Source organism: Myxocyprinus asiaticus, chromosome 11 (assembly GCF_019703515.2).
Source record: "Myxocyprinus asiaticus isolate MX2 ecotype Aquarium Trade chromosome 11, UBuf_Myxa_2, whole genome shotgun sequence".
Taxonomy (NCBI): Eukaryota; Metazoa; Chordata; class Actinopteri; order Cypriniformes; family Catostomidae; genus Myxocyprinus; species Myxocyprinus asiaticus.
In genome coordinates, this window is record NC_059354.1 from 21,751,494 (window position 1) to 21,895,672 (window position 144,179).

At 38.3% G+C, this 144,179-nt stretch overlaps 3 protein-coding genes across 7 annotated transcripts; 2 read left to right on the top strand and 1 right to left on the bottom strand.

The window, feature by feature from the left end:
• Positions 1-241: 241 nt before the first annotated feature.
• LOC127447873 (ganglioside-induced differentiation-associated protein 2-like) lies at positions 242-30,268 on the bottom strand. 4 transcript variants are annotated; one of them, XM_051710031.1, is made up of 14 exons: positions 30,068-30,268; positions 28,919-29,119; positions 26,542-26,681; positions 26,205-26,358; positions 25,108-25,196; positions 24,907-24,983; positions 24,407-24,566; positions 19,453-19,603; positions 18,784-18,860; positions 17,665-17,741; positions 16,673-16,812; positions 13,391-13,445; positions 12,637-12,780; positions 242-1,825 (listed from the first exon to the last, which is right to left on the bottom strand). In XM_051710031.1, exons 2-14 carry the CDS (start codon positions 29,110-29,112, stop codon positions 1,784-1,786), a joined length of 1,500 nt encoding a protein of 499 aa, XP_051565991.1. In that variant the 5' UTR covers positions 29,113-29,119; positions 30,068-30,268; the 3' UTR covers positions 242-1,783. The 4 variants fall into 4 exon arrangements, with proteins under 4 accessions (XP_051565991.1, XP_051565992.1, XP_051565993.1 ...); XM_051710032.1 differs by having other exon boundaries at positions 30,064-30,268; XM_051710033.1 differs by lacking the exon at positions 242-1,825 and adding an exon at positions 7,853-7,917.
• A 1,617-nt stretch (positions 30,269-31,885) lies between these two features.
• Positions 31,886-51,788, top strand: LOC127448299 (WD repeat-containing protein 3-like). The gene is made up of 27 exons (XM_051710721.1): positions 31,886-32,002; positions 32,264-32,459; positions 32,659-32,868; positions 33,514-33,632; positions 34,612-34,690; positions 34,961-35,056; positions 35,205-35,297; positions 36,439-36,540; positions 36,715-36,812; positions 36,905-37,006; positions 37,113-37,343; positions 37,474-37,567; positions 42,949-43,050; positions 43,202-43,287; positions 43,417-43,555; positions 45,440-45,496; positions 45,581-45,681; positions 45,968-46,079; positions 46,682-46,816; positions 48,065-48,115; positions 48,200-48,265; positions 48,352-48,444; positions 49,160-49,210; positions 50,507-50,550; positions 50,668-50,796; positions 51,276-51,369; positions 51,470-51,788. The coding sequence occupies exons 2-27, from the start codon at positions 32,286-32,288 to the stop codon at positions 51,623-51,625; spliced, it is 2,814 nt and encodes a 937-aa protein (XP_051566681.1). The 5' UTR covers positions 31,886-32,002; positions 32,264-32,285; the 3' UTR covers positions 51,626-51,788.
• Positions 51,789-55,480: 3,692 nt separating this feature from the next.
• LOC127448171 (uncharacterized) lies at positions 55,481-58,959 on the top strand. 2 transcript variants are annotated; one of them, XR_007898473.1, is made up of 4 exons: positions 55,481-56,364; positions 56,648-56,763; positions 57,361-57,598; positions 57,793-58,959. XR_007898473.1 is itself a non-coding variant. In XM_051710508.1 (3 exons), exons 1-2 carry the CDS (start codon positions 55,680-55,682, stop codon positions 56,761-56,763), a joined length of 801 nt encoding a protein of 266 aa, XP_051566468.1. In that variant the 5' UTR covers positions 55,481-55,679; the 3' UTR covers positions 57,361-58,959. The 2 variants fall into 2 exon arrangements, 1 of the variants encoding a protein (XP_051566468.1); XM_051710508.1 differs by having other exon boundaries at positions 57,361-58,959.
• Positions 58,960-144,179: the final 85,220 nt, after the last annotated feature.

The window sequence follows — 144,179 nt, forward strand, 5'->3', positions numbered from 1 at the left end:
GTAACAGTGAGTATTTTAACGTTTTCGAAGTGGCCCCATTCACTTCGTAAGGGTAACCTCATTCCCATTGTAAGTGCATCACTATAACCCAGATTTTCACCTTTTTAAAGAGGGGCAAGTCAATGTTAATTTTTGTGGTAATCAATATTATGCCACAAATGCTGTAGATTACACTTAACTTGTATTGAACCCGGAATATTCCTTTTAACAAAATAATTTAATAATGACACCCAAACAATGATTAAGGGTAACATCCCACAATAAGATTTCTTTTATTGAAATAACACACTCTCCATCATCATGATTCATACATCATACTTCATTTAAAATGGTACAAAACATAGCATGTGATCACTGCACGGATGCAGTAAGGGCTGACTAAAACAAACCAGAATTAATAGTAACAGACAGTATTTGTTGTATCTACAGTTACACCATTTACTTCACTTAGAAAACAACTCTCGGTCTATGTGATTCCTTTGGCCATGCATGCAAATCTGCTTAACTTTTTAAGAGAGTAAAAACAAAACTGAAGTTCTACACGATTTTTAGTGTACATTGGGTGAAACAGCCAGTATTTAAAGAGCTACCCAAAAAAGAAAAAAACAACAACAACAACACTGACATATTGACAAAGACAGAAAAAAAGTACAAATGAAGTACCCTCCAGCTTTGAAACATATTATATGCTATGGTATTACTGATGCTGAGGATGAGAGACATTAGAATCACATAACTGTGTAATCATGGAACTAACAAAATGCTATGCCAGAGATCCTTCAAATGTAATATTATTAATTGGGTAAATTAAATCTAGATAGGGTTTTGTTGTCAAAGCACAAGAATCTGCAGTGATATTTTTGTTTAATGCCTTATATAAAAACGTAAATGTAGTAAAGGAATAGTTCACCCAAAAATGAAACTGACCTTAATGTCATTGGAGATATATTACAGAATGTCCAAGCTGCTCCTTCCCTGGTCACTATTCACTTTCATTGTAATTATTTTTCATACTATCAAAGTGAATAGTGACCAGCTACAGAGCAGCTTGGACATTCTGCTAGATAAATAATTCTGTGTTCCACAGTAGTCGGTCAGTCATACGGGTTTGGAATAACACGGGAGATGAAATGAATGAATTTGTATTTTTTGGGTTAACTATCCATTTAAGATAAAACCAAAGCTGGTGACCGCACAGACGTGGAATGAAATAAAACTACAGAACAGTGTAGACTTGAACGTTGTGTAGACGTTTCAACGAAGAGTAGGCTGTCAAATAATTGGACTGACAAGGCCAGGAGAAATTAAAAACAGCAGAAACCATAATGATTCCAGCCATTCACACAGATACAAAAGACGCTGGTACAAATGATTGGTTTAGCATGTTTGTTATGCATATTTCAAATTAATCTCTTTATCTACAAACACACACAGACACACACACACACATACCTTTTCCAATAAATCTTGGGTCAGATCAGCGGTTCCTTTTATGATGTTTTGGTTTCATCTAGGTCTCTGATATGTTCAGCAGATTTCAGCAGGTTGTGTTTAGACAGCATAATTTAATAGAGAATGTAGAGAATATCGACAGTCTCTTGAGTGTCATAGAGAAAACTCAGCTGCCCAGGAACAGCAGAGACACACCTTTGACTATGTCCACTTAAGCACCATGTCAGTCATGTCATCAGGGTGTGTGTCTGCCCAGTGCAGGGCTGTGTTGGGTTCAGCATACAGTGGCAGGTCCAATTAAACTCCTCTGGACTGGGTTTATCTGATACCATCATAAGCCTGAGGAGTGAGCCGTGTAATAGGGGTTGCTAACCTGAGAGAGGAGAGTGGACATTTATGAGTACAGTTGAATAAAGTCAAATAAACTGTAGAAGGGGTTGCATCTGAACATGAACTGAATGACAGGCACTAAAACACTTCAAAAAGCTGGAGGGGAATTGTCAAGGAGCCACAGTCACCACATCATTAGCCTAGGACATACCTCTATCCTAGAGACTTTCTAGACAATATGAATATATATATATATATATTTTTTTTTTTAAATCTCACAAGAGGTGAGATGCAAATATTTAGTAAAGATTGTGGTTTGTAGGATTTACTCGAGAAGAATGTGCAGTTTGCAAGGAATCCAAGAAACAAATCAGTACTTATGATCTGCAGGGAATTAACATGTGTCTGCTCTGATGACATGACTGATAATTCACTTTCAGAAGCTGAGGACAATCCAACTGGAAGCAACAGAGTTTCATACCTTCAGGTCAAATGAAAGCAAAAGGAGATTTAACTCATTCCAAGACTAGATTGTAGAAAACAAAACAGAACAAAATAAAACTCAAAACCCCCAAAATGACAAAACCTATCTACTATCAGTGAAAAGTTTGGACACGCTCGACTGAATTTGTTTTAATGGCTTTACTATTATTCTAAACTATGGATAAATAGTAATAATAATAAAGAACGAGTAGGTGTCCAAACTCTTTACTGGTAGTTTACCTGCAATGAGGTAAAAGTCAAAAGTAAAAACCCTTTAAGGGCCTTTTAAATGCTTTATGGAAAATTGACTGGGTTATCTGAGGTGACTGCAGCTGGACTTTCCATGGCAGTGCATCTGTTCATATGGGTTGAAAAAGAAGGCCAAGTGAAATTGCCATTAAAAGCTTACTCATACTGCTATTTCCCCTCCTGCCCATTAACTGACTGGGTAATCAAAGAATGACAGGAAATACTTGAGTAAGGTAGTCCAGGAGTGAATCCAAGTCTAAGGCATGGAGACCAAAAACACACGCTATATTGACATAATATATGAGGGTGATACGCTAACTGAAAAATGTTTTTTATCCATGCAAGTCACTTTCACATTCCAACAACTGAATATTCCTAAAAGATAACAATCTCTAGAAAGATTTCAAAGTCACAGTTTAAAGAAATAAGAGACAAAAGGAGAGTCCCAATGAGTTAAGCAGAACTAAAGAAAGGATTAAAGCCAATGGTTACAATAGAAATATCACAAGGGATATTCCATGTTGGCATACGTATAGTATCTAATGGCTGTTATGCTTTGACAATGCAAGATAGTTATTATAGTTTTAAATTTCTCAGAGTTTTTATTTCTAATTTTAATTTTCTATTGGCCCTTTTAAATAAGTTTAATTTTAGTTTCACCCTATGACTGTTAGTTTAATTGGTAACACCTTACAATAAGGTTCTATTCTTTAACATTACTTAACAGTATATTTTAAACAGCATATATAAGGTTAAAGTTCATTTATAAAAGGACTATTGTTCGTTAATGTTTGTTAATGGTGCATTAACTAATGTTAAATATACATCTTAATGTAAAAATATATTAATATATGTAGAAATTCACATTAACCCAGATTAATAAATGCTATAAAAGTATTGTTCATTGTTAGATCATGTAATTTGTGTTAACTGATGTTGATAAATACAACCTTATTGTAAAGTTTTACAGTTCCATTTTAGTTTTTATCAGTGTTTCTTAGTTTCAGTTTAGGATTTTCAGTATATAGAGGTTTTTATTTTTCATATTTAATGGCTGTCGAAGTTGATGCTTTTACGAATATCTTTATATGTTTAAAAGGAATATTCTGGGTTCAATACAAGTTAAGCTCAATCGACAGCATTTGTGACATACTGATTCCCATAAAAATTCATTTTGACTTGCCCCTCCTTTTCTTTTTTTAAAAAAACAAAAAAAAAGAAAAAATCTATTGCATTGAGGCACTTATAATGGAAGTGAATGGGGGCAATTTTTTAATGTTATAATACTCACTTTTTCAAAAGTGTAGCCACAAGACAAACAATATGCATGTAAACATGATTTTAGTGTGATAAATTCACTTACGAAGCTTTTCTGTGTAAAGTTATAACCAATTTTACAACTTTGTAGCCATGACAATGTAGTGTCAACAAACCCTAAAATGACTGTAAAAATGACAATTTAAACAACTTTACGGCTCAAATAATACATGATTTTTAACAGAAAATTTAATGTAAGTGCTTTATTAAAATTATAAGCTTCACGCTTCTGTGTTTAAACCCTCCAAAAATTGTCCCCATTAACTTCCATTGTAAGTGCCTCACTGTAACCTCGATTTTTGCTGTAAGGAAAAGGAGGGACGAGTCGAAATAAAAAATTTTGCATTATTTTTGATTGAGCTTAACTTGTATTGCACCCGGAATATAATTTCTCATGGTCGTCTACAATTATTGCTATCTACCTATTTTCAAATTTAGTGAAGTTGAGTAGTAAAGCTTTTTGATTTTACAATATACAGTGAATCAAAAACAAAACTTAATTTGTGGTCATTTATTTTAGTTTTGGAGTCATAAAAATGTCAAGTCAGCCAAGTCAAGTCATCTTTTTTGCATACACAATTTTAAAGCAGCTTTACAGAAAATTATGCTGTAATGTCTTAGAGTCCTTAATGAGCAGTTTCATTGAAACATCACTGTAAGTTCACTGAAAGCCTTTACAAAATTTGTCATTAGGCCCCCAGAGAGCAAGCCAGAGGCGAATGTGATAAGGAACTCCAAACTAAAAATGTTAAGAGGAAAAAAAAAAAAAAAGAAAAACAATTCTGGGACAAACCAGATTCAGCTGGGGAGCCAATTTTCCTCTGGCTTTACAGCATGAATATTATGCCAATATTAGTCAGCTATGTGTAGTGCAAATCATGTATTAACTGAGTAAACGGCGTACATTTTTGGTGGGAAATGTGTAAAACTTAAGGATAGTGATTGAACTGTAAGATTAATGATTAAGTTTCTTAAGTCCATCCCGAATTGACTGCGGAAATGCACATACAGTAGATGCAGTGTCCTTAGTTATTTGGATGATAAAGGCTTAATTTGGCAGTAATTTATTTTCTATGTATTTCATTTTAAGACAAATGATGCAAGCAGTGTTCAGAGAAGTGTTACTTGCTGTTCGATTAGATTGAAGTTGATAGCTGTTCATTTGCTATGTGTAGTCCATCCTAATTTTGCAAAAATGTATTTTAATTTGCAGTAGATTATACTTTCTTGTTAGTTTTAATATAGGTTAACAAAAATGTTTTCATTTAGCTTTTGTTAACAATAATAACACTGCAACACAGATCCTTTACAGTGAAAACTCCACCTGAAGACAATCAGCCTACATTTACACATCAACATAATTTTGTCACTCCAACAATGATTTGAAATGTCAGAGTTTGCTTATTATGTATTCAGTAGATTACAGCATAAGTACAAAGTGTCTTTCATGCAAATCAAATGCACACACCCAAACAATCTTTGGATAAAATTTGTTTCTAATTAAAGTCGATGCAATTCTGTGTACTCTGGTTCAGTGTACACATAAATACACACAAAATGCACCTGGTGCAGAGAAAAAGATCATCCATTTAACGCATTAGTGGGCAGATCGATTATTCACAGCTGCTTCACCTTTGTGTCTTCCATCCTCATTTCATTTAGAGGGATCAAAATGTGCAGCTGTAATTCTGTGCACTTTAAGTGTGATGTTCCCAGTCAAAGATGAACGGGGGAGATAAAAAAAAAATAAGAGAAAAATCGAGTGTTCAGGAGCATGTTCATGTTCACATATGTGCATGTGTGCTTGCAAATATAAAGGCCTCGGACCTGTGCACGCACACATACACACACACACGCACACGTAAACATACACATGCTCACGTACACGCACAAACTCTTTTAAGTATTACATACTTTTTCCACAGAGATTAACTTTATCTTACGCTGAACTGCATCCAACATCCATTCATCCATCCAACATTACCACACACGCGCGCACGTACACACACAAACTCTTTGAGTATTACATGCTTTCTTACATGTGCATGTTCACATATGTGCATGTGTGCTTGCAAACATAAAGGCCTCGGATCTGTGCACGTGCACATACACACACACGCACACGTACACACAAACACACACATGCTCATGTACAAGCACAAACTCTTTGAGTATTACATGCTTTCTTACATGTTTGTGTTCACATACACCGATCAGCCACAACATTAAAACCACCTGCCTAATATTGGGTAGATCCACCTCGTGCTGCCAAAACAGTGCCAACCTGCATGTCACAATAGCATTCTGAGATGCTATTCTTCTCACCATAATTGTACAGAGCGGTTATCTGAGTTACTGTAGACTTTTTTCAGGTCGAACCAGTCTGGCCATTCTCTGCTGACCTCTCTCATTAAGAAGGCATTTCCATCCACAGAACTGCCACTCACTGGATGTTTTTTGTTTTTGGCACCATTCTGAATAAATTCTAGAGATTGTAGCTAATTGAAAGAAAACAAGTTGGCAAAAAGATCTAATCCAATATTTGGTGATAATATAGCATAATGAGAGATTTATAAGCAATTTTTATAGGCCGGTCATTTTTGACCAGGAACACCACAAGTGTGACGTTGTGCCATTTTGTACTAAATAAAAGCATTTTAAAAAACCTTCATGGTTAAACATTAAAGCACACTAGTGTGATAAATAGTACAGAATATTTTCATATTTTATTTAATATTTCTAAAATTATCCACAAGTAATGCTTTTTTTCACTCAAAAACGGAGGTGCATAAGCTCAGGTTAATGAGGCCTATGATCAATAAGCTCCAAAAAGAAATACTAATTGAAAGAAAACAAGTTGACAAAAAGATCTAATCCAATATTTGGTGATAATATAGCATAACGAGAGATTTATAAGCAATTTTTAATAGGCCGGTCATTTATAACCAGGAACACCAAATTAGGAGAAAAAAAAAAAAATGTAACAGCACAAAGGGTTAAGATGAGGTCTGTGTGTGGGAACGCTGTGCTAACTGTAAAAAAAAAAAAAAAAAAAAATGGAATGGAATGTACATTATATGGCCAAAAGTCTGTGAACACCTTCTTTTAATTAACATGATTGGCTATTCCATTTATTCCAAAGAAAGCAAATCCTAATGCTACAGTATACAGTGTGATTTTATAGAATTGTGCACTTCCAAGTGTGTGGTAACAGTTTTGAGAGAGCACTTTTCTGTTTTGTTTTTTCTAAATCATGTACCAAGTCTGGTGTAGAAGAACTTAACTTGCCTGCACAAAGCCCAGACCTGAACCCCACTGAACACCTTTGGGATGAAGGGTCCATCACCCAACACCAGTGTCTGACCTCACTGATGCTCTTGGGTACGAAAGGGAGCAAATTCAAATTCATGCAGCTATATTCCAACAGCAAGTAGAAAGCCTTTTCAAAAGAGTGGAAGATGCTACAGCAGCAAAGAGTGAAATTAAATTTTATGTATAGGAATTTTGGTGTTCAGGTGTCCACAAAGTTTTGGCCATATAGTGTATTTCAATTTGTACATTTCCTAAAACTTGTATTATTATTTTTTTCATTTTAGGATATCAGCGCTTCAGCTATCAAAGTTAGGGTCTTAGACACTGAGCATCCACATTCAAGACAAGGCCTCCTTTAAAACATGCAGACATTTTGCAGATATTATTACAGGAAAATTAAGTAAATATTAAGAGATAAAGTAAATGTCAAAAAGCACTTTGTTGATTTTTGACATTAATTTAAATATCATGACTCTGGTTCCACTCTTCCTCAGGAGTTATTCATCAACATAAATCATCACATTTTAGATGTTGAAACTGTTCACCGTGATGATGATCAATACATTTCAAACACAGCAGACAAAGTCTGCAACTTGTCGTGTGTGGGGGAAAATCCTATCAGACCGAATGTACTTACTATTTGTTTTACTAAATTAAATCTGCAATGTAAGGTCTGCTAGAGACATGCACATGTTCAGATGTAAAGATTCTTATCTTGTACCTGAATTGCTTGTGTGCGGTGCAGTATTCTTAAAGATTCTTTGATTCAATTGGCTGATGGAAAAAAAAAAAAATCAGTTCTGAATTATTTTTAAATATTCTAGTAATATATACATTTAAAAATACATAGGGTAATTCTTTTTATTTTCCCCATAGAACTGAATGGGTAACTATGGTAACCAGGATTTATTTTCTCTCTCTCTCTCTCTCTCTCTCTCTCTCTCTACACACACACACACACACACACACACACACACACACACACACAAACACACACAGATAAAATTAGGATAAAAATATTAATATTGTCAGTCCATTGATATAACTGCAACATCGGCTGTGACACAAACCTTTTATTGCTTGCCAGAAAGCTTTGCAAGGATTAATTTCAAAAATTTCAATATTCATTTGACCACAACATTCTTCACGTTGATGGAAAAACAGTCAAATTGTCACATTATAACAGTATTATGAGATTCTGCAAGGCCAGACAACTCCAATCATAATTTGTCCTCTCACATGCACCAGTAACTCATTGAACTTAATTCTTTTAACATTTCCTTAACAGACACCCTAACCCATATAGCCAAACAAGTTAGTCATCATGAGAAATAAACATCAATGTTGTCTGTGCTAAGTCTGAGTGAGTGGCAGCACAGCTCTCAGATGGTTTCGTTTCACACGACTGAGACCTCTTTCAGTCTGTGAAAGGAAAGAGTTTCCTCCACCCATACTTAGGGACTTATATTTAACTGCTGACCCAAAGCATCTCCTTTCCAAAAGCCAAACACAATCCATTTCAAAATATAAAAGGACCTCATTAAAAACTAAAATAAAACCATAAAGAGTATTTCATATAGCAGCTTTACTAAATATAAAACAAAAAGCTAAGAAGGAAAACCAGTTTAGAAAAACAAAAAATGCTCGTGTTATTCATCGGTGGTAGGCTTTTAAGTAGAATTTGCAAAAAAATGGGTTGCGCATTTCGAATACCTTAAGCATTAACAGACAACCTTTGTACATGTTTCAGCAAAATTTATCACAGACATAATGTATTAACACAAAAACAGACAATACAAACACAAATGACGGAAGCCATTATCAGATTATTAGAGATGTGTTTTCCAACCATCTGAAGCCTGTCTTTAATCATTCAAAAACCTAATGCAACATTGTGCCTGGATGACATGCTAATGATGTTTTGAGATTGTGGGAAATTTATGTTACAGGAGTAGCTGCTTCTCTGTGAAAGTTGGCCGGAGGCTTTAATAATAAAATACAGCTTATCGAAAGTTAAATTCCCTTTTTGAAATTAACAATTTTGTATTGATTCCAAATACAAATTTAAACAAACAACACAAGAATACACGGAATCAACTTTTACCACCACCTGCCACCCAACATACATCCCAGTGATCAAACTTTAAATAACAACAGACACACATATAAACAAACATTCCAAAGAAAATACTCGATGACATAACAAAAACATATTCAATTAACCAACATAAAAGAAAAAGGGTTCCACATATAATTTTTAATAAAACTCATCTCTCTCCACTGCTCCTCCCTGGCAACCTTCTAAGAAGGCCATATAATTGCCCCACTTCTTCCCAAATGCACCCAAACTGCCCAGCTGTCTATGTGCCATCTCTTAGAACGCCGCCACTCTGCCCAGCTCGGTGCACCACTCATAAGATGAGGGCGCGTTAGCCGACTTCCATCCCCTTAGCATTACCTGCCTGCCGATCATCACACTGGTAAGGACCCAGCTCGTTACATGTTTATTCATTATATTAAAACCTGCCCCATCATCCAAAATACAAAGTCTGGGGCAAAATAAGATCCGAGTGCCCTAGACCTCACAAACAAAATTAGGAACCTTCGACCAAAACGCTTGAATCTTACTACAGGACCAAAAAACATGGGCTATGTCCCCATTCTCCAACTGGCATTGCCAGCAAGTTGGTGTGTCTTTAAGGCCAAGCCTATACAATCTGGAGGGAGTCCAATAAAAATGATGCAGAATCTTAAATTGAATGAGGCGCACCCTTGCATCTCTAGATGCAGACTAAGTTTTTTTTAAATTTTACCCCATTCTCCATCTTCCAGTACTAAATTCAAGTCTCTCTCCCATAACTTCTTAAGAGATTTTAAAAGCCCATCCCCTAAACTCTGAATTAGCCAGGAATAGTAGACTGAAGCCTCGTGAACCTTTCCAAAAGCAGTAAGCACCATATCAATAGTGTCTGCTTTAGGGGGCTGCGTACTACACCCAAAGATGGTGCAAAGTAGATGGCGCAGCTGTAAGTACCTGAAGAATTGAGATCTGGGAATCCCAAACCGCTGTATAATATTTTCAAAAGATCTCAATGCTCCATTTTCATACAGGTCACCCAGATTAACAACTCCCTTCTCAATCCATTCTGTCCAGCAGAAAGGGGACTTGTTAATGCACAATTTAGGGTTTAACCAAATACTTGCGGCAATGTTCAGGTAAATGTCCGAATTGAACACGTGGGAAACTTTTGTCCACACTAAATGCATGTGCGAGATAACGGGATGTGTCTTCTCCGGGCAGCTTGGTAGAAAGAATTTGCAATGGCAAGATAGGGGCAAGAACCTCCTATTCAATAAAGAGCCATGGAGGAGCTCTCTCAGGTGGAAGCGACCAATGCATCAAAAGTATGAGATCAAAAGCATAATAGTAAAACAAAATCTTGGGGAGACCTAACCCACCTTTATCAATTGGCCTGTGTAACTTGTTACAATTGCATCTGAGGATGTTTACCATTCCAGATAAAAGATTTAGCAATACTATCAAATTGTTTAAAATAAAAGAGGGGAACTTCAGTGGGGAGAGACTGTAGTAGGTAGTTGAATTTTGGAATACAATACATTTTTATAACATTCTAGTCATAGATAAATGTAGTGAAGCCCACCTGTCCACATCGCTCGAAACATTTTTTATTAAAGGGTCAAAATTAACTGACTAAATCACATACATTTGCTGGGAATAAAATAACCAAATACTTAATGCCCTGTATGGGCCACTGAAAGGCGCCCGGCTGAAAAGCCGTTACCGGGCAGTACGCTGTCAGATCCAAAGCTTCGGATTTAGACCAATTAACTCTGTATCCTGAGAACTTAAAAAAGGAATTAATAATTCTGTGGAGGCAAGGCATATATCTAGTAGGGTCAGAAACGAATAATAAAATATCATCTGCGTAAGGCAAAAGCTTATGCGCCACAACCCCCGCCACCACCCCTGGAAAATCATCTTCCCTTCTTATCACGGCTGCTAATGGTTCCAGGGCAAGACAGAACAATAATGGGGAAAGAGTAGCCATCCAGAGTAAAATAATCTGAAATTAATCCATTTGTTTGTACCGCTGTTACCAGGTGTCTATAAAGCAACTTAATCCATCCAATAAAAGTATTCCCGAACCCGTATATTTCCAAAATCTTAAAAAGATAATCCATATTCTACCACATCGAACGCCTTTTCGCTGTCAAGTCGCCATCAAGCATTATTAATATCAATGGCCATGGTAAAAATTTCACCACCAGCAGATTTCACTGAGGGAATGTTGGCAAAAACTCTCTCTGCTTTATATATCTAGCCAAAAGCTTCCCTGCTTTGTCCCCCGACTCAAAGTATGACTGTCTTGCCCTGAACAGCCAAAACTCCACCTTCTGTAACAAAATAGTATTATATCTATATTTCAATTGGGTCAATTCTCTGAGTCCATCAGATGACATTCGGCACTTCAGCTCTGCCTCTGCACTTTTAATATTCCCTTCCAACTCCACGAGTTCTCGTGCTTTGGACTTTTTGATGAATGAGGCATACTGTATGATCCGACCCCTAAGAACTGCCTTAAGTGCCTCCCAAGCCACGCCCACAGAGGATACTGAGGACCAGTTGGTCTCCATATACACATTGATTTCAGCCTTTAACATTTGTTGGAATTCAGGATTTTGCAGAAGGGATACATTAAAGCGGCAACTATATGATTTCTTTTTCACCTCCTAACTCAGGGCGTGATCTGAGACTAAAATGTTTCCAATTGAGCAATCCACAACAGATGAAATGAGGGACTTTCTATTCTAGAATACATTTTATGGACTGATGAAAAAAATTGAGTCCCTACCAGATGGGTTCAAAAGTCTCAAAATATCTGTAAGACCAAGATTTTTACACATCCTGTAAAGCGTCAGTGTTGCTCTAGGGGGCTTGCGCACTTTTGCGTCACTATGATCAAGGACTGAGTCCATCAAAAGATTAAAGTCTTCTCCCAATAGGGGTGCCAATAGCTTGCAACATCCCTTCAAGATCTATAAAAAAGCCCTGATCATCAGCGTTAGGTGTAGATATTAGCCAAAAATCAACCTTTCCACCTGAATTTCTGCTAAAACAATAATGACTCCCCTGCTCTTACTTGAGCCAGCACTAAAGAAAACATGTCCACCCCAAATCTTCCCAAATTCTTCAGCTTCCTGCGGGGAAAGATGCGTTTCTTGAAGAAATACAATATCATGTTTCTTACGTTTAAGAAAAGAAATAACCTTCCTTTTTTTATGGGGTGCCCCAACCCATTCACATTCCACGTGGAAAGATTATAAAGACCACATTCCAACATTAGTGCAATCAAAGCCCGAACTTCCCCCCGAACCAAACAAACAGAAAAAAGAAAACTTATAATAAACTTCCTTTACCTACTTTAAAATTATTGTCCATAGACTGTGTATATCACAGGGCTGAAAACTCACCTGTGTGTCAAAATCCAGAACAAAAGGAGGGATGTCAATCTGATCGGGCAGGATACAGGTGAAGAGCTGTTGGAGGTTCTCTATGTGATGGACTTTCTCTTTAAGGCCTGATACACTGAACGTTGTGAAGAACCACGTGGACACCTGATGGGAATTGCAAATAAAAGCCCTTAGAAGGACTGAGATGGCACTTTCCACAAGAAGGGTACAAAATAGTGCTTGAAATAAATTTTTATTTCCTATTTAACAAAGGGTCAGTGAAAGGAGGTGCTAAACTTTCAGAAAATATTGTTCATCCACCTCACAAGGTCAAACTTTTAAAACGAACAATTATCTTACACTTAATTGCAGGGGTTCCTCTACATTTGAAGAGCACACAGCATAATTGTTGAATAATTGTACAAATGAAAGCAAAGCCTGGCAGAGGCAACACACACTCATGAGCACTTCAATTACCTGAATAGCTTTTGTGGAACACTATGGAGCACTTAGTCGAGACACATTATGAATCTCAGTGTGGTCTCAGAGATGCCTTTGTAAAGATTCAATTACACAGAGTTGTACAGAGTCTTAAGTCAATGTGAAACATATGGAGCTGACCACTGTGAATCAGACCATAGGCTTGTATGAGTTTTGAAAAAGAAAAAAACAAACAAAGAAAACCCCGCTTTAACAGTGCTGCTCGAAACTAGATGAACATCTTGTGCTGCCTTTAATGGACTCACATCTGAGCTGTTGAATTGACTGCATTTACCTTTGAGCGGAACGTTGGGTGAACAAAGTAGATAGCTCTCAGGTTTTTCTTAAACCTAAAACACAAAGGAAAATTTGAAATGGTTTTCTAAACCTTATCAACACATCCAATAAGTTACTTACTACACAAATGGTGAATTCCTCTGGTGCGTTGGGTTTTGGAAGGATTATTGCTTTAACAAAAACAAAAAAACCCATTAGAAAGAAAAGTACAGCAGTTTAAAACAAGGGCGCATATTTTAAGAACGAGCAAAAGTCAGTGAGTTGATGCCAGCAGGGCAACCGTGTCCAAACCGCACACTGTTGTCCAAAACATACAGAGGGATAGAGATCTGGACAACTGGCTGGCTAGAAGCAGAGGGGAGTTCAGAAAACGTGTCCATCTCCCTCTTTCCAACGATGGACGCACCCTATTTTGTCCAAACCCATAAGTAAGGGTCATAGGGAGTGATGGTATCAGTGGCCAGCTGAGTTATAAACATCACTCAGACTGCTAACAGACGCTGGTTTAGCATGGGGGAAAGCGAAGCCTTGCTACCATAGTTACTCATACATTCCTATGAGAAAAAAAAACAACGAAAAATATGACGAAAAGCTTGTGTAGTTTTTTACACTTCAAACAATGCCAAAAAAAAAAAAAAAAACTTCTATTTTTATTGCCCACCAACTGACAGAAATAGAAGCCTTAAGAAGAGCACTGTGTCTGCAGTTGACCATATGCTGGATATGTGCTTTAATGTATATGGGAAACATCGGAGCAGATTCAAGACTAAATCGATTATCATATCATAATAACAGCGGTTCCAGCAGAGACATGATGAGTTAACACCAGAAAACGAGAAATGAGAAAACGTCACATGATCGAAGTGGAGCGCTGCTTATTGTTTTTCCAAGCATTAATCAATCAAACATATCTAAAAGGATGTATTTCTCTGTAAATTTGGTTTGGCAAAGTATTTAGTAAATGGGGTTTCTGTTGAAGTTGCTGTGAAACGTGAAATTTGAGCTATTTTATGTGCATTGTCATTTCATTAATCATCAATCATATTAAAAGGTATAAATAAAATGTTTTAAGATACCAATCGAATGACAAAATATTAACGTGACAGTCATAAAATGTAAACTTCTGTTTTGGGGAGGCCTGGCGCTGCTGAGCAGCGCCAGCGACTTTATGGCTCAATAGCTTGCAGCCGCAGTGCTCTTCTTTGGGCTTCTATTTCTGTCAGTTGGCAGGCAATAAAAATTAGTTTCGGGTTTTTTGGCATTGTTTGAAGTGCAAAAAAACTACACAATAGCTTTTCATGCTGTTTTTTGTTGTTAAAAATAGCCAAATCTATTGGATATTTCTCCCCGTTTATCTCATAGGAATGTATGAGTAACCATGGTAACAGCGCTTTGCTTTCCCCCACGAGTGGGTGGGGCCTCCTTGCCGACTAAATCGATGTTGCTTGAAAAAGCCAACATACTGTTATTATATGTTCTTGGTTTAGGTTTTTTTTCAAAATCCCCAAAACAAGACCAAAATTATCAATTGCAAATACTCCTAGAGCTTTGAAGCTACATCCTCCAAACAGACCTTCAAGTTCAGAACATTCTGATATAGCATGCTGTATCTTTTCTAACTGATCGGACAATCGGAAAATCCCAAAAATCCATAGACTTACATTGACAGACTTTTTTTTTTTTTTTTAAATGGTCCAAGATTCTGTCTATCTACCATATGGGTTATCTCTCTAAATTTAGGGCCAGTGAAACCTTCGAACTGCAAGCTTTTAAAGCTTACATTTTCAGACAAGTCTTCACAATGTTACCTATATAGTTAAGGTTTTGAATTAAGTTTTTATTTTCATTTTATTTTCAATTTGTCCATTGAATTTAGTTTATGTTAATTTTCTCTTCTACTGTTTAGTTTTTGTTTTGTTTTTTCAGGATATTTACATTTAGTTTTTCATGTTAGTTTTCGTAATTAGGGTCTGCCAAAGTTAATGCTTTAACTGATACTATTTAAATATGTTTATGGCATTAAATTTCTCAGGGCTGTCTAATGTTATTTGCCATTTAGAGGCATTTTCATGTTTTGAAGGTTTCAAATTTTCTAATGTAATTTGTATAAAAAAGAAATAAAACTAAAATTAACTTGTGGTCATTTTTATTTTATTTTAGTTAGTGTATGGGTCATGAAAATGAATCAGTTTTTCATGCACTATCATTAGTTTAATGATACTAACACTGGCCCTGGTGATACCTGATAATCAATGACATGAGTCAAACCGGCCTGGGGTTCAGAGGTCTGAGTCACACTGATCATCACAATCTACGGAAAGTGTGAGGGACTGGAGCTGGAGAGCATTTCTGCTTTTTAATTCAAGACTGTGGTTTCCTCTGCCTGTGTGCTGAGAGTGTCCCCCAAATACATGATGAATGTCTGACCTCACAATCACCTCCTACAGATACGACTTTCAACAAAGACTCAAACTCCTCTTCTATGCCAGGAAACTGCAACCATGAGGTTTATTGAGGACTGTTCAATTGAAATAATAATCCTTTCCTTAATACACAATCATGATGCTATGCAATTTAATCCTATAACGATACATCCATTAGGTGTTTGTAGGCCTCTGGTGGTGGTTTGGTCATTTTCTCAGTTGGCTGTGCAAGAGGAGAACACAGAGACCTCAGTTCTCTGCAGATTTACTAAGTGTCAAGGCCAATCACTCTCAATGTTCCAACCCTGATAACAAGTATCCCCCTCAACATTTTATGTAACGTTTCTGAGTGGAAACAGCATCCTTTCAGCTCTTCTGAGCATCAATTTAAAGAGTGTTACTCTATGGGTAGTAGGTAATACAGAGGAAACATGACTCAGCATTGCATGGTCTTTTTTAAATGGTGCTTTCCAAGCTTGTCATATCCTACAACAGACAGTGCAGCAGGGTTGAGCTGATCTGTATAAATCTTTATGACACAAAGAACAGGAAGCTTGAGACAGACATTCCCCTGTGATTCTCACAACATATGTGGTGTGGTTTGGCTACATTTGGGTTTAGGCAGATAGTATTGTTTGGCAAAAGAAGACCATAAAAGCTCAAATCTGCACCATTGCGCCAGCATTTCTATGAAACTCTGATTAGCTTTTCCATGAGTATCAGAGATTTATGTTTGTAAAGACTACATGAGCCAAGAACTGAGAGTCAAGCCATCTCTAAACCCTTGTACGGTCCTAGGGAGGAGGAAATGTGGGTGGTTTAAAGTATCCCTATAATGGAACAGAAAGAGCTCTTACTTGGCATCCACGATGTCATAGAGCTTCTTGAGGAAGTCGGTGTCAAGGTGGTTGTGCTCAGCAGTGAGTGTGTGGAAATACACCATCACATACTCCTTCACTGTGATATGGTCCATCACATGGATGAAATACAGTAAAGCCTAATCCACACACACACATAACCCAGTATAAGCATAAATGAAGATTATTTTTATTTATTTTATTTGTCCTTTATTTATCCAGGAATAAAACTCACTGAGATTAAAAATCTCTTTTACAGAAGTGTCCAGCCCAAAATAGGCAGCCATAGAAGTTTACAGTTTTAAATAACATAAAACAGTTGTTAAAATGTTTTCTTTTTTTTTAAATAAAAAATAAAAGAAATTTAAATTTGTATACATTTTTAACAAAAAATTGCATTATTTCAGAGATATCAACAAAGGACATTATGGGGCGTAAAACTTAAAATAGAGCACTATTTTTAATTCAAATAAACAAAATAAATTAACAAATTGTGCAACAAAAATGGCCTAATTTTACCAAATTTATTTAAATAAGCATTATGAAATACAGGGATCTTCAACCTTCATCAGGTCAAGGTGATATATAGATTCATATACTTCTTTAATTTTACTTATTTTTAATGAGGTGGGACAATTCTTAGACTTGAATGTTTTTTTGATAAATGCATTGACTTTTTTCACAAAAAATTGTTTGAAATCATACAATAATTGGCTGATGCCCTGCAGTACTTCTACAACCCCCCTGGTTTAATATATTTTATTTATTTATTTTAAATAACAGTATAAATATCTAAATAAACTCTGGAGCTAAACATTTTTTAAAATGCTTATTTTGACAAATCTGGCAAAATTCACTGAATTTTTTTTTTTTTTAACATGCTTTATGTTAGCTGCCCCATAAGATGTTCAATAGAGGGCAACTGATGAATTGGACATTACTGCCATACACTGAGCATGACATAATAGAAGTATAATAATTTTCTCTTTTACCTTCTCCATATCAATGACTGTAACTGGAATATTCCTTCCGACAACAACCATGACTGTCCTGCCACAAATATCGACACCTAAGAACAAGAAACAAATCATCACGACACACCCTGGACTACATTACAGAAGGACGTTTCTTTGGTCTGACAGGCTGCCGAGTCTCCAACCCTAATCCAGCCTCAAAGGCTGGGCAGACTGTCAGGCAATATGCAGAACACCTTTATCCAATGTGTTTCCTCCACTGACATCCTTCTCTTATACAGCACACTTGAACATACTCGTTACACTTTTCAATCTCGCCCGGTTAAATGAACTTATCTTGCAGAACTGCGAGTTTAAATTAGGTTATATATATTTTAAATTCATGTTTTGCAGTATATTATGAGAAACATCGAAGTGTGTAGCCAGATGATTTCATATAGTCCATTCTTATGTGGCATTGTTTGCATGCTTGCTGAGGTATACAAGAAGAAAGCCTGCCCCCCATTGGTAAAAAAAGAAACAATGTCATTTAGATATTCAGTGTGAGGGTTAGATATTCAGTCTGACCAAAAGTATTTCCCCTTGGTTTGCTTCAATTATGATTAACAGTAGAATTCAATTATTTAAACGGCACTAATGTCCCTGCTTTTAATGGACATAATGTGTACAGACTGTGGTAAAATGTCATTAGGTAGCTGGTTTTGAACTCAGTAGGAGAGTTAACAAACAAGCTTTGATGCTATCTGAGCTAAGCAACATAAAGGTGATGATGATGATCATGAATACAAATCAACACAACAAACGTTACTTTGGTGGTTATTTTTGATCCTGAAATTGAGAAACAAGAGAAATAGATTACAGAACCCCCTGATGTTGCGCTCAATGAGGTGGAACAAAGGTTTCCTGCCCAAAGTGCAAACACACAGATGGAGAGAGCACAAAGTCCACATGTGCATAGCTATAAACAGAGAGACAGCAACAAATGAGCATGTGCTAAAGAATGTGTGAGAGATGAAACAGACAAACAGACAAACTACTTCAAAGCACCTCAAACTACTACAGGATCACCGACATGCAGTAACATATACTTACAACATACAAGAAACCCACAAAAATATTTAAGCGAGATCAACTGACCAGTTTGATATAGTGCCTTTAACGCTGCTATGTCTGACAGGTCCTCTGCTCGAGCTCTGCACAGCCAGCGGTTATAACTGTAAAGAGATATTAAACAACATTAGATCTAAGCTCCTAACAATGATGTAAAAAATCTGTTATTAAACAGAACGCTGGAAAAAATATGCGTTCAGCAATTTTGCTGAAACAAAAATGCCTGTAATCAGTAAAGATAACTACAAATGAGATCATAAAACATGGCTCATAGTTGTTAGGATAACTGCAATAGGCTCAAATAGGCTCAATAGGCTCCAAGCTAGAAGTGTCCCAGTTTTAACCAATCGAAACCAGTTTCTGCCAGATACCATAAGGTGATATAGAGCATCATATGAAACATGAGTAGAATGAATTTCTGTGTAAATCATTCGTAAAACCATTGCTATGTAAAGTGTTGCATTTAATTCAATGGGACAAATTACATGCACACATACACCAAAATTTGTTCTGACTGTGTTTCAAGAAATAGGCCAATTATTTATATCTGTAGTAACAATGGTATTTTGCTGGAAATTGTTACATCATGGCAAAATTCTTTAAGAGGTTTGATTGGAGAATCTGAAAGTTGGCAAGTAAAACAAGTTTCTTTTTTTTAAAAAGGTAACAATATAATGATACAATTAGAGCTCCTACTTTCTTTGGTGCTGTTTCTGCTGGGCTGCTTCAGACAGTTGACCCTGAAGGATGAGTTTACGCTGCTTATCCACGTCCCCTTCCATACGAGCAAACGCGTGACTTCCTACAAGCCCCAGGTCTGACTCCAGTGAGTCATCCACAGAATTATCTGTCGAAAATTACATTAACATCACTATTATGTACTTATTAGCTCATATTAGTACACTACACTGAGTTCTGGATTTAACAAGAAAACCAAAACCAATGGGGCATAAAAGTGTACTGAAGCACAAATGCTTTTGCTGTGAAAAATAATAAAATATATTCTCATGCACTTGGAATGGACATTACATTAATGGACATTATAGTTCAATGAGCACTACACCATGGAACATGCCACAAGGCCTGACCTCCCACCAGGGGCGTAAGGGGGCAAGTGCAACCCCCCCTAATGTGCAAGCCAAATCTATGTCCTTGCCTCCCACCCTCAATCAGAGCTGGGAAAGCCAGTGGTGTGTGATGTACAGAAAAAAAAAAAGAAGAAGAATACCAGTTCAAACAGACAAACACAACTTTCTTCATTTACTAAGCTCAACCACATGAATTCAGTTCGGTCTATGAATGAGATTGAGACAGAACTGAAAAAACAAAAACAAAACAACATCTTTTACATGTAACAGGTACTTTAAACAAGAGCATTATGGCCAGTCATCTAAAAACAGGGCACACAAATCTAAAAGAGACATCACCAGGACTCAATTAGACACTGATGGACATGAAAGGAACTGGACAGGAAAAAACTGGAGAGAGCAGATTAGGCAAGTATGTTAATTGAGGCATGATTGGAACCCTGAAACACCTACATGCTTCGGGAGACTAATCCATAAGAACTGGGCTCTATTAGAGAAGGTCTAGTCACCTGCTGTCTTTAATATTACTTTCAGAATGACAAGCAGGCCTGCATCACATGATTAAAGGGTACTTATGGGGACAAGGGCTTGAGAAGATCAGCCAGGTTTTGGAGCATTAAAAGTACATCTTTAACATCTTTCAGAGTGATTGTAAAGGAACAAGCACTTCTGCTTCCCATCAAGACATTCAGCAGGGTTTTGGACCAATTAAAAATTGCATTACGTAATGTGACGGAACAATTAAACAGTAAATCAGAGCAATAATACAACCAAGGTGACAAAGTTGTATATAGTTTTCGGTACTGCAGACCACGTGCTTTGCGAAGGGGCCTAACACTGAACCTTGTGGGACACCATTCCTCAGAATGTTAACATCAAAAATTGTCACCCATATGAACCACATTTTAACTGTACCATTAATTTCATTGCATTGTGGAAGTCTGAGAGCTGTTGTGCCACATTTCAGGATATGAAGAGGTAAAATTTCTTAAAGGCAAAGTGCATAATTTTTGGGATGTTAAAATCCTTTCTTCTATCCCAGCATAATATGCAGAGACAACTATAAGTAAGCCAATTTTCTTAGAAATAAGTAAACTCTGTGGCTAAAAGCATTGCTCTGTTTGTTTGAGCATCCAACAATTTCAACACATAAATATTGGTTTGCCAGTGGCGTGAGTTTGGGGTGGGACTATTTAGCTGCTTTTCCATCATCGGGCCAAACAGTTCTCATTGCAAAATCATATCGTTTTGTGCCGATCCGGGACAGTTGGCGTGGTTACGGTTTCTTTTTTCACTGTGGTGCGGTAAAACCAGGAGAATGTACTTCACAGATCTGTCTGTTGGCGACGGCATGAGAGGTTAACATTGGAGCAAGTATGGCACGCTATGGAGAAAAGACATGGACCATGTCGCAAAAAGGAAAGTAAAGAAAAAAAGGCGAGAGGTTTACCATCATTTGCTGAGGGCATGTGTATGCCACCGGACATGAACAGGCAAAAGGTTAAAGTTCCCAGACTAGATAAAAAGATATTTATTGATGAAATATAAGTATTATATGTAAATGGTAAATGAGAATGTACAGTATTGATGTAATTTGTGTTTAAATGAGCTAGTATTCTACTTCCCTGATGAAAAAGGTGTGTAGAAAAATAAATGTAGATACACTAAACGAGTTGCCATGTACTAAACCCATTCCACCAGCACGTTTGAATATGGTTAGCTAACCGTGCCGAGAATTCCGGGCCTATAATGGTTTATAATCGTGCCATACTGAGCCGTGCTCAAGTGGAAATGCTACTGTAAGTGTTCTGTACCGTGCTCTGAACCGTTCGGCCCAATGGTGGAAAAGTGGCTTTTATTTCTCTAGCAAATAGGAGACAATGGGTGCTGTGTGTGTGTGGTGAACAGTTCTGTTTAAAAAGTATTATTTTGGCACTTCATCTTAGAGGGATAATGTTTGTTCCGATCAAGGTTTGCTGTCATGTTGAGTGGCTTAAGCAAAGATCCAGAAGGAAAACTGATAAGGCAGAATTAAGAATGATCTTAACTTGGAATGAACCTTTTTTTAGTAGTTCAGTTGGTAACAGATCTTGGGCTGCCATTCCATATCCTGGACTAAAGCATCCAAAGGCAAGCAGGGAAGAGTAGTGTGTTTATTTAGACAGGGCCTGGCTTTTGCTTAGTGTGTTTGAGTTGAATCTGCAGCCCAAGAGAGAGGTGATCACCTTAACAAAGCTGGCACACAGTCCACACAATCTGGGCTTGAAATAATGACAAGCCAACAAATATACAAGTTCAATCTTGCACTAACAAATAAATATACACATGTGCTCAGCACTATGTCAAGTGAGGGATCCAAATATACACTCATTCTCATAGATCTGTTCACGTAAGTGCCCATACACACAATCACAAAGGGCCTGTTTGAAAGCAGAAAGTCTGCTGTAGTTAGAGCTAGGGATGTGCGGAACGACTAATTTCACTGACGTTTAAACAAAATGTTTGAAGTCGACTAGTCTAAAAAGAAACCAGCCTTCAGAAAACAAAAATGCGAACCATTTAAAATACTTTACTTTAAAATCATTATAATTTACATTTAAAATCCGACACTAAATTCCACTGAAAAGGGGCATTTATCTGCGACGTGCTCGCCTTGCATTATGATCATTTGACATTAAATATAGAATATGACACGCATTCACTGAATCAATGTTAGCGAATATATAACAGGCATATTTATTGGACCAACTGAACAACCCAGCCTGTTCTAAATGGAATTAACCACGTAAAAGTTACTTAACATATTACACAATCATTGTTGAAAATAATTAACAGGTAGACTAAGCCAAATCTATGAGAGAAAAAAAACATTTTGCTGAAAAGTTGTGTGTATTTCACAACGTGCATTAACCATTGATCTAATATGACAGCTGTTCGGTAATGAACGTTAACCAATAACAGTTACGATGTTAAAAAAATAAAATTAAAAAATAGCTATATGATAGAAAAATAGGCCCGTGATGTAGCCTACAATAAACCTAATGTATTCTAAACATGATGTGCACACAGAATAAAAGATATTTTAACCCGATAAACAGTCGGCACCTCGTTGAAAATAGCCTTCTTAATCAACAGATTAAAAAAATGGCATATCTTGCCTAAAACAGTCATTTTCTAGGCTACTTACTCAAAAGCATATATTTATTGATGAGCAAAATTAACAGGTTGACATGGTCACCTGAGGCGGCTATCCTGCACTTGAAAAAGCCTGCACAGTGGAAAAATAACTTAGAAGCACGCACAGATTTAAAGAAGGCTCAAATGTGAAAACATCAACAGGGACTTTCAAATGTTTGGAAATCTGATTCCTGCACCACCACTGAAGTGATTTCATAACTACTTTGCTGAGTTTGCTTGTCTAGCGAGAAGACATTTTCCTGCGTGCCACGAATGAGAGAGGGAAGAAGCACACACAGCCTGAGGTGAAATGAAACTTTGTATCTGCTCCAGATATCCTCTTTTTTTTAAATAATATTTGTATTATTAATTCTATTTAAAATATGTAACCTTAATATGACTAATTTAAGTGCAGCCTCTGTAAAAATATAAAGCCAAATGTAAATGTGTAATAATGATGATCAGTTTAATGGGAGGAAATATTAACCAACAAATAATTCCAGTGTCGACAAGCAGCATCAGAACAGTTTAGTCGACTAATCTCGCACATCCCTAGTTAGAGCACCTGTTATGAGATAGAGAGGCTGTGGGTCAGTGCCAGCTAAACTGGACTCATGAGAACACTGAAACAGAAAACGATGAATGACCAGGGAGGAAGAGATGGCTAATTTAACAGTTAGACAGCTCCAGATTGGCTCCATGCTGCTTATAACCATCATTCTGTCTAACACATTATTGGGACACGCTAAAGATTCTCTAATCGGATTCATTACTGCAGATGCTTCTGTAACAACTACAAACACACTTTCCATTACAGCGTTTCCCATTCTCTAATCCCTTTTCAAATTGGTGATGACAATGCAGGAAGCAAATAATACAGTGCATTAGGCCACATGCTCCAATTCACATGTGGAGGAGGATCAAATTTACATCCAAATGGTAATTAAACTACACAGAGCGGAAGCCAAACCCCAAAGTGTAGACTATAAACTGCTTAAATCGAAAGTGATTCCTGAACAGAGCTGTTTGTGTGCCTGTCATTGCATGTAACACATCAAGTCCAACAGACGTCTTTTTTCAAACAATGTGAGTAGTTTGCCCAATTACTTTGTATTGTTTCATTAAAGCCAATATTGCAAAAGACTGTGTTGATAAATATGCTTATGAAGCATTTACTTCATATTATCTGCAGAAATAAAAACAGTTGAACTGATTTTTGGTTAATGTATTGTTCCTATGTATTGTGTGAGGCGTTCAAGATCAAGTTCTGGCAAACATTTACTCCTATTGGTTGATTGGTAATGTGAAGAAATACATCCACCTGAAAGCTCTGAAAAGATGTAAGATATAACAACAGTAGTTTCTTGCTGTGTTGCTGAGCTCACCCTCCAGATTTCCTGGCTTTTCAGCAATGCGGATTTGTCTTTCTGGGACCACAGGCTCCCCCTCACTATTGCCAATGTCTGCAGGGAGGAAAGGCAGACTGACCTTCTCTTCTTTCTTTGAGCGTGGGTAATATAACAGCATTAACTTCCTGTATACAGGCTGGAAAACAGAATCAATAATTACAATTAATGCACCATCCAATGACAATTAATCATGCATGTACACACAAACTAACTGGGAAAGATTAGTCTTTTTTATTTAATTCATGAAAAAAAAAAAAGGATTTTCATTAGAAAGAATATAAGTCATACAATCATCATACAATACACTAATGCATACTGTATAATGATGTTTAAGTATCTCAGACTGACTTTAAAAAGACACAACAAATTTGAGTCTGAAGTAAAATAAGGGGAATTTCATAAGAGAATGAAAGCACACAGTAAAGGGTTAAAGGATGGAGGCTGTTGTGTAACAGTGAAAACGAAACGGCTCACACCTCCTCGACATCCGAAACGGCAAACACTACGGTCTCAATGGTCTCACCATGGTTCTCCAGAAATCTACGTACAGTCCCTGAAAAGATAAATGTGGGGAAAATACATTCTGACGACGTGAGATTAAATATACTGGTATCCTTTGAAATTCGCTAAAAAAGGGCAGATCTACGTGATAAGAGGATTAGTAAAAAATAAATTACTTAATGCTATATGTGTTGCGTCCTCCAGTGGATATGCTCTTCTGACTGTGCTGACCACACACAAACCCACAGACACCATTGCATGTTCCCTGAGAAAAGAGACACAACCAATACACACATTAAAATATATAGTATTAAAGTATGATTTAACACACACCCTGTTATACCCAAATAACAAATACATTTGGCATTTATCTTCTGTCAAGAGTTAGCATGCACTAAAAAGGCAAATGCATGGATTTAAAGTCAGAATCTTTAATCACTTCTTTTTCTACCAGTTTAAACCTAGCCTGCACCACCGTTACCAACAACAATGCACAAGGTCAAAGAGTAGTGCACGTGAGGTTGCTTATTTACACACAACATAACTGATAATCATCAGGTATTGCGCATGGAGGTTTTCATTGTTTCTCTCATGCCTCAACTGACTGATTGGAAACATAAGCTGTGTACAAAGATGCAAAACGCTGCCTGTGCAGGCAGTATTCAGAGGCAGGAAGTCATTAAGGCATGATCAAATACATTTTTTTAAGATGCCTTCATTTGGTCAATTTTTGAAGTCAGAAGTATATCTTTTGCTGCTTCTAATATCCCATAAGTGCGTGCATTTAAGCAGTTGGTGGAAAGAATAAGAGTAAATTATTTATAAAGAATTTATAAAGAAGTTTCCCCCAACTTCTGACTCACCAAACATTTGCTTTGTTATCTCTAAACCTCACCTGCATTCGTTTTAGATCATTAGACATGATGTTATCAGAAACCACATACCTTAGCAGGTACCTTCATACTCAAAATACTGCCTGTTAAGTCACTGACACACTGTCTGACTGGGCAGAAAAGCAGTTTCGTACACAGCCACAGTCCGAGTTTGCTGCGACACTTGTCCAGATAATGATGGTGAGTTTAGTTGCCAACCGCCTCGTCAACACTGTGCATCATGCTATATTTGAACTGCTTTAATATATGATATTAGTGACAGACTAATTAGAAAACTAACTATATTTAATATTATAACTATTTCAGGATAACCAGTCAGAATAATGTGAGATCAATGGTGCAACAATCTCCCAATTACTTGGTGCAATGGTCCAACTTACTTGACCAGCTGCATGATGTTTCTGTAACAGCTGTATAGAGAGCTCTCTGCAGCTGTCCTGTACTTGGCTTTATATTTGGGCCCAACCGTATGAATGATGAAGCGTGCAGCCAAGTTAAAGCCCTCTGTCGTTTTTGCCTCACCCGTCCGACATCCTGGAATAATATACACACACCCATATTCTTTACACTCCTACTCCAAACAAAAAGCTGATAACATCTGTTCCAATATTCCAAACCAAACAGGAAACAGCCATTTAATAATGCTAATATTAATACAATTCAAGTTTAAGATCCCAGTTACAGTTCTCTATCTGCTGTCAAAGTAGCACCCCCTACCTTTCAGTTTGAGTAGTTCATCCCTCAGCTCAGGCCCAGCATATCTGTGAATGCTGTCTGATACAGGGTTCTTTTCAGTTAGTGTCTCGTTACTTGTATTGACGATCGCAGTGCAGTTTAAAAGTGCCACATCTCCATTACTGTAAAATGAGAGAATAGTACATGCCATCATATCAGTTACAGAACACCTAGTATAAGGTATGAATGTGCTGTAAGAACAAATATGGTGTAGAAATGAATGTTATTTTGTTATAATGTTTATAACAGTGTAGCACAATTAATTGAAAAAATAATCAAAACTGCAATAGAGCTGTGATGTCAATTTGTACCATGGGTTCCCTTGTGAATTTCCAATGTTTTTTCATAATGGCAGTTTTGGATTTATGAGTAAATTAAATTCTGTGGTAAACATACTTGAAGATACTTGGACGTTTTGCTCTACAACATAAATTACAGTCATACCTCAAACATTAATTTTGAAGCCGCTGTGCTTTTTTAAAAAGTATGTTGCAAACAAGTTGCTATATAAGATCTAGAACTACCATAAGCATGTGAGCGAACATGCCAGAGTCCAGACCAAACGGAAAACCGCCGTAGTCCTTATTTAGCAACATACTTTTTTTTTAAAACACGGTGGCTTCAAAATTAATGTATGTGATTTATGTTGTGGAACAAAGCGTTCAAGTATGTTCAAGTTATGGTTTGCACAGACCTTATTTTACCTATAAATCCAAAGCTGTCATTATAAAAACCCATAGGATACTCCAGAGGAAACCCATGGCTCGAAAATGCTAATTCTCGTCTGGGTTTTTGACTACAACCTGAAAAGCTCTTTTATAATTGTGAAATGTGTCAATTTCAGACTTCCCTTTAGATGTACTCCAGTCGTATATAATTTTTCTATTTACAATGGGGTTTTTTTGTTTTGTTTTTTTGCAACATTGAGCATTGCAACCAATCAGAGGCATGCTTGTTGTCTGAGTGAATTTTAGTGTTTAGATTAGCCAAGGCCCAGACAGAATCTGACTTTTTTTTTTTTTCTTTTGCAAATTCTGTGTTGATTATGTTGAGAAGCAACAGAATTTTTTGGACTGGATTTAAACATGGTAAAATGTCTTGAATTGAGTTTAGATCAGTATACATATAATCAGATTAGCTTAAAGGGATAGTTCACCCAAAAATGAAATTTCTCTCATAATTTACTCACCCTCAAGCCATCCCAGATATGTATGACTTTCTTTCTTCTGCTGAACTCAAAAAAAGATTTTTAGAAGAATATTTCAGCTCTGTTGGTCCTCACAATGCAAATGGGTCCCAAAACATTTTAAGCTCCAAAAAGCACTAGAAATTCTCCTCCCTGCCCAGTAGGTGGCAATATACATTGAAGAGTTGGCAAAAACAAAAGAAAAATGTGAAAGTGGAGATTGATAGTAAAAAAGTACTTAAATATTTATCTGATTTTATCTGTTAGTAACCTATCATATCACTTCTGCAGACACGGATTAAACCACTGGAGTCTTATGGACAACTTATGTTGCCTTTATGTGCTTTTGGAGCTTCAAAATGTTTTGTTCCCATTAACTTGCATTATATGGACCTACAGAGTGGAGATATTCTACTAAAAATCATAATTTGTGTTCTGCAGAAGAAAGTAAGTCATGCACATCTGGGATGGCATAAGGGTGAGTAAATGATGAGAGAATTTTCATTTTATATGAACTATTCCTTTTAATACTAAATGTAAATTCTATTCATCTAAATTAATAATTGTGATTACAATATGAAACCAACAATTATTATTTCTGTCATAATCGTGTAGTGTATAAAATTATTAGTATTAAGTGTTAATATAACTGTCACAAAAGCTGCAAAATTTGATGATTAAAAAAAAGAAAGAACACGCAAACCATTAAAAAAAAAGAAACATTTGAAATTTCATCTGTTTCAGTGTATCAGACTAGAGTGACACTTCTGAGATTGATGGGATAAAACTTCTGTGCACTCAAAAAACCTGTACATGCCATTTTAAATTCTATTCCTAATTTAATTTTCATTCCAAGATATGGGCAAGCTTTCTGAATTCTCTATGAATGACTTCACAGAGAAGTTGCTTTGATGTGAATTTCCTCTTTTTTGAAAATGAATATGAATTCAGAGTGGGTAAAAAAAGTTTAATCCTGCCCCAACACTCTCTATCAGTCAGAACGACCTCCCAGACAGTCACATGTGGCTGCACTATAAAGAGGATTTATGCGCATGAGGGTAAGACTGAAAAAAGTGGAGATCATCAGGCCTGGTGCAAAGAAACGGATGCATGAACAAATACCAGAGAAACAGAAAAGTACTTAGGACTAAATTGTTAGAAGTTAAAACTCACAAGAGTACAATCTTGCTGTTGATGTCTGGTCTGAAGGGGAAAGGGGATGATAAAGAGTTGAGCTCGTTGGCCAGGCTATCCTCCTCTCTAAAGTGGTTCTCCTCATCTTCCTCATCTTGGTCTCCCTGAGGCAGGTCCCACGTGGGGAGGCTCTGGACATCCACAAACTGGGAACGAGCTCCCAAGGGATCCATGCTGTTGCTTCACAAGACAGAAAAGAAACAGAAGCATTTAAGCATTAAAGGGGCTGTAGTGCACGGAGACCTGGGGCTGTTTCAGCACATTAATGCAATCATACACAGTCAGACATTTATATCAAGTTAAACACGCCAGCGGGGGGGGGATAAAAGGACAGCTTTCAGAGAATTACAAAAAGGCTACTCTGTCAAAGAAATTACTTATAGAAAAGTGGGATAATGTGTATAATATTGTGAGAAAATGTTGTTATATATATCAAACAATCTGGACATTATCAGATTTTTTTTTTTTTTTTTAATGCACATGTCCTTAAAAACTCCCTAAACAAGTCACAATGTCGGCTTTATGAAGAAATGTGAGGATAATTATTAAAGTATTCAGATTTAATTTCAGTGCCAGAGGGAGCAATTATAAAAGAAATGAAGTGTTTATGAAAGTCATTGACTTTAAAGCACAACAGAGAGGCTTTATCAGTCTTGGCAGACAGGACAGATAAGATATTCAGCAGAAATAAGTTGCATGCGTAAAGGTCGACTGCCCAAATTACAAATTTCAACAACAACAACAACAACAACAACAAGTACATAAACTTTCATCTCAGTCGCAAAATACAGAAGGCATGCAGCACAATATTATTTTTCTACACTTTTCACTTATAACTAACTATAAAAATGTATATATAAAAAAGAAGCTTTATGCAGCGTAGAAACAAGGACAGCGATCGTTAAATTGCAAAACATCACGAATCAGGAAAGTCATGCCAAGAAGTGAGAAATTGAGAGGTGTCGTCCCATGAGTCCTATTCTGTGAATCATAATTGATTATAAGATCACTTTAAATAGTACAGAAAGGAAAACATTTCTCCATAATAATTCTAGCCACACTACTGTCGTTTGTCGATATGTGCAAAAAATAACAAATAAAAAAAATGATAAAACCATCGTTACCTACCAGGTCTCCACAGGTGCAGCTACTCAATCCTGCCTACTGCAATAACAAAACAATAATAACAAAAATTAATCCGTTTTAGAGAGAGCTGTTTGTCATATTAATCTTTCTAAACTTCCGCTTTTTGTATTGACCATTGCTAAATGTGATTTTAGCTGCTTGTGATCAACATGTCTCGTGTTTGCAACATACAGCCAGTTTCCTGATCAGCTGATTCAGGAGGACAAACATCATCACTTCCGGAGCCCTTCTACCACAACGAGCCTACAAGGTTAGCAATGCGATGCATAACGCGGCGGTCGAATAGAGCGCAACAGTCTGGTTCCGGAAGTAAAAATCCCACTCATTTATCCCATTGACGAATTGATTTTCAACGATAACTTGTAAACCTTTAAAGACAGACTTACCGTGAGCTACAAGGTTGTTCATCGATGGTATATGCTTCAGCTGAAGTCATCAATCTACGTTATATCAACTTCATTGTTTAAAAATCGTGTTTGATAGCGGAATTCATGATAAACAACTACATTACCCATGGTACAACAGAGAAAAATCCACCAACCAGAGAACTGCCTACAACAAAACCCACGAAACGTGCCTGGGAGCGACCGTGCGCTCCCGTGACGCATTGTGAATGAAGTAATCAGGTCGTCTCCCTTCACCTTTAAACTACTTATATATTTGTACATATCAGGATATTTAGCAAGAAACGTAAAATATATTGCTTCTATACTTATAATCAGCAACTTAAAATCAGTAGTTTTATATATTCCCATCGTTTTTTTATTCAACAATATCATTTGCAATGCTTCATGGGATTGTAGTTTGTGCCCTCACGAAACACAATAAGTACACAGCCTTGTACCCTTGTCTTGCCGATTTTCAAATACTATTTTACCTAAAAACAAAGTTCATGATGTTGTGATTCACCTCGGAACTGGTTGGTTTGGTTCGGTTCATGGCTCACAACTATTTAATGAAGAATTCTATTAAAAGTCTGTGGAAGAAATGAAGGGGGAAAATACTTCCGGAACCCGGACAGCTGAAAAAGTGTGCAGTCACTGTTGCGCTCTATAGACATTCTATGGCGGTACACTGGCGAGGACACTGGCCATTTTTGTGAAAGGATGTCATGGAGAGATGCTTCAGTCTGCTGAATAAACTGCTTTTTTGTGGAAACAGCTAATCACTTAATGAATAGACCGCCTGTACGATAATCTTAAACATATTTTACACTAAAAAATACTTTTGGCATTTGGCAAATATAATTGCTGTTTTATAAGAAAAAACAGGGGCAATTTTGCGACATTAAGGTGTCAGTTTATGGCTCTCCACATTCATGTGTACGGTATCCGCAAACAGTGACTTACTGTCGTAACACGCTAGTTACGCTCTCTCCTATAGTAAAAACGCGGAGGTGTTTTATCGCACAAAAGATCTCTGGTAAGGGAGAGTCGCTATGTTGACGCCCTGAGTAGAAAATGCACACATCTATTCAATTTCCCTCCGCTTATCAGTCATTTCAATTTACGTTATACTATTACCGCTGAATTCAGTAGTGCATAAAGCAAACATATTAGTAGGTATGACTTATTTTATGAAATCATGTCAAAATTCCTTATGAGTAGCAGCCTAACTTCAGCAGACCAAATCAATCGATAATATGTAAATCATTCACAACAACGGATCATTAAAACACTTAAACAGTGTAAATAATACATAAGAATTTACCATTTTTTAATGTAATTTCACAAATGTCAAGTAACGTTATTAAAAGTTACATTTCGGTGTTGCATCGTAGTTCAAGTGGATAATCCATTACCTCTGCCTTTACAGGATGTCACATGCGACTGGAAAGCATGTCGAAGTTCGCTAAAACCGTAGAAGCAGTATTTTCATAGAAAGCACTGAAGATACAGCATAACTCTTGTCGAGAAAGTATGTAGCCGCATTTTATATGTGCAATGACTGATTTTGAACTTTATTACTTTTGTAGTAACAGTACAACTCTCATTTAATTATAAAAGTAGATACCATGTGGTTCAGGCTGCGCCGTGCAGTATAGCGTGGACCTCAAAGCATGAGGTTCAAGTCGTTGTTCATAATATATCTTATGTCATGAGCAGTCGCATTTGGTGAGGAGAGGCTATAACTAAGAGCAAGGTTACCACTGAATGTACCCTTATTTTGTGTTTACAGCCTTAGCTACTTCTGGTTCGCCATGGGTTTGACCAAGCAGTATCTGCGCTATGTGGCGAGCGCTGTGTTTGGAGTGATCGGCAGTCAGAAGTCCAACATCGCGTTTGTGACTCTGAGGGGTGGCGAGAAGGGTCGATATGTCGCTGTAGGTGCCTGTGAACATGTGTTCATATGGGATGTGCGCAAAGCTGAGAAGGTAAAGACTTAATATGTTTGAGACATTTTTCCATCTCTAATTATTTATGATCAAAGTACACACAGCAATTGTATAAGCTCATAAGCATGCACTTATACCTGGACACCCTATACTTGAGTTTGACAATATCATTCTCAGTGTAGCTGTAGCCTAAACTCACTTTTTCCTTTCTCACATGTTCCATGTGTCTGTTCCTCAGGTTCTTATTCTTGAAGGTAAAAAGCATGAGGTGACATACCTGTGTCCCTCTCCTGATGGTGTTCACATAGCAGTGGGTTATGAAGACGGAGGTGTGCGCATCTTTAGTCTACAGAATGGTGAAAGCAACATTTCCTTCAGTGGACACAAATCGGCCGTATCAGCCATGCGATATGATGCACTGGGCGCTCGACTTGTCACCGGCTCAAGGGTGAGACTAGAATTCATTCAAGTTTTACTGCCTTCAAGTGGACTTGGGAAACTCCTACCTCTGAGTTGAGCATTCCTTACTACGACATGTCACGCATTCAAGTAGAAACAAAGTACGGAAGAAGCAAAACTTAATCACGCAATGAATGACAGCAAAAGCACTTTTTCTGTTGCACCGGTGAATAAACATCAGTGAATAAACTTGCATTACTTATACGTGAAATTTATGGTTTATTAATGCATGGGATCTAACAAATTATTAATTACTTTTCTTAAAACAATCTGCGAATGGTGAGTCAGTAGTTAACTGATATATATTACAAATTAATATTATTGAAAAAGTACAGAAGTTTAAATAAATTTGCTAAATCAATGGCATCCATCATCAACTCGGGTACCCTCTAGAATACCAAGTTTCCCACTTGTAAATACGACTTCGCTTGATCATTCATGTGTTTGGAACTTGTAATTATGATATTCCAGACTCCACTTGAAGAGCACATGAATTATTGATCTGCGTAGTTGCTACTATGGTGGAATATTGCTTGACCTGCTTGTTCATACTCGCAACAGGTAATAATAAGTATATTATTCTTTTTTAAATGTCACATTTAGCGGAAATGTTTTTCTTGGTTGTTTCTGTTAGGACACAGATGTGATTGTGTGGGATATCATCAATGAATGTGGTCTGTACAGACTCAAAGGACACAAAGATGCAATCACACAAGTTTTGTTCTTGGAGAACAAAAACCTGCTGATTACAAGGTAAATCAACCTCTGTATTGTATTAGAATGAAGCCAAACACCATAGGCTAAGGTTATTGCAAGGAAACTTGCGTTATTGTGTCAGAACATCAATGTATATTATAGGGCTTGGTATTGATACGTATTTCCCTATTCGATGAGATTCCAATTTCGATTCGATATCGATTCATATGGGTGTCTTTCAGTTAACATGTCCACTTTGCTTAGATATGAAAGAAATTCTCTCCTAGATAATGCTGTTAATTATACAAGGGACCTTCTTACTAGGTACATTACAAAAATAGAAACGTTACTAATTATATGTGATTCGTTTTTATACATTTTTAGCTTTTTAAAATGAACAAATCCATGTATTCCATCAACAAACATGACATTATATTGCCTGTATTATATTTTGTTACACGTTTATTGTTATCGTGCATAATTTGTACTATTTATTTACATTGATTTGTTGAACACATGCTAAAAACCGTATGTTCTGGAAAGAGCAGCTTTAACTGTGCACATACTAACGAGAGAGGACTCTTTTTTTTTTTTTTTTTCTTTTTGCTGAACAACTGACTGTAAAGAACAGAAAGGGTGTGAAAAGAGACATCAATGACAAATGTGTTGCTTGGATTTCGTCCTGCAACACACACACAGAATGAGTCAAATCAAACTTTTACTCTCAACAGGATGATGAACTTGGGGGAATCTGAACATTTACCAGACAGTGGCTAATCACACATTTTAGTCGCATAGCACAAAATTTGTTTGCAAATGTGAGTGATTTCCTCTCATTGCAGTAGAGGGTTTTGCATAGAGTAAAAGATCGATTGTGGGATTTAAGAATAGCTAACACGATCATTCAGATAAAATCACGATGCATCGGAAAATGTTTTTTTTTTTTTTTTTCTGTCCTAGTGTATAATATAAAATATGCTATGTCCTTCATGCTAAATGCTCCTGATCTGATTCAGTGCATGCTATCTTTCTTCAGCTCCAAAGACAGTTTTGTGAAGTGGTGGGATCTGGACACACAGCATTGCTTTAAGACCATGGTGGGACATCGCAGTGAGGTAAATCAGGAACTTTGTGCACTGCTCAGAAATGAACAAATTTGTAAGGGCTGTGCAGTCTTAATGTGACTGAAATAATAAACATTATATGCACTCTCTGTTTGCTTTGGAAACCATAAAAACCATGTAAATGCTTTGGAATTTTTGACTAAAATATTCAGAGCTTTAGTGGGTTTTTTTTATGTTTTAGAGAATGATATTCAAACACTATTCAAATATTTGTTATTACTGTAATGCTGATGTTGCATTCTTCCTACACACTCTGTATAGGTATGGGGAATGGTCCTTCTCAATCAGGAGAATAGATTGCTAACAGGGTCTGCTGACAGTGAGCTGAGAGCTTGGGATATTCAGTACATGGAGAAGGTAAGGAGATCTCACTTATATTATGCCACATGTTTACAGTTTATTGCATTCCAGTAAACTGCTGACTAGGTATAAAAATATGACACTATTGTATTATAAATGTAGATCTCATTTTGATGTGGCAGAATGACATTAAAGTGTCTTACAGGGAAAAGAAGTGGGGGAGCCACAGGAAAAGAAAGTCAAAACTCTTCTTGATGATGTCGAGGATGATGAGGGTCTTGATGAAGAGCCTGAAGAAGTAATATTTCCTCTATACAATTCAAGCTGTTCAGTTGATTAACGTTACATACAGTACAATTAATTAGTGATGCACTGATACTACTCTGTAGTTCTCATGTCGGGAACATACTGGAGGATAAATACTAGTACTTCGGTGTCATCATTTCATATTTTCAGATACGAGTACATTAACATAATGATTTAGTTGCACATGCTGTGCATGGCACTTCTAAGACCAGTTTGAAAACATGTGAAACATTTTGGTGTTTAAACCATTTCAATCTACAATATCAGTTTTCTTTTGTTCAATCTTTAACTGATATACATACGGCTTCTCTCTCTCTCTTTCTGTGCTTGCATGTGTTTGTGAGTGAGAGATCGCTTTTACAAGTGCTTCACAGTCATCCGTTATTATTATTTTTTAAGGGATAATGTAATAATTCCAACATAATTCAATTTATTTTTAAATTATTTTCACAGATAAAAACAGGAAGAAAAGAAAGAAAAAACTATTTGAAACTAGCACATGAGTTTTTACTTCTTTCAATGTGATGTGATATATGCGGCTTCTCTCTCTCTGCACACTTGTGTTTGAGGAAGAGCAAAAGAGCCTTTTCTTTAGACTTGCGCTGGATGGTCATTGTTGTCCTATTATGTGTAAAGAAGACGCTGAAAAAAGGCATAGGAGTTATTACTTTTACTTAGCCCAACAACACAGGATAAAGCAATCGAATGAGTGTCGAACTCTGTCAGGCTCGACGCAACAAACCCTGAACAGTCAATCAATACTAAGGCTGGATTGCCCACTCCTTGAATGCCCAGAACAGTATGCGTAAAATAACACAGTTAAAGCATGAATAACGTATCATATGTGTTATCATACACCCTGTTAAAATGCCAGTGTTGACTATATCAAGACATCAAATACAAATATAATGGCATACGTATACAAACACAGCTACTTTTATTGATACTCTGTATCTGCGATACCTAAAACTAGGTGCTTGGTACTTGTATCGGTCTTCAAAAATTGGTTTCTGTGCATCTCTACCATAAATCCTCATTTCTTTGTTATCGGAGTGCTGACCTGAAGCAGTCCACTTCATTTGGTTTTAAATTGTTTTGCAAAAGTTTATCAAAGATCTGATTTTTCTCTACAGCGGATCCTCAGCTGTAAGAAAGCTGGTTCTGTTCTGAGGGAAGCCAGAGACAGGGTTGTATCCTTGATAACGGATGCAAAAGCTAAAGTACTAGCATGCCATGTAAGTGTGATTCATCTTGAAATGTATTGTTATTTTCCAAAGATCACATTCTTTACTTCTAGAAAGGGAAGTTTCACTTATTATGTTAGTCGGTTGACCAGCTGCAGGAATACAGGATTTGAGACCGTATCATATGATGGCTATGATGGCTTTTGTTTCAATAAACCTCCACAGGGTCTGGATGCTACTCTTGAGATCTTTACGGTGCTGTCAGAGGAGGAGATCCAGAAAAAGATGGACAAAAAACTAAAGAGGGCAAAGAAAAAGGCCAGGTGGGTGATCTTTGAAGTCTTTTTGCCAAGCTGTTCCTAACCACTAGTCCACTAGTGAGGAAAGTCATCTGATTGACCTTTATGTTCTGCAGGTCTCAGGAAGGAGGAGAGGAGACACCTGAGCCTGTGGTGGAGAGAAAGTTGAGTGACGAGATCCAAAAACTGGCAAACGTAAAGGCATCCTCCAAGATCAGGTCTGAGAGTTTAGACACTTCAAGTACATCATTCAATACTCCTGCAGAGACACATAGTCCCTTACTGGATCAATTATTTACTCTAGCATTTTTTTCCCCCCTGCAGGTCAATGGACTGCCTTCGGGCTCCTAATGGAGAAATGAAGGTTGCTCTTTTACTGCAGAATAACACAGTAGAAACATATACCATCAAGACTACTGAGAAGAATCCAACTGGCACCAAGACCTTTTGGCTCACGCTGAGTGGTCACCGCACAGATGTCAGAACGCTGGCCTTCAGCTCAGATAATATTGCTATTCTCTCCGCCTCTGGAGAAACGGTCAAAGTGTGGAACAGGTGAGTTTGATTGAGCCACTTGGATTCCCAACACTAAAGTACTAAATATATTTGAGATAGGTCACCCTGTACTTTGTCATTGGGTTCATGGATTTTGGAGTTCTTAACAAGAGATATCCTCTTCTGTCAGGTCTACCTTGCAAGTAATTCGTACCATGGGATGTGAATATGCCCTCTGCTCCTTGTTTGTACCTGGAGACAGACAGATCATATTGGGAACAAAGGTATATAACCATGCACTTTTCTAACAACATTCAATAAAAGGTTAAGGAAATGGTTTACCCAAAAAGGAAAATTCTCTCATTATTTACTAACTCTCATGTTGTTCCAAACCTGTATGACTTTCTTGTGTGGTTGCTCACATCTAGGGCTGAAACGATTAGTCGACGTTATCGATAGGGCTGCCCCCGACCAAAGATTTTCCTAGTCGACTAGTAGTCGTTAGTTTAAGCCATTAGTCGACTAGTTGTCGCACATTAATGAAATTAATTTAATTACTTAAATATATATATTTTGGGGGGCATCAGAAAATGGTTTGAGTTCCAGGGCTGTAAAAGAATGTTATAAGTAACATTGCTAACACTGTTCTACATTACAGAGAAATACTAAACCATAATAATGAGCCTTTAAAATATATATTTTACAAGCGCACGCACGAAGCAAGCCACAGTGACACCGGCAAAAGCGGTAATGATTCTGAATGTGTCAGAAAAACCAGAAAGGAAACTGTCTGAACATTTTGTTTATTTATAGAGAGAAATGCACATTAGGGTTGTGCCGACAGACGATGATCTCGGGGATCGACGATGGTCAGAGTGATCACCAATAGGTGATGCCTTTGACCATGTCAAGACGATATTTGGCTCGTTTTCCCATTAATGTATATTATTATTATTATTATTATTATTATTAGGCTATTATTATTATCAAATTAATATTACAAATAATTTGCCCATAGACACACAGACACTTGCTTGAAGAAACACTTTATTATATCATTAAGAACAGATGACATGCATCTATGCGCATGTATGACACGCAGTTTGTTCGGAGGTGTGCACTCGTGGAACATGTGCATCTAAAAGGTTCACACTCTTTCTTTGTTTCAGTCTTCTGAATTTTTTTATGCAAGAACAGTATCGTCTATGAGTGCTGCAAATGACCTCAGACATCTCAGCTCAGGAGGTGTTTTGAGTTCAGTTCACTTTATTTCCACAGAGCAGTTCATTGTGTCCAACTCTGCAGCCTATAGACTACATCTGTGATTAAAACATAAAATAATACAAAAACACGTTCACCTCGAACCATGATTTATATTTCAGTGATTATCAGTGGCGGTCTGTGCGTATAAAGTCTAGGCCTTCAGTGTGATTCATGCCATTATGAAAACACAGTTTCACAATGAATAAGACACCCTATGCCTTTGGGCATCATACATTATGTCGCAGCTCACTAGTAATACCAATTAACATTTTAAAAACACGTCCACACACAAAAGCCAGAACTTTAAACGACAATTAATGCTCAAGCAAGTCTAATTTTAACTGCAGCATGACTTTTTTGTGAAATGAACATCTCCCGAACAGACATTCAAAAATCATAATTTTTCATATGAATCTACCAAGGAGGTCTATAATACCTGGAAAAATCTGTCTAATAATATTTGCGATTTAAATGTTGCTTGCAATAAATTTCTATTCGTCAGGGTACACGGTTATGCTGTGTTCCATTCAAGTTGGATGTGGGATATTCCTACTTGATATCTCCGACCATAAATGCATTCCATTCCCCGATATTCGGAAGATGACGTTTAATGAAACAAAACTGCAATGCTCCCGTTAGCTTAGCATGGGTTTGACTCTCATTAGCGATGTCTCCTAACAACCCAACTGATAAACAAAATACATACATTTTTTTGATCACTTCGTTATTTTAATAGCTTTTTCGTTTCGTTTGGAGTGCAATTTGAATTTAGAAATGTATCTGATTTAAGTTTTCGTTTTTTAAATAAATTAATTTAATTTTCAATGCAAAATCACTAAAGCAAGTATATTCACTGATTCCTCAGCCCGGGGATTGCCGTTGCTCTCTCTCTCTCTCTCTCTCTCTCTCTCTCTCTCTATATATATATATATATATATATATATATATATATATATATATATATATATATATATATAAAAAATATACATTTTAATTGCACTTTTTTTCAGTTTCATTTGAATTTTAGTTAAAATAAATACAAAATAAAGTTCAAAGTTTGAAATCAAGGTGTCTTGCTTGTCTATTGTGTAGGCTAAACCCTTACCCTGCTTAACGAAAATTACCCCATAGTACCACTTAGCGTCCAACCAGTGGTTCATTGGTTTCCTGTGGTGTTTTTTTTTTTTTTCTGCATTCAACCGACCAATCAAATCTTGGTTCGACCAAGACTCTTCTCATCGACAAACGGTTGGTTAATTTTTTAGTTGTCGAATAGTCGTTTGATCTCATTTAACGTTACACGAGATCACATTAAACTCTAATGATGATGTACGAGAGCAGCACTGCAGCTCGTGCCTGACTGAGGAGAGGAAGAATTACACAGCCCACAGTCCAGATGCACTCCAAACTTTCCAAACAGCTTCAGGTGATTAGATCACAAAGTATGAGGGAATTATAAGGGGGAGAGATTGAAACTGCACCCGGCTGATGCACACTCTTTCGCGGGGACACTCATTCCTCGAGCGCGCACGCTTAATGCAGCTAGATTATAGCGTGATGGCTCATGACTTTTTGAATCATAATATACTGTATGTGTCACTGTGCATTTCTTATCATGAAGAAAATTGGCAATATGCAGCTTTATTAATAAGAGAGAGTTTGTTTTTTTGTGAGTTAAAGATGGATTGAAGTGAACAGAAAGGTGAGAGAGGGTAGTCTTCGCCCCATTATACATTGTAACAAAATATGTTTTTGATTTGTTTTTTTGGCTTGTTTTCCAATATAAATATCTAAAACTCCTTTAAAACAATGTACATTTTCTTTAGCAGCTATACTGCAGAAGAATTTTTTTTTATCTGAGAATGTTGAATATAATATTAAAAATACAAATATTTTAAAATATCTAAAAATCCTTTAAAAAAGATGCATTCACTTGAGAAGCAGCATATAAGATATTTATATTCATGCTTTTAGAGAATAGATCTTGAATATAACTATATTTTGCCTTTACTGCACTTGCAGATGTATAACCAATTGAAAAAATACACTTATATTTAAGAATTTTTTTTTTTTAATTTTTTATAATTAAAAAAAAAAATTTAAATCCTCATTTCTCCCCATTTGGAATGCCCAATTCCCACTACTTAGTAGGTCCTCAATCAGGGTGGTGGAGGACAAGTCTCAGTTGCCTCCGCTTCTGAGACGGTCAATCCGCGCATCATATCATGAGGCTCGTTGTGCATGACACCGCGGAGACTCCGCATGTGGAGGCTCATGCTTCTCTCTGCGATCCACGCACAACTTACCACACACCCCATTGAGAGCAAGAACCACTAATCATGACCACGAGGAGGTTACTCCATGTGACTCTACCCTCCCTAGCAACCAGGCCAATTTGGTTGCTTAGGAGACCTGGCTGGAGTCACTCAGCACACCCTGGATTTGAATTCGCGACTCCAGGGGTGGTAGTCAGCGTCAGTACTCACTGAGCTACCCAGGACTCCTAAGATACATTCTCTTAAAGCAAGTCTAAATATCTTATATGTTGCTTCTTATGTAAATGTATCTTGTTTTAAGGATTTTTAGACAATTTTAAATGGAAAACAAGACAAAAACACTTGATAACAATAGGATTTTTTACAGTGTATTTCTTTCCCTTTAATTCAGTGAATGTCATTAAGAGGTATTTTTAAAAGATGATTTTGTCCTTTTATTGTTAGTAAGCATGTTTAATACAACCAAGTTTAATACAAAATAAGTCAGTGCACAAGCTGAATAATCAGTTAAGAGCTAATGATTAATCGTTGCAATAATCGCTGAATAGTTGAATAATCTTTCTAATTATCGTTAGATTAATCGATTATCAAAATAATCGTTAGTTGCAGCCCTGCTCACATTTCAAGTTGCTATTCTGAAATTTTAGTTGTTATACATTGAAACTCTTCTCTGCCATAGCACTCAAATCCCATTCACAAATGTGCATATTCAAACTTGGCATGGTTGGACCTAGGGATGGGCAATATACCGGCAGACACAATAAACTAGAAATTTGACAACCGGTATATATTTTGTATTATTGTCTCTATCATTTTTATTCAAAAATGTGCACCAAATTATATTCACGTTACATACGTGGTACACATTCTGTCAGAGAAATGGAGGAGGAAGGCGGAGCGGCTGCAAGTTCCTCAAATCCCTGTGAAAGAGAAGATGAGAAGGAGATTGTGAAGGAAAAAAAGGCCCGTCCTCTGATGTGTGGAATTGGTTTGGCTCTAGAAAAAGCGATACCGAGCGCGTGAGTCCAACAGGCTTCCCAGTATTTGTACTTCAGAGACAGGAGAGTGAAGAGCGGGATGAATCGCACTACTCAAACAGACTTTTCTCGTTATCACTCACAAACCACAAAACTTATGTGACCCATTTGAATTCTACTGAGTTTTTTTTTTTTTTTTACCATAAAGCGTTATGAAGTCAAACATCTCAAACAGCAAGACAACCTGTCATTCTAACCACCACTGATGAGGAAAGAAGCTTAAACAATGTGTCATGCATTAACAGTTATGTGTCATGCGGGGTTTTTAAACTACACATCATCACACTTCGTAACATTCTGTTCGAATTATGTTAGATATAAGGAATCAAATCGGCCATGTTTGCCTTCAGATATTCATATATTCTCTACAGAGATTACTTAAATCAAGAGCCTAATGAAGTGTTTATTTTCATTGGATATTTTGTTTTTACGTATGTGTTATTTCTTTGTTGCATTGCTTTAAGATGTCAAGTTTCTTGAGGAAAGTTTATAATAATAATAAAAATACTAGTCAAAAACATAAGACTGAAATGTGGCATAATGGGAAATTTAGCATTATGGTAAGGTTAAGTTAAAACCAAATTGATTTTTTTTTTTAATTACTATTATTTTACTTTGACACTGTTTTTCAAGTTCCCAATAAAGTGAAAATTATATAAGAGGAAGTAGTTTTCATAAAGTTTTTAAATGACTGACTGGGTTATTCAAAAATAGGCATTACAACATGTTTTTTTTAAATATGTAAACCAATTTTTATTTATTTTTAGAAACCAATTAACTATATTGTGATATATATTGTTATCATGATTAAAATGACTCCTATCATGATATAAGATTTTGGTCATATCGCCCACCCCTAGTTGAATGTCATTAACGCAAGCGGCATAGGTACTTCTGTGTCTCATAACTGAATGTGATGTGTAAAGATTGAATATGCACATGCACAAATGAGATTCACGTGAGAAGTTTCTGGATACAGTCTGTGATGATACTCTCTTGCAAGGTCATATTACTTGACTAGGAAACCAGTTCTTAATCATTTACATTTTTCATTTTCCATTGACATTGTCTTCATTTGTCATCTCTCAGAGCGGGAAGATTCAGATTTTTGACCTGGCCTCAGGCAGCCTTCTTGAGACAGCTGATGCCCATGATGGAGCTCTTTGGTCCATGTGTCTCTCTCCAGATCAGGTATTATCTCAGTGAACTGAAGCAGAGCTTCTCAACCCTTCTATGCAGGGACTTTCTGACTCTCTTCCAGAGGCTTTGTAAGCTGTCGAGAGAATTTGAGGTTTATACTAACACATTTTACTCTTTGGATTTGATTTGTGTGTTTGTATAGAGGGGGATTGTCACTGGGGGTGCAGACAAGACTGTGAAATTCTGGGACTTTGAACTCATAAAGGATGAGGACTCCGGGAAGAACAAGTGAGTTATTATCTGTGATAACGAAAAACAGCTCTTCCTGTCAAGGTTTCTGAGTCTCATTGCCTCTTGATCCCCTTTTATTTGTTTTCTTCTTAGCTTTAAAGTATTATTGCATTGTGTAATCTGCAGGAGGCTGACAGTGAAACACACACGTACCCTGCAGTTAGATGAAGATGTGCTCTGTGTGCGCTATAGTCCTGACCAGAGATTGCTGGCTGTGTCTCTTCTCGACTGTACAGTCAAAATATTTTACACAGACACACTAAAGGTAAACCACATACACTGTGTACAACACTACAATACTTAGCTCACTCCAAAACATTCGGTAAAACCGATATATCGGTCTACCTCTAGTTAATACTAGGTGAAAACATGTCCACAGAGTCATATAAATGTTTGGCAAAGGAAAACAATATACATTTACCAAATGCCACTAAAGACCTACAGTGGTACTTGAAGGTTTGTGAACCCTTTAGAATTTTGTATATTTCTGCATAAATAGAACCGAAAACATCATCTGATTTTCACACAAGTCCTAAAAGTAGATAAAGAGAACCCAATTATACAAATGAAACAAATATTATACGTGGTAATTTATTTATTGAGGAAAATTATCCAATATTACATATCTGTGAGTGGCAAAAGTATGTGAACCTTTGCATTCAGTATCTGGTGTGACCCCCTTGTGCAACAATAACTGCAACTAAACGTTTCTGGTAACTGTTGATCAGTCCTGCACATCAGCTTGGAGGAATTTTAGCCCATTCCTCCATACAGAACAGCGTTAACTCTGGGATGTTGGTGCATTTCCTGAACTGCTCGCTTCAGGTCCTTCCACAACATTTCTATTGGATTAAGTTCAGGACTTTGACTTTGCCATTCCAAAACATTAACTTTACTCTTCTTTAACCATTCTTTGGGAGAATGACTTGTGTGCTTAGGGTCGTTGTCTTGCTGTATGACCCACTTTCTCTTGAGATTCAGTTCACGGACAGATGTCCTGACATTTTCCATTAGAATTTGCTGGTATAATATAGAATTCATTGTTCCATCAATGATGGCTAGCCGTCCTGGCTCAGACGCAGCAAAACAGGCCCAAACCATGATACTACCACCACAATGTTTCACAGATGGGATAAGGTTCTTATGCTGGAACGCAGTGTTTTCCTTTCTCCAAACATAATGCTTAAAATTTCAAACAAAAAGTTATATTTTGTTCTCATCCGTCCACAAAACTTTTTTCCAATAGCCTTCTGGCTTGTCCATGTGATCTTTAGCAAACTGCAGATGGGCAGCAATGTTCTTTTTGGAGAGCAGTGGCTTTCTCCTTGCAACCCTGCCATGCACACTATTGTTGTTCAGTGTTCTCCTGATGATGGACTCATGAACATTAATGTTAGCCAATGTGAGAGAGGCCTTTAGTTGCTTAGAAGTTACCCTGGGTTCCATTGTGACCTTGCGGACTATTACACGCCTTGCTCTTGGAGTGATCTTTATTGGCCGACCACTCCTGGGGAGGGGAACAATGGTCTTTCATTTCCTCCATTTGTACACAATCTGTCTGACTGTGGATTGGTTGAGTCCAAACTCTTTAGAGATGGTTTTGTAACCTTTTCCAGCCTGATGAGCATCAACAACTCTTTTTCTGAGGTCTTCAGAAATCTCCTTTGTTCGTGCCATGATACATTTCCACAAACGTGTTGTGAAGATCAGACTTTGATAGATCCCTGTTCTTTAAATAAAACAGGGCATCCACTCACACCTGATTGTCATTCCTTTGTTTGAAAACTCCTGACTCTAAATTCACCTTCAAATTAACTGCTATTCCTAGAGGTTCACATACTTTTGCCACTCACAGATATGTAATATTGGATCATTTATATCAGTATAATATTTTTGTCTCTTTTGTTTAATTGGCTTCTCGTTATCTACTTTTAGGACTTGTGTGAAAATCTGATGATGTTTTAAGTCGTATTTATGCAGAAATATAGAAAAATCTAAAGGGTGCACAAACTTTCAAGCACTGTTGTATGAATTCATGCCTACTGTAAGGCATCACCTGTACCTAAAGCAACACCAATGCTTTTCAGGATATGCATGTGAGCTGTGAAGAATAATAACAGATTTGCCTTGTTGTCTTTACTTTTTATAGTTTTTCTTGTCATTATATGGACACAAACTGCCCGTTCTGTGCCTGGACATTTCACACGTGAGTACATTTCCAGAGACCACATGCCAGAATGCCATAATTGTTGTGCTAAAATGTTTCTGGGTTGCTATGTATGTTCTGCAGGACAGCGCTTTAATTGCCACAGGCTCAGCTGACAGAAACGTGAAGATCTGGGGTTTGGACTTCGGAGACTGTCATCGTTCAATGTTTGCACATGACGACAGGTAATAAAAACTATGCTTGTATAATGACGCATTGCTGGCACACTGTTCACAGTAACATTTCCTATGTCACTTGTCAGGTTTGTAGTTAGATTTTTTTTATTTTTTTTTATTTTGAGGGCAAGGATATATCCAATACTGGCTGATGACATGTGCAGTGATTTCTGTATTCAGTCAGGTGTCACCCATCCATGGTGTTGACATCACTTCAGTGCATGTGAGCTGTAGTCAGATGATGACATCAGCCCAGATGGTCATTTTTTTGTCCCTGTTGTCTTCTCCCATGCAGTGTCATGTTTCTTCAGTTTGTCCCCAAAACCCATCTGTTCTTTACTGCGGGAAAGGACAGGAAGATCAAGCAGTGGGACGCCGACAAGTTTGAGCATATCCAGACGTTGGAGGTGACCTTCCCTGATAGCTGAACTGCGTTCAATAGGCATTTTTCCAGAGTCAGATTGAGTTTACCAAAGGTCGCTGGGGGAGAAGTAGCAATAATAGACTGAAAGGATTAGAGTTATTATAAGACCAGACCTCAGTCAATACGCAGCAAAGCTTGATTGCATTACGTAAGCTGTGGTCTGCTTTTCCTTCGGTCTAATCAATATAACGGTACTTGACATATAACATGTCCATATGACTTTAGGTGAAAATTACAAATAAAGTGTATGCCTTTTGGTCCTTTAACTGGTTACCATCTAGTTTTTATTTAATTATTTATTTTATCATTTTTACCTTGTTCCTGTGGTGACAAATTAACTTCTAAAAATAAAACAAATAATCTGTTTAGTCTTTCAATTAATAGTAGTTATAAAAACCATGTACCATAATAGGGTTGGGAAAAGGCTGTTTAAAGTAGTTTTAGATGAATTTTAGTATGTCACACCATGTTAACTTCCTGTATTAACAGACATAGATGTAGCATTATTATACACTCCCTTGTGGTATTTGCTATTGTACTTACTATTGTGCTATTTTAATATTGATGACCCTGAATTTTCCCCAGGGTCACCATCGTGAGGTCTGGTGCCTGGCCATCAGTCCCAGTGGAGACCACATCGTCTCCTCGTCTCATGATAAGTCCCTCAGGCTGTGGGAGAGAACAAGGGAACCCATTATCCTGGAGGAAGAGAAGGAAATGGTGAGTGATTGTTTGGTTTTTTTCCTTTATAGAAAAACACTCAACATAGATCTGGTGCCTGTACCATGAAGCCAGTTTAGATGGCTAGCCAGGTAAATTCAAGTTTAGTTTGGCTGGAATGAAGAGTGACGTAAAGCATATTTATGTCATTTTGTTGTAAAAAATAAAATGTTAAATTACTCATTAATTTGAATAAACTGTGTACAAAGTGAATCAGAATCGAGGCAAGTGATTATAACAGTCACTTGTATTGAGAAAAGCGAAATTTAATGGCGATTACACATCTAATAACATTAAAGTAAACAGAACTGCTTATAACATCTCATAACACACTCACTTCTGAACTCTTTATTTACTATCGCTTTTACTAAGACCTGAAGCAATGCGTAATTTAATTAACGTTTAGTAATTAACTTGAATCTACCTTGGAGTAAATGTAGGTTTCCTCGCTGATGTTATACATTCCATTGGGAATGAGGGCTGACACAGTTTAATTCATAGTATGCTCTTCTTGCGATTTATTTTTACAAATAAATCCCTCTAGGTGACCCAGCAACAATCTTTTTGAATTTTTTTTTTATAATTTCTGTAATATACCACTTAAAACTACTCAAACACACATTACTCCCATAGACTCATTGAAAAAAAGCAAGCGCTTGTCGGAGAAATGATGCACGGCAACAGTAGCTAAGAAAGGATTAGTCAGAACTGCTTTTAAGGCGTGGCTTAGCGAAGTGGTATTTGTTAACACATGCCAAATGGATGTCTTTGATAACTGTAACACTGTCAAGTCAAAAAAAAAAAACACACATCTGCCATCTGCATTTAATTCCAGTTTGTAGCGCTGAATCTAGTTGTTTTTTAATTCAGCAACACATTCTATAGCCCCAAATGCTATACAAGTACCTAGAGTGTAATAATTGTGTAGCACTGGTAACATTGCTATTACAGTGTAGTAATTGTAAATAGAATGCATGTAGTATTCAACTGTAAGTCTTGTAACACATACACTGTTCCCTTTCTTTAAAGCTATATTGTGGGCATGCCTGGATAAGAGCGGAATTTCTTATACAAAATTAAGCAAACGTAGTATTTAATTGCAATATTGCCATTCCACCAAGAAAACTACATAAAATGATTATTTTAGAAGTACACCTGTTCATACACCTTGTATAATTAATAAATAATAACTGTATTAGAATGTCATTTTTTACAAACTGAAGTACTTGACTGATATTTATTCCTCAGGAAAGGGAAGCAGAGTTTGAAGAGTCGCTGGCTAAAGGTGATGATCCAGTGGTAAGTGGTTCTATTAAACCTAAAAGATCAGTTATGTCTCTTAAGTCTCAGTGTTAACTAAGTGTTTTCTCCTGTGTCTCGCAGGTCCCTGGAGAGACCAAAGGAGAGGCAGAGCCCGCTGGGAAAAAGACCATAGAGACAGTGAAAGCTGTGAGTCTGCAGCACTGTTGAGATAAAGAGCTCTTCTCCTTCATATACAGTAATCGAAACATAACACCTGTGTTATCTTTCTACAGGCGGAGCGTATAATGGAGGCTCTAGAGCTCTATAGAGAGGAAAGTAAAAAGCTGGAGGAGCACAGAGCTGCTTGTGAGGCAGCGGGGAAAGAGGTATGACATATTGAATAAATGAGAGAGAAAAACATTATGTCCATTTAAGAGATAAAACAGATTTGATTAAGAGTAACATGCACCTCTTGAAAATCTAATCTGTTTTATCCATAAGGTCTTTTATGGCTGCCAAGGAAAAAAGAACTGTTGCTTTGAAGAGTTAATACAGTAAAAAGTCTGTCTAATGATGCTGTAACTATAGTTAAAGCTATATGACTGTATGACTTTGTCTTCTGTGAAACACAAGAGGAGAACCACTGAACCACGTTTATGCTGCTCTTTTATTCAATACAATGAAACTGAATGGGGACTGAGGCTATCGGTCTGCTCTTAACTTTGGGTTATGTAATCCTGCTCCAGAGAAGGGAGTTGTGGTGTCAAATGTACAGTGTGACATAATTCAGTGCTAGAATGTTACTGCCAGATGTGCTGTAAGCGATTTTTATTTATTTTTTCATGGAAAGGAATGCAACAAATTTTCCTACTCCCTTAAAGATATTAATGAAATAAGGGTCCTGAGATATCTCAGCAGTCTCTGTGACAGCTGTAGACTTTGTAAACAGCAAACAAAAATGTGGTAAATTTTTGTCCACAATTTTTCATTGTCGATGTTGCCAATAATGTCGACTAATCGCTTCAGCCCTAGTGTGTGTGCGCGTGCACGTGTATGTATTAACAATTTCAAATGTTTATTTTTTCTTTTGTATTTTTGCAGTTACCACCCCTTAAGATGAACCCAATCCTCATGGCTTATGGAAATATCTCAGTGAGTTTTTTATTTTACTTTTTATTAGTAGTATTGGGTTTGGATTGTTGTCATATCTGGTTAATACACAGCTGTAGAATGTTTAAGACAATTCTCCAGGTTCAATACAAGTTAAAGGGATAGTTCACCCAAAAATGAAAAGTCTCATCTTTACTCACCCTCATGCCATCCCAGATGTGTATGACTTTTATTTCTTCAGAACACAAACAAAGATTTTTAGCTCTATTGATTCTCAATGCAAATGAATGGTGGAGGTCCAAATCTGAAGGTCCAAATATCACATAAATGCATCATAAAAGTAATCCAGTGGTTTAATCGATGTCTTCTGAAGCGATCCAGCTGGTTTTGAGTGAGAACAGACCAAAATATAACTACTACTTCACTGTACTTCTTGCCATTGTAGTCTCTAGTCATGATCATGATTACAACTCCTAGTGTTTTTAGCCTAGATGGCGCTATCCACAGTTTTCCTGAGCAACCACTGGGTGGCACCATGATGATTCTAATTGCCTGTTTTGTATTTCTGGTCTCGAGATGCCAAGTAAAAACTGCCAAAACAAGCGATCCAGAGAACAACATCCATTTAAGTGTTACTTAATGTAAAAATGTATTTCAGGCTCAACTTGTGAAGTTGTTGGCTGTCATAACAGCTCAGAATAATTAATGATATCAACATAACTAACCTCGGATGTCATCTACACACTCAGGTGAGGCATTGTCTATAAAAGAATCGTAGAACACTTCCGCGTTCAGGAAAAAGGTGGATAGGAAGTGTAATCAAGCTTCTTGTCCAAATCGTCATTTGTACAGTCGTTTAAGAGTTTTAGGGTTCACAGTGTTATGTCGTCATGGCAACAAAGTTGTAAAATTGGATGTAGCTTTACACGGAAAAGGTTAGGAAGCGATTTTATCACACTTAAATCATATTTACATGCATATTGTTTACATCTTGTGACTTCACTTTTGAAACGGTGAGTATTTTAACGTTTACGGATTGTCCCCCATTCACTTCCACTTTAAGTGCCTCACTGTAATCCAGATGTTTTATTTATTTTTTATTATTATAATAAAAGGAGTGATAAGTCGAATAGTTTTTTTTGTGGTAATTAGTAATGTGCCACAAATGCTGTCAATTGAGCTAAACTTGTATTAAAACTGGAATATTCCTTTAATGAAGAATTTTAGAATGTGTTCTTAAGTTGTAAAACTTTTCATAAAAGTAGTGAAACTCCAAGTCATACTCATTACTGGTCTTCATGCCAAATGTTGTTTTTAATATTGACATCATATCTGCAGCCCTCTCGTTATGTTCTGGAAGTGATGAAGAAAGTTCGGTCCAGGTAAGAGCACTTCCTCAGCCCAATCATAATCACTCCCTGACATGCGCTATTCTGTCATGTTAATATGATCTTCTAGGTTTATGGGTCAGTGTAATATCTCTCTTTCTCTCTTCATAGTGAGCTGGAGGTGTCTCTACTGGTGTTGCCTTTTCCCTATGTCCCTGATCTGCTGCGCCTCTTCAACAGTTATGTACAGCAGGGTCTGGAGGTGGAGCTAGTGTGCCGCTGCCTTTTCTTCCTCCTCAGGTACTTATACAGTACATTTTATTAAAGAACATCCTAACTATTGCATTAACATTTAACTGTTTGCATGAATTATGTACATTTAACTGGTCTGTGTTTCACTACGTATTAAAGATAATATGATACCTTTATAAAGGTAGTTGAAGCATGTCCCTGGACTTTTTTCACCATTTTGACAAGTAAATTTTAAATGGCCTTGTGTTGTCAAATTCATTAAAACAAATTATATATATTCCATGTAGTGTCTCAATTAATATCAGAACATAAAAGTTACATGCATACATAATACTGAAAATATCATGCATCAAAATGTAAGAATTGGCAGAATGCTGTTTTGAAATGTTTTTTTGTATAATTTAGATTTAGTAAAGTATGTAACAGAATGGGACATGTCAACTATCCATATAGAGAACTTAATCATTTTCCTTTGCCGATGTAATTTTGCTCCTTACTAACAGTTTACTAATTTAATATTGTCCAAGAATCCACTTTGGTCAGATCACCAGTAATCAGATGCTGCTGTCAGTCATTGATGAGTTAAGGACCAACACAATCTCTAAAGTGCGAGAGATCAGGGTGAGTCCTGCTTTTGCTAAAGTTAAGAACTGTTTCAGCCATTGTGACCACACTGTTCATGTGATGAGGTTGTGTAAGCTCTGTATTCTCATTTTCTCAGGATGTCCTGGGCTTCAATAGCGTTGGTCTTCAGTTTCTGCAACGTGAGATCGAGAGCAAAGAGGATGTGATGTTTTTTGCTGATGCTACAGACCATTTCGAGGAGAAGAAGAGAAAGAGGAGGAAACGTGAAAGAGCTATTCTAACAATTGCATGAAACGATGTGTCAAAACTACAGCTCAGCCGCATCTCCCAACTGTTATAACAGACCCCTTTGCTTTGTGCTGATACGATCCTCAAGACGTGACATTCTGGCAATGTTTTTATGAGTATGTAATTTGTACCTGTCTGAAGTCCATAAAAGTATTTCCTACAAGTTAGCTGAGGCTGTTGTGTTCTTATTATGTTAGAATATATTCAGATATACACTCAGTGACCACTTTATTAGAAACACCTGTACACCTACTTATTCATTCAATTGTCTAATCAGCTAATCGTGTAGCACCAGTGTAATGCCAAAAATCATGCAGATACGGGTCAGGAGCTTCAATTAATGTTCACATCAACCATCAGAATGGGGAAAAAAATTTGATATCAGTGATTTCAACCGTGGCATGATTGTTGGTGCCAGATGGGCTGGTTTGAGTATTTCTGTAACTGCTGATCTTCTGGGGTTTTCACGCACAACAGTTTCTAGAGTTTACTCCGAATGGTGCCAAAAACAAAAGCCTCAGCTTTTTGTTCTTGGCTGACAGAAGTGGAATCCTACATGGTCTTCTGCTGTTGTAGCCCATCCTCCTCAATGTTCGATGTGTTGTGCATTGTGAGATGCTGTTCTGCTAACTACAATTGTACAGAGCGGTTATCTGAGTTACCATAGCCTTTCTGTCAGCTGGAACCAGTCTGGTCATTCTCCATTGAACTCTGTCATCAACAAGGCGTTTCTGCCCATAGAACTGCCGCTCACTGGATGTTTTTGGCACCATTCTAGAGTAAATTCTAGAGACTGTTGTGTGTGAAAATCCCAAGAGATCAGCAGTTACAGAAATACTCAAACCAGCCCATCTGGCACCAACAATCATGCCACGGTAGAAATCGCTGAGATTACTTTTTTTCCCCATTCTGATGGTTGATGTGAACATTAACTGAAGCTCCTGACCCATATCTGCATGATTTTAGGTATTGCATTGCTGCCACATGATTGGCAGATTAGATAATCACATGAATAAGTAGGTGTACAGGTGTTCCTAATAAAGTGGTCACTGATTGTATATTCAGGGGTGGTAGGGTGGGGGAATGAGAGTCCAGGCCAAAATGGCATCCAAATCTGTCAATACCAGCATATGCTTCAGCATATTCAGTGATGCTTCTTACAGGCAGATTAAGGAGACTTTACACAACACTAGATGTTTTACTGCTGTTTTATCGTAAAATCTTTTCTACTCAATTCTTCAACTCATAATGAACATGAGATTTAATGACAAGGACTATAAGTGGATTATAAAGTTCATATTTTTAAGCAATTCTCAGAAACAGAATGAAAATTATGTCATTATTTACACACCCTGATGTCATTCCAAACCCATATGGGAAAAATACAAACCATTTTGTGAAATCTTCAAGCTGTTTTTTTTTTCTAAATATTGATGGTAAAGGTCCGAAAAGAACAAAAAAAGCACCATAAAAGTAGTTCATATGACTTCTGTGCTAAATTTCTGAAGCCATAGGTAGCATTATGTGACAATCAGACTGAAAAATAAGTCCTTATCCTAGCAGTGTGCACGAGTAATCGATTACTCAAGTATTCGTTCAGCTTTAAAAACAAGTAAAAAAACGTGTGTGCCTTTGCCTGCCGTGGGAAACAATTGACACTGCTTTCAACCTAAATCTTGTTGTTACAACTCAATGAATGAATGTTACATTTATATAGCGCTTTTCTGACACTACACTCAAAGCGCTTTAGACAGTGACCAGGGGACTCTCCTCAACCACCACCAGTGTGCAGCATCCACCTGGATGATGCGACGGCAGCCATAGTGCGCCATTACACTCTCCACACACCAGCTATTGGTGGAGAGGAGAGAGCCAATTAAAGAATGGGGATCATTAGGAAGCCATGATTGATAAGGGCCAGTGGGGGGAATTTGGCAAGGACACCAGGGTTACACCCCTACTCTTTTCAAGATGTGTCCTAGGATTTTTAATGACCACAGAAAGTCATGACCTCGGTTAAATGTCTCATCCAAAGGACAGTGCCTTTTTGCAATATAGTGTCTCCATTACTATACTGGGGTATTAGGACCTACACAGTCCGCAGGGTGAGCACCCCCTGCTGGACTCCCGAATACCTCTTCCAACAGCAACCCTAGTTTTCCCAGGAGGTCTCCCATCCAGGTACTGACCAGGCTCAGCCCTGCTTAGTTTCAGTAGTCAACCAGTCATGTGTTACAGGGTGATATGGATGCTGTTTTATTCTAAAATCTTTCCTACTCAGTTCTTCAACTCATAATGAACATGAGATTTAATGACAAGGACTGTAAGTGGATTATAAGGTTCATATTTTTAAGCAATTCTTAGAAACAGAATGAAAATGATGTCATTATTTACACACCCTGATGTCATTCCAAACCCATATGGGAAATGCATGGGAATGCAGTGGTTGGCGCTGTGGATGCATAACATTGTTAAAGGAATAGTTCACCTGAAGTATTTGTATCACTTTGTAAAACTTGGAATGATTCTATTTGGGAGTTCAAAGGTTTCTTGGTCATTTTTTTAACCTAGATGTTGTTTATGCATAGTGCTAATTTCTAAATGAGAAAAACAGGTTCAAAGGTTGAACTTAAATTCTAAATTTTAAGTATGAATTTAGAATACAATTTACAAAAAATGTTATGTATTGGAGTGCTCAACTACAGTTGAAGTCAGAAGTTTACATACACCATATGCCAAATACAACTCACAATTCCTGATATTTAATCGTAGAAAACATTCCTTGTCTTAGGTCAGATCACTATTTTAAGAATGTGAAATGTCAGAATAATAGTAGAGAGAATGATTTATTTCAGCTTTTATTTCTTTATCACATTCCCAGTGGGTCAGAAAATTACATACACTTGGTTAGTATTTGGTAGCATTGCATTTAAATTGTTTAACTTGGGTCAAACGTTTTGGGTAGCCTTCCACAAGCTTCTCACAATAAGTTGCTGGAATTTTGGCCCATTCCTCCAGACAGAACTGGTGTAACAAAGTCAGGTTTGTAGGCCTACATGCTCGCACACGCTTTTTTAGTTCTGCCCACAAATTTGCTATCGGATAGAGGTCAGGGCTTTGTGATGGCCACTCCAATACCTTGACTTTGTTGTCCTTAAGCAATTTTGCCACAACTTTGGAGGTATGCTTGGGGTCATTGTCCATTTGGAAGACCCATTTGCAATGAGCTTTAACTTCATGGCTGATGTCTTGAGATGTTGCTTCAATATATTCACATCATTTTCCTTCCTCATGATTCCATCTATTTTGTGCAGTGCACCCCCACAACATGATGCTGCCACCCCCATGCTTCACGGTTGGGATGGTGTTCTTCGGCTTGCAAGCCTCACCCTTTTTCCTCCAAACATAACGATGGTCATTATGGCCAAAAAGTTAAATTTTTGTTTCATCAGACCAGAGGAAATTTCTCCAAAAAGTAAGATCTTTGTCCCTATGTGCACTTGCAAACTGTAGTCTGGCTTTTTTATGGTGGTTTTGGAGCACTGCCTTCTTCCTTGCTGAGCAGCCTTTCAGATTATGTCGAAATAGGACCCATTTTACTGTGGATATAGATACTTGTCTACCTATATCCTCCAGCATCTTCACAAGGTCCTTTGCTGTTGTTCTGGGATTGATTTGCACTTTTCGCACCAAATACGTTCAACTCTAGGAGACAGAATGTGAAAGTGAAACAATCTCTGTAAACAATTGTTGGAAAAATTACTTGTGTCATGCACAAAGTAGACTTGCCAAAGATATAGTTTGCTAATATTAAATGACTTCAACCTTAGTGTATTCTTTTCACTGATCGGCTTGTTAAGATCGTGTATATATTTTACTTGAATGCAGAAGCGGCAGCGTAAGTGGTAGCCCTCGTGTAAAGCCCTCCTCGTGTGAAGACCTACTTGTGTAAAGACCAGCGAGTCCACCGAGCAAGGACATAACAAGGCCCCACTCACCATAGCACTTAAGTATCTTTTAATTGCATCTGTTTTCTTATTTTCCTTCTATATACTAACATGTCTACTTCACGAATAAAACATGCCTTCAAGCACATCCCTTTTATCTGTTACAGACCGTTTACACGATATCGTTGCAAGACCAAACACAACCCACACAACCTACGTCCATTTTGCACTTCAGCACCTGCTCCATTCTCTTTCTCAGTGGGACTCTGGAACTGCCAGTCAGCTGTGAACAAAGCTGACTTCATTCCAGCCTTTGCCACACAGTCCACCCTCAGCATCCTGGCACTGACAGAAACATGGATAAGTCCAGAGGATACAGCAACACCTGCTGCTCTCTCCAACAACACCTTCTCTCACACCCCTCGAAATACCGGTAGGGGTGGGGGAACAGGTTTGCTCATTCATAATAATTGGACTTTTTCACCACTCTCTTCACTATGTAACAATACTAGTTTTGAATTCCATGCTATTACTACAGTGCAACCCACAAAAATACATGTTGTTGTCATCTATCGCCCTCCAGGTCAGCTGACAAACTTTCTTGAGGAGTTGGATGTCCTGCTGTCCTCCTTGCCGGAGGATGGTAGGCCACGTGTGGTTCTTGGTGATTTCAACATACACCAAGACAAGCCCCAGGCCACAGAACTGAATACTCTTCTGGCCTCATTTGACTTGGAAAGACTACACACCACAGCAACTCACAGATCAGGCAACCAGCTGGACCTCATTTTTACATGTAACTCTACCAACTCAAATATTCTTGTTACTCCTCTACATGTCTCTGATCACTACTTTGTTCAATTTAACATGACTCTCCCATCTACATTAAAACAGACTCCACCTTTGGATTCCTTTTGCCGTAACCTCCGTTCTCTTTCACCGTCACGCCTTTCCACTGCTGTCTTTACCTCTCTTCCCACACTAAATGTATTTTCCACGCTTGATGTAAACACTGCCACAGACACACTAAGCTCTACTTTAACAACTTGTCTAGACAACATCTGTCCTATCTCCTCTAGGCCAGCACGTACTACACCACCCAGCCCCTGGCTGTCTGATGTCCTTCGTGAACATCGGACTGACCTCAGGGCAGCTGAGAGGAGATGGCGGAAATCTAAAGATTCAGCAGATCTAGGTAAATATCAGTCTCTGCTTGCTATTTTTTCAGAAAACGTTAAATCTGCAAAAACCTCCTATTACCAGAACAAGATCAACAGCACCACAGACACTCGCAGCTTGTTTAGAACATTCAACACACTTCTCTGCCCTCCCCCTCCACCACCTGACACACCACTGACAGCAGATGTCTTCACCACATTTTTTACTAATAAGGTTACAACCATCAGCAATACATTCTCAGCACCACACCCTGTCAAACACCTGTCCCCTGTATGCAACTCTTCTGTCTCTATGTTCTCTCCTCTGAGTGACACTGAGGTCTCTAAACTCCTCCTCTCCAACCACCCACCACCTGTTCCCTTGACCCCATTCCTTCTCACCTTCTCCAGGCCATCTCTCCGTCCATCCTACCTGCACTCACATACATAATTAACACATCTCTACTTACAGGCACTTTTCCCACTACATTTAAGCAGGCTCGAGTAACCCTGCTGCTGAAGAAACCCGCACTTAACCCCACACAAATAGAACACTACAGACCAGTCTCTCTCATCCCATTCATGGCAAAAACACTTGAAAAGGCAGTTTTCAATTCTCTGCCTATCTCTCACAGAACAAGCTGCTGGATGACAATCAGTCAGGCTTCAAAAGTGGACACTCCACCGAGACTGCCCTGCTGTCTTTTACTGAGTCGCTGAGACAGGCGAAAGCTGAATCGAGATCATCCGTCCTGATTCTGCTGGACCTTTCTGCAGCCTTTGACACAGTCAACCATCGGATCTTACTCTCTACCCTCTCCTTGCTGTGCATCAAAGGAACTGTGCTTGACTGGTTTAATTCCTATCTCTCAGGTAGGTCCTTCAAGTTAGCCTGGAGAGGTGAGGTATCCAAGCCACATCAGCTAATTACTGGGGTACCTCAGGGATCAGTGCTTGGGCCACTTCTTTTCTCTATATACACAACATCACTGGGACCCATCATTCAGGCACATGGTTTCTCTTACCACTGCTACGCTGATGACACGCAACTCTACTTGTCTTTCCAGCCCAGCGACACCACAGTGACTGATCGAATTTCAATCTACCTGGCAGACATCTCGGCCTGGATGAAGGAATACCACCTGCAACTCAACCCAGCTATGACTGAACTCCTTGTCTTTCCAGCCAACCCTGCTATTGAACACAACATCACTGTGCAGCTGGGTGCAACTACAGTAACGCCTTCCAAAATGGTCAGAAATCTAGGGATAACCATCGACAACAGACTCAATTTCACAGACCACATCTCAAAGTCCGCAAGATCCTGTAGATTTACACTCTACAATATCAGGAAGACCCTTCCTCTCTGAACATGCTACACAACTGCTTGTCCAGTCACTTGTCATAACTAGACTGGACTACTGTAATGCTCTCATTGCAGGCCTCCCTGCATGTGCAATTAGACCCCTGCAAATGATCCAGAATGCAGCAGCATGTCTGGTCTTTAATGTACCAAAGAAAGCGCATGTTACACCACTCCTTGTCTCTCTCCACTGGCTGCTGGTTGATGCACGTATCAAATTCAATGCTCTGATGCTGGCATACAGAACAGTCACTGGTCTGCTCCAGCATACCTAAAATCATTTATGCAGAGCTACGCGCCCACTAGAAGCCTGCGGTCGGCTAAGGAACGTCGCCTTGTTGTACCAACACAAAGAGGCACCAAAACACTTTCCCGGACTTTCAGCTTCATCATACCACGATGGTGGAATGACCTTCCCAACTCCATCCGTGAAGCTGACTCACTCTCTGTCTTCAAAAAATGACTAAAAACACATCTTTTCCATGAGCACTTAACCAGTCATTACAAAATAAAAATACATTCTTGTTGCACTTTTAATCTGTTTTGAATACTATTCTGATGCTAGTGAAACTTTGTAGTATGGCACTTTTCATACCACTGTCACCTTAAGATGGTTCGCTTTTGTTTTCCTCTTTTGTAAGTCGCTTTGGATAAAAGCGTCTGCCAAATGAATAAATGTAAAATATAAATGTAAGTGTATGTAAACTTCTGACTTCAACTGTACAAAATTACCCAAAATGCCCATCCTTACCCTATCCATGAAAATGTTTCCCATTAATTTGTGAAATGGATCAGTCTGATTTGTTAACAGATCATTCATTTAAGATGGTTCTTTTTGCTGGAGGGGGGTGATTATCAGTGAATAGCCTGTTAAGTCTATTCCTCACACAATCAATCATATGAATCATATAAAGATTTGAAATATAGCAAATTCTTATGGTGCTTTTTTGTCCTTAACAGAGTTAAGCAGGTATGGTCACTATGAACTGTTGTTATATGTCCTGTGTGACCAAAATATTATATATATATATAAATAATCATTTTGTTCCACAGAAGAAAAAACTACAACATTTAGGTTTGGGATGACATGAGAGTAAGTAAATGATGTCCGAATTTTCATTTTTGGGTAAACGATCCCTTTCTGTGTTGTTCAGTGCAGGGGGACAGTAGCATCAAAAGTCATTCACACTCTAAAATTTTCCTTACTGATCATTGCCTATAAATGATGAAGCCTATAAAAACAGAGAAGTTTTCAGTTGTAGTAAACAGATCAATTTAGCTCAGTCAGACTCAGATTGTTGAATTTCTCTGTACGGCCACAGCTCTGGTGGCAGAAGTTTTACAGTGGGAGATTGACCTAGACTTTACTGAGCTCATAAACTGGCCTGAATTTACAGTTACAAGCCTATACGTATGTGGCATTCATAGTTCACTGCCTGTAAAGAGGAGCGGATTGATGCCGCTCCTCTTCCCAGGTTACATATCACTTTAAAAATGTAAAATGATTTAAAAATGTTAAAATGAGTTAAAAATGATTCACACCCACCTCTCACACCTTATTTTCCTGCTATGTGTTAACATCCAATCATCAGTGTCTTGGAAATAATGAAACAAATCCCACAAGACCCTTTTTTCAGATGTGTTCAATCTAATAGTAATGAAAAAAGCAAATGATTTGTGTATTTATAAAGCCGTAAAAAGGTTTGCATTTTATGAGGCTGGTCTGGGTCTCAAAGCTATAAATGTCACACCTACCAATATTAAAAATTCCTTAGGAAAAGCTTGAAGTTAAACGCCTGAGAACATGCTCTGTGTTAATTCCTCTCGAACAGGACATACTAATCACACACCGATGTGTTTTATGGAGCAACACGTAAATTTCAATATTACAGCATGCTTCCTCTTATAATGACTGTAGATTTTAAAAATCCAGAATCCATTTTCAAAGTTTGATGAGACATTAGGAAATGTCCTTTTCTCAAATATCTAAACTTATGTTAAACCTCTTGAACTCTTGCTTTAATTGTAAGCAGAAAAATATCTGTCTTGGACTGAACTAATTAAAAAAAAAAAAAACATGGTCAAGTCCATAAATAATTTTGTTTTATATTGTGACAGATTTTTCATAGCAATAACCGAGCACTTATAATGTCCATAGCATGAAGAGTGTTTATGAAATGTTCATGACATCTCCATAGTTCCCCAACACTTAGTCATCTGGCTGATTTTAAGCATCTGCTGCCCATTTTTCACCTCATAACATACTTTCCCCTTTATTGCTTTGACTGAATATCAATGATTGTGTCGCTTTTCAATAAAGATATTGTTTGTGAACAAAAAAGAAAAGAAAAACAGAATTTGACCATGAATGGACAATTTTGTTTGGAGGCATTCTGATGTGCAGGCATGTGAAAGGTGTTTCTTGATTTATTGCTATATCTTTATCCAAACTGTCATTCCTATCCTGGAAAAAATTGAAATAAAGAAAAAAAAGATGAATAAAAAAATTTGCAATTCAGTCAAAGTGAATCAAAACTGACAACCACAAAACTGAGTCATCTTGTTGGAGAAACCTGCATTACACATTTTTAGAACGTAGGTAGTCATTTATGTTAAAGTCTCTCATCAATTACTGACCCTCATGCCATCCCAGATGTGTATGACTTTCTTTCTTCTGCAGAATACAAATGAAGATGTTTAAAAGAATATGTCAGCTCTGTAAGTTCATACAATACAAGTGAACAGGGTTCAAAACTTTGAATCTCAAAAAAGAACATAAAGGCAGCATAAAAGTAATCCATAAGACTCCAGTGGTTAGATCCATGTTCAAACTTGATATGATAAGTGTGGGTGAGAAACAGATCAATATTTAAGTCTGTTTTTAGTATATATTATCTTCCCTGCCCAGTAGATGGCGATATGCACAAAGAATGCAAATCGGCAAAAATAAAAGAAGAACTCTTAGGAGAGAAGAGCGCTCAAGAGGGCTTTTTGAAAGTGGAGATTTATAGTAAAAAAGGACTAAAATGTTTTGATCTCTTTCTAACCCACACCTATCATATCATTTCTGAAGATGTATATTTAACCACCGGAGTTGTATGGATTACTTTTATGCTCCCTTTATGTGCTTTTTGAGCTTCAAAATTTTGGACCCTGTTGACTTGCTTTGTGAGGACCTACAGAGCTGAAATATTTTTCTAAAAATCTTTGTTTGTGTTCCTTAGAAGAAAGAAAGTCATACACATCTGGGATGGCATGAGGGTGAGTAAATAATGAGAGAATTTTAATTTTGGGGTGAACTATTCCTTTAAGGGCACAATGGTGATGGCTGGATCAGTCTATTTGTTTCCCTCCTTCAGCAAATGTAGGCACATGCAAAATGTTACCTGTCTATATCTAAAACCATTAAACAAGTCACCAGAGGATGGTATTGATTCATAAACCTCTAGGTTATGGGTGATGAAACCCACCCCATATGCAATTCAAACCCACAGACCAGTGCCTTTTCCATTAGGCCACTGAGGCTGTCCTGATTTTGGCAATGTTCATATACTGTATTTACATTTATTCATTTGCTAGACAATTTTATTAAGAATGACCAACAGTGCATTTACGGTCTGCATTTCATCCGTTCTGGGATCAATCCCATGACCGTGATAGTTGAGCTACAGGAATTCTACCAATTAGCTACTTTTCATTAAATGCTGAAACTTAAGACTAACAATTATTGCTCATTTATTTAGCAAGCTGATTAATTAGTAAAGACTGAAATGAATATTTGTTTGTTAAATGACTAGGATGAAACACTGGGTGGCAGCATTGCGTTTCCAAAACTCTTTTCTGACAAAGATTAGACACAGTTATGTACATCAACATGGCTGGCTGTCCATCCAAATGTTTTTTTCAAAACCCTCTGGATGTCTATCAGAGATTTTTGTTAATGAGTGGGTGGATGTGAGTGAGGTTTGTATTATGAAATGTGCCTTTTTATCTATGCAAGTCAATATCAGCACTGTTCTCTGAGGCCATCTACTGAGAAACACTCAGTATGAAAAAGTTTGTGCTCAGTGCTGTTTAACTTCTTAGAAACGTACTCTACTGTTAGCAGCACAAACTGTCTTATTTTTCATTTTTTATTATTGCCATTACAATGTCCACGCAGTGACATTTTACCATGCAAGCTGTCTCCTACACTCTGTCACTCTCACTTTTAATCTCTTTTTATCTTACATTTTATCCTCTCCCTCACCATCTTTTTTTCCCTGTCAGTCCCATCCAGCAACCACTGCAGTGTTAAATGTGACGTCATATAGCCACCCACCACTAAATTCACTTCCACCATTAAAATTATTTCAAACAATAACAGATGACCTGTGGTCCAGTGTTTACCTTTAAATTGGGATGATAAAACAACCAAGATCCAATTTCAGGATTCACTTGTTGTGTCAGATGGTCCTTCTTTCCTTTCTGTGCCACTAAGTATAGATTCACTAAAGGTGTGGAGACAGTTTCTCATTTTGAAAGCGCTCCATTGCTATGTCAACCCTATTAAAACAGTGAACACACATTCTCTGGCTTCACACGTGCACGCACACATGCACAGATAGACATTTTTAAGAGCTCTCCCCAGAAATCCACACAGCTGATGTAATTAGTCATTTTAGAGTCATGGACTTCATAATACTTCCTATAAACAGACATTCAATCCTTTCCTCAGTATTCACTGTTTATCCTGCTCTTTTACAATCCGTTCTGAACCACTCTTGGTTTATCCTTCCCCAACAATAATGTTCCTATACTATGCCAGAGGAATGCAGTTCATTTGTCCAATTAAACAAGGAAAATAAATACAGATCTATTATAGACATACAACTTTTTAGATTTACGATGCATGTATAGTAGGGGGTGATGAATGAAAAATGTCCTTGACATGTTTTAAAAAGGTTTAATCTACATCATTATCTTAAAATATCCAGACATAAATCTGTATTACGCTAGCAAAGCGACTTTGTGCTTGTTTGAGCCCTGCCAGTTAGAGTGAACAACTGTTTTCTGTCACAGAAACTTTACGTATTGAAAACAATCTGAATGGCTATGAATCACACCACTGTGCTTTGCCTAAAATTAGAATGGGGTTACATGTTTTCCAAATAAGAATGCATACAAATAGCCTAAGACAGAGGGACTTTAACAGTAAAAGAAAACAACTAACATATAGGAATACAATTAATGATAATAATAATAACAACAACAATAAAAATAACATTAATAATAATAATACATTTTATTTATAATGCAGTTTTCTCATACTTAAAGTATTTTTTTTTTTCACCAAACAGATGTGCAAGGAATATGAAGTTAGGAATTAAGCCAGGAACACACACAGTAAATGTCAATCTTATTCAAAAGAATAACTAGGATTATTCAGGTGATAACTGAACTGAGCTGACAAAAGTAAACGTTGTTTCAGATGTCAATGTAACCTTAAAGGTAGCCAGGATAGATGCCATCATTAATTTTACTTAAATGACAACAAGGCTTTGAGGGATATACGTATAGTTTGTTTAATGGGATGTATTGTTTTGTGCCTTCATATTGATGAAGAGCAACAAAGTCTCATGATAACTCGTAATAATTCCTACTAGATGGCGAAATCATAAGAATTGGCTCATACAAAAAGGTACAACTTTAATTCCCATAGAGACCAACCAGTCAACAAACAGAATTTCAGATATAAATTTTAGCTAGCCTACTATTCAACACTATTTTAAGAAAAAGAAACATCTGTGAACACATTTGTTTTCTCATTCCATATTTATTCATGCAATATAAATAACTGATGTATGTCAATAACCTGTAATACATTTCCCTTGTCTCATTCCAAATCCAGATGTTTCTCTTTCTTTCGAAGTACACAACAGTGATTTTGCTGTTAAAATCATGGTTTTGGGGTTGGGTAATGGATTAAACTCAGGAAAAGATTGTTTGTTGGTTTGTTTATTTTTCTTTATGGGAGTAAAAGTCATACATTTTAGCCAACTAATTCGATTTTGTATGATTTTGCACATTTTCGCCATCTTGTATTATGACTTGTCCGGAGACCAGGTTGTTCAAGACCTATTAAACTGACTGTCCGTCTATTACACACAGCCTCGTTTTCATTCATGTCAAACGAAATATGTTGTCTATCAAACTAACCCATGGAGGAAAAGGACCTGACTTTCTTCCTTCTGTGTTTCTAACCAAAATAAATGGTTAAATGCATCAGACACTGTCACACCCATTGTATGTTTTTAACCCCTTGAGAATGACTTGGCTTTAAAGAAATGTATACAAAAACTTTAACAGCTACATGCTAGAGTTTTAAGTATAACAAGTAGGTATCGTTAGGTTCAGCTGTCTGGCAACAGGTGTGGCACCGAAAATTCAACATCCGTGATTTTGAGCCAAGAATCAGATGGGATGATGGGATCTCCTGTAATAGGGATCTCTTTGTTTTGTCCACCGATCTGTTTGGATTTTGTACGCTGTTGGAAACTGATGTAATTATCTCCAATTAAAGGATGTTTGTAAAGGTCACCAGGTTCTGATTCTATAAACATCCTTGCGTAGGGGAAGTCTAAGAGCCAGACAGCATATGAGGACAACAACGGCCACAGCTTAGAACCTGTGTTTAGGTCAGTGTATTTGTGAGACTCAAATGTTGAGGAAATATGACGCGATCTGTTGTATTCCAAGAGCATTCAAAGAGCGCCTGTGAAGTTCCTTTGGATGAGTTACTGCCATCGAGACTCAATATATTTCTGCAGAGTCTGTGAAGAATTGAAAGTAAACCATGTCAAAAATGAGCCGTAAAAGCTGAATTATACAAGTAAAAAAGTCTGTGAAAGGCTTTATTCATTAGAGACTATATAGTTTTTCTTTTTACTGGGAACATGTGGAGACCCACATGTCAGAATTGCCTCAGGGATGTGATATTCATGCCTGACATGAGTATGGTCAATCCCCTTTAAGGTTTACTTAAAAAAAGGCAGAGGACAAAATAAAAATGTCTTGAAGGCATGCAAGCTGTCAGAACCATCCCTCCCCCATGTTAGTCCTGCAAGGACCACCCAGACGGCTGAGCAATCCGTCAATCATCAAACATATGCCTTCATTTTAATAGACTAAGCAGAAATACTTACCAAATTAACACTAAAGATTCCATATTTCTGGAGTGAAGGTATACCAAAAGATATAAACACATCAACCTGCTTAAAATGTTGAATTTTTCTCAGATTTCATATAAAACAGCACTAAAAAGGATTGCTGCCAACGTCTTATATGAGACTGAGAGTGAAAGTGAAAAGGTTCAAGGTTCATACACCACTTGCCTTCCATCTGTCAGCACAAGAGGATTGAGAGAGACATAGATCTCACTGTAATCTTCTGGTCAGTGATCACACTTCAGCCAGACCCACATCACAGGAGTGCTTCCACCACCATCACCCTTCTGAGAGCCAAGCGACCATGCAGAGGGCCCCAGGGTTTGGTGTAATCCTGCACTAATGACACCTTAACATTGCAGCTTCAGCACACACCAAGGGGCCCAGACCCCCCCCCCCCAACAACAAAGGCAGATGCACTGACTGCTTCATATTAGTATTTAATTAAGTTAAAGAGCGGGCCTCTGCACTCTCTCTCACTCTCAGATGAAGTTGTCTATTCCTTTATGGCTTGATGATGGCATACCGATGGCCATACGGAGACTGGGCCCCTTGCAGCCTCTGGCCAAGGCTGATCTCTCACTCATGTGATTAATTCAATAAAACCATTAAGAGTGACCCCATCTGAAGTCCTGCACAAACAAGAGTGGGCGCACACACACTCCCCAAGGCATGCTCGCATTGAAAGATCTCTGCTTAGCACCTTCATACATTACAGATAACCTTTTTAGCAATGACTAAACAGAGCTGATCTCAAGAGATCTGCTCCAGACCTACAGTAGGGGGAAAATATGATCTCTTTGAAACTCAAATTAGTTGTTTTGTCAGCAGGACAAGCATAAGGATCTTTTCAGATCGATGCTGTGATGCAAGATAAGTGCTTCGTGAGCGATGTCTATGTTTGCTCCCTTTCACTTTCTCTATGTCTGACAAAAGCATATTCTTGGTGGCATGAGTTACATTTTATCTGGCCAATGTGCCACAGGGCCATAAATCAGTCGAGACCATTAAAAATGGCTGAAATATATAATTTCACATTTTATGGTACAGACCCTTTAAAAATATGCATTTATTGTGGGACCTAATATGTCATTTTAACCCCATTTCGAATCTTATTATGACACAACGATACACTGTAATATTTTTACAATGAGATCCCTCTTTCCACATTCTGTGCTGTGAAGGGGAAGAGGGATTCGACTGGCCTTTTATGTGTTAAATGCATAAAATGCTTAGAGTGATTTAAGCAAGTACTTAAATGCATGAAATGCTGTGAATGATATAAGCATGTATTAAGTATGTGTTGAGTATATGGGTTCGTTGTACTGTATTTCATTATCGTATTTAATTTTTGTATTTCATTTACGTTTTTTATTTGACTGTTTTTCATTCTACTGTGTTTAATATCTTTTTTTATATATGGCCCCATCCACCGCCTTTTTTCCCTTTTTTTATTAAACAGCCATCATATGTATATATATAATCCACTAAAATAACGGACAGTTCTGCTCAAAATGTTGCTTTTGTGCTTCGATTCGCACTTTCTTTGTCTTTTCTGACTTTGTTGCTTTGTTGCGTAATACTAGGTGGAAACGGGGTCTTTAATGGCTGTGTGTGCTTGTCTGACCTACATTATGGGGACGAAAAAAAAATAGACATTTTAGAGGAAACTGCTCAACGGCTTAACAAAACATACTAAATAATGTTTTAATGAAAATGCAAAAAGGTTTCTGTGAGGGTTAAGTTTAGGCTATATCAGTATAGCATAGTATAAAAAAACATAACGCAAATGGAAAGTACTGGTAATTGTAGGGGTACCAGCATGTGTGTGCGTGTGTGTGTTTGTTGACCAGAAAGTTTTATGTTTAATGTTTCATCAGATCAGCTGAATGATCGACAAGAAGATATTACACAGTAACACCAGTTGAACAGACATCTATGTCTACCCTGACCAAGGTCTATAGGAGCAAGGCTGAGACAAGTGAGGAGGTGAGGGTCATAAATTAATCAGAGGCTTGGGCTGGGAGGGGTGTAAATGCAAAGGAAGAAAGACCTTTAGAAATTTGCTGACAAGATTAATATGCAGTTGATGGGAAGGTTTTCATGACAGGATGCCAACAAATAAACACAATTCAGGGATGCCAGATCTCCTGTGGTGTGGCAACGCAGAATGGACACCACCATATCCAGGATTCCATGGGGGTGATCCAGTGTCAGGTGGTCCCAGCCGCTCTCACTCTGCCTCCAGGGACAGAAAAGTTATTTCATTCTCAGACAAACCAGAATATTGAAGTATGGTAAGGTTCACCAGGACAGCTGGAAACTAATCTCATGTCCATGCCAACCAAAAGGAGAAACACAAAAGTCAAGTCATACGATACTAGTGAGAAAAGATCTGCTCAATATATCATCAAGATCGTGACATCATTAGATGTATATTTTAATCTCTTTCATTCTATTCTTGACTTGACTATCCTAAACTGAATGTTGAATTCAAACTTGTTTGATATAGCCATTTAATTGTCAATTGCTAATTAGAAGAACTGCCAAAACGTTAGACTATATAAACAATTTTTAATACGATTCTACACCATGTAAGTAGTGTGAGTAGTGTGTTCACACTGAAAACGCAATAAGAAGAAGAGTACTATGAGTACCTGGATTATGTACTTTATGTACTATGTGACTTAACAGAGTGCGAAATATTGGACACTTCATGCAGTCAGCACTCATGGACAGGCCACACAAAAGACCCGTGTGAATAGTAAACCAAACCTAATTAGCTGACCCAACAGTCCTCAAAATTAGCTGTTAACTTTAAATTATCTGGTTAAGCTAAATGCAATGTCGTGCTGTGCTGTTTGCTGTCAGAATCTCAATGGCAAAAACCGAGGGCTTCACTTTTATCGGAATCCGTCTGCCTCTCGTTGACGGCTGTGGCTTCAAGCCATCAAGTGAGCTGACTGGACTGAGAAGATCATTTCCAAATCATGGCTTTGCTGCTAACATTTTATTACAGGTATGTTATTAACTATAATAATACTATAGCTAAGAATATTTCTGTATTTATGATGGCTTTGTGTCATACTTTCATTTAATCGATGCTTATATCTAGCTGTGTTACTAGCAATAGTGTACCCAAACCTAGCTAGCTTTGAACCTGAAAGCTAAATTTATTCTATTTTATCTAGCTAGCGCTAGCTGTCTTATTTGTCAAATCTAACACAACAGTATGCTGGCCTTCTGCCACCACTTACTGTGCATGTGCTGCAATGTTTGTAAACAATGGGATTGGTCTATTGTAATTAATAGTGATTGTGGCATCCAATGAATCTTCCGTGAAGACAACACCTTGCAAATGTGAGGTGAATGCTCCACCATCACCCCACGCTATGTGAATATGTACATGCCCTTACAAACAATCTAGATTTCTGACAAACTTGCCGCAGATTTGTTGCAAACTTGCCGCAAATTTCCCATCTACTTATTTTCACATGCAAATGAGCTTATGATTCTGCGCATATGTTTGCCAGAAGTTTGCAGTTCTTCACCGGTAGTGGTGAACCTGCAGCAAACCTTTGGTGACAATGAAGAGTTTGTCGCAAAGCTCATTTGCATGTGAAAATGAATGCTGAATTAGTTTGCAGCAAGTTTGCAGGAAGTTTGCCAGAACTCTCGATATTTGTAAAGGTTATTTCAGACATACGTGTTGGAGTGAAGTTGGCTAACCTGCTAAAGCTAGCGGCAACACATCACATGCATTTGAAATGTCACTTCCTTTGGCTGGAAAAATTATTCCGTGTAGTAAAAAAAATGTGTGCTCTATTTGGGATAGTACTACACTTCGAAAATTCATGCACTTGATGGCTGAGTGCACAGTATACAGTTCATCATTTGAGACCCAGCTTACATTTTTGTGTCAATGAACATATTTCCTACTGTAAAACCCTTTCTGCTGGTATTTGCATGCAACATGCTGATCCCAGTGTCATGTCTGTAAGCTGGTAGGCAAAGACTTGCTTATGACTTGTCCAGATCTGAGATGCTTTCCAATATGGAAGCAAAAACTAAGTAGTCATGGCCAGAATTACACTTGAGACGATTTTACTACCAGAAGCCTCCAGCTTGTTGCCATTCTATCAAGTTTTGGATCAGAGGTGAGCTATTTTTATGACCTGGTAGCCATGACCAAGGCTTAGCCATAGTCACTGAGCTTGGATGACATGATCTCTGAATTCTTGTTAAAACCTCCATCCCAGTTAGGACAATGATGACTTCACATAATCTCTGAATACACAGTTGATGACAATGGATTTAAAGCCCATATTTTCCTCAAACCACAAGGGGGCCTATAATCATAGCTGACATAAACTTTTGGATGGAGGCCTGAATCAGTTAAAACATGTCACTAATTTGAGAGACAAGAACAGCAGCAATACCCCAGGGTTAAAACATGTTCTAATAATGACTTGAATTCTAGAAGCCCAGCATCTGAAGTTATTCAGATGTATAGTTTTTCAGCCAGCCTGTTATTCAACCAGTATGGTGTAGTCTTACCTTCAAGGGGAATGACATGGCAAAAATGTTAATGGAGCAATGAAAGACAGTACTGTATGTTCCCAGACACTATTTGAAAGAAACGTGCCAAATAAATGCCGAATGCCAACTTGTATTAGAGCAACACATCATTAGAATAGTGTGCTCACCTTCACTTATCTTCACAAGTAGAGGATATCACACTCACTTAGCATTCAAAGTGGTCTGTCCCCAACCTGTGTACAGTAACTGATTTATGTGGTAGCTTGTATCTGCCACAGCTTTTTTGGCAGAGGACAGAACAGCAGGACTCTAAAAGCTAGAGATGCCTGTGGAGGGAAGATGTGAGATGAAGGAGCCCAGAGCGCTGAAGTGCCAACAACCAAGTGATGGACAGACGTGCTTGGGTTTGGAAAGATCCAACAAGTGGAGGGCTCATCACTTTCTCCCACTGCCTCAGTTCTTGCTTACATGTCTCCAAGAGCACATACAATCCTGTCATCTAAATTTAACCCAAGGTCTTGAGGACTGTAAGAGCCTGGCCTGTCAGACCTGTCAACATGCTGCACTCTTTTGACAAGTCCTTCTTTTGACCTGCTGTCTTCTTCCCACGTACTCTGCCTTCCTAGACTTCTTTCATCCACATGTACTTCTCTGTCTTCTAGAACTTTTGTCTCTCCGAACTTTGATGACAGTCTTTCATTTATTAAATTATTTTGTTACATATTTCTGCAACTGCAGGGTCAATAACCTCTTGGGGTGTGCAAATATTGCCCCTTAATGGAAATTTCATGTGACACTGCTCTATTGTGTCATATTTAGCTTTGTAAGACCTTATTAATTTGTTCAATGTCCATATTATACAGTGCAAGTGTAATCGGTCCTGCCCAACCTGCTCCGAGCAGGATTCAAACCGGCGTCAGCTGGCATGGGAGGCGGGGGCGCTAACGAAGAGGCTAAGGTTACAGCCCAAATGCATTCTTGCTCAAATAGTACAATGAATGGAACAGAATACAAGATCTTTTTACTTGACAAAGCAGAGAGACGTGGTGCAACGGTCAAAGAAGTCTGTCTAGTGCATGTTTACATAGAAAGACCATTGAAAAACAGGTGGATGCAAAAACATGGTTGTTATGAACAACCCTTAATTCTGCAGAAATTTGTAAGCTTCAGGCCTACCCATAACCAACTGGCTCTTCCGAAAAATGACTGGGTTGACCATTAATTTCTTGATAAGTCTATGATGCTGTGAGCACACCCCCAATATTACTCATTGTAAAAAATGACATGTCCCTTTATCTCCACATGGGGCTTTATACTGAAGACTACAAAGCTTCTTTGTTGAGCAGCAAAATTAACACTCTCCTTCATTCCTCAGGGTCTCTCCCTGATATAAGCACTCACACATATTCACACTCAGCATATGGACCACTGATGCATTATCACATTGTACCAAGTTTAAGAGGTCAAAGCAGAAAATCATTCTCCTGAAAAAAAGACTTGTGTTAACACATACTGTTTCACCCTATGGATGTAAACCATTGCATGGTCATGCTCATATTAAATCCAAATATACATTCATAAACACATGCCCATAAATAAATTCTAAAAGTAACATGTATTTGGATGGCAGGCAGAAAATAATGTTCAGAGCTGGTTCCAAGGTCACTAGCCCAGCACCCCTTCCCTTGGCAAAGAGGATTGTAATAGCTGTGCTGACAGACATGTCTGACCAGCTGGGACTGTCAGCGCTAACATGTTAACCCTTTAAAGCCAGAGGACTTATTCCATATACCATCCAAAACCTCAGGGGTACACTTCCAATGGTACATCACCTCAAATAACATACAGTAGTTTGCTAGTCATTTTATGTTTCCCCCCCTGCATTTTCGTACCTATTTTGCACTATAAAAACTGCATCTATTGTCAAAATATCAATCTATTTCCATATATCTCTATTTATTGTTAATATTTATTGTATAAAACAGATGGCTTAGACTAAATGGATGAGCAGTGTTCAAAGCTGTTGTAAAATAATTGCACACCTTTGAGTGAACATTCTTTAACAATAAAGTAAGATGCAACATTGCTAGACAACCATAAACAGCCTGCAGTTGGGATATTGAACTACTGTATATTACTTAGCAGAAGACTTTTTTTATTCCACTTCGCATCGAACCAAAAAACACTCCCCCTGAGGTCAAATCAGTGTAATGCACTGCTTCTTGTGGCTAATTGCGTTACATAATTTGTGTAATTGTTTGAATTTAGGGTCAAGTGAACATGGTGTAGAAGTGTTTTTCTAAGACCTTTATTTGTCTGAAAAAACCATGGAGTCACTGTATTTTGTTTCTTCTTTTACTATGCAGAAGAGATATGTCAATCTACTGAGTCTCAACCCATTAGCTTGTCTCAGATATAGTTTTAGATAAATAATGTGACAAACAGTATTGTGAATATGCAAGACTGAAGTCAGCAGCATTGCAAAAATCACTGAAACTGTGGTGTGTGCAAAGGGTTTGTGGTTGGTGGGTAAAAAAGAAATGCAGGGAGGGAAAATGTTATTATATTTGTTTATTTCAACCAAAACATTTCCCTCTCCCTTCAGGAAGTCTCAGTGCAAGTCACCAGTTCTTGTGCCACAGAGCGAAGTAACTATGAGGGAAACAAACTCTTAGTTTGAGAGATAGCTTTGTATCAAGGTCCTGCTCCGTTCCTGGCAGAGGCGGTTGATCTGAGAACAGCTGGAGACACACAGGTCACATGGGACTGGGATTTCCCTCCTAACAGCTGGGAAAACAAACCACCTCAGGACTCAGTACATAAGTGTACATGTACACACCCATGCACAGCTACCTCAGGTTCTGCCTACACACACATTAACCCCCTGCTTTAAAACAACAACAACATCAAACATTGTACAAAGTCGGCCCTTTAACCATTATCACATTTTCCTGAGAGACTTTACAACTGCAAAGCACAGAGCGGCAACAGATTAGCAGCAAACACTAAACAGATTTATTGCACAATTACACTGAGGGACAGTTTTTTGTGCACATTCATACACAAATTAACTGCTTTTGGTGAGTTTATGCCTGTAGACATATAAGCATCCAAACACTGGGTCACTTACACAAGGCATTCGTTTATGTCTGTTTAATACACTCCCATAATCCTTTAAGCAGCAATGTATGCATAATGTTCTTTGCATGAGACTGTAAACTGAGTCAGATCTCCTCTGGAACAGATGCTTCTCAAACAGGAATACAGACCACGAATGACCATTTCTCACTCTTTAAAATTTAGATCATCATACAAGGAACACAGTGGATTTATTAAAGTAGATCAAAAACTCTGACGTAATAATTTCACACTACATAAAATATATATTGATGTATATTAACTAATACAGAGGAATTAACTAAAGGGACTGTTGAGTGGTTTATCTTACCAGGTAATGTGGTACAAAGTGATATGAAGTGACTTCTATTGATGTTTGGACAGGAGAGGCGGGATATAACAGAATATGAACACTTGTATCTTGGATACAAGAGACATGCTTGATAAAAAATAAAAAATAGGCTTTTAAAGACATTGACTGATAACTGTTATTGTAGGTTATGTCTCTCTAACAAATAACCATGATATTTGCCATAGACTGAGCTCAAAAGCAGAGTAACCAGTGGGGTTTGTAAACCATAATGCATTTTCACAGACTGTGAAAGGTTCTTGATGTTCTCTTCTCTCTGTTCAGCAGCTAATCTGGTTTATCCACATGTCTGCCTGTCCACACATCAATGTGTGTGAGTTATGGCCTGGGCTGCTTTCTCTTTCAGTGCAAAAACAGAAAATTGAGCACTGCAGTCTCTCTCCCTTTCATTCTCTTGTCTTCTCATTGCAAACTCCACTGGTTATTTTCTTTTTCAAAAGTACGAGGACAGAGGCTTACCACAACCAATAGATTGTTTAATAGATAACATAAGGATTTTAAAGAATAGGGGTCTTTTTAAGACTGAACCTGACCCAATTTTTATACTGAGTAACAATTTGCACCCAGGTGCAAATAGCACCTGCCACACAACACAGCTATTTGAACCCAAAATTCTAGTGGAAAGATAGACAAACTGTTTTGTATGTGTTGCTACAGTGGTCTGAATGTGCTTATATGCGTGAGCGACCTGGGTTCGAATCCGCCTTTGTCCCACTCTTTTTCCCATTCTATTTCCTGTCTCATCTTTTAATAATTTCTTTAATAATACTTATTATATTAATTAAAAAATTAATACAAAGATAGTTTTACCATATATAACGGAGTGGAGGGCAGAGTAACATGACTAATTGAGGTTTTTAAGTTAGAAAAAAGTTCCAACAACACCACCCTGTTGTTAACGGGAAATACTAACTCAATAAAAAATAGAAAGGGCACAGGTTCGTAGCTCCAAAACAAAAGGTCAAGAGACGTGGATACCAATGTACAAAAATATTTCTTTATTTTAACAGGGTCTGATGGACACTGGACACTCATTCAATCATTTAAAAGTGATTTAAAAATGATGATGAGCACAAGCAATAGCTGTGTGGTTCGCAATAAGGCTTCACACACACACACACACACACACACATTGGTGCAGCTATCATTATGAGGACTCTCCATAGACATAATGATTTTTATACTGTACAAACTATAGATTCTAACCCCTAAACCTAACCCTCACAAAAAACTTTCTGCATTTTTACATTTTCAATAAAACATCATTTAGTATGTTTTTTAAGGGATTTGAATTATGGGACACTAGAAATGTCCTCTTAAGCCACATTTATAGCATAATACCCTTGTAATTACTAGTTTGTAACCTAAAAAAAATTTCTTCGTAAACCACCCAAACCTGCCCACACACACACATGCACACACACACACACACACACACACACACACACACACACACACTCTCAAAAGAATAGAAAAGCGTACACTTGCTAAACAGAAAGCTGAGGCTTACCAGGAGCAGGTAGGCCGAGCACAGCAATTCCACCCTATAAAGATACACTTCACCCACAGGTGTACACTCAATCACAGAGCACACAGGTGAATCAGTTGTGAATACACAGCACTCCGCATATGACACCATTTAGCAGGGAATGGCTACCCCCTCCACTGGGCCCTCAGCTCCTGAGAAAAAGAGAACAAATTAACAATAAAATAATCATAATAAACCAACAAAACAAAAAGACAAAAACTCTGGCCACCATTAAGAGGACACAGTGCTAACAAACTCAAACAAGGGTTTTAACCCACACAAAAGAAAATGTATGTTAGTGTGAAGAGCAGGGGAGAGAGAGAGAGCCGATGACAAATCACCCTGCTAAGATCAACTTCACACAAACAATAACAAAATAAAATAGTTTCAAACAGAACAAAACATTGTTACCAAACTCTTATGATGATCATGTTGGCTCAAGATATACAAATACTGAGACAAGGATCATACTTGTCTCTGTGAGTCCCAACACTTTCTGAGAATTGAATGGAAACATTCCAAAAACCAAAATGGGGCATAACATAAACAAAACAAAACTATGTAAAACAAAACAGCAGCGTCGGATGTTCAGCCCTATGCCAACAGAAACATCCCAGTGAGCAGTTTATTTCACAGAAAGTATTGGAGCTACAGCCAAAGTGTTGGAGTACACAGGCGGTATATGGAACAGGCAGACTGAAGGAAGGCAGTAGTCGCCCAGCGGAGCTAATGTACCCCACAAACGCACAGTGTTAGGCTACCAAACCCCACCTAATTCCAAGGGGGCGTGATACAATTAAACCAACAGAAGCTCTTCTCCACACGGTCTAATGCAGGTCGCATTAGAGTTAAAATATATTATGCACAAAAGGGAAAGTCACCATTATACACAATATAACAGAAATGACAAAACCAGGGAAATACTACAAGACAGCAGTCTGTCTCACTACACATAGTAATATTTTAATAACCATGTTTTTTTTTTTTTGTTTTTTTTTGTGGCGGAAACCATAGTTTTGATGCAGTTAGCTATGGTGTTACTACAGTAATATGGTGTTAATATAGTAACTATGTTCAATGTATTGGTTTCTATGATTTTAATACAAAATACCATGGTGATCCTATGGTTACTGTAGTAAAATCATGGTTAATTTTGGTTGGGGTGCAAATAATATTTACCACTATTTGCACTGGGGTTTAAATAGCATCTACCTTTATGTGCACCAGGTTGCAAATAACATCTGCCATTTTTATATGCCCAGATTCTCACAGGCACTGACCCAGAGATGATGATGATGATGATGATGATTTGTGTGTGTGCGCGCATAACAAGTTACTTTAATATTAAAACATGAAATATTTATAATTATTTGTATTTATTTTTTCATTAACTACAAACCCGAATCGGTAGCAGTTACACGTAACAAACTGACATCAACCCTAACATAAAATATTAACAAAATTCTTAAATCATAGAATATTTCTAATAATAATATAATAATGTGTGTGTGTGTGTGTGTGTGTGTTTTAAATTAATTACAAACCTGAAGTTATTCATGGAAAACTGACTTAAACTCATCCTGAAACCTGACAATTTGTTGGGTCCTATCAGCCTCAGGTAGGGTGGCAGATTTCTACTAGGGAGAGTTAGGAAAAGAGGATAGGAGCTCATCCATCACCTTTCTGCAGCAGTGATCATTAACGTGTAACAACATTGTTCACAGCTTATCAGAAAGTTCATCTCACACCCAAGGATGTCTGCAGGCACAGGAGCCCGACGGATCACCCAGCCTGACAATGACAAATGAAATCAGAATGTCATCCGGGGGTGTGAGGATAAATATAGTAAAAGTGGGTTGCAGGTGGGAGGGGGAGAAAGCAGGGGTGACAAAACAGGGTGTACAGTTGTCAATGTACACTGGATTGGCTGTAGCAAAGCTGTATTGACCAGCGGAAAAAAGCTGAAAATTTGCAGCATGAGTGCCTTAGCAGCATGCAGAGTCCTAGAACATTTATCATATTAGAAGAGATCACATGAGATTTAGAACTGAGCATCATCATTCTGTTTAAAAAGATAAACAACTGTCAGCAGCATGGCATTTCAATTTATAACCCTCCCACCGAGTCGCTGTGTACTGTAACCTCATCCATGAAATTCAAACACTATACCCAACCCTTGCTGTCCCTTCACCCAGTTTTCATCAGTAAATTTCCCCCTTCAAACCTGCCGCACTACAACCTGCTAGCCAAATCAGGATTTCCAAATTCACCAGCTAAGTGTAATAAAAGTCAGTCCTGATCATGCATGCACACACAGGTGTATCAACTCAAGCTCTTCTGCAGTGAAAAATCTCCTCAGCTGTAACCTTAAAACTCCCTTCAGCCAGTAGATTAGAACAGGGCAAAATGTAATTTTTTTTTTCTGGTCCCAAAATGTAGGACCATTGAAAAACATTTATTTTTCTTGATTATTGATAGAGCAACATTGTTTCTGTTAAAAGACATGATAAGAAGTTTGTTTTGATTATAAATCATATTAGTATAAAAGTGTGGAATGAAAGGCTGATAATCCTAAATCTTTTGTCTCAAAATATATGTCATAATTTGCTGTGTTAATTTTACAGTTCTGTATTTTAGTCATAATTTGCATCTTTCGACAAAAATGTCCTTTAGATTTAGCTGATATTTTGTCAGGTCAGATTTAAATTTCTAGTCAATTTTACCCTAACTAAAATGGCATATACTGTACTTTAAATTGACAAATGTGTAAAATGACAAAAACATGCGTCCATCTGAAACTAAACTTTAACATTTAGAAAAAAGGATAAACACTGAATTACTTATTTATGTAGCCTCTCAAACATTTTAAAGATTTATTAACAAAAACAGAAAACTGCCCTAAAAGCCTGAGCTCCTGTATAGCATATGTAAGGAATAACTGACGACGGACCTTGAATTGTTTAAAAATAATGCACACCTGAGGTGGTAATGCACGTCGTGACCGTTGCACCTCGGGTGTGCATTATTTTTAAACAATTCAACGGTCCGTCGTCAATAATTCCGCTTATACCACGGTTACCACACCTTAAGGCATCGTTCAGGGTAAAAAGACATTTTCTGGTTTTCGTCCCTAAAACGCTCTTGTGAGAGGAACTACTTTCTTCCGCCACATATTCAGCATCTTGCTTTAATACAGTCGCAGCCTTCGTTGCTAATTCGAAAACGTCACATTAGAACTAGCAACGGAGTATTGCACTGCTTCTCTCTCTCTCTCTCTCTCTCTCTCTCTCGCTCTCTCTGTCTCTCTCTCTCTTTCTCTCTGTGTGTGTGTGTGTGTGTGAGCGAAATGGGGGGTAGCGCGGTGCTTTCCACTACAGCTGTGTGAGGCTGATTAGGGCGAAATATATTAAAACATTAAAAGTTAGATAGAAATTGTTGTATTGATCAAGTCGCGGAGGTGCGGCTCTATTTGTTGGTTGCAACTCCAGTCTCAGTGTGTGTGTGTGTGTGTGTGTAAGTGCGGGGAGACGAGGGAGCGCGAGGGCTCTTTTTAACCGAAACTGAAATATTTGTAGGATATTTTAGACATTGTTTGACGTTCTTAACCGATTTACTTTAACCAATGACTTTGTGTTTATTGTTATTTTGTTGTGGTAGCCTGTAGGGCTCTTTGAAATAACTGAAATAATTTGGCAAAGTGATATGGAACCGTTATGCGGTCAAGACCTGGAACTACTATATAGCAGTGCGTTTCCTTGAAAAATAATTGCACACCTTAGAACGTCGGTGAACCAATCAGAATCAAGCATTCAACAGACCCGTGGTATAAAATGTATATAGTCTACTGTAGTAAAGCATTAGCTAATTTTAGAAGTTATTGTGTTGTGAATTCTCCACGCTTTAGAGGCTGTTACTGTACTGTATTTAGTATTTTCAGAGAAAATAAAATCAACAGGTCTTTAACCCCAGGGGCTTTTAGCCTTGTTGTACCCCTTAGTGTAGCTCTGTGGCCTAAACGGCATGTGAGTGGTAACAGCAGCTGTTACAGCTTCTTCAAGTGGTTTGGTCTTGATCTTTCAAAAGCAACAAGGTTTGAGTTGGAGAGGCATGTGACTTCACAGTTCACCTGATCCACAATAATGGCTCCTCACATTTACTGATTGCTGTTTTGTTTCTTTATTTAAAGATTACATGTTTAATGTGTCTTGCTGTGCATCTCATTGCATTGACTCATGGCACTGCAATAGTGCTTCAAATCTAAAAACATTCCAGAACGTTCTGTGGCATTCCATTGCCCAAAAGCGCAAAGCTTTTGTCAGCTTTAAATGATTTACTTCTAAAGACATTCGTTTTCTGTCAGTCTCCATATCCAAACACAGTCTGACATGAGCCCAAGTTTCAGAGGGCAGAGGTCAAACGAGTTCAAGCCCATTACATACTGAAACAAAAGGGGCTTTTTCTCTAATTAGGATCTATTTACAAATTATGAGAAGTGCACATCTGAGCTGAAGATTGTCAAAAATGGTAATGGTGATGTTATTATGGCCATTCTCAGCATTAACTCATCAGAGATACTTTCCTCTATTTAGTCAAAACACATTTGAACCATTAGATTTGTATAAAAAATACCACACTCTGTCCCAAGTAACATATGGCATTCTCTAAATGTGTAATGAATTAATAGTTTTCAAAACATTCTGTCTGGCCATGCAATCACGTGTGTGTGTGTGTGTGTGTGTGTAATGGACATTGGTAGGCCTCTCCTGTTGGCCAGATGTGCTGGTGAGAGATGCCATAACCCCTGAACAGGCACGTGGCACTAAAGGCTGGAAGACAGGAACCTGGCTGTCATGAACACACACAATTTTACCCTACTCTGCAAATGTTTAAACACGTGTGGGACACACCACACACACAGCCTTCCATATAACACTCATACATGTTACAGGTCTACAGGTCTTTGAGTATGTGTATCTCTCTGTGTGTATTCATATTGGATATTAGAGAATTTGAGAACCACACTTTCAATAAATGTGCACTTATTATACAGATGTATACTGAAATACTTGCTTCTGATTGGTCAGTAGCAGCATTCTGCATTCAAATATTTTTGTATAATTACTATATTATATTATATTTTGTTTAATGACTATCTAATCGTTTGTTGTCCCAAGTTACTGATAACATACAGCCGTGCTACTTTCATGTCTCTCGTATCACTTTTCAGTCTCTTCACATAATAAAATTATTTCAATTAAATCAATGGTTCATGGCCATTTACGTTTTAATTTGGTATATAGCCAAAAAGTAAGCAGGATACACTTCACATTGGGGTTCTGATCACCCTGCCACTGTTAGTTCTGCGATATTGTCCGCTTCACTGTACACTCAAAAAATGTTAACCTAAAAATATGCTTCATGCCATAACATCTAAATTAACTGATAAATTTATCCCACAAATATTATTTAGCATCACTGAATCAACCCAAATGCATTAGGTTACACCAACAAAACTATTTTTAAGGGTTAGATCAGGAAGGTAAGGTTACAGTTACAGGAGTGTAATAATAAGTCATGCCTGTATGGACCTGCATGCCATGTCGTCGCGCATAGGCACAGAGAGAACTCATTCGAGGTAAAGAACCATTGATGGAAGCACCACATCAGAGTTGTCCTTCTCTCATTATTCTCCTTTCTCATGTATTACAAAACACACATCACACTACATCAAACTAGGGGCAGTGGTGGCTCAGTGGTCAAGGCTCTGGGTTACTGATCAGAAGGTTGAGGGTTCAAGCCCCAGCACTGCCAAGATGCCACTGTTGGGCCCTTGAGCAAGGCCCTTGACCCTATCTGCTCCAGGGGCACTGTATCATTGCTGACCCTGCACTCTGACCCCAGCTTAGCTGGGATATGTGGGGAAAAAAAAAAAGAATTTCACTGTATATGTGCAAATGTATAACATGTGATAAATAAATATAATTATAAACGAGTATAGAGATGATGTAAGACAGTATTGATGGGTTATATTGGTTTAATTTGTTATGAAGAGAGTTTTATAAGTTCAGTGTATCTAAGCACATGGTTAGCATGTATGTGCCGCGATTAGCGCCATGCCACGATACACAATAAATGGTGAAGATAAATGTGTAATTTAGATAAATAAGAGTTTCTAATGTCTTTTGAGGGTAATATGTGATCCTAAACGTACAAATCTGGTGAGATTTACCCTTTTGATGCTTGTAAAATTAAGTGTCATAGTGTTAAAATGAATGCAGACTATGCCTTTATTATTAAAGGAATAGTTCACCCAAAAATGAAAATTCTCTCATCATTTACTCACCCTCATGCCATCCCAGATGTGTATGACTTTCTTTCTTCTGCTGAACACAATCTAAGGTTTTAGAAGTATTTCTCAGCTCTTTAGGTCCATACAATGTAAATGAATGGGTACCAAAATTTTGAAGCTCCAAAATCCAAATAAGGGCAAAATAAAAGTACTCCAGAAGACTCTGGTGGTTAAATCAATATATTCTGAAGCGATTTGATAGGTGTGGGTGAGAAACAGATCAATATTTAAGTCCTTTTTTACTATACATTCTCCTCCCTGCTCAGTCAATTTCCACTTTACGTTCACTTTCTCATTTGCCTTCTGTTTTTCTGATTCACATCCTTCTTGCATATCGCCCCCTAACGGGCAGGGAGGAGAATTTTTGACAAAAAAACAACTTAAATATTGATCTGTTTCTCACACACACCTATCATATCATGTCTGAACACATGGATTTAACCACTGGAGTCATAGGGATTACTTTTATGCTGCCTTTATGTGTATTTTGGAGTTTCAACATTTTGGCACCCATTCACTTGCACTGTGAGGACCTACAGAGCTGAAATATTCTTCTAAATATCTTAATTTGTGTTCTGCAAAAGAAAGAAAGTCATACACATCTGGGTGAGTAAATCATGAGAGAATTTTCATTTATGGGTGAACTATCCCTGTAAGAGCTGATGGATTAAGAGTTTTATTAGTTACAGTAAACAGTTTATTTGTCAATAAGGATTTATTTAGCTAAATAACATTTTTTGAATGTAACTGCTCAAGAGAAAAATGTGTTAATATGCCCATATTTCACATTTGATGGAAAGGGTTTTCACGTTTATATAATGTCAATGTTTCTACATTCTTCATACATACATTTATGTAATATTTGTATTGTACATTTTTGTCATGTTACTGTGACTTGCTAATGTTACATGTAATTTTGATATTCAAAATGCACTTAATTTAAGGTAAAGAACCATTGATGGAAGCACTGCACCAGAGTTGTTCGTTCCTTCATTATTCTCCTTTCTCAGGAGGGCTACAAGAGCAGGTCACTCAAGAGCAGAGAGCCAATCATAACAGTGGGTGTTTACCTTTAAGTCTTATAGGAGAAGTCGCACCAAAACCGACCATTTCCGACAGATGGTCAGAATAAGGGTGGAAAATGATCATGTTTTGGAAAAAAAAAAAAAAAAAAAAAAAAAAAAAACATTTTAATATTATAAATGAACCTCAAGGAACATACTGAAAAAAATAAAAATAAATAAGGCATGTCATGTCATGTCATCCTTAACAGGGAGAATGAATAGAATGAACAGAAAATATGAAGAAACAGAACGATGGAACTGAACGAAAGGGAAATAAACTAAATGTATGATATAGACAAGAAAGAAAGCTGATGGAAAAGCAGAGCATGTGAGGTGAGAGAGAGAGAAGAAAGAGAAAGAGTCAAGTTACACTTGTAAAGATTACACTGGGTCCCATCCTATGTGGTAAGTTAACTGTCACATCCACCTGTTCCCTTGAAACCAAACCCTGATGAAGCAATCTGATAGACCTGCACTCACAGAGCTCTTTAAAATTGCCATTCTTACTCAGGACCACAGCAACTCATGTAACCTAAAGCTGTGTGTACAAGAGCATGGGTTCCCCAGTGCTGCTGTAACATTGCCTATAACTACAGGGAGGAAAGACAGAGAGATACACTGATGGCTTTAACAGAGTCCAATGTTTCTTGTATTACATCCATTGTAATACACACAGTATCACATTTTAAAAAGAGAATACGCATAGGCATATTTTGATTAACATTCCTGACCAATCTTAGCTTAAAATGAAATACTGCCAGTCAAATCTATCAGTCTTGACAGGTGAAGGTGTGAAATTCACACAGGGCCACAATCACAAGAAATTGTGGCCTTCTTTCAGGGTTTACTAATATTCAAATGCCAAATGTTTTCTCCTCAGAGAGCACTACTCTCTGCCTGATGGCGAGTTCTTTAGCTGGATGAGTGGTGAGCAGCCTGTGTGCTTCTCTGCTCCACCACAAAGGCCACAGGGATATTTACAGCATTTGGACATGTGAAGGTCACAGGCGTAAAGCAGGATGATGGCTTTCACAAATGGCAATTGACTTAAGAGCCCCCCACTGGATCCCTGAGCATTCATTGGATGCCGACAGACCAAGCCTTCATTGCTGGAACTGGGGCTCAACAGCGCCACAATACATCAGTGAGAAAGCTGCAGTAAATCGGGGCCCTAAAATGGATCGGCTGACATTGCTGTACAATAATTAAACTATTGAGTGGGCTATGGGGTAAAGAGGACCGGGGTGCAGACAGTTCCTTGATACAGGAAAAATGGGGCGGAAACTCATTCTGAGAGCAGGGGACTGAGAGTCGTAAAGGGACGTCTGAGGCCCTGAAGTTGTGGCCAGTGAATATTTCAACTTGAAAAGTTTTTTCCTCTTTAATTTTTTGTCTGGCAGCCCTTTCCCCTTGCAAAATTTAAGGGCTTTTCCTAAGGAGCCATGGGCATGAGTATGAATCAGCCCCCAGGTCCTGAGTTTTTATATCACTGAGCAAATACATGGAGCCACCTCAAAAATGTGGTTCACTGATGAAAATGTCTGTTATCATTTATTTCAAGTATTGAAAACCTAAGATACCTGTAATTAAAACATCACTGACTCCATCATACCTTGAGTGTGTGGAGTGTTTGAGTTATGATGCTGGGCTGTAATTATGACCCTGTTTATTAATTTCTCCATTTAACAGTTTTTAAACAGAAAGACAGTCTCTGACACACTTTCTAAGTTATGAGATGCCATTGTAGTAGTCCACCTGCCCTTGGTGGTTCATCTAACTATAAACTTTCCTCTGGTGAAACGTTAAATTTAAAAATGGGACAATGTTTTAACAAATGTTTGATTATTCTACACAGCTAACCTGGTCTACAATGCACATTTCAGTCTTGGAGCACAAGTTACAGTATGCTGAACATGTTAAACAAAATGTCACTGAAAATGTTCAGTTATTCAACATGTCATTTGTGTCAAGAATAATATTTCTTTTTAAAACAATAATGCGCATCAAGTGCCGGTACTTGGATCTGTCTCACTGCTCCTATCACAGTGATTTTAGGTGAAAGTGTCTTTTGTTACTGTAAAAGGAGCAAGCAATGGTCAAGTTTTAGATGACAGTAATACAAGGCAAACTAAGATTATTTAAATTTGACTTCAAAAACAGCTGTTTAGGTTAAGCAAGTGCTAGCTCATTAGTCTTATAGTTTGCTAGGTATGTTCACTGCAGCTCAATAGGCAAACATGTTTAATATGAGTCAATCTGTGGGTTGCTCAGTGACATGCAACAGTTTCTCCTTCTTGTTGCACTCTTCAAAATGATAGGGACATCTGCTTTTTATTATTATTATTATTATTCGCCCCAGTCTTTTTTTCTTTTCTTTTGCAATGGATTCAGGTCTACAACAGGCATGGATATATACAGGAGCATGATATTTTTCTCAACACACTTTTTCAGTTTTTTTCTCACTCACAACATCAGGCTGCGTGCTTACGTAAAACAGCTTTGCCTCTTTACGTTACATGAGTTTCCCGGCCAAACAAATAAACAAAAAAAAATATATAAGAAATATGTATTTTCTTATGCATATAAATGTTATGTATATGTATCTTTCTTTAAAATAAAATGTTAAGTACAATTGAGGTTCCCCCCTTTCCCCACTAAAAACATTTTATTTATTTTTTAACATTAGCTTAATCACGGGCTGACAAACACGCATTATTACAGCTTCACATCCCACAACTTCACATGTCTGCTTCTACATAACAGTAGAATACAGTATATACACTAATATAGCTTTCTATATTTCCGTATCTTGAGAGACGTCCTGTCTCTAAGCTTGCTGGTGGGCCCCCCCAGAATATCCTGAAATGACAAGTGGATCTAACCTGTTGAATATTCTATTCCATTTACTGATCTTATGATTCAGTTCTAGATGCCAGCTATGCTTCTGCATATTTCTGTAAGAGTCTTCTATTTTTTACTAGATTCTATGAGGATGTTCCTGTATAACATTACTTTGAACTGTAAATTGACAGCTAACTTTTACTTTACACGTACACTCATCAGAACTAATCTATTTCAAACTCTTAGCAGTCTATTAAGCATGAAGGATATAGGTTCTGAAGACCATTGCTCTGCTGGGGGCATGCACAGAATATTGGCACTTCTGTGTCCAAACTGTAAACTCCCAACTTTACAGGCTGGAATGTGGGATCACCTAAGGTGTCATATTTGTAGATGTGCCTAGGTCTTCTAGTTTGGACAGAAGTTCTCCTTGTTATTCCTCTCTCCACATCCTCATCGTCTTGCTCGGATGCTTCTGTGGTTCCTTCCCCCCTGTTTCATCTGAAGATTTTCCTGCGCTTCTCTGTCAAGCCCCATCAGGTATTCATCCAGTTCAGGTAAGTCACCAGACTCATCTGCACGTCCTTAAGCATCAAGTTCCTTATCAGGTTCTTTGTTTCTTTCTATTTCTCTAGGATGAAGAAATCCATTGCACATGGATTGTGGGATTCTCTCACCCTCAATGCTGGAACCCACAGATCATACTCTTCATCACTGGAGCTTTCAGTGCTGGCATGGTAAGTGTTTTGTTTTGGTTTCACTTTCCGTTTCTGTCTCTCACCCTGATACCTGTTTCCTTCCAGGTGAGCATCTGGCATCCTCTGCTCCTCAACCAAATAAGGAGAAGGCAATAATAGATTCCTGTGCATGCACTCCTTTCCGTTTCCATCCAGAAGCTCAACCACATTTACTGGACCACCTGTACTTCTCCTTCCTTTGACCAGGTTCCTCACCAGCACATAGTCAACTGGCTCCAAAACAGAGTTCCAAGCCAATCAATATAATTCTTCTGGTCCTTTAAGGTAGCCTTTCTCATGTTCTTCTTTGCAATTTCATACGACTCTTGCATTTACTTTTCCATCTCTCTGCATGGTCTGCGTAAGGCTGGGAGTTTCTGTCTTTTTGAGAACACCAAAATAAATTGGCAGAGTTGGCTCTTGACTGAAGAGGAGGAAGAAAGAGGAAAAACCAGTTGATTCATGCAATGTTGAGTTATAGGCATGGACAACTTTGTTGAGATGGTCCACCCAGTTTGACATTTCTGACTCTTCCAATTTCCTCAACATCCCTGAAAGTGTCTGTAGAGGGGTTCGAATAGGAAGGACACGGGAGCCGATTTCACAGTCCACATGAGTCAACTTTTAATGCAGTTGTCTTCAGCTTCACAACAAAGTATTGGCTTTTCAGCTTCACAATAAAGTATTGGCTTTTCTGCTTCACAACAAAGTATCTATGGAACACATAGTGTCTCTGGTCTCTCTCTGCCGGTCTGTCGCTCCGGCGGCCTTTTAAAGCCCATCTCCGTTGTCACTGAAATGAGACATAGGTGTTTAATGGTAACAATCCAAGGTGATGGCCCTTACCGCTTCCTCTCTCCCCAGTGACAGACACATGACCAAGTCCCGCTCCACATACCCCCACCGCCTGACTCAGGCCCAGGGTCTGTCCGGCCTGCTAACCCCCCCACCCCCATTCCTGGAGAGGAAATCAGCCACAACCATCTGCGGCCCCGGCCTGTGGACCACCTTAAATTTGAAGGGCTGAAGAGCCAAGTACCAACGAGTAATCCGCATATTGGTATCCTTTATGTGGTGGAGCCACTGAAGCAGGGCGTGATCCGAGCAGAGGATAAAGGCCTGCCCCAGCAGCTTTTTCGGGTTTGCCGTGAGCCCCGCCCGCCTCAGCGACCTCAGGACGGCTCTCAGATGCTGCATATGCCTCTGCCAGTCGTTGGTGTATATAATAATGTTGTCTAAATGCCGCACACCATCTGCGTACATCCCCACGAATGCCCAGCCAATAAAAGCGTGTCATTAAATGGTGCAGTGTTTTCTCTTGCCCTAAGTAACCCGCTGTAGCGTGGAGGAGGGGCCGGAATGACCCACGCCCGGACCCCAATCAGCCTGATGAGGCGAGCAAGGGATAAAGGCATCCTCTCCGGGTGTGTGTCATTCCGGCCCGACCCCGCCCTCCTCCGTGCTACACCTGCCATTGGATTATGGTGAGCCGCCTGGAAAAGTGTTTCCCGACGGCTCCTCTGGATTAATAACTGGGTTGTATTTTCATGGGTTCGAGTGTCCTGTGTCACTTGATACAACTGGTCCCTAATAACTGAAAAATATGGATATGTGAGGGCGCCATCAGGATGGAGCTGCTGGCCATCGATTACTCTCACTTTCGTCACGCAACTGTTCTAGAGGGAAATCCCCTCAGCGAATTCCCCTCCTGCATTATCCTGACGCTGAGCAGACATGGACGGCCCCGGCTCTGCCTCCCCAGCCATCGCATCACACATCACAGACCGAGACTTTGGTTTGCAGGACCCATCCACACACAATGCTTTTAATAATCTTTTAAACCCTTGCCAAATGGTCCCCAAAATTAGTGGATGGGTGACGTGGGAATTAACTGCAGCCTCCACTCTATGCTTTACCCCCCGGAATTGAATAACGGCTGTAACTACCGGATATTTGTGAATATCCCCATGCACACACCTCACCATCACCTTGTGTTTTGCACCTAAATCCCTGTCCTGAACCAGACCGTGGTGGATCGAGGTTTGATTACAGCCCGAATCTACCAGGGCTTGGTATGTACATCCCTTAACTCTTACCGGTATGCGGTATGTCCCAGCTCGATCGGGGGCGGTCTGTGGCATGTCGGGGACCTGTGCGTGCTGTGGTTACTGCCATTCTTTAAGACAGAGGACTGCTTTTGCTTTCCGATGCCCGACTTCCAGGGCTGAGCTCAGTGTTTGGACAAAGACTTGTGGGGACCTGACGAGCTACATCAGTTTGACCAGTTCCTTAATCACGTTAAAACCAATGGTTGGTCTTTAAAGCTCACTGCAGGCAATGACAATGGGCACTAACAGCTGTCAGTCTCCCGCTCCTGTCTCAGTGTTTCCTGCCAGATAGAATGCAAATTATATCCAACCTTCATAAGGAATGCTTGTCCCATTGGCCGCAGTAAGGTTGAGCCCTCCCTCTTCAAGTAACTCCCTCACCAGTCTCACCTCTATGGCAGGTAATTGTCTTTTTTCCATTCGGACCCGACAGTGGAGACTTTCAACCCAGTGTCCCAGAGCACAGTAGTGTTCACACCCCTGTGTGAAACACTGAACAAGACATTTGTGTCTTACTAGGCTAGCTGTCTTTTCCTGCTTAGTAGAACGAGACATTTCACGTACAAAACATCCCTGTATATCTTCTGTGATGTCAGAGGTGATCTGAATCTTGCTATATGTGGCTGTTGTTACTACTCTTTTATGACAGCCTGCAGCCCAGTGCTTACTGCTGCCACATTTGTAGCAGTGTTCACATTTTCCATCTGGGATTGACTGTTCACACTGGTGACAGCGCCTTGTGTTCATTGGTAGACTGGAATCTACTCCTGTTGGGTCCCTAGTCACCTAACCTCACTGTTTGAGACCTAGGAATCTGGGTGAGGCTTGCTACTTGAGTGGCTAGATTCTGAATGGCCTCACAGTTCACTTTATTCCCTGCATCCAGCTTTTTCCACCAGAGTGTTTCTCTTAGGAGATTTTTCTTTCTTATCAATGGCACTCCTGACTTGTCTAGCATCTTCATGCCCGTGCTCACGTACTGCAGCCACTTTAACTATTTTGGGTCTAGTTGATAACTTTGCTTTCCTTTCCAGCTCCAGACTGTACGCCATATTCATTTTCTTCAAAAGCACTTCATCTCCCACCAGTGGATCCTGCATGTAAGGTCTAAGGTCTGTGCAAATGGTGTCATCATGGAGGCCAGACAGGACTGTCTGCAGAAACTGATTCTGTATTAACTTATAGCTCTACATTAGTCCTGTTTTTGCATTTTCAGATGCTGATATAATCCTGTGTCTCAGATCCATCAGCACTGGGTGTTTCTTTCAGATCTTAAACTGCAAGGGTTAGTGGGTGGAAGTGTTCTGTTGCATCTTGTTCAATATAATGCATGCCCTCAAGATTTGTTTCAGAGTGGCCAGGGTTAGATCTGTTCTGCTCTCCAGATAACTTCTCAAACTGACACCTGGTATAATAGCTTAGATGACAGCTTCAATGATCTCTCCCTCATCATAGCATCTTTTCAGTGCCCTATGAATTTGTCTGGCTGGTGAAATTGAACTTGTCCTTCTGGCCTGGTTGTCTATTTGTCAGATTCCTTTTATATAATGGATGCACATTTGGAGTGGATTTTTGGATTTTGCATTGTTTTTGTGATAGGTTCTGTGATTTTTATAATTTCACCAGGCGTCATGTAATTTTTGTCCACAGGGGGATGTAATTTTTCAACTTTTTGTTGCCCCATGTCACTTGTCTCCAACTGTCAATTTTCTAATTCATATCTAACAGTTATGGATAATCCTTCATTTTCAAGAGAGAAAACGTCCTCCTCCTCCAAATGTCATAGGATACTTCTCCTCAACACACAAGGCGAGTGGGTCTCCCCCTCCAGCCCTGTTCACATTGTCAGCGATTTTGTCGCTATGTGTTGCTAGTTTCTGTGTTTCTTGTCGCTAGTGGGCATTCCAACTGCTGTTGCTCTAATGTTATTGGTTAGATGAATAGCTGGCCATAGCTTTAAAAAATCTATTCACACATGAGCTAGACTGCCAGTTAAACAAATATATAATTCTTATTTGACATGGAATCATTTGTTTTGTCTAATGAACATTCTGCAGGGGAGAGTGCTTCCTATATAAACTACAGCTGAGCTCAATGCATCCTGTCATTAACAAGATGAACAATCTATTAATGTATGACTTTAACTCACTCACAATGTCAACGATTTTTGGTACATTATCCAATTTAATAAGAAATGAGCTTGCTTGCTGCTAAAAATTAGCATTCTGGACAGGAAAGTGTTGTAAACTGCAGCTGTACTCAGTGGATTATATCAACACATTGTTCGATCTTTCAATGTATTAATCAAACTCACTCAGAATGCAGACAATTCCTGACATGATTTTCCACGCATCATTTATTCTCCTGTTGCCAACGGTCGCTGTCACTCGTGTCGCCGGAAGCCACCAGCTGTCATTGAAAATCAGTAGTCTCCTGTCGCATCCAGCGACAAAATCGCTGACAATGTAAACAGGGCTTCCTCCATGTCCATGCAGAGCATCTCACACAAACTTTTCAATTCTTTGACAGATAAGTTAAATAAAATATTTTCTGTTTCCTCCAGTGTAGCTTCTACTTCAGGTGACATTTTACAATTAATTTTACTGACAAATGAATAATTTAAACTCACAATTAGGGTGCACTGCCTTCTCGTTGCTTCCTCTTGTCACCTGTGGCTTGATTCCTCAGTCATCGCTTGCTCACACACTGGTTGCCCCGCTTCTCTCATCCTTGTAACTTTTTCCTCCAAGTTCCATCGCAAACCAGGCAGAAACACCAATTTTATGTTTCACTCTTCAAAATGATTGGGACAACTGCTTGTTTTTCCATTTTTATTTGCCCCTCTTTTTCTCTTTTGCAATGGATTCGGGCCACCACAGGCATGGATATACACAGGAGCACGCCATTTTTCTCCACACGCTTTTTGCTGCGTGCTTAGGTAAAACAGTTTTGCCCCCTTACAACACCATGTTTGGGACTATTTCTGTTAGTGGTCTAAAAAATAAAATAAACAAAATAACTGGCCAAAATGTCTAAAATGTAAGTTACACAATGTTAAATTATTGTTTATAGAACTGTAATAGAGAAGCAATATTACACAAGTGCATTAGGGCTGGCAACAGATAACTGGTTCTTATTCGGAGCCAGATCCATAAAAAAAATAAAATAAAAATAAAAAATACTGTTACCATGTGATTTTCATGATTTTCAGTTCGGTTAAAGAAAAAGTTCACCCCAAAATTATAATTCTCTCATCATTTACTCACCTTAATGTCATTCAAACTTGTATCGTTTTCTTTCTTCTGTGGAACACAAACACATATTTTTTTACAGATGTATGATGTGTTCGCTTCTGCTTCTGGCATCTGACACTTAAATCTGGCAGTCCAGTTACTGACTGGTTGTTCATATGACGATGTGTAGTTAGAGATAGGCCAACAATTACAAGTTTTGGTTAATTGTATAAAAAAAATAAAATAAAAAAACACAAGCGAATGAAATGTTAGCATATTGTATCCTAAATACATTTGGATTGTATTTATGCCTATTAAATGTCCTTGAAAAGTTGTATTAAATTATTTTTTATTTGTTATGTTTGCTTTGTTTAAATCTGAAATTATCTCATTATTTGGCAACGGACTGCTCAAGTGAAGAAAAAACAATAAAAATGGCATTTCTTATATCCAAATATTTGATCCTAAAAAGTAAGAAACGTTAATGGACGCTATTAAAGGAATCAGAATCATTAAGAGGAATCGGAACCTTAATCGTTAAGTTCCTTATGATTCCGCTCCCTAATTAAGGCAGAGCACTCCATGAAAGAGAACATGCATGTAAGAACGTAAATACAGAGTCTTTATTGTATTTTATTGCTACCACTTCAAATGTTGCAAATGCTGTTAAAAGGATTTCTGCATTACATAATAGTCAAAATAGTATCCTATCAACCACCTTTTACTCCTGAAATATACATGGGGTCTTTATTTTATTCTGGTAAATTTAAAACTCATTTTAAATGTAATAAATTACAATGATTTCTCTAATGTATCAGTGGAATTTTTATGTTCTATCCAAATTCATTACAGTAAAATATGGCCTTCATTCTGTCTAAAATCACTACAAATTAAAGCAATAGTTCAACAAAAAATTACAATTCTGTCATAATTTACCCACTTATGAATGTCCGTGTGATTTTCTTTATGTGGAACACAAAAGGAAAAAAATAATGCACAGTATTTGCAGTTGACTCACTTTACAGCTAAGAAAGTATCATAAAAGTAGACCATGTGCTAAACAACACAAGTTCTCGCATGAACACACTGTGAACTGTGACTGTGAATGAGCTTCCCTCATAGTGCTCCTGAACGTGCAACTGAAAGATTTTCACTGAAAAATTAATAAAAAAACAAGTTGCAAAATTTATTAAATGTCTTCAGAAAACTTAGAATATTACACAAAAGTCACATGAACTACTTTTATGACACTTTTTAAGCTTTAAGGTCATTATCATCTGCCATTGTATTAACAAGACAGACAGGAATGTTCATAGAAGGTAAGTCGTTTGGGTTTGGACAACATGAGGGTGAGTAAATTATCACAGAATTTCCCCTAAACTATTCCTGTCACATATTCCCAATCTGTTGACACAAGATCCCCTTCCCCTGAGTATTAACCCATAACCGGACTACAATTCCCAGAACCCCTTTCTTCCCGCCATTGACTCTCACACCTGATTGCCATTCATTCATCAAACTCTCTGTGTATATAATCCCCGCTCAAACCGGATGGGCTGATGCACCACTCAAAACCATCTACCGCAATGAACTCACGCATCAACTTCAGGTAGAGATGGCCAACTGAGACGAATGCCTCTCTCTTGACCAGTTTATTTCCCTCTCCAACAATTTAAAGCAGAGTCCCACTCCAGCTACCCTGTCTTTACCTCCTCTACTACCTGCCCTAACAATGCCTCAACACGAGCCTATGCAGTTGGGTCGCTCTCATCTGTTGAGAGAGGAGCATCGGAGACGCATTCCATTACAAACTTTGCTTGTACTGTGGAGAACCCGGCCATTTCCTTTCCTCCTACCCCTCACGTTCCTCCCTACCCACTAATACTTCGGTGAGTACTGATGCGTCTTATTTGTTGGAAAATAGAAATGTACTAGTTGAGGTAAAACTCTGTTCCAGTCAGAATTCCATTTCTGTCAAAGCTCTTATCAACTCCGGGGCTGCAGGCAATTTTATTGACTGATCTCTGCAATCTGTTGTCTCTGGATACTGCCCCTTGTGTGCCTTCTCTGTTACAGCACTAGATGGTCACCCTCCTCATGCTGGCACAGAGCTTCACATCACTCAACCCGTCTCTGTGCAAGTTGGAGCTCTTCATCATGAAACATTACAACTACTCATCACCAACACTCCAAGAATCCTCATCCTTGGGTACCCCTGGCTCGCTAAACAAATCCTCACATTTCTTGGCTGACAGATCATCCAGTGGGGGACCTCAAGTTTTACCTCCTGCCTACATTCGGTGGAACCCGTTCACCATACTCCCTGATCATCGCAATCTAGAGTTTACGTTCTGCCAAACAACTCAACCCTAGACAAGCATGTTGGGTTCTGTTCTTCATCAGATTCAATTTCTCTGATGTATCGTCCTGGGTCAATGAACACTAAAGCTGATGCCCTCTCAGATTTATTAATCTCCTGAATCCCCTCTGACCATCCTGCCCGAATCAGTTATCGCTGCACCTGTCCAGTGGGACATGAAGGACATTGAACAAGCCACGTTGATGGAACAACCCCCACCCAATTGCCCTAGAGACAGTGTCTACGTTCCTACCAAGCTCCATCCACAAATTATGCAATGGGTCCATACCTCCTTGAGCTCTGGTCACCCAGGTGAGAACCGCACCACACAGCTAGCTCAGAACAATTTCTGGTGGCCTTCCCTATCCCGAGATGTTGCCCAGCATGTAAAGGAGTGTTGTATTTGTGCCCAAGCTAAATCCTCCAGACTTCCAGCAAAATTCCTCCACCCCTTACCCATCACACAATGTCCCTGGTCTCACATTGCCATAGATTTCCTCACTGACTTGCGTGTCTCCGGGTAACACCACTCTCGTGGTGGTGGATGGGTTCTCCAAAGCCTGCTGTCTCACTTAAGAAACCGCCTTCCGCTCTAAAGACGGAAGGTTGTCTCGGCCAAGTATTTTGGCTCTACGATTTGCCAGATGACATCGTCTCAGACAGAGGACCTCAATTCACCTTGCTGATCTGGAGAATTCTGCAAGCTTCTGAATGTCAATGTCAGCCTGACTTCCGGTTATCATCCTCAGTCGAATGGCCAGACTGAACACATCAACCAAGAAGTAGGTCGCTATCTCCGCACCTTCTGTCTCTAACCAGTATGATTGGTGTTGATTTCTCCCTTGGGCAGAGTATGTGAGAAACTCCCTTCACAGTTCCTCTACTGGTTTGACCCCTTTCCAGTGTATCCTGGGATATCAACCTCTGCTCTTTCCCTGGTCGGGAGAACCATCAGAGTTACCTGTGGTTAGTCACTGGATGCAGCGCAGCAACCAAGTCTGGGAGTCTGCCCATGTTCACCTTCAGAGATCTGTCCGTCAGAAAATACATGCTGACCGACATCGTCGACCCTTCCCCACTCCATCCAGGCCAACGAGTGTGGCTGTCCACCCGAGACCTCCACCTGTGGCTACCCTGCAAAAAACTCTCCCTAAGGTATGTTGGCCCGTTCAAAATCAAGCAAATCCAGTATGTTACAAACTTCAACTGCCTTCTCGCTACTGCATCTCCTTTCCATGTGTCTCCTCAAACCTGTGGTCGAGTCTGCCAGTACCCCCACTGACAACCCACCCCCGACCTCGACGGGGAGATCACCAAGTCAACACTCCTTGACTCTTGATGCTGGGGCAGAGCCCTACAATATCTGGTAGACTGGGAGGGCTTTGGACCTGAGGAACAGTCTTTCTTCTCTTCGGAAGACATTCTGGACCCCTCATCTCTGACCTAGCCCATCCTGACCACCCTGCCCCTGGGCAGGCCCCCCAGATGCTGTAAAGGGGGTCCTCAAAGGGGGAGTACTATCACATCTTCACAAACTGTTAAGACAAGATCCCCTTCCCCTGGTTATTAACCCATAACTGGACTACATTTCCCAGAACCCCCTTCCCGCCATTCACTCTCACACCTGATTGCCATTCAAACTGTTTATATAATCCCTGCTCAAACTTCATTGCGAAGTCTTGCCAATTCACCCATTGTCTTGCATTTGAGCATTCTTTATCTACTGTGTTTTGATTATTGCCTGTTCCTTGGATTACCCCTTTGTTTACTGACTTTGATTTGTTACTTTGTTTGGATTGCTTACCTGGTTTTGACCTCTGCCTGTTTAACTACAATTGCATTAAACTCTGCACATGGATCTTCACTCATTGTCTGCTGACTTGTTACAATTCCCTTGATTTCTCATTTGAATCTTTGTTAAATCAATGGGTTCTGCAAAGTATCTGTGGAAATTGTATTTTTAAATACAATTCAAATTCTTTAAAATAAGGTTAACCCTTAGTTTATGAAGAAAATTATGTAACAAACCACAGACTTTAATATTACCCTGACATTACTCACAGCATTTCTAACAAGCCTCTCCACTGGTAGAGCACAATAAGCCTCAGCCAATCCACCAGCCTCACACACCAAAACTCCACCGGCCCATCAGGGCTTAACATGTGACTTTCTTTAGCATTGTTCCATAGGCATCACAACATCGCATCCAGCCTATTTAATGTTTGGGTTTTTTTATAAGTGTAGCACCCGGTATGTCAACTATTACAGTTTGTATGACAGTGTAGCACCCTGACTATTTAACAGGTGGCTGCAGCTTCTGATTCTCCTGCTATGATTGCATCACACCAGCCCACCATGGGCAGGGTTGGGAGGGTTACTTTGGAAATATATTCCACTATAGAATACATGCTGTAAAATGTCATTTGTAACTTTTTTTTTTTTTTTAAGATTACTTAAGGTCAGTAATGTATTCTAAATACTTTGGATTACTTCAGCACTGGTAGGGTTTTTTTTTTTTTTTCACTTGTTTTGACAAACTCTGCCAGTACAGTAAGAAAATACACATGTTAAAAATACGTTCTCTGAAAAACCTTAAATCTTATGCAGTGTTTCTAAAACAAGATAAATCAAACTGATCTTGTTAAGGATTTTTAGATATTTTTACAGGAAAACAATACAAAAATGATTAAGAATATGATTTTTGCCCCAGTATCAAAAGTCTTACTAGAAAAAAAATTATGATCCAACGTGAATTCTTGATAAAATGATCGTGTCTGGTAACGTGCATGTAAAATGACTAGATTTTAGCATAGCGTAAAGCTGAAAGTTTTTTTCTATTTCTTGTGCTCCAAACATACTTCTGTGTCTGCTTGTATGAATGTAACACATCAAAGTGTTTCACTGCTGTTCAAATGCACTTTGGATCGCTGTCACAGTCTGTTTCCCTCACTTTCTTCAAGGACTCTTATTTTGAAGTCCCCCCCCATTTCCCATAGTCCCCCACTGCCCTCATCACTTCCATCTGTTTCTTATTATCCTCACCTTTATTCCATTCCCTCATTAGTTCCTTTTGTATAAATATCCTCTTGTTTCACTCATTCATTTGTCAGTCCTTGAAGTGTTGCATTGTGTTAAGTTTTGATGTTAAGATTTATTGTTTGTTCCACTCCAGCGATTGTCATTAGTAGATTGAAAGTTAATCTACTCCTGTGTCTCCTCTCCACGACCCAAAGTTACAATCGCATCATTTATATGGATAAATGTTTTCCGTCTGAAAGGACTAAATATTCAATTAAACAAATGACAATAAAATGCAAAGTAATCTCTTCAGTAATCAAAATACTTCTTGAATGTAACTGTACTCTAAATACCAATGATTTAAATTGTAACTGTAGTGGAATACAGTTACTTATATTTTGTATTTTAAAGATGTATTCTGTTACTTGTATTTTGTTACTCCCCAACCCTGACCATGGGCCAATTGTCATCAGGCTGTAGATTTTGTGCAGATAGAGCAACAACTGGCTGCAGCAGTGTTTGTACAAGTGTGACTGTGTTTATGTATGTGCACTGCATTGGTGAACTGGCTTCAAAAATATTAGGAAAGGAATTCTCACTGTAAATTCTTGTGTTGTGAGGCACATATACTGGACATGACATGTTATTTTAGTTAATTTTCTCTATGTTGACACTCAAAGATCCCATTTTAATGGGGCAGTTTACTTAAAAACTAAATTTCTGCCATCATTTACTCATATTCCAAACTCATATGACTTTATTTTGTAGGTGGAACATAAAAGAAGATATTCAGCAGAATATCCAAGCTAATCTTCAACATACAAAGAGTGAAAAGGGACCAGGGATTATATCCATTCATTAAATTTACATTACATTTACATTGTCATTTAGCAGATGCTGACTATTACATGCAAAAGAGCAGAATATTCTGCTTGATTACTCCCTTTTCCTTTTTGTGTCATACTGGTTTTGAATAACTTCAGGGTGAGAAAATGATGACAATGTTTTGAGCAAAATACCACTTTAAACTCTATGTGTCACTCTGGTTTGTATTTGTGTGTATCTGATGTAAATTTCAGTGAAACTTGAAACGTGCCATCTTCTGGTATTCGGCTGTTCCCCTTTTCTCTGCCTGTCTGCACTGCATAGCTTCCAGTACTAACAATGGGACCACTGTTACAGGACATTCTCACAGCCTAACATGGGCCAGACAGCAAGCATACAGCTGTGTAAAGACAAACTGTCCTGCATCAGAAAGCTAGTATCCTTCAGAAATGCAAACATTCTTGAGATAACACTTGCAAATGAAGCTCCTTAACATCAAAACAGTAACATAAATACATTAAACCACTGCATTCACAATGTACATAATTACATTAAGCAAGTGAACTGTTCAATAGCAAAGGAAAACACAGCTGAGCACCCAAAAACCAACACTTAAGCTCTATATCAAAATCTAGTGAGCTGTCTTGCTGCCCACCACCTACATAGACATCTGCCTTCTAAGGGCACTTACACACTAGGGAAAGCTCCGACTGAACGTTTGGTGCATGGGAGTGCAAAAGGTCTGTTTGGAAGGTGTGTACCACAAGATAGAGGCGGTCACAGATAGAGATGTCAATTAAAAATATAACATTTTGTCAGTGTACTAGTAAATATTGAAACTCTTCTTCAGGCTTCTGTCCACAATTACTATCTTTTTAGCCAGACAGAGAGAGATATTAGAGGACAGGGAATGAATACACCGCATGTTTGAGTTTGTCTGCCATGTTTTTTTGATTTCACAGTGCAACTAGTCTCGCCTCTCTGAGATTCCCATTGGTCAACAGACGCCTACATCAGAGTGTGTTGCAGCAAAAGTTGAAATGTTTTAAACTTTTGGTCAAATGACAGAGCTTCACAATCGGAAACTCTCGCTTTTTCCATCTCGGTCCATCCGACACACCATCCCCTTTCAAATAAATGCATTCACAGCATTAACTCTAGTGTGTAGCATACAAAAATATTAAGGCAGCATTCTCAACATCATAGAACTCTGTTAGTTACTGATCTGGAATGCTCTCAGTGGTGGATTTAAGGCAAGGGTGACATGGGCACCATCTTGCTGGTGGCGGCACAAGGCGCTCACACAGACAAGTAGGCACCCTGAACTCCACCATCAATCTCATTTACAATCAACTCAACCCCCCCCCCCCGCCAGCAAACCAACAACTTTTGGGGCTGGAGCAGGTTTCGCCCAGGGCGCTGAATGCTCTACATATTCAAACAGGCAAATAAATACATAGCACAGACGAATAATGGATAAAATAATCCACATCAATTATATGTTTTAATGATAATTTTCAGTATTAAATGAAAGATATAGTTAACTAATAATCAACATTTCCCTTCTTAAAAAAATGTAATTATAAAATGTGCTGGTCACCAGCATATGTTGCGCTTTAAGGGGATAGTTCACCCAAGTAAAAAAAAAAAACATGTACTCACCCTCATGCCATCCCAGATGTGTATGACTTTCTTTCTTCTGCTGAACACAAATGAAGATTTTTAGAAGAATACCTCTGTAGGTCCAGTGCAAGTAAATTGTGGCCAGGCCTTTGAAGGTCCAAAAAGGAGCAGAATAAACATAATCCATAAGACTCCAGTGGTTTAATCAATGTGTTCAGAAGCAATCTAATCGGTTTTGGGTGAGAACAGACCAAAATATAACTCTTTTGTCACTTTACATTTTGCCACTGCAGTCTCTAGGCGTGATCATAGTTTCAAGCTCGATTCCACTTGCTGTTGCTTGATGCATGCACAAAGTGCTAGATAGCTCTATAGGAAGTGAAATCATGATCGGCAAGGAGACTGCGGTCAAGATGTACAGTGAAAAATGAGTTACATTTTGGTCTGTTCTCACCCAAAACCAACCGAAGACATTGATTTTACCACTAAAGTTTAATTGATTATGATCATGCGGACTTGATCTGCTTTTTGGAGCTTCTAAGGTCTGATCACCATTCACTTGCACTGAATTGAACTACAGAGCTAAAAATCTTCGTTTGTGTTCAGCAGAAGAAGGAAAGTCATACACATCTTAGATGGCATGAGGGTGAGTAAATGAGAGAATTTTAATTTTAGGGTGAACAAACCCTTTAAATGCTGGTCCACAACACAGGATGCTGGTCTCCTGCTGGTGATCCAACAAGGCTTTTTGACTCGCTTAACCAGAAAGACATCTTTGGTTAAGCAGCATTTTCAGACAAAACATACTGGTCAACCAGCATCACCAGCTACATTTTGCTGGTGAACAACAAGGCTATGCTGGCCCACAAGCTAAACCAGCACTTAACCTGTACTAAGCAGCGTAAATCAGCCTAGACCAGCTTGGTAATTGGTCTGTAGGTCAATGAGAAATAAGGTTGTGCGCAATATCTTTTAATAATTTGTATTTTTTATTTATTTTTTATATATTTTTTTACAAATTTCATGGATTTCTGAATCACAAATATAAAGAAGCTTCTTAAGGGTTGCTCCATTTAACCTGAACAAAAAATTTAACACAAAGTCATGGAGGTCTAAGGGGGTCCTTTCTGTTGACTACCTGCAGAATGGCTACTATTTCACTACCTGACTTTGATTTAGTGGATAAAAGTTTTTCAAATATTATTAATATTTTCAAACAAAATTATTTCACTCCCTTTTTTAAAGAAATATTTTTGAAAGATTATTCCAAACTCCTTATGTCAGCCTTTCTTTTTTCAAGAATTGTATCTTTTAATAAGACTATTATATATTTATCATTTTTTTTATTTACTATCTCAGCATGGTTACACCACTTAAAAATATTTTAACTTTAAGCCCCAGTATAAAATATCAAAATGACTTTGACCTCAAAATTGAAAACATGTTCATTAAAGTAATTGTTTTGTATGAATTGTATTTTTTAATTATTTAACTGATTGGTTAAATAAAATGAGCATTTTTGACCCATTTTCAGCAGGGTTCTCACTCTTCACCTGCCAACTTGGATTAATTTTTTCACTGAGTTTACCACAGTGAATTCTGAGATCACCTCTGCAAAGGATACATTTGATGCTGCCCCAATTTAACTAAAACGAGACATCTTAAGAGGCAGCATAATTAAGTTGCCTGCCTTGAGGAACATCCTTTATGTCGAGAATGTGCCTTTGATGCTTTAAAATACTATCTCTGTAGGCAGCTCACTAGTTTTTGGAACATAGCGTTTGTCTCACATCAGCTACAAACTCTCGTTAGCCTAAACATTAAAACTCTTCCAGAGCCAGAAGTGACACCTCAGTCCAGGGTTTAATTTTGAGCAATACCGAGTGTTAGAGAAACACATGATGTAGCCAGTTGTTTTGGGGGCAGTTGGGCCATGATCATAAAGGCAGGTTTTATTAGCTGTTACTTGATTTGTTCCTGCAGACTGTGGAGTGAGCTGCTAAATCAATGCATACAGCTGTTCTAGCCGCTCGGCCTCTCAGCTCGCACAGCAGGTGTACGGCCCACAACGGCTGTCACACACACCCGCTTACATAACAAATAATAATGGTCTCCACACACACGGACCATCCATCACCGTTATGGCCTAACCCGAGAGACCGGTGCGCACAAACGCACACTCAGCAAAGCGCAAAACTACGCACCCTGCTACACAAATTGTCTGAAATGGTCACAGACACATATTCAAATAGGCACTGAGTGTGTTTGTATGTGTACATGGACACTCTATCCACAAACAAACAGGTCTAAACCTACACACACATACATAAAAACTCACAGGGACTATCTATCATAGTTATGACTTTGCTCCGCTCTAATGGTTAAAGCTAGGAGAGGAAAATGTTCTATGTACTGCTATGAGCAAGTTATTCCTCTCTCAGCTCTGCATTACCCCACTATACTGTGGCTAGGGACTTTCTTAAAGGAAGACCATAAGCTAATGTTAAATACATTTATGAACATTAAAAAAAAATAAATAAATAAATAAAAAAAAAAATGAGATTGTAGAAGTGAAAAACAATTAGTCTTTCAAGCAACATGATTCCACATCTGGTGTAACTCAACCTGAGGCCCAGTGAATGGGGGCAGGGAAACTAGAGAGAGAACTTCTGCAGGTGATGGTGGGAGGGGTAAACCAGTCTGCCAGACACCAAGACAGCAACATCATAAACTGCTGAAGAGGACATGAAAAGCAAGAAGATGGGTAGAAGGAGTTAGTAGAGACAGGTGGCTGAAGGCAGTAGGTAAATCTGAAGGAACTGAAGTAGACCATCATTACACTCCTTTGGTGTTGTCTCAACTTGCCTGCAGGGTTGGGAGGGTTACTTTTGAAATGTATCCACTACAGATTACAGAATACATGCTGTAAAATGTCATTTGTAACGTATTCTGTTAGATTACTCAAGGTCAGTAACGTATTCTAAATACTTTGGATTACTTTTTCAGCACTGGTAGATTTTTTCACTTGTTTTGACTATAAAAAGTCTGCCAGTACAGTAAGACAAAATACACGTGTTAAAAATACATTCTCTGAAAAACCTAAATATCTTATGCAGTGTTGTTTCTAAAACAAGATAAATCAAATTGATCTTGTTTTAAGGATTTTTTGATATTATTACAGGAAAACAATACAAGAAGAATATGATTTTTTGCCTTAATATCAAAGGTCTTACTAGAAAAAAAGAAATTATGATCCAACGTGAATTTTCTTGATAACAAAATATGATCGTGCCTGGTAACGTGCATGTAAAATGGCTAGAAATAGCATTTTAGCTTAGCGTAAAGCTGACAATTTACACAAGGTTTATTTCTGTTTCTTCTGCTCCAAACTTACTTCTCTGTCTGCTCGTATGAATGTAACACATCATAAGAAAGTGTTTCACTGCTGTTCAAATGCACTTTGGATCGCATCATTTATATGTATAAATGTTTTCCATCTGAAAGGACTAAATATTAAATGAAACAAATGACAATAAAATGCAAAGTAATCTCTTCAGTAATCAAAATACATTTTGAATGTAACTGTACTCTAAATACCAATTATTTAAATTGGTAATCCCGTTACATGTATTCTGTTATTCACCAACCCTGCTTGCCTGTAAGCATTAGGTGAAAAGATGTTATACATGAATATGTATATGTACATGTCTAGTTTTCACTTGGCTGCACACAAGAACTAGCATACTGTATAGTCAGTCACTGTGCAGTGTAAAAGCAGCTATAAATGCTGAGTCGGAATGACCTGCCCCTCCCTCTTGTCATCGTTGACCCACCTTTTAGGGTCTTCCTTCAGCAAGGCTCACAACGAGAGTGGGCTGGAGAGAGGAGAGGTGCAAATTGATAAGCCTCGTTTGGGCAGCGGATGATGAGGCACACCTGATGTGAAAATAGCCTCATCACCACTGCCATCATCACACACTGGCGTCCTCGTAGGTCCAGGAGCAGAATTAGATTCCGGCGTGAATTAGATTCTTTGTCAGATCTGCACCCAGGAACCCCAGAGCATGGATGCCTGATACTTTCAGCTGTGCAGGATGTAATACAGTAATACCCCCAAACCTAATCCTAACCATCAGTGAAGTAAAAATGTTAAAGGGAAAAAGGCAATCTCTGAATCATGCTTGTCACTGATTATGCAAATGCAATTACTTCCTGGTTTCAACACAGGATCCAAACCCAGATCTCCCACACTGCTGATGCAATGCACTTCCGGTCGCACCACAGGGGAAGGTACACTCTTAAGCCGATTCAAAAATGTCTGACTGAAGATGACGCTTGTCTGTGAGTCAGCATAAAGCTATGAACCTAGGGTACTAAAACTCTTGAAAAACAACATGCCAAATTCCTGTGTGATCATGTTAGTGATCATGTTACAGTCAGGGCCGGAGTGGCTAATCGGGAAGATTGGGAGAATTCCCCATGTGAGAGATGAAACTGATGTTGCTGATGTTGCACCGCTTCACTTGACAGCGCGGGAAGGATCACGGAAGATCGAGATCGAGAACAGATAGGCTACTAATAGCTGAATGGATGAACATGCTTCAGGTAGCCTTCAAGATCATCACAAGTTTAATACTGACTGCAGTCTCATAATCTCAATCAATTAATCTCTGAAATCCTCTTCCCTAGTGCAGAAAGATAATAGCAAAATTATTTTTTGTCACAAAATAACAGAATACTTAAAGTAAATGAATGCAGATGCAACAGCATAAGTACGAAAATAATGGGACTTTACAGCTCTCAAATGATTAAACTCAACAAAACAAACTGCACAGAGTGCCTTCAATGTTGTATCATGCGATAAATCCCTCTTAAAGAGACAGTAACAATTTTGCCTTTGTCCTGAACATTTACAGTCCAAGTAAAAGAAAGGTACAAATGTGTTATTTTTAGTCTTTTATTTCACTCTTATCATTGTAAAATGGCACGTTTTTGAATGGCATGTAAAATTGTAAAAACAATCACTCAACCTTCATTTGTTTCACTGGATCTGTTGCTGACCAAGCACTGTCCATTAAAAGTGTGAGCCTGTACATCTTGAAATAGTTATACACGGTTACAGTTCTACAGTGTTATGATGTGCCTAGATAGTCTTTAAAATAAACTTAGTTTACCCAAAAATGAAATTTCTCTCATCATTTACTCACCCTCATGCCATCCCAGATGTGTATGACTTTCTTTCTTCTGCTGAACACAAATTAAGCAAATTAAGCAAGTTCTGTAGAAGAAAGTCATACACATCTGTGATGGCATGAGGGTGAGTAAATGATCAACTATCCCTTTAACATTCACTTATTTTTACAACACATACAATGAAGTCTTATGACAAAGTGAAAATCTTAGTGATTGCTGTATGTGATATAATGACATGGAGAGCTTAAATGATTGTCAAGTAATTACACATATTGCATATTTTTGTTTTATTGTCATCATCTTCACTGCCAACCCCACTTTTGGGTGTGGGCTGACTTGGACATGATATCCCGGGCTGAATATGCAAGCACAATTTAACAGAAGGACATCAGACACAAGTCATGTTATGGTTCAATAAAACCAGAACCATAATATGACTACAGTATAGTTTTTACACAATATTTATACTTTCTTTATACTACAATACTATAATATAAAGACAGTAAAAAGGAATAAAAAATAAATTAATTATATTTTAATTCAATATTATCTCTTTTTTATGGTACTTATTCTTCTCATATTTATTCTCTGCATAATTCTCATTCTTTGTAACTATTATCACACCCAATACTACTTTGGCAATATGCTGTCATTTTATGTACTGTACCACAATTTGACATGCCTATAAAACACACTGAATTATTGAAACATTGGGAAAGAGAGAGGACTGGCCAAGGATGAAGGGATTTTGGTTAATCATGTTCTCCAGCTGGCATACTGGGACATAAATCTCCATCTCTCTTGTTGCCATCTCCCTCTGTGAGATTCTTATTGAATGAAGTTCCCATGAGCTCAAGGTTATTCACAAATCAACTGATGTTCAAACCACTAATGGTCAATAAGGACCAGCACAGATGAATCACAGGGCAGCACTCTTTCTACACCCCGCCTCAAACTGATTTCCTGTCCACTAGCTGGGGTGTGTATGAGAATGTGTGCACAAATGTCTGTTGCCTGTTGCATCTGCAGGTGGTCCTTTGTGGCAAAAGGATGCTGGTGAGTGGTGGACACAACTGCAGCTTCCTAAAACAGCTGGTCAACAGTTGCCCACTGTGGCACAATAAAAGTTGACCAGTGCGGGTGTTGTGGGTGCATGAATAGGACAGAGGCATCATCGCTTTCTGTTTCCCATAAATCAGCGCACATACAGTGCATAAGTTAACCCAGGCCCAAAACTGTATCTGTGACAAAAATTTGCATGTGGTGGGGTTCATATTCCCTTTTCCACTTTAAATGATGATTGTAAACAGTATCACACAGATAATGTGACCCATTCATAGGGCTAAATGGAGGAGATCACTATTTTACAAAAGAAAACTATCACAAGGCCTTGTACGTTTGCCAACTTATGCCCTCTCAACAGGAACTCCACGTGGAGACGATGTGTAAAATTATAGTAAAATTGATTTTTTTTGCCCTTTAGATTCTTCTAAAGGATCACAACCACATTAACACATTTCATGTTTGACATTTAATTTCCTTTTTAAAACAGTTACACTGAAATCTCCCATCAATTGCATAACTCTGAATACGATTCCCAGTTGAAGTGTGGCTGAATGTTAAAATTAAACTGAAATCTAAGGTGAAAAGGAAACACTACCGTAATTAATGAAGCGACTGGGAGTTTAATTAGCTCTAAAAATGTGTAGTTCTTATATGATCTTTGAGTAACAACTACATGTGAAATAAATATGTTCTGCTTGTGAGCCTCATTTCTTTCTTACAGTCAGCATCAGTATTGGACTTGCCAGCAAAATAAAAGGAACTGCCTGCTCCACACAGAACTCCATGGGTTCTGCCATTCTCATTGAGCATAAACAGGGCAACATGTTTTACTGTCCCCTTCTGCATATCGCGGCACCTTTTTGTGGCCCACTTCGGCCTGTTTTGTGGCCGGTCCACCAGGAAAAGTCCTGGTTCTCCCAATGGCCTGTCCGCCCCTAGCACCATCAACCCAAACACCAGGATTGGCTCTTTAAAATGCAGAAATTTGATGAATGACATTTGATGAATCAGCTACACTGATTACTAGAAAACATACTCAAACATCTCTTTTACAGCCTTTTATTCAGCTGGCAGTAACAGTCGATTAATTGCGGCATGTCATTTTTGTATGAATAAAGACCCCAGCACACATAAGGCTAATTTACATTTACTGGGTGAACAGGCTTCGCTTAATTTGCTTATAAATGATGATGAAATGCAGTGACGTTTTTGTTCTGTCAATGTGTTCATATGGTGATATTTCTCCTGTTCGCGCACATCTCTGAAATTCTTGATCTAGGAGAATTCGGCTGGTCCAAGAGTGTTGATGACTGGTTAAAACTAATATTATGTGGGGTTTGGACGTGACTTTTTTATTTACAATTACGCGTGCTAGCTGAGGAGATGTTACCTAGGTTTCTGTCTTTAAAATGTATAAATTTGAAGTCCGTCTCTCAGAGATTGTGCAGAAGTATACTTTTTTACATGATTAGCAGCACAAACTCAACAAAGACAGCTTAGCCACGACAAATGGGTGGAGAGAGATTGGAGTTAAAAAAAAATGGAAGGGGCCATGACAAGTTTAATAAAGCAAAGAAGCGATACAGCGCTAAAAGTGGCATAACTTCCGTGGCTGGAACAGTACGTTAAACACGTGACATCACCTTAAACAAAATAATTTTAAAGAATGTCGCGTGTAGTATAAATGCCAGCTTCTTTCGCCTAGAGTGCTTTAGTTCATCCAGGAGAAAAAAGTTTGGCTTCTTCCACAGTATAAATCAGGCTTTACGGAGATTCAGAGAACTTCTTTGTTCATTCAGAAGTAAAAAGAAGTTAGAAACAGCTTAGCAAAGAAATACTGTTTACTAACATTCAGACACCCGCCATGCTGCTGGGGGAGGCATTTAGAGGTACATTTAAATATGAATACGCTCAAGACTGCATGTAAAACATCAGCTAATATGACATTAGTGTTATCAATGACTTAATGCCTCATTTTATGAGTAGAATTCACACAAGATCAGTAAAAGGAGCTCTATTAACTACTCAGTGATGATTTAAAGTAGTAAACATGCAATAGATAATGTGTAATTTGTCTTGTTTACATTTTAAATTCATGGCACAAATGATCTAACTTGTAAATTGTGTCTACACAAACAATCATACAGATGTAAAGTTTGCACCAGCTTGCTAATAACTCTACATGCCGGTGTGTTCATGTTGACTGATCTTAACTGACTGAATGGGAATTGTTGTCGGCCTCAAATTAGGTAAAGCTCCAGGTCACACCTACTGATGATGTGGACTAATGGCAGTAAGAAGGTGTTTAGCAGCCGGTAAGAAGTTTTCCTAAAAGTTTGCCCTGTTGAGTTGCTACAAACAACCAAAATAATATAAAAGACACCTTCGTTTTGGCCAGATTTTGGTCTAAATGATGTCACATCCGTTCGTTCTTCGATTTCATAGGAAATGTGCTGGAGCCTTAAAGGGATAGTTCACCCCAAAATTAAAATTCTTTAATCATTTACTCACCCTCATGCCATCCCAGGTGTGTATGAAATTTTTCTTCTGCAGAACACAAATGAAGATTTTTAGAAGAATTTTACCATACAATACAATACAAGTGAATGGTGGCCAGAAATCTGAAGGTTCAAATATCACATAAAGACAGTATAAAAGTAATCCATACAACTGAAGTGGTTAAATCAATGTCTTCTGAAGCAATCCAATAGTTTGGGTGAGAACAAACCAAACACCACCTTTTTCACTGTACATCTTGCTATTGCAGTCTTTAGGCAAGATCATGATTTCAAGCTCGATTGCACTTCCTAGTGCTTGATGCATGCACAGAACGCTAGATGGCGCTATAAAAAATTTAATCGAGCTTGAAATCATGATTGCCAAGGAGACTGCTGTCAAGATTTAAAGTGAAAAAGGAATAATATTTTACTTTGTTCTCACTCAAAACTGACTGGATACTTCAGAAGACATTGATTAAACCACTGGAGTCTGGATTACTTTCATGATTTTATAAAAACCTTCGTTTGTGTAAGAAAGCTTGTGTCATCTTTTTGTCACTGGTGTTACTTTATAGTTTTTGGAAAAATAAATACATTTTAGAAATGTTATTTCTCAATCTATTCTGCACATGTAGGTACAGGCACAGAAGGATTATTATAATGCAAAAAAATTAAGCTTTTAAAAGAGATTTAGCTTTTACTAATTTAAATCAGGTCTGGGAAAAGTGCGATTGTGTGGTGTTTACTCATTTGCACCATCATATCTTTGCTATAAAAATAAAAAAATATATAAAGGACAGTCAAAAAAATAGAATGATACCATTCAACTTCTAATGCTCTTGTCTGCTTCTGTGTTGCTGGACTAAGAGGGGAAACCTAGGACTGTCCTAAGCTATTAATAAAGAACAAAAACATGGCACCTTTCCACCTTATCCACCAACTTTACAAGTGCCAGTGCCCTATGATGAACCTCCAGAACCCCTGCTCAATCTGAACTGATCAGTGCCAGAGGCTCTGGAATTAAGCAAAGAATTTGTTTATCACCATACCAAATAACACCATCTCTACATCTTGCCAGAAGCACCTCTATACAATGTTTTGCCATATACCTGGCTAAAAAAAAAAAACAATGATAAATACAAGTTGTAATCATGAAACCTGTATTAATTAGTGCTAATTTATGCATAATAACTTCATGAACAGCTTATTCACACAAAGTGTTACTGGTCATCAATGAGGAGCGGTAACACCAGTGATGATTTTCATTAAAATATGCATTTTATTAAAAGGCAGCTGCAGTGCCTCAAACCACATGTTGCTAATCATGCTGTATTCTATAAATCATGTCATTTAATCCATTTGTATTATATTTTTTTGACAATTCCCTTATAATAAAATAGGTCATACCAGTGACATCATCTAAAAGCCTCAAATGAAAGTATGGAACAAATGAGGATATTTCTGATAATGGAATATAGGGACAGAAAATTCATAATGTGCCTTTATTGATAGAACTTCAGCAAGTATGCAGGATGTAGTAAGTGATGTCAAAATCTGGAAATTTTTTCCAAACATGGGTTTTTTGTTAAGTGGTGACACCAGTGACATCTATTTCCGTCATATTATATATAATGTTTATTTGGAATTTCATTTTGTTATGTAATCCATGTAATACATGTGATATTGAGGTATACATTATTACATTTAGAAATGTATTTTTAAACTCAATATAGGGCCCTGATCCACAATACATGACCGGTTGTATTCACTCTGCACAAATTGCTTCTCTGGTGGTGCTCAGAGAGCTCGGCTTGCAAGCATTAAGAATGGGGAACTTATTAAAAACTACCAACAAATACACACAGAAACTGAAAGAGTTTCACTCAGTTTTCTATCCTTGATTCAACTGGATGTGTTATTGAAGACATTACGACGTTATTGAGAAAAATTAAAATTTTAATGTGGTAGTAATAATACTACTAATAATAACCTAAAATTAAATTGTTTTACATTAATTATTATTATTATATTCAAGCAAAATCACACAAGCAAGCGTGTACTGAATATCAGCATGGTGTGAATCAGCTGTAGCTTGTGCCACAGATAATCAGTGTTTTCATTTATACTGTGAAGCTCTGTTGTGTAGCATTTATTCGACCAAATAACTGTAATGTTTAGCTGAAAAAGAATCATTACATTTTCATTTGATTAAAGTTTTATGATTTAATTTGATTAGAAACTGTTTCTATGATCAAATTTAATTAAAACATAAAACATCCAGAAAAACTTCAACAGAATTTGGGAAAAAATCAAATGGAATTTCAGAAAAAATAAAACAGATTTCATATGGCCTTAAGGAGGGATGTTTGCACTTAAAAGAATGATAATGACTCGATTTAAATCAAGTTTGTGCTGAAATACTAGGCGCAAATGTGGCACAACTGTTTAGTAAATGCAACCTTTTGTCTTTTCCCAACAGGGGCGAGAGAGGCTGGGCTTCAGTTCACACTAAAATATTCTCTCCAGCAGGGGCATTGCTAGGGTTGGGAGAGTTAAGGGGCTTAGCCCCCAGAGGACAAAATAAATTGTGAAATACGTTAAAATGTGTAATGACTGATAGTGGATACTACACCAACACCTTCAATATTCTGCATTTATTGCATTTTGAACATTTTGACCAAACGCAATTATGGCTTACTTAATGACCATGACCAGTTATGTTGCCTTTCAAAATTTTCCCAAAAGTATCTTTTTGAAGCCACTCCAAAACAGTTCCAAATTTTTGTGAATGCCATTTTTATTGGTATTAAGATTCTTTTAAAAAGAGAGCAAACTCTGTGTGATCCAATGTCTCTGAGTTAAGTTCTCAGTTCAAGGAACCCCTGTTACTGATGACATATTTAGTAACCACTTTGTTTCATTAGAAAAACTATTACAGCATGTACTTTTCAACAGTGGCGATTTCTCAGGGCCAGCAAAGCCTTCTCTGCTGGCCTAACATGCCAAATAAATAAATATTTTTTATCCTTTCATTCTCAATCACCTTTTTGCCTATGTATTCTTAACAGCTTACCACTCTTTATTAATCTACAAACAAATAGAGAAAAACGAAAAGTTTATCCAGTCAGAATTTATTCCTTGATGCTTACAAGCAAAGTGTGACAGCTGTTTCACAAATCGCATGCCCGAAGCAGCGCGTGAGTCTGAGCTCCACCCCCTCAGGCCTTCAGAATTTCCACAGAATCCCTCAACAGTGCAAATGAATGAGCAACTAAAGTCAGATTGTCAGATTCATCAGCTAATCAGATTGATTTATTTGTTCTTGGTGGGTGTGATCTTTAGGATATGTCCCAGTTGAGGCCTTCTAACTGGCCTTGAGTGACGCAATCATGCTTTAAGTGATGTACGTAATTTGAAAGCGAAGAGCGCGAGATCTTGCTGACGAGTCGGCTCGGCTGTCACTGCCACATCACCATTGAGAAAGAGATTCTTATGGATTTAAAAACACGAGATGTTCTGCATGACTGTGTGATTGCTTAATTTATTTAACAGGAAAAGAGGACTGATTTTCACTTCAAGTAAATTGGTAAGTGCTTTCTGCATTGGTATAGCAACATCAGGAGTTTTCAAAGAGTATATTAGGCTGCTTGAGCATTCAGTGTCTGATCAAGTTTTGAAAAGTAGTGCTGCATTCCATTCAACTCGGAAAGTTGGATTTTCCAACTTCCTACTAGGAAAAGTGCAGTGGAATGCATCTTGAAGTCAGAATTACAACTTGTAGGCTCTTGCAGAAATTCTCAACTCCGATTTCGCTGAGATGCAGGGGCATGATGTCACACAAACATGGACACTCAGGGAGATATACAAAGAAAGTGATAAACATTCACTTTATTAAGTAATATCGATAAATGAGTTTGTTTCCACATTACATGATATTAAAGCTAGTTTAACAAACGCCTGCTGCAGAAACAGGTGTATAAAACATTATAATCTCTTTTGATAATCGTATACCTGTAGCACAAATGCTAGCGCTGCAGCATTTTTTTATCAGTTGGGTTGTTAGTAGACATCTCTAATGAGAGTCAAACCCCTGCTAAGCAAACGAGAGCGTTGCAGTTTTGTTTTCTTAAATGTCATCTTCTGAATATCGGGGAATGGAATGCATTTATGGTCGGAGATATCAAGTAGGAATATCCCACATCCAACCTGCATGGAACGCAGCATAACCATGTACCCTGACGAATAGAAATTTATTGCAAGCAACATTTAAAAGGCAAATATTATTAGACAGATTTTTTCAGGTATTATAGACCTCCTTGGTAGATTAATATGAAAAATTATGATTTTTGAATGTCTGTTCGGGAGATGTTCATTTCACAAAACAGTCATGCTGCAGTTAAAATTAGACTTGCGTGAGCATTAAGTGTCGTTTAAAGTTTTGTCTTTCGTGTGTGGATGTGTTTTTAAAATGTCAGTTGGTATTACTAGTTAGCTGTGACAATGTATGATGCCCAAAGGCATAGGGTGTCATATTCATTGAAACTGTGTTTTCTTAATGGCATGAATCACACTGAAGGCCTAGACTTTTAATGCACGGCCCACCACTGCTTTTCAATGGATAGACACTGTATTTATGAAGTCAATTGGAATTTGGTTTAGCTTCTTCCTCATAAATGTATTGATTAATAGAGAGATGTCTTTTATAATATTACACAAATGCTATCCCTGTAATTGTATGTTTTATATGTTTCATATATTTATATATAATAAAGTATATTGACAAAATTAAGAAAAAATGTACTTTTTGTAACAAAGATGAGATGATGAAACACCTTTTTTTCTTTCGTAAATGTGATTGAGCAAATATCCTCTCAGAAAAAAATGGGGTTTTATTCTGACGACTGTTTATGAAGAAAAAAAAACAGTGGTCAGGGGCTGTATAAAAAAAAAGAATAAAAAAGAAATAAAATAAAAAAGAAATACAGTGCAATGAAATACAAAAATTTAAATAAAAAATAAAAAATACAAAAATACAAAAATGAAATACAAAAATGAAAAGCAAAAAATGAAATACTGTTATGAAATATGGTAGAGGCTAATGTCAAATAAAAATACAAACAGAGCATTAGCCTACCCATATGCTTCAGCCTACATCTCCTTAATACATGCTTCTTTCATTCACACCATTTTATGCATTTAAGTACTTCCTTAAACACTCATAGTATTTTATGCATTTTTAACCAGGCATTAAGGACATGTATAACAGTTTAAAACAATACAATTCTTATTACACGTTTTCACATATAACATGTAGGGTACAACAGGGCTAAAGGCTCCGCAGGGTAAAAGGCTCCATTGATTTTATTTTCTTCCAAAACACTAAATAGCATAAAAAAAAAAAAAAACTACCACAGCACTTTCCTAAACACCTGTTTGTCACTATACACTGGAACATATTCTTGTTCCATGATATTTTTGTGTAATGTCTAAAGGTTAATTTTGAGGCAAACTGATCTAATTTGTATTATTTTTTAAAATGTGGCAAATGTATTTTATGTAGCTAATGAAAATTCTGGATATTACCACATTTCTTTTGAGAAAAAATACTTATTTATCATTTTCAGTTTTGTTTAAGGTCATTAAATTAAAGATTTTTCAATAACTGTCCAATAAGTGAAAGGATAGTATTTGGGGTAAAAAGCCCCCCTGTTGCAGGGGCTAAAGTTCCCTATTAAACACATTGTTTTGTTTTTTAAAGTAGGGGAAATATATTTGTTATGAAAACTGTTCAAAGTGGGCTCACATTGTCCCAAGTGTGGGGTAAAAGGCTCCCTCACCACTCCCTCAAAACTGAATTTTAATTGAAACAACCTTCTGTTATTATTTCTTTTCACACAAATTATGTTGTTCTATCAATATTAAATCAAAATAATTTTTTTTTTGACCTTGATACATTTTGTGACCAGAAAAAAAGCACAATTTCCTTAACGGGTGCCTTTAGCACTGTTGCACCCTGTTACACTTATTCACTAAACTGAAAACACTCTAGGATATAAATCATTAAATAAGATATGATTAATTCTAAATTTACATACCCATTCCTCGCATGTGTAGAAAACGTGATCAAACTTCACACATGCAATCCATATGCATCCTTCAAAAATAACACATAACAAACACTCAGTTTTAATATATGACTCTTCTGAACACATATTTAATGCAATTGAACATAATTTTGTGTAGAATTTAATATTTACCCAAAGAATGATCAACTGATGAACAAAACCGGAAGCTCTCTTGCACGATGTATGTTCTCACGCTTCTAACACCAGAGAGTGCAGGAAAGCAGGTGTCACAAAACTCTGGTGTCGCAAAACTCCGGTCTTAAAGGGGGCACGTTACATGAAATTTCTCCACTTGGCTACATGTATGTAGTTATAAATACATTTATAATGCATTTCATTGGATAACGTTAATTAATTTCCCCCAAATAATGTCTAACTATAGCTTAAACTTACCAGGTCACATTGTAAACTGTTCACAATTAAGCACAAAAGTCTGACATACAATCTCAATTTTGCTGAACAGTAGATAATACCTTGTTTCACAAGTATATTACCTTATCAGATCTTTGAAACGATGACGGTTTGTTGAAATCTGCAAGGTGACAACAGTCCCACCTACTATCCGGACAGGTAGTGTTCAACAGCCGGCTACAAATGCAAGGTCTTTAAATCACAGCTGACGGTCATTTCTGCAGTGAACTGAATGAACAAGCAAGGGATAATCTACCAAGGCCAGCACCCGTTGCTTTTCATTAAGGTCAGATGGACTACTGGTAAACAAAGTCTTTCAACATATTTTATTTTTTAATTGAAACATGTGTGAATCTTCAGGAAAAGATCAGGGGCTTGGGACAATACATCAGGGGCTCAAGCCACTGAAGCCCCCCCCCCCTGCAATGCCCCTGCTCTACACTGCCTAAAAACATGGGAAAAACATATAGGTTGTGGTGAGGACCTTGAAGTGGTTTGCCTTCTCTTTCTTTTCCTGCACAAGATTAATGAGAGTGACAGGAGGGCAAGAGAAGTGATCAGATGTGCAGTAATTCAGGTCTGGGGACTCAACAGAGGTATGTGAGGATGGACAGCAGAGGGGAAAAGAGGTACCACAATGGAGAAACACTGATAGATCACTCATGTGCAGCTGCAGGGTAGGTCTTAAGCTGAGTAGTGCATGCATAAAAAAAAGCAAATATGAGGCAGGACTTAAACCCCAAATTAAACATTGATTTAGAAGATACAGTGGCCCCAAAAATATTTGGAAACTTAAGGCACACTTTAAAATGTATGAATGTCATTTAATTAGATATAAAAATATCAAAGCAAGTGGTAATATTTCAAAAGAATGTCAGGACAAGCAAATTTTTTCAGGCAAAACATTTCACAAAAGTGTGTGTGTAAATTCTCTCATTTACTCACCCTCATGCCATCCTAGATGTGTATGACTTTTTTTCTTCTGCAGAACACAAACAATGTTTTTTAGAAGAATATCTCAGCTCTGTAGATCCATACAATGCAACTGAATGGTGATCAGACCTTTGTAGCTCCAAAAATCACATAAAGGAAACAGAGAAGTAATCCATAAGGTTAAATCCATATCTTCAGAGGCAATATAACAGGTGTGGGTGAGAAACAGATAAAAATGTAAGTCCTTTTTTAACTCTAAAACTCCACTTTCACTTTTACATCTGAAAGTCACGTGATGTGATGCATGGTTAGTTTCACTTTCACATCTGAAAGTGAAAGTTAAAGTGGAGATTTAGAATAAAAAATAACTTAAATAATGTTCTGTTTCGCAAAGAACAAGGAGACTTGATTTATATGTAGCCGGTTGGTTGTAAATAATCAACACAGGATACAAAACTATTTTTGGGGGGGTTTAATCTGATGGCTGTTTAAACAAAAAAGAAAAGAAAAAACAGCGGTCGATGGGGCCATATATGTATATAAAAAAGAGTGATGATAAATTTCAGCACAATGAAATATAGTAGGATGAAAAAACTGTAAAATGAAAAACGGAAATGAAATACAAAAATGAAACACAGTAGAGGCTAATGTTATATGCAAATACAAATGGGGCATTAGCCTACCCATATGCTTCAGCATACATGTACCTTAATACATGCTTATATCATTCACAGCATTTTATACATTTAAGTACTTGCTTAAATCACTCAACATTTTATGCATTTAACACATGCTTAAACACTCATAGTATGTTATGCATTTAACACATGCTTAAATCTCTCAAAGCATTTTATGCATTTTTAACCAGGCTTTAAGGACATTTATAACAGTTTAAAACAATACAATTCTCATTACAGATGTTCACTTAATTGCAGGTGTTGCAAAACTCCAGTTCTTAAAGGGGCCACGTCCAATTTATGTCTAGAGTTACATTTCATGAAGTTTCTCCACAGACAAAGTAGGTGAAGTAACTAAATGTGGTCCACTTTTGTAGGTTCTGAGATACTAATGCTAAATCTAACTAAACATTTAGTTATTATGCAAGTGAATATTTAAGAATGCTGATATATGCCTCTACCCTGAATCAATCAAGTCCTCCGGTGTACCAAAATATAACTCAGTTTTCACTATAAATCTTGACAGCAGTCTCCTTTGCGATCATGATTTAAAGCTCGATTACATGTCCTAGTGCCATCTAGTGCTCTGTACATGCGTTAAGCACTAGGAAGTGTAATCAAGCTTGAAATCATGATCGTGCCTAGAAATTGCAATGGCAAGAAGTACTGTACAGTGAAAAGGGAATTATATTTTGGTCTGTTCTCACCCAAAATCAATGAGATAGCTTCAGAAGACATGGATTAAACCACTGGAGTCTTATGGATTACTTTTATGCTGCCTTGATGTGCTTTTTGGAGTTTCAAGGTTTTGGTCACCATTCATTTGCATTGTATGGACCAACGTAGCTGAAATATCCTTCCAAAAATCTTTGTTTGTGTTCTGCAGAAGAAAGAAAGTCATACACATCTGGGATAGAATGAGGATGAGTAAATGATTAGAGAATTTTCATTTTTGAGTGAACTATTCCTTTAAGCTTCATGCATAACAGTTTTCCTTGTTTTTCAATAATTGCCACTGTGAGGTGGATGATTGGTCCACTCAGGATATAGTTTATCCCAGTGGTGTGTGGATGCTCCAGGCTGGCTCTGGGGCCCTTGCCTCTGGCTCATCTGTCAGAAGAGGAAGCTGTCTGCCTGGGCACTGCCTGCCGTATATCTCACCTGCACTGGGGGAGTTGCTCCCTGCCTCTCATTTCCTCAAGGGACTATACTGTGATAAATGGAGGGAGGATACCATGCACACACAGCAGGGATGGTGAACAGGTCAAAAAGACACACACTCCCATGTACTTGCACACACACATTGTCACCTTTACCCTTTTTATTTTCTTTAAATCTGGACATTAAATTTATAACATCAAAAATGTCTCCTGGATGTTGCAATGCATTGAAACCCATTTTATCCATTGTACAACAATGTCTTTACATGTACATTCACAAATACCTCATTACAAACCCACACAGACACACACACACTTCCATGTACACTACAGATGGACTCTGTTATCCATGGGTTTCATGTTCAAAATTGAGTACCGCCATACATTAGTGAATGAATGATTTTAGAACTGGAGCGTTACAGTATGGAGATGGGGAGAAGGATTTCATATACAGCTTTGGGGCAGCGATGGATGGTATAAGTGTTGGAGAACAAGAGAGGACAAGGGAGGGAGAAGGAAGGGGCCGGCTAGTAAGAAACAAATTTTTTGATTGCTCTCATGTGTGCGGAATTATGTACTGTTCTAATTACCCTGCGAGTGTGTTCAGTGCCAGTGTGTTTACATTGTGTGTTTATGTCGGACCCAAAGCATATGTCTTCAGATGCTGTTGGAGACATTCAACCTGCAACGGCAGGACAATAACCAGCAGTCTTGAAATGCAGTAGCCCCCGGCCCCGGGGCATGATAAAGATACTATCATACGTTTATGACTGAACAACAGGAGAGTGAGCAGGGGAGTGCAACAGCAAAAGAAGCGTGCACTCGTAAACAGATGCACTGCAGGAGAGAGAGATATGTTTGGGTGATCAGAGTCATTTGTAATGATTACGTTCCCTGACTAAGTTTTCCATACCATACTGTCAGTGAGACATCGGGAGTTCAAATGAGACACCCAGTTGGTGATGTTACAAGAATACAGGAATCTTGCATTAAATATACACTATAAAAATTTGTAATCTGCAATAGACCTTTTAACTCTCTGGGTTTTGGAACGCGGAAGTAAACGATTGCAGGGTAAACCTGGACCAAACCATTCTGGAGGTGGGGGGTCACAGATGTTGAGGTCACAAATATAATGGTCCTTTTTAGTCCTTTAATAGTAAAGGCACTGAATGCAATAATTTTCCGAATAAAGGCTTGAAATGCGATAAAGGCCAAACATTTTATAATTTTTGGTTTGAAAAGATTACATTTTTTTTTCACACAGAAGTTCACACAGTACAAGACTACCGCTGTGTCTAAATTGCTAGCAATTTGACTGTTTTAGTAATCTTTTCCTTCTTTTTTGTGCTGTATCAAAGACAAAATGTATATAATTTGAATTTCTTTTCATCACTGATGTATCTGTATCTGTATCTGTCTAGCAAAAAGAAAATACACAAAGTATTTACTGCCATCAGGTTGTCCCTCATTGTTTTTTTTTCCCAGTAGAATCTTAACACAATATATTCTTCGAGAACTCGAACGCTGCTCTTTTCCATACAAAAACAGTTCATATTGAGCACTACTGTCAAGGTCCAAAGAAAAAAAAAACATGATTAATATACCATAAAAGTAGTCCATACAACACAAAACTGTTGTGTGGCCCAGAAAGTTTTAAACATAGTGCACAAGTCATTTGGACTACTGTTATGATGAACCTTTAATAGTGCTTTATAGTTATTTGTCCTTTTTGAAGCTTGACAGCTCCTGCTCATAAACTGTTATTCTATGGAATAGAGCTGCTTAAAATATTTTTATGTTCCAAGAAAAAGTAACAGCATGTGGGTTTTGAACAACATAAGGGTGAGTAAATGAGTGAGTAAAAGTACATTTTCCATTTTTAGGTGAACTACTTTAACTGGTGGCTCATCCTCAAAATAAAATGGTCTCTTTTAAAAGAAGACTCTTATGACATGCTGTACAAAATTCAGAATTAATCAAAGACATAAAGAAATTATTTAGAAAATCTTAAATTGATTTTAAATTATTACCTAATAATATTTGCATTAAAGATATATGACACTGTCAATCCCACAACTTTTTACAATATACACTCATTCGCTCTTTGTCTTAAGCCTGATTTGCTGAAAACGGCTCCATTAATGTTTTCACATTCAAAATTATGAACATGAATCACGTACTGTATGTGACATATTTTTAATTAAAAACTGCAAATATTACCAAATGGTGAATACTTCGCACCATTGGAAAATACTGTTGGTCTGTACAACATTTCAATCAGAAAATAGTGGGCAAATATTGCATGTTTAGTTATATACACTGACATCTTACATCAATGGTTCTCAACCTTTTTGACTCCAAGTACCCCACATTGGAGACAATAATCGAAGGCCCCCCATGTAGGCTATTAAATATTTATATTATAAGATATATCTATTGTAAGATATTTCCTTAAAACTTGTGATTCCAGAAATATCTAGAACTGTATATTCTTCATAAAAAGCAAGCTGTTGAAGGGAGTTGAAGGGAGTTATTATATTTTTAGCATTTTCAGTAAGTTGAATTTTAATAATTATATAAATATTATAATAATTTATCATATTTTAAATAATTTTAAGAGATCCTGAGGCCCCCCTGGAAGTGTGCTAAGGCCCCCTAGTGGGTCCCGACCTCCTGGTTGAGAACCACTGTCTTACATGACACTAACACTCATAACCTGAACTGCTGACACTGATGCATGGCGCTGGAATAATCCACAAGGATCCCGCTCAGCTTCTTAAATTTGAGTCCCACCTTGATCGATTTGATCTCAAATGACGAGCGGTGTTAGACTACTGTGCACACTAAAAATGTAACTTTTTTAAACCATTACGTTATTCCTGCAACAACTTAATGACAATTAAACAGCAGTGCATAATGGACTGCATTAGAACAACAACAAGGATATCAATTATTGGGGGGGCAATCTGGCCATATCTGATTACTGGGGGGGACTTGTATTGCGGTTACAGCCCTGCACAGAAAACGTTTCTGTGTCCGTCTACACTGTTTTTTTTTAAAAACTTTTCTTTATGACAATGTGCTAGACGGACATCTTTGACCACTGTTCCATGTCTCAGTTTTATCAGCATCTCGTGCATGAGCATCTTGCTTTTAAGATGGCATTTCAAGTTAAAAGAACTTCAACTTTTAAAAAACGCATCTTGAGACATCTGGCTAGCTTTTTAGCGCAAGAACCCATTAAGTCTGAACGGCCTATTAGATTTAAGTAAATAGGTGGCTGAATGTCACCGGCATTGAAAAAAATAAATAAATAACATTGAAAACATTTACTAATTTTAATTAAACATTTTATAGTATGGATGTATGAAAAGGATCCACCTATGCTTGGACAACTGCCCAGTGTACTACTCCTGAATGAACTACTGCAAGAAATAAAAATGATTCCCTTCCTTATTTAAACCACATTGATGTTGATAGAGAGGCAGTCCAGACTGAAAAGCATATATGCAGGCATACAGTTTCAGGCCCATAAATCTGAAATTCCCTGCAGAGAGGGATGAAACTGCCTCCTAGAGGACTGGAATGGCATGGAGAAAGTGCCTCGTATATCACATCAGCAGAAGACGCTTCCTCCAATGCAGGTATGGAAATATATTCCTCTTTCTCTCTTTCACATTCTCTCTGCCAGGGTCACTGAATAGGCCAGCAAGATATAACCTCACTCCTTTTACAAGGCTAATTCCATGTCAGAAGAGTTTCACATAAAATAAAAAGTGTATTAATTGTGTCATCAGTATTTATGACCTGTGTCATTTTTACAGATTAGCGAACACACGAGGTTCAATACATAATATCCCCCGAATAGCATGCAAAAGCCTCTTTATTAATAGAGAGTACTGACACTGACTACCACCCCTGGAGTTGCGAGTTCGAATCCAGGGCATGCTGAGTGACTCCAGCCAGGTCTCATAAGCAACCAAATTGGCCCGGTTGCTAGGGAGGGTAGAGACACCTGGGGTAACCTCCTCGTGATCGCGATTAGGGGTTCTCGCTCTCAATGGGGCGTGTGGTAAGTTGTGCGTGGATTGTGGAGAGTAGCATGAGCCTCCGCGGTGTCATGCACAGCGAGCCACGTGATAAGATGCACAGATTGACTGTTTCAGAAGCGGAGGCAACTGAGACTTGTCCTCTGCCACCAAATTGAGCTGATTTTTCTTTGTTTAGATTTTTCCTCTTTTTCTCCCAATTTGGAATGCCCAATTCCCAATGTGCTTTTAAGTCCTTGTGGTCGTGTAGTGATTCACCTCAGTCCGGGTGGCGGAGGACAAATCCCAGTTGCCTCCGCATCTGAGATCGTCAACCCACGCATCTTATCACGTGGCTTGTTGAGCGCGTTGCCACGAAGACATAGCGCGTGTGGAGGCTTAACGCCATCCACCACGCGCCCCACCAAGAACAAACCACATTATAGGGATCACGAGGAGGTTTGGTTGCTGACTCCCTAGCAACCAAATTGGCCCGGTTGCTAGGGAGTCACTCAGCACACCCTGGGATTCGAACTAGCGAACTCCAGGGGTGGTAGCCAACGTCTTTACCACTGAGCTACCCAGGCCCCCTCCGAATTGAGGTGATTAACTGCGCCACCACGAGGACCTACTAAGTAGTTGGAATTGGGCATTCCAAATTAAGAAATAAAAAAAAAACAAGCAGCCATCCATCCATCTAATAATACTATAAAACTAATATACTATACATCTGTATTAGAATGGCTGATTGTCTTATTGTTTTAGTTAAAGATGCACAAGTAACTCAATCAACATCGAGCAACCCACGTTGTCCTTTAGAGGAAGATACTGATCAGGTATTAATGCACTTCATTATGCATGGAGGGAAACAAAACTGGAGAGAGAGAGAGAGAGAGAGAGAAAGAGAGAGAGAGAGAGAGAGCAAGCAAGCAAAGGAAAAGGTGATGAAAGAAACCATCTGGCCCAGGAGCTAATGTACATCAACACATTAATCCTCTATCCCAGGGTGATGAGTAGGAGCAAAAAAGAGAGACGAGAACTGCAACAGAAACGAGGAAAATTAGACGTGTAAAACACCAGTACCTCCTTCATTTCCTGGGAATTTGACATTGGTTAAAGATCCACATGCAACCAGGAATGCGCAACATCTACGGGATAAGTCCAGCAATGGGGTAAAAAATTCAGATGAAAATGCTCTTAACGTGCTCTTAAATCTTCATGTGAGTGAGTATTTGTGGATGATGTAAGCGAGAGTAAATCTGGATAATTAGATATAGGATTATTTAATCTTACTGATACATTGGGTATTTATGAAAACACATTTCTGTTTAAATTGTATTGTACATAAATCCATTTGTATGTATATTGCTTCATTAAACTGAATGCGACAATTTACACATGAATGTTTTTATCTACGATTTACAGAAAAGTTATTTCAACTCGTGTAACTTTTTACATTCGAGAGAACAGTTAACTTAATTCAACAATCTTTCTCAAAAAATCTGAGAAAGACTTATAAGCTGGTGACAGAAAAGTGAAGATTCCTATAAGAGCAGGATGAATTTACTTATGACAAAGGTCAAGCAAAAGGTTTTTGGCCTGTACAACTGAAGAGGCCTTTAGGGGGTTGATTTTAAAAGGAAAAATTTACTTGGTATGGTCCTGAATCAAAATACTCACTTTGCCACATAACTCATACCAGGTCTCTCTCTGATTATGAACCTGCTCAAATTTTTACCTACTGAGCCTATGAAACTTAAACAGTGAAAAAAAAAAAAAAGTTTATTTAACTCTAGTTCAATTACTGCACTCCACCATATATGGCAAAAGCTCAAAAAACACCAGGATCCCTTATATTTCAAGTTTTTGTAAACAGGAAGTGAAGTCGTCACTGGAAGGTATTGGACATCTCTCTAGCATTCCAGCTGACCTGCTTGGGTTTTGCCTCATCTATCAGCATTCCTGTTTTTATGAGGAGAGAGATCGATTGAGCTGTACTCTATAAAAGTTAGTTTAAAAGCTTTTTCCCCCTTTCCTTGGCATGTTGGAGCTGTAGTGAAGCGTGTAATCGTAACACCATGTCCGAGGCTAAAGAGAACTCACAGGCCAAATTGCCTGTGTCATCGCCCGTGTCTGGCCATGAAATAATGGGTCTGACGTCATCACCCCTCACTGAGAGAGGAAAGCATGGTCTGGTAGGGGATGGGTAGGCAAGAGAGTGGCACTTGAGAGAGAGTAGAGAGTAAAGGGGGAGATTGGATCTGTTGAGATCATTATGTTGTATTCCCATGATAAGCATTTAAAATTATTACCTATTCCTTTTGCCCTTTAAATGTTGTTTCCGCTCTCTCCCCTGTTCTCTTCCTTCTGCAGTTTTCCCTCTCTTCATATGTCCTTGTGTTTGTTTCAGGGGCATAAACTGTTGTGTCTCATTGTTTAACCCTGCAGTGAATAAGGAACTCCAATAAGCAGAAGAACCATGGGAAACTTAAAATAAGAATTCAACACATACCAAGATGATCAACAGAGCTGAAACATGACTGCTCTTCTAATGTAAAGGTCCATGATCCTCCAGCATTGATATCAAATCTTACAGAAATCAATAATATGACAGTATGATCTTTGGTCACACTTTACATTAGGTGTCTATGATGTACTTGATGCTTGAAGCATTTGATGCAACATACTTATTGAGTCCATGTGTGTTGTTCAGTGAAACTATCGCAAGATTTCAATTTGCTGCTACTAAGGTTGGGGTTTGGGTTAGAGATATGGGTAGTGGTAGGAGTAAGGGTAGTGTTAATAGTGCATGTGAATCTCACAAACCTTTTTACAGAATGAGAGTTACTATCTAGCCACTTGCCCTAAATGTAAATACAGTGTAAAACACTCACTATAAACTGAGATCTGATCTATTGATGCTGTCGTTTGTGACTGCTTACACAAGACGTTTTGTAGAATGGCAGCAGCTGTGGCCGCCAACAACCCAATGCCTGCTGACGAACGACTACTTTCCACTTTTTAAGTCTGTGACATTAAATATGACTGGGATCATCTGCACCTGATCCACTGGGAGAACACCAGAGTGAAAACAGAATTAACTATGACCTTGAGTTTCTGATGTGCATGCACTGCTGTGAGGATTGCCTCTTAGATACACACACAACCACACATACATTTACACATTCAATATGTTCACCCACCTCCCAATCTGATATCTGACGGAAAAAAGATTGACCCCAACCTATAGAATAAATAGATGGATCAAGTATATTTATAATCCTTAAACTGTGTTTATTATGGAGTAAGATGACTAAGAAACAAGCTTCTCAGAACACTAGTTTAATTTCAGTGTGCCTTAGAGGTCAATTCAACTAGAGATGTGCGTCAAGTCTTATAACCCTGTGGTCTCAGTTACATTTTGGAACCTCTTTGGCCCTGGCATGCACCCTAAATCCCACCCTCATCACAATACTACACATGCACTCCAGTTAGAAACCTGGCTAAAGTCCAACCATTCTGGAGTAAAGAACAAGGGCATACATTTCATTTGTAGAATTTATAAGCATATGACAAGAATAGCTCACAAATCCTGCAGGTACTCTGTATTCTGATTATACAAACACTGAGATGGCCAACTCATTTTACTCTGCACCAACGATACTTACAGGGAGACTGAAATAACTTAATATCTTTGTGTGATAAATAGCCAACAAATTCAGTCCATTCCCAAAGCTCTCCTAATCTGATATGTTTGACACAGAAAACCAAATCCAACAGATCTGCCTCTTCTATCTCTCCTGTTACCTCTTTTCTCTTTTACCAACCCAGCTGTGGACAGCTGCTCTGAATTACCTGGAGGTATTAGTAAGGGTTCCCCTGAGAACATGTACGAGCAAAAGTTACGTGTCGGTTATGTGTGGTCGAGTTCCATTTTCAGCAGCCTCTCCACTGTTACATCATTCAAACCTCTAATTAACTGCATCCCCATCCAGACAGAAACTCCAGTAACATAACAAACGGTTTATATTTTCAGCATTTTACCACATAAACTCTGCCTCTGCCTACAAATAAAACAATTTTATAAAAGTTATCTGATGACAGAGGTGACACAGCTGAAGCCTGTATGCATCTAACAAAGTCTAAGCACATGCAGACCACCTGGATAAGTATGTCGGTTCACTTGAAAGCAGCCTGCGCCAAGAGCACTGATCTGAGCAGAAAAAGGGGCTCTGTAAAAACTAACTAGCCAATATATGGGATCCTATGATTTCTTAACTCTGAGTGGAATTCACTAAGAATGAATTGTGCCCAATAATAACATTTTTTGTTTTGTTTTTGTTTTTTGTTTTTTGCATGCATGCATGCGTTGTGGAGAATGCATAGACCACAACAATCTTGTAGGGCTTTACTGGTTGTTTAGATCAGTGTTACTATCAGAAATAATTAATAATTATCTCTTTAGTTATTAATTAATATTTAAATTAATTAATTGAATCTAACTCATTAAAACCTCATATGGGGCTCCAGTAAATGTAGTGCGCTACATTTGGGAGCGGGTTTGGTTATTAGCAATAATTAATAATTATCAAAGATAATTATTAATTATTAAAATCAATAGAACATTGATGAGAATCAATGTTAGCTTTTTTAATCCTTTAGATCAACAATTATCAAAGATAATCGTTAATGGTTAACATCGATGAAACATTAATTAAAATTAACACTAGCTTATTGATCATTCAAATTCAACAATCATCAAAGATAATTATCAATTATCAAAAATCAATAGAATATTAATAAGGATTTACATTGACAGGGCACCACCCTGAAATCAGGGACTAATAACCAGATAGTATAACAGTCTCAATATTAGATTGTTTTCTTAGGAAAATTGACATCTGGAGAATATCGATTTTTGGGAAAAGACTTGAATCTGAGCACTGACATCTCGTCAGCATGACACAGGCGTATGCAAAACAAACCAAACACTTCTCTTTGTAATATAAACAAAGTTTATTTATGCAGTAATATCAATTAATAATTAATACAATGCAGTCAATAAAATTCCGACTTACAAATACAAACTAAACAGTGATGTGATTAGATATGGAAATAAAAATAATCCTATAACACATAAGGTGTGTGTGTGACAGTGTGTGTGTGTGTAAGGAGGGATGCGCACAAAATGGCGGAAGTGACTCTCGTGGAGAGTATGTCACGCGAGACTTCCGGCCAGGGAATATTGCCGCGAATGTAGGCGGAGAGAAACCAGTCAATGGCGTCTACCAGTTACCGCGTGTATCCGCTTGTACGATAGCTTAGGGACAAAGCTGAGCTTTAGCACGAAGCTATCTACGAGCCAAAAATGTGTGCCAGAATGTTTGTGAGGGGTCGCGTGTGTGTGTGTGTGTGTGTGTGTGTGTGGTTAGTACAAGAGACAGAGAGAGAGAGAGAGAGAGAGAGAATAAAGTGACGGCCCTAAAGGCGATTTCACGATCGTGGGAGAGAAAGCAGCTGTTAGTTTATCACTCAGAGACGCAGTGGATGGCTCGTAAACAGTCCCGCGTTCTTTGACTCTTTAATGGATAAACTCAGTTTGCCGGTCTCACCCGCGATGGCGAAAATGCACAACAGTCCAATTTGGTTGGACCACAATACAGCAAAACAAATTCGTGATAATTAATACCCTGAGTATTAATAATGAGCGGACATGGCGGTCCATAAACTGTACAAGCAAAAACCTTGATACACAAGAATAAGACACTATAATATTCCATCTCTGCCCAGACGTAAACCTCTTACTTGAATCGCATGAGGATGCAGAATGTGTGTTCATCGTCCTTTAACTCAGACTCGGTTCCTCGAGGCTCGGGTGATGACGGGAGGCCGTTTCCTCACTCTGTCGGCGGGCACGGCTGCTGATTCTCGGCAGGCTGGCGGAGAAATCAGGAAAGTCGACTTGATTGAAGATGGAAGAGAAATTTTTAATCTCTTCACTTCTGCAGGCAAACGGCTGAAGATGTGGATCCTTCGGATCCGTTAGAGTGTTCGGTTGAACACAAAGTAATCTCAACTCGTCCAGTGAGATGGAGATTGTATGGCTACAGTTTCAAGTCGGACGTTACTTCCTTGTGCCACGAGGCTACACATGAGAGCAGCGATGAGCTACGTCTATACCTGGCAAGCAAAGTTGCTGGAAGCAAATCCCGGAAGCATTTCAGAGGTATTTCTACTCCTGATGATGTCATGGTTTGAGGGACGTTCTGTTGTGTGCCTCATCCAATAGGAGTTGAGAGTTCTATCATTTAGTGAGCAAGGCTTCATGGGATTTGTAGTCTGTTTTGGACTCCCTTTGTTTGATTTTGGCGCAGTTTTTATCAGTAAGATTTACAACTTGGTATGTGGGGGCCTGAGTTAGGTTTTACGACTGTGTTAGGCCTGCCCTTGTCTTCTATCTGAATACATGAGGCCCAACAATCTGGTATGATTTACAGTACAGCATCACTCCACCAATGCAATCAAGACACCTAAATCTGCTCTTAAAAATGACAAAAGTGCAGTCATATGCACCATAGTTTTGGATCTAGTATTTGCCCAGTTATAATACCTTTCTCCATTATTTGATCAACAATTTATGATATTCAATTGCCCTGTGATTACTAATGTACACAAACATTCCTTTTATTTAAATCTGTTTCTTCACCCCATGAGTGTTGTATATTGCAAATGACTACAGACTGTTATTTCGAGATTAAACAGCTGACATCTGCCAATATGATTTTTGTCAATGATATGTAATGATTTTGTAAGATCTCTCAGTGACAGCACTGAATTACATCAGAGAAAATAAAAATCTCATGAACATTTTTTTTGTGTTAATATTATCATTGAAAGATAGGCCAATATTTTTCTAGTAATAACTATGCAGTTAAACACATAGTTTTGTTTGTTTGTTTGTTTGTTTGTTTTTTTGCAATGTAAATATTTATATTTTAAGAGTAAATTTATTGATTCTTTGCCTAGATTTTTTTTTAATTTTTTTATGTCTTATATTGTTCCGTCCCTTAAATTTGTTATTAATGGCAAGAATGCAAGATTTCTTAAATATTATGACCTTGTTTTTCGTTATGACTACGGTCTTTTTTTCTCGATTCTTTGTCTTTTTTCCCTTTTTCTTTTTTCAGTGTTATGCAGTGCTGGTGTTCTGCTTGTTTAAAAAAAATCAACTTTTTTACTAAAACAAACTTCTTTTCTGTAGTCTCACACAATCTAATCAATAAGTTTACATTTATATATAAAAAAATACATACATAAATAAATAAAATAAAACACTGAGCAAAGTTTTTACATACAATTGTAGTATACTGCCATCTAGAATGTCCTGTGTTGTTTCTGATTCCCAAGATCTGCCAAGTTACATCCTCAGTAAAGAGTAAAGAAAACTTCTTGGATCCCAAAAAATATACCTACTTAATACATCCAGATGTAATTATCTGTTTAGATTTTTTTTATTATTATTATTATTTCAATTTAAGGACAAAGTCTAAAAAAGGAGGAAAAATTGACTTGTGTCCAAGTGTTTTAGCACCTGAAGTCTTGTGAGTGTAATAAATGTCAGAGGGATATTTATAGCATAGTATATGGAGAATGTCCAAATCCCTGCTCTGCAATAACACGTATGCATCTGCTAACCACATCAGACCTGCCCTAACTCTCTCTCTCTCTCTCTCTCTCTCTCTCTCTCTCTCTCTCTCTCTCTTGCTCTGTCCCCCATCTTCTTGACAGAATGGCAAGCTAACAGAAAAGTATATAGTATCAACCTGATCTCCCAATGTATATTCTCAATTCATTTACACTTTCACTGGCAACTCAGCAGAGCCCCCCAGCTCGGGATAAATTAATCTCACATTCACCTGTAGGTAAGACTACTCAAATGAAGTTTGATATTAGCTTTACATTATTTTTGATACTGTTGGGTAACAGGACAGTGTTACCTGGCCAAGCTTAGGTAATTCACATACACTGTGATTTATATATAAAACACAACAATCTTCAGTGCCAGACCATCACCTCTATAATGATTTTTATCGATACTGTATAACCCTTTTTCAGTCAGACTTTATATTACAGTGTTCATGTACTATAAAACATGTTACTGTATATCCGATATTTCAACCAAGTTGTCATGATGACATAACGCCACAATAAACCTTCTAATCCCGGTAATTTTCTCACTATGTCTGAAAAAGTTTACCAATAAAGGCAGAAGTGCTTCTTTGTTCTTTGTTAAGAGCCAAAAAGAAGTTTGAAACAGCTGAGCAACGACATAATGTTTGCAACCATCAGACACCGGCAAAACTGCTGGGGGAGGCTTTTAGAGGTACATTAAAATTTGTGGACGCTCAAGACTACATGTAAAACATCAACTATTATTATTATTAAAATGTGTTATAAATGACTTCAAGCTTCATTCTATTAGTGAAATTCACACAAGATCAGTAAAAGCTGTAATAACCACTCGATAAATAATGATTCAAGAAATATATATGCATATATATATGTATAAGTATGTGTGCATTTTGTAACCAATAATTGGATGTGTTTTTGTTTTATTTATTTTTTTTGACAAATTAAAAAACAAGACTACACCATCTTGGAGATGTTACAACTGGGACCGCCAATAAGGGGGGACAACTGGACCTTTTGTCCCGGGCCTGATGGGGGCCCGGCCAGACTGGAGGTGGGGCCCACAAAGAGGCTGTTCCATATTGTAGAGTGCATCTAAATGTGTTCAGACCCGCCAACCCCCACCCCACCCATCGGACAATTGACTGGACAAAGAATTACTGACAGCAACTCTGGTTGCAATCAAAGAAAAATGTTAGGGTAACCCCAAAAATAGTTACAAACAATATAGAGGCCCCCTAGGTTCATTTTTCTGAATGAGAGACAAATATACAAATGTTATTTTCCACGATGCAATAGAGGTCGCTTTATATTCTCCCATAAATAGCTGTATTAAATAGTTTAAAACAATTTACCAGTTAAATATCAACACCAGTTTCAAAATACTGTGATACAATAACACGATGTCAATAAAAGGGATAGAACAGGTCCTGGTGTCTGACCCTCAGTCTCCAGTGAAGACACTCCACTTCACACCACCTGTGTGGTCAAATCTTCAGAAAACACAAAGTGATTCAAACACATGCAAAAGTTCAAAGCAGATTCCTATTTCCCTCCTAATACTTGTCAAATTCAAAAGAATGGCTTTCTGTGGTGGAAACTGGAACAGTACATACAAATCATACAATCTAAATAAACAAAAGGGACCAACTGGCAAACTAGAAAGGAAATAAACCACAAAAAAAAAAAAAAAAAAAAAAAAAAAGAAGAACAAGAAGAAGAAGAAGATGATGATGATGAAGAAGAAGAAGAAGAAGAAGAAGAAAAGAAACGCCAAGGCAAAATAAATCAAATTAAACAGGTTATCCACAACACAAGTAGATAAATTAATTAAATACAAAAACTGAAATAAAACACAGGATACAACCACTATGACAGAGAAAAGAGCAATATTAAAGCAGCCCAGACAGTAGAGAGCAATCTAAAGCAGCATTCATACACAGTTCATAAAATGCTGAGTAAACACAAAGCACTAAGTAGTCAAAGCCAGAAACAAGATAATTGTAATGCAACAAGTTTGGCAACACAAAACGATGGAGCAGCTATGATGAAACAGAATGCTGAAACAGGTGTGGTGAAAAAGGTATGAAGAAACAGGGGTGAAGAAACAAAAGCAGCTAGCGTTATACAGGTCCACACCCCACCTGTAATAGCAAATTTCTTATGAAAACAGTTTTAGGAATACAAAATTGGGGAACCCTTTATAAACCACCCAATTAAAGCCCTATAATAAATGCCTTACCTTCAGTGAGAAAGGTTCTTACCATACACTAAGATCACCATATCGACGCACTTCAACCAAATAATATATACAGATCAGTATCTGAACTGTTGGATACAAGTGCAATAATAATAAAAAACAAACAAACACGCAACTCACCGGGTGAGAGAGAGCAAAGCTGCCGGGTTGATCCTGCTTCTCTTACAAATGCAAACGAAATGTCAGAGAAGCACTTAACAGTTTACAGGGAGATAACTGACAAACTCTAGTGCCAATCTTCCTCTTTATAAACGTTGTTCATCAATCCCATATTTAACGCACACCAATCAGGAGGGAGAGGCGCACGTGTGCTCAATAGCAGGAAATACAGCTTAATATTAACAAGCGCGTCTTCGAATAAGGAGCACACCCCAAGCGTGCTTAATACTGAATGCACATGGACACTGCCAAGCCAAAGTAGTAAAAACAAACAAACAATTAAAGCCATCCTACCAGTCACAATCTACCCCCTGGTTTCTAAATCATCGGCCCGAGGATGTGACTAATTCCAGGGTTGGAAAAGAACAGAAACAATCTTGTTAGTTAATGGCATGTTAGAGTTCACAAAACCTACCTCCCACTATCTCTGGCAAATGATGGACATTGGAGTGGTACGACGCAAGGGCACTTCTACAGTGGTGGTAAGACACTCCTGGACCTCAGATGGACCAGTGAGCAGAGAACAAGACTGAACAGAGAGGCAGTCAGGAATATCAGGCCCACTGAGTGACATGGTGGCACCTTCATGACTTGGGGGCACATACAGGTTACATCCCCTGAGGAGGAACATCTTGCTCTGAAGACACCAACAACCACATTTCGTCATCTGGTGGATCATCCTCTCCAGATTCTAGAGATGCTGGATCTGATTCTGAAAGAGAAAAGCTGGGGGGCTTAGCAGAACACTGCCCAGGTGGCTGGGCCTTCAACAAAGTTCGATGCACATGTCTGACTCTCTCTAAATGTTCAATAGGGGCAATTGTATATATTGACCCACCAAACTTAGGTGCTTACAGGACTTTGTAAACAACTGAACTCCATCATTCTTGGATCTTCGCCCGGCCTCATGCACCAAGGACCCACAGGTATACCAACTGACCTTCCAGCAAAGGGTCGTCCTGTAATCTCTGGTCATGCCGCTCCTTCCTGCGCTCAGCTGCAGCTTTCATCCAACGTTGGGCTCCTTAAAAGACCACCTGAAGCTTGGCCTGATGATCATAGACACAGTAATGGACATTGCCCTCTGTGGAGGTCTCAATCCTGCCAAAGAGAAAGTCAACTGGCAATTGTGGATCTTGCCCAAACATAAAAAATATGGGGATTCACCTGTGGACTGATTTGGAGTGGCAATGTAGGAAAACAAGACTTGAGGAAGATATGTAACCCAATTCCTCTTCTTATGAGGAGGAAGAGTGCGCAGAAGATTGTGCAATGTGCAGTAAAACCACTTGCAATTACCCTTTCCATTGGGATAGGTTGGTGTAGTCCAACTGCATGCAATGCAATGCAACTCAAACAGTTGATGAACAAGGGTCCTCTTGAAGTTTCTTCCCTGTTCTAAATGGATTCAACCTGGAACACCAAACTTGTAAAACCACTCATTAACCAATCACCTTAGCAACTTAGCCGCTCGCTTGTCCCGGGTCAACGCTGCTTGGATGTACTTGGAGAATATATCTGTTAACACAAGTACATTCTCCATTCTATTCTGAGAGGGCTCAAGCACTGTGCATCAACTACCAATTTGTTTTAGGCCTAGAAACTAACAAATGTCCCATGTACAGTATGTCTGAGCTCGAGGAAAAACATCTTTAGCAACAGTACAGCGTTCACATTGTTGACACATCGGCAGACATAACTGGCCAAAAGCATCTTTGTCTTACCAACTCTGTTGTATGTTCCACTCCCTGATAGCTGTGTTCATCATGGAACTGCTGCAAAACAGTGGACTTTATAGAAGCAGGAAGAAAAAGCTTGAGAAACTTCTCACCACCCTGGGGTTGGTGGCACTGGTGGTACTGTACCCCATCCTTCTCTCATAGCTGGATCAACTGCAGAGTTTTATCACATGTGGAGATGTCTGCTTGCCATTCGTCACTCGAAGGATATTTCCCCCTCCTCCACAGTGCCAAAAAAATCTCTTCCTGTCACACACACAAATCTGCAGGAGAATGTCTAGGGAGGGCAGTAATAGATGCTTGCATACTTCCACACTGGGATCCTACAGGGGCAACTTGTCAAAGAGGCTCTGGTAAGGAACTGCCAGGGATCAAACTTTCTGCCAGAGGTGCAGCAGAGTACTATTTTGAGAGTGCATCAACATTTCGATTGCTACGTCCAGAACGATACCAAATGCTGAAATCAAAGGCAGCAAGTTGGGCATCCCACCGCAGTTCTAAAGCTCCAAGCTTAGTTGTATTAAGATAGCTGAGAGGGTTATTATCAGTGTACACCACACACTTCTGTCCCATTAGATACTCACAAAATGTATATGTCATGGCCCATTTAAGGACCAAAAACTCCAGTTTCATGGAACTGTAGTTTGACATGTTTGTCTCAGAAGACCTCAAGCCATGACTAGCATAGGCTATAGGCCTCACCTTGCCCTCCTGTTCCTGTAAAAGAACTGCTCCCAACCCACTTCTAAACTGAAGGGCAAGGAGAAGTTAGCATAGGCCAAAACTGGAGCACTCACCAACTGTTGTTTCAAGGCATCACAATTTTGTTGGCATGCCACTATCTAAGCCTTCTTACAGGATCTTACAGTACTCTTCCTCTTTGTACCAGTCAGGTCAGCCACAAGGTGGAGCAAAGGGGCAGCCAACTTGGCAAACTCCTCCACAAACTGCCTGTAATAACTGGCAATCCCCAAAAAAGACTTCAGTTCCAAGACATATTGAGGCGGCTGCCAATTTTGATTCCCTATGAATGGAGGGATCCTGCACATACTCAACAAATTGGTTGACACAAAAGCACTTCAGAATTAGGCAGACCATTTGGCGCATCTTTGACTACCTTCTCAATTAAACAAAGAAGAACATGTGAAAATTCCTGCAGCGTTTCTCCCTCATGCTGGCGTCTAGAAAATAATTTTCCTGCAAAATAATGTAAGAATCAGGACAACCGTACAATTAATTAAGTATCAAAATAACTTTGTCTTAGCAATAACACACTGACAATAGAAAAGGAGAGAACAGGTCCTGGTGGCTGACCCTCAATCTCCAGTGCAAACACTCCACTTCACACCACCTGTGTGGTAAAAACTTCATATAAAATTAAAAATTCATAATACTTGTCAAATTCACAGCATAATGGCTTTATGCGTTGGAAACTGGAACTGTATCAGAGTGAATAAAACAGTATAAAGAGCAATTTTAAATCAGCAATATTAAAGCACTCTAAAACAGCAGTTAGACACAGTTTAAAAAATGCTGAGTAAAAACACAGCACTTAAGGCCCAGGTATACTTAGTTTTAGTGTGTTCCGGATTTGCTCACGCCTGGTCAACCACGTTGCTTTTGTGAGTATACCTGCTCTTTCAACTGTGAGTGAATACGAATGTGTTTGACGCATGCCCACTACAACTTTTTTGATCCTCTTTTAGTGGAGTCAATGGCTGGCGCCATTGGGAATAGAGCTTAAAATTAGCGAACGCGCCTTCTAATAAGGGTCGCACACCAAGCTGCTTAGAACTGAATTCACATAGACACTGCCAAGCCAGAGTGGTAAAAAACAAAACAAAACAAAACAAAATTTTAAAGCCATCCTTCTGGTCACACATTTATGAGGCTAATGCGCTTACACGCTGTGCGCTGACATAATTTGCACCAATTTCACTCTGTTATTGTAATTTATGATGACACTGATACTACTGCAAAGATGGGTGTATAAAATAGTGTTAATGGGCAGAATACAGATAAAAAAGAAGAAGAAAGCCCAGCAGAGGTTGTACTTCCTTCGCCAGCTGAGGAAGTTCAACCTGCTACAGGAGCTGCTGACACAGTTCTACTCGGCCGTCATTGAGTCTGTCCTTTGTACATCTATAACTGTCTGGTTTGGTTCAGCCACCAAATCAGACAGAAGGAAACTATAATGGACAGTCAGGACTGCTGAGAGGATTATTGGTGCCCCCCTGCCCACCCTCCAAAACCTGTACATCTCCAGAGTGAGGAAACATACAGGTAGAATCACTCCGGGTATTTCAGCCTCTGGTCGCTGACACCATTTACTTCCATTGTGAGTACCTATCTCTAATCTTGATTTTTAAAAATAAAAAAAATAAATAAATAAACATATATATATATATATATATATATATATATATATATATATATATATATATATATATATAATTAAAAATATATATTTTTTTAGGCACTGTGATGACGAGCAGTGTTTACATATCACTTATGTAAACAAGGGATATACTGTAACATCGTCCATTACCAGATATCACTAATATCTGTGTTGGTGTGAGAATATTTGTTTTATGTATATTCAACATTTTTAGATGTTTATTGTGCTTTTGTTTACGTTCATGCTTTTGCAATGTCATGACTGTGTACTGTGTTTGAAGTAATGTGCAATTGAGATGTGGCACAGCCCAACAAAGTGGTTTGATCCATTTTATTTTGGCGGGAATAGAGCCTATATAATGTGGATGTGGCCAGTTTACCAGTAGTTCAGTCAACTCAAGCGTTAAATGTGGGCGAGAAACACTTTTTGCATTGTTTAGTGCCTAGGTTTTTGCTGCCCTAAGCAATTTTACTTTGTTTAGTTCAAAGTGAGTGTGCTGCAACATAGCACTGTTTTTTGCAAATCCTTTTTGTTCTTTTGATTTAATTATTTTGTCTTTAGCTTTGTACTTTAATGTAAATAGCACCACCCTCTATCACCACTTAAATAAAGAGCACTTTTTACCTGAACCCACTTTGTTGTACCGTACCTACCTGTCTCCTCCCTGACCCTTCACAGCACACATTACGACAGGAACTTAAAATTGAGCTTGTACTGAATCCATAACAGAACATTCCTATAGTTTACACCATCAGAAAGTTTTCACAAGCTTTTTTCACAAAGTTCATGAACTAGATTTAATTTGCCTGTGCAGGACTTGTAGTTGCTAAGATGTTTTGAGTGTTTTTTGCACAATGTTAATGCTAAGGTGGTTGACCAAATCAAATGTACCCACTTGAAGTCTCCCACTGTAAAAATGTTTTGTCAGGCAAGAGACAACCCAAATATGTCTTTCATGTGGTAACATTTAAATTCACTTGTTTGAAAGGCAAAAATATTTAATATCAATTAATCAACCTGCCTGCATTATGTTACACCAACAAAAGGTAAATATCAGGGTCAGATCAGGTATAACAACTACCAGTACACAATTTCCCTTTTTAAAGTGTTTGATATTTTGTTGTCAAGGTATGGCTGGAACCCATCCATCAATGTAAGTCTATACCATTTTTTTTTACCAGGCAAAACTCATAACCGATTGCTTTAAAAAGTTAATAGCCCACCTCACCTCTCCTTAACAATTCTCACAATTTGAGTTGAAAAAGTGTTTTCCTTCCTCATGATGCCATCTATTTTGTGAAGTGCACCAGTCGCTCCTGCAGCAAAGCACCCCCATGGTTCACGGTTGGGATGATGTTCTTCGGTTTGCAAGCCTCACCATTTTTCCTCCAAACACAACAATGGTCATTATGGCCAAACAGTTCAATTTTTGTTTCATTAGACAAGAGGACATTTCTCCAAGATCTTTGTCCCCATGTGCACGTGCAAACTGTAGTCTGGATTTTTATGGCTGTTTTGGAGCAGTGGCTACTTTCTTGCTGAGAAGCCTTTCAGTTTATGTCGATATAGGACTCATTTTTCTGTGGATATAGATACTTGTCTACCTGTTTCCTCCAGCATCTTCACAAGGTCCTTTGCTGTTGTTCTGGGATTGATCCTTGCCTAAAGGCTTGACATAATTTTCTGGGATTTTCCAAGCTGCTTAAAAGGCACAGATAACTTAGTGTATGTAAACCTCTGACCCACTGGAATTGTGATATAGTCAATTAAAAATGAAACTATCTGTCTGTAAACAATTGTTGGAAAAATTACTCATGTCATGCACAAAGTAGATGTCCTAAACGACTTGCCAAAACTATAGTTTGCTAATATTAAATCTGTGGAGTGGTTATAAAGTTTTAATGACTTCAACCTAAGTGTATGTAAACTTCTGACATCAACTGTATGGTGTACATCAGTGGTGGCTGGTGGAAAATTTTCTAGGTAGGGCTGTACCACATACAACAATTTCAGCAACCATCCCACTATTATTTAATGCACAACAGTAAAAGAAAAAGTTTAAGAAAAACAGTTAAAGGGATAGTTCACCCAAAAATGACACTCATTCACTAACCCTCATGTTGTTCCAAACCTGTATGACTTTCTTTCTTCTGTGGAACACAAAAGAAGATATTTTGAAGAATGTTGGTAACCAAACAACATTGGTGCCCACTGACTTCCATTATATGGACAAAAAACAAACAAAACAAAAAAAAAAAACATTGACATATTTCTCAAAATATCTTCTTTTGTGTTTTGCGGAAGAAATAAAGTCATACAGGTTTGGACAACATGAGGGTGAATGAATGATGACAGATTTGTCATTTTGGGGTGAACTGTCCCTTTAAGAGAAGGAAATATTCAAAATAATAAACAATCTTGTAAATGTCAACTGACCTCTTACACATGGAATTATTTGAGATTTATTTTAAAATGTCAACTATACACAAAAACACCACACTTGGGCTCAACATGAACAAATGTACACTACCGGTCAAAGTTTGAGTACATCTGCTTGACACCTGGTTTATTCATTAAACAGCTATGAGGAATTAATTTACTGGTCTCAATTAAATGGTTATGCCTCCATGACCAAGTTAAACAAATGACACTGAGGACAACTATGTACAAGTAAACTCAATGTGGTGGAAAAAACCTGCATGTTTTCCTGACAGCTTATTTGTACAGGAATTTTGCTCTTCTCTCCTGTGGCAAACTTCTCAATGACTTTCTTATTGAAGTCAGGAATGTCCCTGTTAAGTTTCTTCTCCATGGAAAGCATAGCCAGAGCATTAAAGTGATCCTGTGTCATGGTGTTTCTCAGGAAGGTCTTGATCCTCTTCAAAGCAGAGAAGCACCTTTCTGATTCTGCTGTTGTCATGGGTGTGGTGATAAGGATCTTGAGATGACTGACAGTCTCTGAGAAAGTTCTCTGAAGGTTGTTCTCCATGAAAAACTGGTACAGAGGCACTGCACCACTGCTAGCCTTGAACTCACTGTTCTCATAGATGAGGGACAGTTCTGTTTTGAGCTTGATCTTGTTCAGCATAGGGTACGCCTCCACTGTTGTTTCAAGCGCTGCATCAGGGAACTTCACACTGTGTTGTGGGAACAACTCTCCATGCAACAGTTTTGCACTGATGAGGTGCTGGGTGAAGGAGAACCGCTCTTTGGCATGCGTCAGGATGGTATCACATACCTGTAAAATATACATCATCAGCTTAAATTTACAATAAAGCTATTTTGATGAAAGTGATTCTGACTGAACACATGCCTATGCCCAAGTCAATTATATGATTACTAAGGTTTTAACACCACTATTCTTAATTGCACTTTACAGTATGTTTACTTCTCCTGATCTTTAACTTGCTATTGGTTTCCCCAACAAAACAAGGTCTACAGGGGCATGTCAGTAAATAAACCACCTATTTTCTGTTACATGTGAGGATGCCTTATACACTGAATTCCTTTCCTATGGGTGTGGATTACAAAAAATCATCATACTGCTTGTGACTGTTCTGTTATAAACCTGGAATCTATGGAGTGAACAAAAATATGAATGCAAATTTAAATTGCAGACAGCCTGCTGTATCATTCGACCAAAGTCAGCTGTGGTAATATGCCATCCTGTGTCTGTTTAAATTTTTTTTTACCTCTGTAGCCAGCTTCTGTTTTTCTCCTGGTCCCAGCATCCTCTGTCGCTTTATGGGCTGGTGCTGCTGGTCAGTTGCACTGTCCCCACACAGAGAGGGAATGGAGGCCCTGATCCAAAAAACAAAGTTAATAAATAAAAAAATAAAGTGATGTGCTCTATGACAATCATTCACTTTGATGGCAGGGCACATTTAGGCTTTTACAGACTTCTGGATGTGAGCAACTCATCTTTCTAACAACAACAGCTTTATCAGCCAATAGTAAATATAGTTATTTACCTGATCGTTAGCATGCTGTCTGTGAACCTCTGGACAAGTGCTTTAATGCAGACAGGGTCGATGTTCCCCTTCTGCAGCTGGTTGAACAGCATGTCTACATTTGGCATGATCTTGTGGAACAATGCCAGATAAAAACAGAAAGCCTCTTCTTCAAGCATCCTCACATGCCAGAGAGCCCCCAGCCTCTCTGACTGTTGCGGGATCAAAGTTCCTAGAGTCTCTAATGGTCTGGAAAACTTTAGGAGGTCATCCTTGTGCTCGTACACAGTGTTTACAGCGCGACTGTGGAATTTCCACCGTGTTGTACAGGCTCTAGAGAGTCTATGCGCAACCACTTGGTCAAGCACGGTGATTCGCGTGGGTGACCTGGAGAAGGAGGCAGAAATCAACCAAGGTTGGAAAAAAAAAGCTGAACCTGGGGATGTGTGATGTGTGCCTGCTGCATGATGAGGTTCAGCTGATGCACATAGCAGTGGACATAGTGAGCACTTTCGAAGACATCCATTATCTTATGTTGCACTCTGCCGGTGCCTCCCTTCATTACAGCAGCCCCGTCATAAGCTTGGGTGATAAGTTTAGCCTTTTGTCCATTTGGGAGTATGGTGCTTAGCCTGTCCAGAAGCGCTGTAGCAATGGTGTTGGCGGTTGCATTCTGGATGGTAATGAACTCAAAAAAACTCTCTTGGATGTTACTGTTGGCATCAATGTAGCTGTAACAAGGTAAAAGGGAAAGGAGGAGGCGAGAACCGGCTTGACAATATAAATAATAATTTAATAATAAACTTAAAAAGACAAACACAAACACAAACACATGCCGGGCAGCTGCCCATAACTCTCTCTCCCTGGAACTGCGGCCTCCGGTTGCCTTTATCCCTCTCGAGGGCTTGATTAGCCTGATTAGGGGCCGGGTGTGCAGCATCACGACCTGGCCCCACCCTCCTCCCTCCTACAGTAGCGTAGCACAAGCACCAGCTAGCAGTGGGTGGAAATGTCATTCGTCTCCTCTGCCTGAATGCCGATAATATCAGCGACCTTTACTTCCTCCAGAATGTAATCCTTGAGCACTGACAGCATGCAGTCCAATGGCTCATTTTGTACCATCTTTGACGTGCCTTTGAATACGGTAGCTGTCTTAAGGTGCTCCTCCAGCACAATGTCTAGGGAGGCAACAAAATCCACCAATCCCCTAAAAATGCCAGGGTTGTCAGAGGCGTCAGTCTCGTCATGCCCACGCAAGGCCAACTCAAAAGCCCCGCAAAACTTCACACAATCGATTATTTTGGATAAAATGTACCTGTTTTTATCTACCTCCTCATTGTGTTTCCTCATCGCAGTCCTGTTGCTGTCGTCGAGCTGCGTAGCGATGTTCACTCTTCCCAATATGGCTAGCTTGACAGAATTATCCATGTGTGCCCTGGCGTTCTCGTGTTTCCTTACTTTCTCAGACAGGTGCTTCATATCTCTCACTCCCATAGCTGTCCATGCTGGATCTGTCCCCGTTGTTTTAAAAAGCAAGCACAAAATAATGCATTAGCATAACTGCACCTATATAGCCAGGCCTTTTTGGTGTACCAACTACGAGAGAAGCCTTGCGTATACGGCTTCCCTTTTTCGCAAGCCTGCTGTCTGATTGCGAGGTCAGGTTGATCTGGGCCCAGCTCTTTCACCTGTAGTTTTTCTGCCAAAGTTCTCCTCTCAAACGGACTTTGAAAGGGATTTGTGATAAATGTAGTTAAAATGGCACCCCTACAGACTAGTCCTGGCTTTAGCAATGGCTCATTAAGGGCGATAAAACAATTGCCCTTTTTGGATTTGATTTGAGGACGCTGATTGGCTAAATTTTATGTCCTATCTTGAATATGTTCATATCTTGAATCAGCAATTGCCTAAACTGCAACATAGACCCGCCTTCTGTGGGCGATCCTCTCTATCGTCCCAGAGCTGAACTTGAGACATGCAGAAAGGCAGAGGGGGACATGTAGGGAAAGCATATATTTTGCACAGATGATTTTCAATCATATCATATCATATTATATCAATTTATTTAATTTATTATTATTATTATTATTTTGTGCCCTCTATTGGCCAGCCGCTACTGGTGTACATATATATACCGTACATAGGGTAGTTTGCAGATTCATACAATGTTATTATGCTGCTATTGGAATTATCCTACTTCCCACTTCTGAAGTGGTAATTACGAGTACGTCATGTTCACGCACTTTGTTGTCTGAAAGAACAGGAAACATGGACGACGCCAGGTTCATTCATCCATATATCTTGAGGAACTTTTATTTTGACACCATAATACATATCACTCAGTTAGGCTTGCTGAAGATAATGGAACTTTGGTCAAATACAAGCTATTTTCAAAGTGTACAAATGTACAACATGCATAGAATGGTTGCTGATATACATAAATTAATATGACCAAAACGGCAAGCGCTATCCTTTAGCTGTATTTAGAAATATAGAAACTGTACTCTCCTCTGCCATGTTGAAAGTTTAGGACTCCTCCCATCTTGGAAACTCGGGTATCAAAATTATCTCTGAGTTTCCTAGTCATAATTATGACTTGAGGGGTCATTCATGTTCAACTTCCAAGTGGGAAACTCGTATTTATGATAATTCCGATAGCACGAGAAGACAGCATTAGAGCAGAATAACTTTGGTGTGAAGGACTTGTTGGGCCACTGTGGCATAGCCAGTGTGCTGGTGGTATTTTTAAAGATTCATCAGTGACCACAACTACTTTTCACAGCCAGCCTGAGCCAAATAGTAGTTGTACTACTCTGGTGCCCATTGTACATATAGGGGCCACGGTTTGTTCTGGGCAGGCAGCAGATGCCCTAACCCTGCTCCCACCCTAATCCTAACGATATGGAGCCTGTAAGGCTGAGTAGCCTGCCAGGAACAATGGATTGCACCTTTCTCCCATTGTGTACTCTGGTACAGGGAAATCAGTATGGTAGCAATACTTCAGTTTTCCAATGGATTAACTGCTTTTAGTCCTACTTAGTACAAAAGTAGTACTTCAGTAATACTACATATAAACAGTATAAAAGTGTCTCCTAATTGAATAACAGTGATTGTAAATACAGCACCTGAGTGTAGACCATATGTTACTAAATGAAAAGGACAGTCACAGTCCCCTTTGCCATATTTAAGGGCATACATTCAAACATGCACTGTGCTTGTAAATATGTAAGAATGAGTGAGTGTGAGAGAAGGGGAAACAGCAATACTGAGTATGTGTGTTGGAGAGGGAGAGCATGTGTGGGTTTATGTTTATATAAATCATTTCAGCATAGCTGCAGCCCACTCCCCAATCTATCTGAAGATAAGCCTTCTCAAATCTTCTTCCGACATCATCTGGCTCTTCACTGACTTCTCAGGTTTGTTTGTGAGCGTGTGTGTGTGGATTGCTGCAACTGTAGTATTAATGTGCCAAGTTCCTACATTGCTTAGCAAACACAAACAGCCTACCATTATGATAATAAATTATATTACTTAGTGGAAGAAATGTTTTTTATAATTATGAATAATTCTGATTGTAATTAATTATTAATACTATTATTGAATAATTATTAATAATAAATGTAACTTCTTGTTATACATCCCATACACATGGTAAATCAATGCAACGTTATTCAAAATACAATTTGTGCCTGATACAAAACAATAAATTAGAACATTTTTGTAAACATGGTGTGACTGAAATATATGTTTCCTCATATAACATGTCCCCAGATCACCTCCATTTTGTCCTGCTTTCCAGAGGCCTCTAGGATGGTTTATTTTGCAGAAGTAGAAGGGAGAGTGTGAATTTTAGAGAAGACTGAAATTGTTTTATCCATATGTAAAGAGCATGTGGGTGGATGAGGTGCATTTAGCGAGGGGATTGAGAGAGTACAGGGAGTAAGAAGAGACCAAAACAGCAGATGGAGTTTGGATCAGACTTCCAGAGCCTTGGCAGTCAAATTTCATAGTTTGCACGTACGGAGTGATTCTCTCGTTTTGTCATACAGACACACGCACACATGCCAAAATATATGGACACATACACACACACACACACACACACACACACACACACACACACACACACCCACCCACACATGTTGGTGCGGCTATCCTCATGAGGACTCTCCATAGACAAAATTATTTTTATACTGTACGAACTATAGATTCTATCCCCTAACCGTACCTCTAAACCTAACCCTCACAAAAAACGTACTGCATTTTTACATTTTCAAAAAAACATTTTTGAATGATTTTAAGCGATTTGAATTATGGGGACACTAGAAATGTCCTCTTAAACCACATTTATATCATAATACCATCGTAATAAGTCTCGTTAAATAAGTCTTATTAATTTATATATACTGTGTATAAATATATATATATATATATATATATATATATATATATATATACTGTATATATATACACTGGTGGCCAAAAGTTTGGAATAATGTACAGATTTTGCTCTTATGGAAAGAAATTGGTACTTTTGTTCACCAACGTGGCATTCAGCTGATCACAATGTATAGTCAGGACATTAATAACGTGAAAAATTACTATTACAATTTGAAAAAAATGTTCAGAACTTCTTAAACTTCTTAAGACTTCTCATCAAAAAATCCTCCACGTGCAGCAATGACAGCTTTGCAGATCCTTGGCATTCTAGCTGTCAGTTTGTCCAGATACTCAAGTGACATTTCACCCCACACTTCCTGTAGCACTTGCCATAGATGTGGCTGTCTTGTCGGGCACTTCTCACGCACCTTACAGTCTAGCTGATCCCACAAAAGCTCAATGGGGTTAAGATCCATAACACTCTTTTCCAATTATCTGTTGTCCAAT

Coding starts and splice junctions, on each gene's coding strand:
- LOC127447873 (XM_051710031.1), bottom strand. CDS start 29,112: ATGGATCCCTTGGGAGCTCGTTCCCAGTTTGTGGATGTCCAGAGCCTC. Junction 19,604..24,406: donor AAAGCCAGGAAATCTGGAGG/GTGAGCTCAGCA, acceptor AATTTTCGACAG/ATAATTCTGTGGATGACTCA. Junction 16,813..17,664: donor CAGTCATTGATATGGAGAAG/GTAAAAGAGAAA, acceptor TGTGTGGATTAG/GCTTTACTGTATTTCATCCA.
- LOC127448299 (XM_051710721.1), top strand. CDS start 32,286: ATGGGTTTGACCAAGCAGTATCTGCGCTATGTGGCGAGCGCTGTGTTT. Junction 48,266..48,351: donor CCATAGAGACAGTGAAAGCT/GTGAGTCTGCAG, acceptor ATCTTTCTACAG/GCGGAGCGTATAATGGAGGC. Junction 51,370..51,469: donor CTAAAGTGCGAGAGATCAGG/GTGAGTCCTGCT, acceptor TCATTTTCTCAG/GATGTCCTGGGCTTCAATAG.
- LOC127448171 (XM_051710508.1), top strand. CDS start 55,680: ATGTCTACTTCACGAATAAAACATGCCTTCAAGCACATCCCTTTTATC. Junction 56,365..56,647: donor GCTGGACCTCATTTTTACAT/GTAACTCTACCA, acceptor TATCTCCTCTAG/GCCAGCACGTACTACACCAC.